Below are 144,179 nucleotides of genomic sequence, written 5' to 3' on the forward strand. Positions count from 1 at the left end.
AACCTTCAGGGAAATTGAACTCAAATAGTGGGAGTAATTGTTCTTCAGAAAGCCTGAGGACTAAAAAGAAGTAACTGTCTACATAGTAGCTGAAACATTGTACAAAGGAGAGATCAATTGTGAGAAACATGTTATGGTAAGAAACATTTGTGCTGGTATTTAACTCTTGGACTCATACCTAAGAAACTCCTTATATCATTAATAATTTGATTTATCTCATGATTCCTACACACATGTTATCATTTATTTGAAATCTACCTAGAGAATTTAAGAGAATGTGAAGGCTTCAAGCTCCAGAATATTCGTGGTACACTGAATTTTGCCTTGCTTGGTTCATAGGTCTTGACTGGACTTTCCAGCATTCAGATAAGCCTCGAGATAAACCAGAGACTCCCGTTGAGATAATTATCTTTAAATCCTTTGTCCTTTACTGAAGGGAAAAGAAGCTGTAACTTGCATAAAGTCAGACAAGACCAACTGAGCAGACCCAGGATTCCTGGCTCAGTTTTTCTGCTGCGACTGGGTTACAGGAAAAGAGGTTCTAGCTGGGTAGGAAGATGTCCCATAATGCGTTAGCTCCATGAACACCCTGGTGTTAAATACCAAAAAACAAGAACAGAATTAAGTTTGGTGTGTATATTATTGAAGGGAAAAGATGGAAATTGTCTTTGGAAGTCACATGCAACTAATCAGAGAACAGAGAAATTTTGTCTTATTTCATATTTACTGGATGAATATTCACTGGCCATCAAACTTGAGGAAAAGCTTAGTTACAGTATTAATGTTACCATTTCAGAGTGAAATTTTAAAAGTTACTGATGTTTCTTTCAGAGATGTCATTATCAGTATGGATTAAACTTCAATATTATAAAATGTTATAGAAATTATGAAGTGTATGAAGATATTATTTTTCTGTAGTTCATTTCAGAGATACAAGGAAAATATTTCTTATCCCCCAGTTGCTTTTCTCCATCGTCTCCTTGGTATCTAAAGTGATTGCCTTCAGTTTCTGCCTTTTAGGTGTAGCTCATGCTGGACAGCTGAAGAGACGTCAAGGGCAGGCAATGATTTATCAGCTTTAATTAATTTAAATTAATAAATTCTTACCTACTGTAAGATGAGATTCTACTAGATGGTAGAGACTGATAAATGCACATAGGATAAGTAATTTTAATGCAAGCAATAAAAAGAGTCTGGTGAAGGGAATCAAGATGAGGAAAAGGGGAAGCAAAAATTTTTCTTTTCAAATGAGAAGCATTCACAGAAAGAATTGTAAAAATTGATGAGTGAAATATTGCCTATCCCATAATTAGAGTTTGGTTGATGACCAATCATTGATAGAGATGTTAGCATCCTTCTTTTGAATAGCAACATGGTTATAACAGCAATATGCTACTTTAAAAGTTACCACATGCAGCTTAACCGATCTGATCTAAGCTCCTCTGTTGGTTAGCTAGGACGGGCACCAGGGACTCCCTTCAAGACAAGGTAAGTGAAGTGCAGGACTTTTTCTTTGTTTCTTTCAGAAGGCCTTGTAGAAACTGGAAACTGAATCGTAACTATAAAACTAATTCAATTAGGTGGGTCTTAGCTCTATGACATGGCTGAGTTCAAGAGGCATAGATATTTTATTCTCAGGGTATCAGATCATTACTTTGCGTTCCAAGCCTGATGACCTGGAAGATTTTGGGCAATTTCCTTTAGTAGACACATCTATGAATGCACACAAAATTGCATTTTTTTTGAGTGTACTTTATTTACAATTAGTTGTTCATTCTTGAAATATTTTAGAATCTTGATTAAAATCAGTACATAAAATAATTTTCACTGTATTTGTTACATATGCCACAGAATAATTTAACACTGTATAAACGCTTCAATGATGCACAAATGGGAAAAGCACCCTTTGCTAAAAGCAGTATGATTTTAGTTCAACTTGGCTATCGTGACACTTTAAAAATGACCAGGAGGTGGCGCTGTAGCCAAGTAGATTATGTGTACTTTAAACTGAAATTTTCCTTAACTACTGCATTTAATTTCTTTCTTAGGTGTAGATGAATCTACTGATCAACTGAAAGTTGGTTAGGAGTGAGTCCTTTATTGTGGACTATTCCACTCGGGTGAGGCGTTTACTTAAAAAGCCATTATAGTCAAGAAGTTCCCCAGACTAAGCAAAGGGCTCAAAAATCAGTCTCTATATCTGGACTATTGTTTTTATCATCTTTATAGAATTGTACTAAAGCTTTTCCACAAAATTAGAGCAAATTCCAGTTTATTTAAAGAATAAAATTGTTACACTTTAACCTCCTTTAATGGAAGGTCATAGGAATATTAGAACATGAATTCACATTTAGCCAACATGATATAAACATGCACACGTGTACATAGTGAACGTTTCACTGGCTTGCTCTTCTTCCATATAAATATATAAATACTGAACAAAGTGCATGGAAACCTGTCTGTACATATATACAGCTATGCACTTATGTATATACACTTAAGTAAATACTTATGGAACAAAAAAACCACAGTCACACTTGTAGTATATGTTTAATAAGAAGACATTTGTCAGGCAATATTTACTTTCACTCTGATTCAGACTGAATCTATGGGGGTAGAATCTGTGATCTTTTCTTGAAGTATAATGAAATGTGCAAAGTTATAAACTAAGGCAAAATACATTAGAGCAGAGACTTTTTAATATTTATATTTTCATCATCTTGAATGATATTGTCATCAAGAGTAGTTCAGCTGAAATGGAACTTTGGTATTAGTAGCATATTAAAGATTCTAGCTGTGAAATAGTGAACCATCTTTCAAACTATATGCATAAGGGCATAATTAAGTCAGCCCCATTACATTTCCAAATTGCATAATGATGGTTTCCACTTTGTTTAATTTTCAAATCTGCATTTTTTTCCAAAGGCTTAAGGTAAAAACTACTTCATACCCAACAGACACGCATCAGCGTTGTAATCATATAGCTAATATCGAGTCCAGTAAAACTGTGCAATTTAACCTTAAATATTACAAGGTTAAGGTAGATTAACTACTTTTTATCTTTTTCTCTCTTTAGTAACAATTCCTATAAAATTTATCTGCTTCTTTAAATTAGGGAATCCAGTGTCAAAAATACTAAAATAAGTGCATTTTTAGAGGAATGAAACAAAAATCTTGTTCAAAACTTTCATAGTTATAACAGATCCAGGTTGAGGAGCAGATTAATTGGAAAATATTTGCTGTCCAGAGATATTTACCCTCTTTCTTGCTTGCTTGGCATTTGTTGGTAACCAATCAGGAAACCTTGCTAAAGAAACTACCTTCAGAGCCAAAACAAACCTGTGTCTGAACAAGGATATACATTGAATTGACTTTCAAAATAAGTCTCTTTATATATATATATATATTTTTTTTTTTGAGAAAATCCATTTCAGTTTAGTCATTTTCTTTAACGGCAAAGATCTTACTATGATTACTTTTATATCCCTAGTACCTAGAAAGTTGCCCCACTCATAAATATATACTCAGTAGATGATTATGGAGCTAAGCTAAATCATTTCAATAAAAAATATAAATATATTGATATAAAGACTTCAGTTGACGCGATGAGTGTCAATAGGAAAGTCACCTACTTTGCACAGAAATTTCCTAAGAGTTCATACTGTTAGTAGCCAGAACCTGAGTTTATTTTTCAACCCTGATGCAGTTACATTAACATACTCTTTACCATTCAAAGGAGCTTATGCTCCATACAGTAACTTTTACAGCGAGTTACAGATACCTCTCTGCTACTGTTTAAAAGAAGCAATCTCTAGACATGTATTTGGCAATGTTAAATTATCCTTTTGCTAGTTTACATAGAAGAACAAATATTAACAAGACCACATTGGAAATTGAGAGTAAAGCACAAGTTTGTTTTCCTAGAGATGCCGTACAGTAGTTGGCATCTTTCTTAGAATTCTTTTTCTGTCCTATTTAGAGTTGACTAGACTTGTAAGATGTAATAGTGTGCACTAAAGTTAACTGCAAAGGTTTTTGTTTTTCTTGTACAGACACTGAATATACTGTGAAGAGAAAGCAGCAATTGGTTTTCAAAATATTTAAAATCTTTTCCACTCCTGATAATTAACTTGAAATGCAGTAACCTCCAGCAACCTCATAAATATTTAAAAATGGCATCTATGAAAAAAGCAAGAATGAAAGTGCTGTTGAATATTTAATTTGATTATCTTAGCAATACACATTTCATAGTATTATCTTTACTATCTTTTTTTCAAAATATATGTCATTGCAAATTTTAAAGAGCATTGGCCTTTATTTAAGAGGCCATTATATTAAATAAAAATTTCATTATTTACAGTTATTTTTATTTACAGCATTAGGTAAGCAACACAATCCCATGCCTTCAACAGAAACAGCAAGATTTCCATTTGATAATAGAGTTAGATTAGATTTATTTAGGGCCTCATAATCATTGCACAATAAAAGCTAAAGTTTCTAAAGACATCATTTAGAACATTAAAAATACCACGAAGCTCACATCTGAAACGTGGTCAGAACATTTTGAAGTGCATGTCTTGTGGCATTTAGCCCTGTTTCCACTGACAGAATACACTGAACCACAGAAACATTATTTTCAGTTCTGTTAATTTTTTCCAATCCCTTATTTTTTCTTCCCCCAGATTGATGAACTCTACTTTGGTGTGCCCTCCACAGTTGTCATGGCAACCAGTCCCTCACACACAGCTAACCGTTTCATTCGTGGTGTGGATATTGTCTGTACACACATCTTCTGAGTGTTGCTCTCCTAGAGATACCATAGAGCAGTCATTATCTGTGGTCTCGGTATCTTTCTTAGAATTCTTTTTTTGTCCCATTTGGAGCTGACTGGACTTGTAAGCCAAAGCCGGTATAGTGTTCACCAAAATCAGCTGCAAGGGCTTTTTGTTTTCCTTGTACTGACATTGAATATACCGTGCAAAGGCTGACCTGTAGGTTTTATTGAACAGTGTATAGACGAGGGGATTGACTGCTGAGGAGAGGTACCCGATCCAAACAAACACATTGAGCAGGGCTCCGATGACGTCTTCATTACAGGACTCTTTGCAGATGACAGCCATGATGTTCGTGACGAAGAATGGGCACCACATCACCACAAACAAGAAGAAGACGATGCCCAGCACCTTGCAAGCTTTCTGCTCATTGCTGATGGACTGCATAGTCCTCCTGCCGGCATAGGATCCAGTTTCCCTGTGGATTGACCTTTGGAAGAGCTTTTCTGAAGACAGGGAACTCTGAGGCAGGAAGCTGAAAGAAGATAATTTGGCCCGTGTGCCAGGATCGCTCACACACAGAGTAGCTTCTTTCTGAAGTGACTTGATAGTTAAAAAGTAGGTGATCACCATGATGGTTAAGGGAATGAAAAATGCCACGAAAGAACCAATCAGTACAAAGTTATCATCAGCAAGTAGGCAACTCCCCTCCTTAAAGACCTTGGAATCATCCTGCAGCCCAAAGACTGGAACGGGCATGGATATACCTGCACAGAGATAGAAAATGGAAAAGCATTATTAAAGAAGTGAGCTCTCTTTCTCTCTGTTCTCTCTCTCTCTCTCTCTCTCTCTCTCTCTCTCTCTCTCTCACACACACACACACACACACACGTGCACACACACAGAATTGAGCTCACAAAGACAAGTACATTGACACACAATTGTGGCTGTTGCAAGGATTTTGTGTCAATTTTGTTTAAATACCTAATATATGCTTTCAAAGGAAATTTATATTCTATTGGACTTATTTGTCTTATATGTATGTGTTAAATAGCTCATTATGTGTTATATTTCTCTAAGCAGTCTTTTTACCTATAAAGATTATGATAAATCTAACTTTCCTCTTTTCATGTCACATTTTTCTGATTATTACAGTTTATTTATTAATTGCAGAAACATAAGCAAAGAAACACAAAATAAAATGACCATCATCTAGACCATCATCTAGAAATAACTGGCATTAACAATTTGATGCTGTTTATTTTAAATACACATACATATTGTGTGCACATGTTGTAAATAGAACTGGGATTCTGCTTCATATACAGTTCTTCAAACTTTTTCCCCACCTAACACTATATCATGAACATAGCTTATATATAAAAACTTTGTAAAATTATAAACATAGTATATTTTCTTTTTGCCAAGTTTGGAAAATACAAAAATGTAATAAAAAGGTAAAATAAGATATATTCTCAGTAGCTGAGGTCAACCATAACTTACATTTCTTCTTCCATTTCTATATGAAATGCATGTATGAAATATGATAAGATGGTAATGAGAAAATTTAAAATATGTATAACAGTAAAAGGCATATTGCCATAACCCGACCTCTGATACTGTCCCTCGCTAGAACATATGTATCCCACAGCACTTGCCATTTTCTGAAGGAATTCTACAAGTCTTCTTTGGTGAATGTCTTTAGTTATGCTACCATGGCTGCCTCCATATCCTGAATCAATTCAAAACATTTACATTTTGATAATTTTGAATTTAAGGAAAATCAAAAAATCACAAAGTGTGCCCCACTCACTGAAAAGGTGGCTAAGGATGAACCATGCTGTTTGTATGATCCTGCCTTTCCATCAATAGCATTCTGCAGCTGTGTTCACTGTATTTTTGATCACCACTCAGAAAGACACTCATGAAAGCCAACTTCCAGCACTACTTCAGAAAAAGGCAAGAATGTTGGGGTAAGTGTGTCTGAGGGGGTCTAATGACAATCTGTCTTTCACTGTAATAAACCTTTTAAAGTTTAAACATTCACTTATATTTTGACATGTACTTTTCTTGTACTTTTAAGTCTTCTTGTTCCATTTAATATTAAATCATCAAGTTACATATATTTTAAAGGACTTTGAAACACATGATTTTCTGCTATTAGTTTAGAGTAATTCTAACCAAATTGGATACTTTTAAAAGACATTTTGTGATAGAAACATTTTACCATATGCAACCTCCCAAAGAACAACAGAAAAGCTCATCATACTAAACCTCTCATCCGGCTTACATAACTATCCACCAAAGACCAATTCTGTTTTACCCATACGCCCACCTCTACCACTCCTGTAATGTTATTTTGAAGCAAATCTCAGATGTAATATTCAATCTGTTAATACTTCATCATCTATATCTAAATCTATATCTGTATCTATATCTATTAGTGCATTTTTAGAAATACCTCATGTCAACATCATTCTCATTCTTAAATAGAAATTTAATATTTCTTTAATATCATTAAATATAGTCATACAATTCAAATGCTGCATAAAAGTCATTATATGTTTTTAGTAGTACCATATTCACGAGGAAGATTTACAAAAAACAAGGCAGCCACAGATTTTTTTCTCTTATTGATCGATCTAAGAGGCACAGAACATGACAATACATGGAGGCATGGGCCAATAGGGGCTCTGCCACTGAAATTTGGGGGATCTGTAAAGCTTCTCCAGACAGAGGACTTGGGAAGAGGAAGGCTAGAAATGAAAAAAGATGACACTTTGCTTGTGGTAATGCTAATTTTCTCCACTAGGATAGGACCTTATTTAATGGACATTCAACTAACTGTCTTGTGCATTTTGGACCCTTTCTGAAGTTCGGGAGACACCAAAGAGGTTGAGTCTTTCTGTGCAGGCTGTATTTCCCCTGGGTAGTCTCTGTTCATGGTTCTGGCTTGGGACTGTTGAGGTAACCAAGGTAATCAGGAGATGTCTTGCTTTTTCTACCATAAATAATCATGGCTATGAGAGAGAATGGTTATCAACCGTTTAACTTAGTTCCAAGTTACTTCTTTTTCAAAAGTGTAGACATCTGTGGTGATGGATAGAGTCAAAATAGATACACTGAAGCCTCTCCCAAGGGAAAATGAAGTGTGGACATCTTAGGGACAACTTGAGAGGGAGGATGAGAAAGAGGTTTCCTTCTCACTCCTGCCTATGTTCTTAGTTCTCCTGAGCAGTATAACAGAAAGTGTCCTGGTATTGGTTCTCACCACTCTGTAGAGTCTAAGATGTGATCTCATGACAGCCAAGAACTCTAATTCTTTGCAGAGTCTTGAGTCACTCTGATTCTTGTCATACACGAGGAAGAGGTTCATTCAAGGATGTACATTCTAAGACTTCTGTAGACAGAACAGAGTTCAACTCCATCAAACCGCAGGCACTGACTGTCCTGACCCATGTCACTTTACCCTGACCATCATGGCAGGAGGGAGCATTAGATTTGCCTATTGCAATGTTTAATACAAATTCTTCATGGTGGCATTTGTCATTATTGTTAGTTTTAGATGACAGTATTTGTTACTCTTCTAGCCAAGGCCAATATTCTTTGAAGGGAGTGATCAAATGATGCCAGTGCTATGCGTAAGGGCATTTATCACAGCTAATGACTTCATTTCCCTCATTCCCCTTTGACTCTGACCCATCCTTGGGAACATTTTGTGGGCGAAGAGTTATGGCTCCAAGAGGAACATCTCTGAGACCCCGCAAACCACTACTTCTGCTTTTCCTTCATAAGTCTCTTGATTGTAAAAGATAAAGTGTGCTTTCCAAGAAGAGTAGTCTTCCTTCCAGTGTTTGAAAGATGTTCCCAGTATTCATCCCCAGTCTCCCTGGTGCAGTTTCACTGATTAGAATGGATGCATTTCATATCAGCTTAAAACAGCCCTTGATAGGAGTCTTGGATGTGGTTCTGAGCTCCTGGACCAAACATTTCATCTTTGTGATGCTCACTTCTTTATCTATAGTATGATACAGGCACTGATGTACCTTTAAGAAGGTGGAGATGTGGAAACAATGAATCCGATACAGAGAGTGCCCAGAACAGTGCCTAGTCAAAAGGTGATGCTCTAACAATGTTAGCCAAACATGGAGTAACTTTCTCTGGAGAGTTATCCAGATAAAATATATCAACATTATTTTATTTTAATCTATTTTGCTTAGTTTGCCCATACAAGATGTTATGTAATAGATTTTTAAAAATCAAAAGAAACTAAAAAACTGTTTTTGGCTATTTGCTACATAACAGTGATGTCATTCGTAGTTTCTGCCAGGGTGAGATAGGGTCTCAATCAATTTTAATTCGGTACAGCTAGCACTGTTGATTCCTTTTCTAATGTGATGAATTGCAGTCGTTGCTATTAGTCATGATACACATAAACAGAATATCAACTGTCAAAAAAAGGTATTTTAAAAAGCATTTTAAAATGGTATTTTTAAAAGTCCTGGGTATGCATTTTCCTGATTAATGCAAAGGAAGTTGCTACCTTGAAAACCTTTTTCCCTTTTTGTTTGCTAACTCATAATTTATAACGTGGTAAGTTTCATTTGAACAGAACATGGTTTACCTAGAATATCAAATTCTTCAACTCTTTAGAATTCAGAACTGTGTCCTGCTTAAGAAAGCATGTACAACCCCCCCCCCCCACACACACACTCCAGAATAGCTCAATTCCAGTTTCTGCAGCCAGGGAATGTGTTGAGCCATTTGCACTGATGCAGAGAATCCCTCTCTTAGGGGTCTGGAATGAACACCATTCTAAAAGGAGAATGTAGTAAGAGGTTATGATATGATTGTTGTGTGTCTGGAAAAGAGACTGACCTAACGGGGGAGAATCAAGCTGTCAGGTCTTTAAATGGCACATTATTCTTTAGATTTAACAAAAATATCCTGATACTGTGGTACCGTATAACATTCTTTTTCAGTGCCTCACTCATACTAAGTGGTCAGCAAGGGTTTGTCAAAAGGCCATCCAGAAAGTTAAAGCAATAATTTATAAAGAGAGGAAGAAATTTTGTCAAAGAACTAGAACATTTAGAAAGGCTTTGTGGGCACACTACATTTCAAACTTACGCTCCTACCAAGAGATGAAGACACTGGCTGATATCCAAGATTATGGTCACAGCCAACTCTAAGGCATTAATTTTCTGGCTGCTTTGTTTGATAATAACTGCTTTTGGTGACCTGACATCTCCTCTCCTTTGAAAGTTTTGCATAGGAAGCATTTTCCTTTATGAACAAACAGAAAGTAGCTTGAACTGTGTGACTTTGCATTTTGTTTAATATTTTTTTTTATGAGAAGTGGAAAACAACAGTCACAATTCACTATTGGAACTGGATCCTTCATGCATATTTTTATTTTTCTTTCTATTAAAACTCAGACAATGAAACAAAAGGAAAACACTGACACCAAAGAGCCCAAGGCTTTGATGTGGCGCCTTTCTTCTAGCAGAGCTCGGCTTGTACTCTGCCTTTACAGTTTACACCTCTAATTAATGTCTCACCACAGGATGGATGAAGGACCTTAACTGAGCCCAGAGCTGCAGAGGATGGCTTTAGCTTTAATCCTAGACTTCCACATTTTAATATTTTAGGATTAATGGCATTTCTGGGACAAAGAGTTTTCCTTAGAGGAACAGAAGGGGGCCTTCCTAGGCAGCAAGGCTTCTATAGGGAATGGGACGGAGGGAGTCCTGGGGTGTCCTGTGAAGAACGGGGTGAAAGGAATAGAAAATATGGATCACATTTTTACTCATAGATTTCAATCCTACTGAAATTTGCTACCTTTTCTTTGCATTTTAACACCTGATAATTTTTTTTCAAGTTATAAAAAGGACTTTACTAACAGCTTGACAGAAAGCACCACAGGTGAATGCTACAGGGAAGTCTTCAAACTGTAGGGAAAGAGGAATTGAGTGGACAAGGCAACTGGGATGGACTGGACACACTATCCTTCACTACTTGCTGAATTTCTTTTAGTCTCTGATCTGTTGACGAGGCTGATGTACATATAAAAGTGAGGGCTAGATAAATATGCCAGTTACCCAAAAGTTGTACACTTCTTCAGTTAATTACAAATAGCTGTAAATAATAAATTGCCTTGCCTGAGGTACTTTTACATATATTCAATCACTTTACATCAGTTTTTAAAAAAATGGTATGGGCAGACAAAAAGTTTACCGAATGGCTGCAAAAACTGGACCTAGCAAGCTTCATGATTTGTTTAGACTATTGCATATATTTGGAGACAAAATCAAGGCTCCTATTTTGCTCTCTCTTAATTCTTGTAGTTGATTTTTTAAAATTTTCATATCTCTTTATAGTAGTTATAAGTCTATGATTATATCTAAAGTTCTTAACATTGATTTCAGACTCCTTGATAGCCCCCAAATCAGCTTTGTAATATATATAATATCTTGATAGTTCTATGTGCTTTGGTTTGTTTCTTCCTTTAAACACAGCCTGATAGTTCCAAAATAAAATCTTTATAATCAACACTCGGTTTCTTTCATGTATAGCAGTTATTTTGGGTTGCATGTTACAATTGCCTAGGGAGCTTTAAAAATTACATTGCTTGGCTTCCTAGCCAGAATTTCTGATATTATCTACTTTAAAATAAAAATCCTAGCCCCTACAAAGACAGTAAGATAGAAAATATTTCCATGGTCCCTGAAGGGTTGTGCCCTGCAGGAGCCTAATTGCTTCCATCAGAGATTTTTGGTAAGGCGGCTTCTGGTTCTTCTACACTTATTCCTTTCCCTTTCTGTGTTGTCAGCCAAGAGGTGGTGCTTTTAATGACAGATGGAGAGACAGAATCCTGACTTGGGAACAAGGATTGTTGGTGGTCACTGCAATACCTAGAAGCCCATTCATGTCTCTTTTATCTCAGGGCAGATTTACTCCCGTTCATTTTTTTACCCAGACATATGCTAAGACAACCCAAAGAGAACTTGAATCATTGGATGAGTGCACTATGAGATTCTTGTTTCAGTCCTGGAATCACAAGTCCTAAAGTAAGTTTAGGAGATGGATATGTTAATTAGCTTGATTGAATCATCCTGCGAAGGATACATATTGCAAGGCTTCGTACTGTACTCTGAATAATTTACCAATCAAAAACAAAATTAATAAAAATAAAACTCTTTAACTTGTCACTTACTGCCCTTTCTCTTTAAATCAGTGTAAGGTATACCATTTACCATCAACCAGTGCTTTTTTTCTTGACTGTATACTTAGTAACATGCTTAAGAGTAAAGATTTATTTAGAAAAAATTCATCTCTGAATTTTTTCAAGAACATCATCTTAAGGGTATCTTTTCTCCCGTTTGTTTTAGGCAGTAGATTTTGGAAACTCTACTGGTGAGACTCTGGTGTAGAAAGTGTGTCTAAAAACAGCCATGGTGGCTGGAAAGGGAGAAGGTAGCAGTTGCTCGCACAATCCGGCCCGCTGGTAGTCGTATCTTCTTTCTGCAGGCTCTCTTGCCCATGGCTGTCTAAAGCATCACAGTTACCATATGTCATTATGGAGAACCGATAGTGTCCTTAATGCTTCAGCAACCACCAACAACTCAGCCTGCTGCAGAAGGGCTTGGTTACTTGTTCTTCATATAATTATTGAAATTGCTCGGTTTTCGACACAATCATGTGGTGTTCTCGTTCTGTTTCTTTTTTTATGTTATGGTTGAACATATTTAGCAGAATTTTACACACGGTTAGATTTTTCTGCTAGTTCCATAGTGTGAGCTGAGGCCCTCCTAAGACTGCCGCGTGCACACGGGTGTCCTCCCAGAGGTCTGCTTGGTTGGCTGCCACATTTATCTGTAGGGTGAGTGGTCCTAGTTTTTGCCTCTGTACTGACTTGGAGCACCAAAATTCACCCAAGTTCGAGGCAGTGACAAAGAGATGTACGACACAGAGGTGTGTAGAAGGACAGGCCTTTGAAAGGAAGGAATCCAGCGAGCATACCTCAAGGATGCAGGTGTGGGAGGGAGCTGGTGGCTGAAATACTTTACAGATCAATACAGGCTCCAGGATTTGTACATAGTGGAGGTTTAGTAGTTTCAGTTGAGTGAGGATGGGAGAGTGGGACACATTGTCTGATGGCTACATTTGTAAGCACATTATTTACTTCGACTGTATGATTATATGGGATGGTATGGAGGGATGGTGATTATCTTCTTGAAACATATCCTATATTTCTTTCAAGACAAACCTCAAGACATATCACTGTGTGAATCCCCAAGTCATTTCCCTCTATAGTAAGAGCTCTTTTCCTCATTCTATATTCCTTCCTCCCCTCCTCCATCATTTCTGCTGTGCTGATCTACATTTCTAATACCTTAGAATTTTTCTCCAGAAAGGTTATCACACTCATGAGACATAATCTCATTAGTGGCAGGAATATCTTCTCTTTTACTTATTGCGAGCCAGCCTTGCACCGAACCAAAATGGTTTTGTTCATATTGGGACTTAGTAAATGTTCTTAGTAAATAAGAAGGAGGCAAAAAGAGAAGGTTGGTAATTATGATACATTTTACAGACACAGCTTGAAGTTACTGAATAGTTTCATAATATTTCCCTTCATTTTTGCTGAGAAGTCACAGTAACGAGGTTGTTAATTAGCCACATAAGACAAAAAGAAGGAAAACACACATTGTTATGATACAGAATTTGCTTTACTCTTCTGAGATAGTTATACATAAGATTATCCAGCACCAGAGGTGACCATCTGAGCTGCTAAACCCACAAGGGACAAGACTGCTGTAAAACAGTGCTAAGTGAGAATCGGAGACTGGGATTTTTTCTGTCTGTTCTGACTCATATCCTGGAGTTAGGCTTACTGTTTATTTCAAAGCTCTTTTTAAAGTAAATTAAATGAGTAGTAGGAAACTAAAACATCTTACACTGCAAAAAATGGAGAATTTAGAATCACAAGATACAAGTTTGCTTCCTGACTCTGTTCATGACTAACTGGGTAAACTTAAGGTACTTGATTTTAAACATGTGATCTGTAAGGTGGAGATAATAAAAACAGAGGCCTTGCTTAATTTATATGCAGGACTTTGGTGAGAAAACAGTGACCTAAGAGTTTAAATTATTTTGTAAATTTTCAGGATTAATTTAGATGCAAGTGGTTATAAATTACTTAGCACTTCGTTAGATTCTGTAGACAGTGCAAAGATCTTGGAGAAGTTTTAGGAGACCAGGGATTTTAAGGAGAAACAAAATGTTCACACATAATTTATTAAGGAAGCAGTGCCGGAAGGACTGAGATGAAGAGGTAAAATAGCTGAATGGAGAAAGGTTCCCATAGGATGTCAGTGTGTGACGCTCACTGTGGATTTGCATTTCTGGGAAAGAGTCACAGAGGAGATGGAAGCCGAGCTGGCTGGTGGACGGATAGAATCTGGCCCAAAAGGAAGGAGCCAGGAACTCTTCTGGACCATGGTGTACCTGGCCTTGTTGGTACAGAGACAGTCTGTTGTCTTCCATGCAACTGTGGGCTCAGAAGCAAGCATTTTTGCTTGTCAGAGGCACTGAGCAGGTCCCGTACCTGTGGCAGCAATCAGTTTTGATCATTTGTCCATCAATCAAATGCAGTACTACCTTGGCTCATGAACTTAATTCGTTTCATAATTTCAGAAAAGATAGCTACATTCGTATTCACAGGGGAGAGACAGCCATGGCCATATTTGTCACTTGATGCCTAATTTGCAAGCAAAGATGAAATTTTGCCAAATGTTTCGGTTTACAAACCAAATTGCTTGCAAACAAAACTATTCATGAGCTGAGGTACCACCAAATTTAATTAAGCTTCCACTTCCCAAGACTTTTATTTTCATTTATTAAGCAGTCAATATACATGGAGACAATAGAGGGAGACAGTACAGAGAAGAAAGCAGAAAAACTAGGTTAAGCACTGTCTTTGAGTTGTCACAAGATATGAATTCAAGATAAATTAGCCTGTATTCTTTCAAGAGTGCTATAACATAAGAATGTTAACTTCATTCTGTAATTTTGAAACATTTGGTCTCAGTACACCTCTACACAAAATTTTATGTATTTAAAAATTGAGGATTCCAAGTTTTTTGTGGGCTATATTAACTTCTATTGTATTAGAAATTAAACTGGAATACTTAAGATAATTACCAATCCACTTAATGTTATAGTAATAAACATGCATTTCAACCTAAGTTTCACAGTTTGATTAAAAGTAACTTTTCTAAACCAAAAGCAAGGTGACATTGTTTCATAATTTAAAAATCTCTTTAGTGTTTGACAGTAGAAGAGAGTGCGATACATACAGTTGCTTCTGTTTCAGTCTGTGGTGCTATCATACATGCGTTTATCTGGCAAATTCTACTCTAGGTTTATGGGAGAGAAATGGACAAATAACATTTCATTTTGATAATAGTATCGACCTTCATGGACTTCCTGAAAGGAGTTCTGAGATTCAAGGAGTCCACAGAAAATACTTTGAAAACAAACAAACAAAACAAAACAAAAGGTTAGGGGGTCAAGGATCTAGCTCAGTGGCATAAATACCTCCCTGGCAAGCACAAGGTTGTGAGTTCAGTCCACAGCACATGCGCGCGCGCACACACACACACACACACACACACACACACACGCACAAATACTTTGAAGTCCACTAGTGGAAAAGAAAGAAGTGATGATTTACAGGGTTTGAGCCTTATCATCAAGGGAGGGAGAAAGCAATAGCTTGGAGTTAAAACAAAACATAAAACAGATTTGGATCCTCGATGACTTTAAGAAAGCCGTCTTGTTACTCTGAATTTTTTCTTTGTCTGAGCTTTCAATAATTGACACTCTCAACTGTTTAATAATATCCCCTTGAGAACATTGTCACGAAGAATATGAATGAGAATTTCTGTAACATAGTAGTACATACTGTATAGGTTTGCTGAACTGCAGGTAAGGGGAAGAATTCTGGAGTTCATTCCAAATGCTCGGTTAACTTCATTCTGTCTAAGACTCTGTGGTGTAGCTGAAACCTCCAAGCACTCTTGTTTGGTTGTACCAAAAATGAAAACCAGCTTGCTGGCATCCCCTAGCTTGGTTTAAAAATGTGTGCATGGATTGCCTCCTTTATACAGAGGTCTGAAACCAGTTAGCCACTCAAGAGCCTTCCAGGGCAAGAATATCTCCCAGCATGACTGATGATGAGGTGGTGAAAATGGGTTGACTTTTCTGTGGATGAGATCCATAGAGTTACTTGCCAGCAGTACTGATAATGGGTGCGTGATGCCACATTGCTTTAGAAGTACACATTAGAATTCATAAAGCAAGGATGAAAGAGATTTCTACCATATACTTCCTCTGTGGGGACCAGTGTGTTCTTACAAACATGCTTACTTCTTTCACAAGCCTTGGTGGTCAAAGGAGTTAGGGTGAGATTGTTCTCTTCTAAGGCAGCCTCCATCAAGGATTGTCCACAATGGGTCTGCCATGGCTTGTTTTATCGGTCAAAGTTCTTTGGTATGTAGCAAGTAGAAGCTGATACTGGCTAATTTAGCAGAAAATAACTTAATAAAATGATACTGAGTGTTTCAAAGAAGTTTGGAGAAGACTGGGCTCTAGGCTAAGATTCTAGGGGTAAGACTGTGTTGTAGACACAACAGACAGATGAGGAAATATTGCTGTTTTTGCTGCCCACTAAGCACCAGTGAGAACCACAGCAAAATGCCCGCCACCAGTACCATCTGTCCAGGTACTCAGGGATACAACTCCTGGAAACTTAGTGCCCCAGTGTTATGTGCAAGCGACTGGGGCAACTATCTATTGTTGTTTGATTCTTTCATTCCTTTCTAAATTAGGGTTTTTCCGGAGTGTTGATATTGGGCAAGATCCATGCTATATATAAGTCAATGTCCTAGCTAAAAAGAAGGCTAAGAATTTGAATTCTGACTCTTAGGAATTTCTCCAAATTTTAAAAGCTTAGCTAAAAGAGGCACAGCTCTTTAAGCAGAGGCTGCTACCTCCTTGAGCACAGTTTGCAGCTGCTATAATTAGCTGGGGCGAGGGATATTTCTTCCAAAGTTGGAGGTACTACAATTTCTGGTTTTTTTCTATTTTACCCTTTTTCTTGGGATTTCCTATCTGTTCTGAGATCTCTTCATTTAACATATGGTCAACATATGGTGAAGTATTTAATGCTTAAAAAAGAGTCAGTCTGGAACTACAAACTACATCCTCCAAGTTAGGAACTCAAATAGTTATGGGGCCAGCATGTACCCGGTGATATAACTGGACTGTGATGGAGTATAAGGCATAGGGAGAACGGTGCTTGTTAAACTGAATAGCATCTGTGGCAATCAGGTTCGATTAAAAAATGCAAAAAACATAGCGCATGGCAAAGAAGATGTATCTATAGGCCAGATACACTTTCATCATGTAATTAGTTTGGCAGGATTAGAGCTCTTTTTTTTTTTTTTTTGTCTTTTTCATTTTTTATCAGTACCAGGGATCGAACTCACTTAGAGCTCTAATGAGTTTCTTTTGGAGGTTCTTTTCAATTCACATCACCTACGGGCCACTCACCTTGTCTTTGATCTTGGGGTCACTGTCCCTGTCCTGATAAACAGACATTGTTTCTATCACAAGGCTCAAACAGTTTTTTGTTTGGTTCCTAAACTCTGAAATCAGGTGAGATCTTTTTCAGCTTGATTTCCGAGTCATGTTCCTTGGAGGCAGAAAAACCTGTCATCACACAGATGGATAGCTTCTTAATGTCCCAGTGCCCCTGGCACTATTTTAGGGCAAAGAATCCGTAACTTTTCATAACCTGAGCCAAACTTCTGCATCTCTCTCATGTCTTTGCTATGTTCTCTTTGAGCTCCTGGGTTCTAGCAGCTTCTTTAGAAGATCTTAACAATGGACAGTCTGGTTGGCTCAGATCTCCAAACTTACTGTTCAGTGCAGGGAAGCCTGGATAAAGAACTTTGAGCAACACTAAAACTATCACTCAACGAAATTTCATTTACTACATTTTCTGTGAAGATACACATATCTTAAAATATTAGTTTGGGGATTTGGACAGAGCTTTTTTAAATTTTGCAACACCAAATAGACACTTTAGAGGTTTAATTTCTGCATGTGAATTGCCTACCTTCTCCAATATAAGTAAAACCTTAGATGTGCAGAAAGATGCATTGATTCCAGGTTAAAAAGCAGTATTAGTTGAGAAGTTCATCTGGCTGTAATTATAGAATCATATGCAATGTCTCATGAAAATTTAAACTGATAGGTAAAAAGTGGGGGAAACTACCCTTACAGGTGTCTACAAGATGTCAGCACTGGGTAGAGCTTTGCTCATGTCAAGGAACTGATGAGGCAGGATTATTATTTCCATTTTTTAGATGAAGAAAGCAGAGGTTCCAGTGTATCCTATCATTTGCTCTAGGCCTTGTAGTTAAAACAATGAATGAGGCAGTGTTCATTTGTCTCATATGATAAAGCCTAGATCTCCACTGTTTTCTTTTGTATCTCTCATTTTCTGGGAACTTGACCTCATGAACTATTATCTTTTGTTTTAACCACACCATTACCCACATAGGTCAATTATAAGGAGTTTCAATAGATTTCTGGCAAACTTGAGATTTATTACTTCACTATTTCATTGCTTCTATTTGATAGCTAATACTTTAGGATTTTAATGAGTAAGAATGTTTACTTGTGAAGAGCTTTGAAAATTATGTGAGGTCTCACTACTTAAACATTGGGCAACAGGAATAGAAACAAGAGAAAACAAATGGAAAACAAAGAAAATCTCTATCCCAAGGTCAGAAAAAATAAAAATGACTTAGCTATATAGCTGCTTACTTAGCCTCTCAACTTGGATGTCTCTAATGCTCATCTCTGACCTCTTTGGTGGGCTGCCTCCTCTCCCAATTTTCCCCATTCCAGTGATTAGTATTGCTGTTCACCCAGATGCATAGCTCAAAAACCTTGAGGTCATCTCTTGCATTACCTTCCCTTCACAGAACTTCATCAGCATCCTAATAGTTCTACCTAAGAATCCATTCCAGCTCTGCCTTTGAAATATATCCTACTTCTCTCCAGTCCTACTGCCATCTCTATCCCAAATCATTAAGGCTCATACCATTCTCCGATGGTCGTATGGCTTCCTCTTTTGGCTATGTATCGTTGGCTTAAGCCTTCAGAGAATGTCCCATGCAAGTGCATTTAGACTAACAAGCAAACTCCTTACCATGGTTATAGCCTCCACAAGATGGCCTGTCTTTCCCATCTGTGATGATCATTCATTCCCTTTCTGACTATGCTTGAGCTACACTGATTGACTATTTTGAGTTCTTCAATCTTGCAAACTGATTGCCTTATTTTAGGTATCTGGGATTTGCTAATCCCACTTGCAGGAAACTTCTCTCCGTTGACATTCCTGTGGCTGGCTACTTATTATTCAACACTTTATAAGTGCCTTCACGCCAAGGGCCCCTTTCTGACAACTCAACCAGTGTTTGTCTTCCTTGCTGTGCCTGAGTCACTCTAAAATGCATTTCCCTGATGTGTTTTCCTCTTTAGCATTTGTCACTACGTGAACTCATTTGTAGGTCTATTTATTGGCTTGTTGGTTATTTACCTCCATGAATGTCAGTTTCATAAAAGCCGAGGCTTTTCTCAAGATAGAGTCTGGCACATACAGTTTAAATATTAAACACTAATAAAGATTGTGGGATAAATGAACAAGCAAACACAGAAGCTTTTGGGAACACTTGCAATATAAAAAGAAGAGAAGAACATAATTATGACTATGGAGCAGACTTTCTCATATTACTTACACGAGAGTGCCTAAATATCGGTCATTTGGTGGACTAATAATTCTGAGAAATTTGTGCTGTATAGAGGATGAAAGCAAAGATATTTAATTTGTGAATTCTCCATTGACATCATCCCTTTTCTAATATCCTAGTTAACAATGATTACTTATTTTAACATCCTTGTACTGCATCAGGCAACACTATGTACTGGTGGTGTGAATAATAATTATCATAAAAATCAAATTAGTAGCAAATACTTACGTGAAGTTTACTATGTTTTGGGCTCTGTCCTAAGTGATTTACACAAATTAACAATGAGAAGATGGATGCACAGAGAGGTTCAGTAAATTGCCTGAGATTACATAGTAAGTAGAACAAGGATTTTGAATCATCGTGAATCTGGTTGCATAATCTATGTTTTTCTCTGCTTTGTGAGCTCATTGAAGTTTGACTATTAGGTGCACAGGTTCTAGGTCAAACTTCCTCACTTTAGAAGTGCTGCTACTTAGTAAGTCACAGTATTCAGCTCTGGTTCTTTGATCCAGAGTCCCTAGGCTCTGACATCCAGAATTCCTGCTGAACCCTATGGAATAGGGTACGTATGGGGGCCTCCTTTATCTGCACTTGTGTCACAAGAGCTACACAATGTACATTTAGAGTCATTTAGAGGTGATCAATGTGAATGAAGGCTGGTCAGAGCTTCCCATAGGAGAGATTAAAAAATAAGTAAGATAAGAAACCTATCTTTCAGGAGATTAATATTAAAGGCCAATTTCCTTTTACTACAAAGCCTTTACTGCATATGCCCAGATCAACATCTAAAAAACTGTAATTTCTTTCAATCTTTCTTACAATGTCTACTTTCTTTCACAAGTTCCAGATCATTGGTGCTTTACAGCTGTGCTGATATTGGATGATTTTCCTCCAACTCAACCTATATGTAATGTCAAGAATGGGGAAAGGCTAAGACAAACATCTCCTGAAAATACATGGAAATATTTATGTTCATGTAACTATGCTCATTTTTCACAAAAGGGGTAATTCCCCAATACTTTGTAGCACACAAAAGATTCTAGACACTGGACCTGGATTTACAAAGGCTACCTCGTGTGTGTGTGTGTGTGTGTGTGTGTGCGTGTATGTATGTGTTTTCTTGTAAAATCAAAGCTTTAGACCTTTATTGTTCCATTTCCTCTAGATAGGATTTTTCTAAAAATATAGAGGTACTTTATAATTAAAGAACATTAAGGAACAAAGTCACAGTCAAAATCTAGTGAAACTGATACAGCAGTTTAGAAAGAAATGCAGGAAATGATAAAGGATGAACTCTTTGATAAATCTTGCATTCTGGTTCATGCATACACACAGAAACACTACAAATACATTCACTTTAATGTACTGGGGAGAGTCAATGTGCTGATTTACTTACACAATGTTAATGTTGAAGCAATTGTTAGAAGCTGAACCAAAACAGTGTAGTAACAGGAAGTTTGTAGAATTGAAATGGAGCTTCTGAAAATTTGTTTCAGGTTTCTATTTTGCGAGGGAGGGATGGGTTTAGAGTAACTGAGGAGAGATGCTCCTTTTAGCAATATTCTGAGTAAAAGGGCTCTTGTGGATCCCAGTTAAGTAAACTGTAAACTGCTTCATGACATATAAGCTGTGTAATAAGGGAGTTGTTTAACATTGGTCAGTTACATATTTGAAACTGGCACACATATTCCGTGGTAGGAAAAATAATTGTGTCCCAAAGATTTCCACCCTATGCAAACTGTTTCTTTAAAAGTGGACCAGGGCAGCAGGAGAGTTTGGTTAGAGTGGTTCAGGGAGAGGAGGACTTAGTCTGCCGTGGCTGGCTTTGTATATGGAGCAACAGACTCAGAAGTCAAGAAGCGCTGGTGGCCTCTAGACGCAGGAAGGGCCGGACAACCTCAGTTTCCACTGAGCTTCCAGAAAGAACACAGTGCTGCTCACATTTTGGTTTTGGCCCAATAATACCTGTTTGGACTTCTCAGCTCTAGAAATGTAAGCAATAAATTTGGGTTGCATTAAGCCCAAAATAAAAGTGTTAACCTTGTGGTCACCGTCACAGTGGCTCCAGGAAGCTGGTGCTCACTGCATGATTTGGGCGCTGATACTTGGGGTTGCTGTGATTCTGCGCACTCCTGGAGATGCTCAGCAGCAGGGGCTCTCCACTGTGCCATGACTGGCAGTGCTGATGCAGAGCCTCCTTTGTTTTCATCACCTCATCTTACCCTCTGCTTCTGAGCAGAATTATCTATAAAAATTCTTTGGCAAAGGGAAAAATAATGATTTCAATGCCATTCAGACAGACGAAGTACTTCTTAAACCTTTCTATGAACAAGAGCATATGAAAAGCAGCTGGCTTTTTTTACTGTTAAAGTGCAAGTCACAGCCATGGCTGAGTGGGCCGAGATAAGCACGAGACTGGGTAATGGAATCCTGGGTTTCTTTCCTTGATTTGTTCACATAAAAGTCATGGACAAGAGGAACTTTTAAGCTTCTGCAAACACTGTATAATAACTTTGTCAACTTTCTCAAAAATTCCTTTTAACATTTGTGTTGAAATGGTCCATTAATTTTGGGGAAAACTAACAGCATTATAATTTATAACTTTTAATTATCTCAATAATTTGAACACTTTAAAAATTTATTTAGCCGGGGACGGTGATGCATTTCTGGATTCCTAGCTCTTGGGAGGCTGAGACAAGAGAATTACTGTGAGTTTGAAGTCAGTTTGGGCTTTTCAGTGAGTTCAAGGCCAGCTTGAACTACAGAGTAAGACCTTCTCTCCAAAAAGATCTATTTAAATCTTATTTGTACTACTGTAGTTTTTTCCCTTACAGAGGTCTTGGTAATCATGTTAACTTATTTTGTATACAATATTACTGTCTGTGCCAATCTGATTTTGTTTGTCCCTTTGCATAGAGTATTATTTCTGAACTGTTGTGTAATAGTCTGTTTGCTTGCAGTGTTTGTTTTATGGAGATTGTGTTTCTCATATGCTTGGGATTTTTTTTTTCTGCATCATTGTATTCCAGTGGAGTGGGCTGTGGCAGTGAGTAACACTGTACATACTGGAGAGGCACCTAACCTGTGTAGCCTGTGCGCCTCCTGCTGAAATCGATTAGGGAGGAGCTCTAGCATTAAAGTGCGGGCTCAATGCACCCCCGTTTGCCTCAATACTTGAATGGGTATTCTCTGGGGCCACTGCTGTAGGTCACAGTCCCTACCCTTGGGCTGGTACAGCACCAGGAGAGAAAGCTGAGAGGCCAGCTGGTCACTGTCTTCCATCACTGCACTCTCAGTGAGTCTTGGCAGCACACTGCAGTGACTTGGGTTGAGTCCATAAAAATTCTAATTTTCTGGGTCCCACATGAGGCTGAAGGCATCATGGTAAATTAAAGTTCTCCAGGTGATTCTGATGTGCGTTCCCAGCTCTCTCTCAAAGCTACTTGCTGACTGGAGAAAATGCTGGGCTGACATGTCTCTCTGCTTTGTCACAGTTACCAGGGAGTCAGGCCTCTGCCAGGGCAACGTAGACACCACCCCAGGGCACCTATGGCTCTGTCTCTGGGTACCAGCGCTCCTCCTCTCTGGCTTATATACTCTCATTATGTGAACTTAATGAACTTCTGGTCATTAAAGAGTCTTCACATATTTAGGCTCTCAGCTTTGCCAACCCCTTTCTTATTACTTAGGTTTAGGGGAAGCATACACAGAGTACTAGTTTGTGAGCCTTTCGCATAGGAGATCTCCTTTACCTGTACTTCTGACAGACTAAAAGGAAAGCCAGTCTAAGTTGCCAGAGAGTCCTGGCTCTCAGTAGTACACATATTATGCTTTGGAACTTTTACCAAATAGTGGGAGAATAGAGTAGACACTGAATTTAAAGTGCCACCTCTGGGATATGACACTTAGGTAACAAAACAAGTCACATCCTTTTTACAGAGTGGTTGGGAGGATTAAATGAAAAAAATGTAGCTAGCCAGCCAGATGGGCTTAAAGAAGATTCTTGTAGATGTGAGCTGAGTTTGAACCCTTTAGGTCGACCCCAGATAGGAATGTTATCTGGTATTGCTAGAAGGTTTAGTTACATAAGAAGAAGTAGAAGAAGAAGAAGAAGAAGAAGAAGAAGAAGAAGAAGAAGAAGACAAAAAACAAAAACCCCAAATCTAAAAAACAAACAAAAACCCAAACTGATAGGTAGCACTGTAGATACCACAGGCTTAAGTGTTCCTTGAGCCATACTTTGGTGCTTGGTCCCCCGTTTGGATTGTTTATTAGCATTTACTTTATTAGATTTCTGTTATGTGACAATAGGGGCATATAAGATAGCTCATACAACTTTGTTTTAGACTCAGACTAGTTAGAAGATGAAGCTGTTGGATGGCAATTTTTTTAATGACCAGGTACTTCAGTAATAACTTTGGGCCAATATTGGAACAAAGTATCATTATTTCAGGCCTTTCCTATCTGATTGTAACTCTTTACAGGACAGGCCTGGAACCCAATGACATGGACGCAGTTGAAAGTCACACACTGCAACTTTCTGAAATGATAAAAACAGAAGTGAAAACAAGTGAAAAAAGCTATAAAGAAAATGATCTCTCAGGTAGAAAAAGAAAATTGATGCTTAAAATTAAAGATATCAGAGAAGACACACAAAAAAGAATAGATGATCTTAGAAAAAGATGGAAACAAAAAATGCCCAACATAGGAGACAAATGGAATCCATGAGATTTGGATCCAGGAGATTAAAACCTCCATTAAAAGTATATGCAACAGATTGACTGAAGGAAAGGATACAATTCCAGATCTTGAAGACAGACTTGTAGCTAGTGATCCTAAAAAGAAAGATATCTTAAAAAGAACAAGAGACCATGAAAAATCAATCCAAGACTACAAGATGAAGCAAAGAAGAATAACACAAGATTGTTTGGGGTCAATGTGAAAAATGGAGACAGCACAAATGCCATAACAATCATAAGTATATAATATTATCTTCAAAAAATACACCTAATACAGGAGCACCCACCCATATAAAACAGTTACTAGAAGACACAGCAAAACAAATGAGCAATACCACAATTGTAATGGGGGACCTCAATACAACAGTGTCACAGAGAAATTAGACAGAAAATCAGCAAAGAAATATCAGAGCTGAACCAAACCTGTGAGCAAATGGATTTAATAGGAAGAAACCATGCCCCAAGGCCACGTGTCAGTGGCCAGGAGAGACCTGGTGAGCCTAGCACAGCCCCAGAGAAGAAGCCACACCCCTAAGCCTCACTGCCATTGGGGAGCATCAGTGAACCAATGCCCCATGCCTCTTCTTTCCAGGAACCCTGGATTGGTGGAACCCAGGTGTCTTGTCCAATCCATAACACCAAGGGACCGGCAGTCAGTGCAGGAAACACCTGGGATGCAGCAATGAGCTGATTTGGAGGAACCTAGGAAAATGTCAAGACAAAGGAGCAAAATACCATCTCAGACCTCCAGCCCACACAGAACAAGTTCAGGAGACACAGACTTGGTATAAATTGGAAGTCACATACCTTTATCCCCTTGTCTCTTTCTATCCATCCTTTATCATGCTCTATTTACTTTACCTTACTCAAATAAGAGATACTTATGATATTTAAACTTGTACATCTGGCTAATTTCACTCAACATTATATTTTTCAGGTGCATTTGTTTTCCTAGAAATATCTTGAATTCTTCTTTATAGCCAAACGTATTCCAATATATATAAACATAACACACTTTCTTTATCCAATCATCTGTTGCTGAATATGCAGACTGCAGTTAGGAATTAGCTATTAGGAATTGCACTGCTGTAGAAATTGGTATGCATGTGTCACTATAGTATGTCTTTTTTTTAAAAAAATTTTTTTTATTTTATTTAAGGAGAAAAGAAAAAAAAAGCAGAGAAAGGGTACAAGTTATACAGATTTGCAGAAAAAAAAATGAACAGTAGGAAATTACTAGTTAATGGATTACATAGTCATCTTAGAAATAATTGTTCAAGTCACAAAATTAAAGCTTGTAAAGTGGACATTCCATCAATGATACTGCAAACAGTTCTGTTCAATGATCCAATAAAACTCTGTGATATCATATTCTATCTTATACACTTAAATATACATGCAGTTATATAGTTTAGAGCACTTTCTTTTCCTCTCTTTTGTACAATGACTATTACACAGTTTGGGTTTCATTGCTCTCACGGTTCTTATTACTTTTTTGGAAGAGAGTAAAACCAAATGTGACATAACAGAACAGAATCGGTCAAGTCAAAAGGGTGGACATAATAGATAATGTGAAAACATAATACAAGGTGATCAACAATGGTTACCATAATGCCTCCTGCTATCTCTAATAGAATTGCCTATACCATTAGTTATAATACAATTGAACAAAACAGTAAAGAACAAAACCGACAAAACCAAACCATTGGAGACATTGTAGGTCTTCAAAAGTAGATAAAAGTCAACGAGAATGGGCGTTATAATGAATCTCATTATCTTCACAGCTGATGCCTAAATTTTCGAACCTGATACTATCCAGCAAAACAGAATAGGGGAACATCAGTTAAAAACCAGATGGTGAGAGTAATACAGGGCTTTAAATCGAGGTAATGGAAAGTCAAAGTGGGTTACTATAATATATCCTGTTATTTTTTTTCCTTTAATTAAAAGGATAAAAATTTTAAAAAAGTATTAAAAAAGTAAATAATGGAGTGGAGATTGAGATAAAAGAGGGCATAACAACGAAACAGCACAGATCAAAACATAACCATTTAAGCAGAATAGTGTTTCACCACCAGATAATCCTGACGTAAAAGTAGTTACCATATTGTCTCTTTCCTTGAAATCCTTGAGTACAACTTCGTATACTGTAGCATTAAGTATATCAAAACAATGTAAAACCATTTAAGAGAATGACAGCATTACAGAGTATTTAGAATCGACTAACAGAAAATGAATAATGGTTTCTGTATAATCTCCTTGTCTTTAAAAGGTTTTTGCTTATACTATCGTACATAATAAAATCCAGTAAGATACAACCTATTTAGACCATTGGAGACAGAAGGACAAAAGCTAGATGAGACTTCAAAACAAGATGATACTAAATCAGTATTACCTATTAAGATGTCATTTTCTCCAAAATAGCTGTTCCTATCATCCAATCTTCTCTGCCTCATTTCTGTTGAGCTCTTATTCTGTCAGTAGCTGTCAGTTTGTCTTCTTCACTTTGTTCTCTGCTCCATTAGTTGTGGCCTCCACTATTTCTGAGAAGCAGTTTAGCTGGATCATAAAGAATTTCTGATTTTAATTCTTAGAAGACTCTCAATGCTGATATCCATAATGGTCTACAAGTTTGCATTCCCACCAAAAATGGAGGAGGGCTCATTTTTCACCACAGCCATGCCAGCATTTGCTATTTTTTAAAAACTACTTGATGACTGTCATTCTTTCTCATGCAGGACAGAATCTTATCTTTGTTTTAACTTGCATTTCTCTAATGGCCAAGGATTTTGAACATTTTATTCATGTACTTGTTAGCCTCTTGTCCTTCTTCCTTTGAGAAATGTCTCTTCATTTCACTTGCCCGGTTCTTGACTGAGTCTTTTATTTTGGGTGGTCTCACTTTCTTTTTTGAGTTCTTTACATATTTTAAATATTAGTTCTCTCTCTGAGGAGTAGCTGGCAGATTTTTTCCCATCCTGTTTGTTGATGCTCCACTCTACTAATTGATACCTTTGCTATGCAGAAGCTTTTCAGTTTAACATAATCCCATTTGTTGTTGCTTGCTGTAATTTTTTATGCAATTGCAGTTTTGTTTAATAAATCTTCCCACACATGTAACTTCAAGTATTTTACCAATTTTATCTTCAGCATTTCTGCTTTAATGTTTAGATATTTGATCCATTTTTATTTCAGTTTAGCACAGTGATGATGAGTCCAGTTTCAATCTTCTGTAAACAAATACCCAGTTTTCCCAGCACCATTTGTTTAATAGGTTAACTTTCCTCAAACATGTGTTTTTGGCCTCTTTATCAAAGATCAAATAGTTGAATTGCCTGGGGAGTGTTTCTGCATGCTCTAATCTCTTCCATCAACCCATATACCTGTTTTTGTTTCAGTACCATGTTAGTTTTTAACTACTGTTGCTTTGTAGCGTAGCCTGAAGTCAGGTATTATGATGCCTCATGCTTTGCAATTATTGCCTAAGATTGCTTTCACATTCTGGGTCTCTTCTGGCCCTATATGAAGCATAGAATTTTTTCTCCAGGTCTGTAAAGCATGCTGTTGCTATTTTCATTGGGACTGCATTGAATCTGTATAATAATTTTAGGAGTATGGTCATTTTGACAATACTGACTCTGCTTATCCAGAAGCAGGTATATCTTTCCATTTTCTGATGTTCTTTCTAATCTAATTTTTTAGAGGATTGTGAGTATTTTTTTAGAGTATTTCTTTTCTGGGGTTAGTTCTCAGGTATTTAATTTTTCTCAATGCTACTGTGAGTGGTAATTGTTTTCAGAATTTCCTTCTCATTAAGTTTACGTACACAAAATCTACTAATGTATGTGTTTTTGTATACTGATACCTTGCTAAAGTTGGCTAGTAGTTCAGAGTATTTTGGTGGGATTCTTTGCATCTTTTATGTAGAGTATTATGGCTTTCACAAATAATGATAAACTGAGTTCTTTTCCTATATGTATCTTTTTTATTTCTTTCTGTTGTCTGATTTTCTGGCTAATATTTTGACTACTATGTTGAATAAAATTGGTGATAATGGACATCTTTGTCTTGTTACTGGTTTTAAAGGGATGCTTTTAGTTTTTCCCATATAATTTGATGTTGCCTATTGGTTGTCATAAATATCTTTTATCAAATTTGGGTATGATTCTTCCATACCTATTTTTTCTTTTAAAGAGTATAAAATAAAGCAAAATAAAACAGAATAAAGCAAATCAGGACAGAACAATGCAAGTGATACAAGACTTCAAAACAAGACAACAGGAAATCAACAATGACTACCATAATATCTCTCATTTTTCCTTCAAAAAGCTGTCCGTACCATCTGACACAATAAAATCAAACAAAACCAATCAAAATAAAAGAATGAAAGCATTACAGGATTTTAAAACAAGAAAATTAACAACTAACCAAGGAAATCAACAATGGCTACTACAATGTCTCTTGTTTTCTTCAAAGTAGCTGTCTATACTACTACACATAATAAAATCAAATATATTAAAGCAGAATAAAACCAATCAAGGTAAAACAATGAAAACATTATAGGACTTCAAAACAAGATTATAGGAAATCAATAATGGTTACCATAAAGTCTTGTTTTCTTCAAAATAGCATTTTTTTTCCAGAATTCTAATAAAGGGGTGTTGGATTTTGTCAAAAGCCTTTTTTCCCTGCATCTATTGATATGATCATGTGATTTTTGACCTTGCTTCTGTTTGATGGATGTATTACATTATTGGTTGGTATATGCTGAACAATATTTGCATCTCTAGGATGAAACCTACTTGATCATGATTGAACTTCTTGATGTTCTACTGCATTCTATTTGCTAATATCTCATTGGGGAGTGTTGCAACTATGTTAATTAAGGGTATTGGCCTCCAGTTTTCTTTTTTCAGTTAGGTATTTATCTGGTTTTGGAGTTGTAGTGTTGCTGATTGCCATAAATTAATTTGGAAGTGCTCTATTCCTTTTAAATTCTTTAAAGAACTTGAAAGTATAGTTGATACAATATCCTCTGAGGCTTTGTAGAATTCAGCAGTGAAATTAGCCCATCAAGTCCTAGAATATTTTTAGTTGTTAGGTTATTACTGTCTCAATTTCATTGCTTGTTATTGAGTTGTTTAGCATTTTTGTGTCTTCTTGGATTAGCTTTGTGAATGTTTATGAGTCTAGGAGTCTGTCAACTTCAAAATTTGCCAAGTTGTTTGAATACAATTTTTTGTAAAAGAAACTATCTTCTGGATTTTCATAGTGCCTGTTGTGATTTGCCTTTTTCATTTTTAATTGCACTGATGTGAGTCATCTCTGTCTGTTGTTAAGTTTGGCTAAGGAATAATTATTTTGTTTATTCTTTCAAAGAACTAGCTCTTTGACTCAATGATACTTTTGTTTGTATAGTTTTTATTGATTTCCACACTAGTTTTAATGATTTTGTTCCTAAATTTTGATTTGGGATGCATGGTTGTGTTTCTGAAGTATCTTAAAGCTCCTCATAAGTCTATTTATTTGTTTTTTTTAAATTTTATTTAAAGAAAGACTAAACAAAACAGAAAACAGCTAGAAAGAATACATACTTTCAAAGAAAAACATAGTAAGAAATCACTAGTTGATGATTACAGATAGTCCTGTTACAAGTAGTTATTGAAGATACTAAAGTGGAGCATATAAAGTGGGGATTCAAACAGTGAGACTACAACCAGTTCTGTTCAACTCTCCAACAAAAACTTAGAAATATGGTTATCAATCCTATAGACTTAAACATACATGCAGTTATCCATATCTTCAATTATGTTGAGATTGAACAAACCCAAGCAGGCTAATATCACTCTGAACAAAGAATAGTACTATTGCTGGGTATCACATTATGACCCTCCAGGATCAGCACTGGATACTTTAGTGTTCCTTTTTGAACACTAAAGTGTTCCTTCAAAAAGGAACACTAAAGTATCTGTTCATTTCATCATGTGTCATAAGATCAGTTCTCATAAACTGTTTATAGATTCTATACATGCATGAGTCTTAACATGTATTTCTATCCTTTCCATATTAGAGGGAGAAACAAAATAAAGCAAGACAAAACAAAGCATATTCCTATAAACACATGAAATGAAAAAGACATATAAGACCATTGTACAAGGAGTTCTACCATAGTTCCTATGTTGTCTCTTGTTATCTTTAATAGAATTAGCTATATCATCAGACATAGTATAATTGAATATACCAGTACATAACAGTATTAATAAAAACAGAACTGTAGTTCTGTTTAGTATAAAACTTCAAACACAGGCAATTATCAAAACAGAATATGTATCGTAGAGTCTTGTCATCTTCAGTGTAGTTTCCTATACTCTCAGACTTGATACTATCAGTCATATCAGTTTTGAATAAAATCTGTCGATACCACACAGCAATCAAACAAACCAGATTTAACTAAGATCAGTCATGATAAAACAGTATAAGTCACACAGGACTCCAGATTAAGTAATAGGAAATTAAAAATAATTACTCTGCTATATCCTGATGTTTTTGGGATAGCTGTCTATGCCCTCAAATCTAATGCAAGTAGACAAACTGGGACAGAATAAAATCTATCTAAGCAGAGTGGTGCAAGAAATGTGGGTTTTAAATCCTGGTACACTATTAACAATATCTTCTGCCATCTTTTTTAAGACTCTCCCTCCCCTTTCACTTCCCCAGGGTACACTGTGAATTTTTGGGTCTGACCAAAACCCTTGGTTTTAAATGGGGGGTGGTGGTGGCAACCTGCTATTTACCTAAATGGTTCTGAACCTTCTTTCTCCTGGACTTGATCTCTAATTGTATTCCTTTACCTATTAAAGCCTGTCTTTCCAATCTATCCACAAATACTGCTCTAGTTGTCCCTGCTACTCTCTGGTTCTCTGTCACATAGAGCATTGTTTCCTCATAGTTGATTTTCAGTCCATGTACTCTTTTTCATGTTAATTATATTTCCTATAAATAGCATCTTGGTGGATCCTGCCTCCTGATCTACTCTACATGTGGTTCTTTTTTTTTAAATTTAGTGTATCAAGGCCATCTATATTAGAGTTTATAACCAACCTTCTCTGCCTTATTTCTGTTATGCTCTTATTTTGCCATAAGTTGTCTGCTTATCTTCTTCATTCTGTTTTCTGCTCCATTCATTGAAGATTCTCTGCCACTGTTCCTGGAATCCTAATACTTTTCTCTTTCTCTAAAATGCCCTGTAGTATTCTCTGTAGAGTTGGATTGGTGGTTGCGAATTTCCCAAGTTCCTCTTTGTCTTGGAAGCTTTTAATATTCTGTTCTTACACTGAATTTCTGGGATCTTGATTATTATATTCCTGGGTATAGCTCTGTTTTGGTTGTAGGTGGCTGGAGTTCTGTATGCCTCATACATCAGAATATCATTTCCTTTTCCTATGTTTGGGAAGTTTTCCTTAATTATTTCTGTAAATAGCCTTTATAGTTCCTTTGTTTGTACCCCTGCTTCTTCATTCACATTCTTTATTCTTAAGTTATAGATCCTCTTGTTGTCTTCTAGCCTTTGTATTGTTACTGCTTGTTTCCTTGTTATTTTTAAAAAGTTTTTTCTTTCATACTCCCACATTGCAAAACTGTTCTCCAGTTTGGATAATCTATCCTTATTTTCTTTCAAGCAGATTTGCCATCTTTCTATAGAGTTTTTAATTTCCTGGTAATCTCTTAAATCTGCTTCCTGTATTCTATATTTTCCTTATATTCTTCCTCAAATGGTTCTCTCTTTTGTTTGAGTTCCTCCCTTCTTCTGTCTGTGTCTACTTGAGGGGTGATTAGCATCTCTTTTATTAATTTTCTTATGTCTTGCTTTACTTGGCTAAATATTTCACTTTTGAACTCATCTATGAGGTCCTGAAGATATCTCTTATGTCCACTGGTGCCGTGTGTGATATTGCATGTTTGCTGTTCTCATTCTCCTTTGTATTTATCTGTCCTGGGTCAATTTTCTCAGGGTTGGAACCTGGGGACTTTTTCTTGTTGCTTCTTCCCATCTTTTTTGTTTCTTCCAGGAGGCCCCAGTTTCTTTCTTTGTTGGTTACAATTCTTTTGAAGCACACTGGCTAGGTGACCTTTCCCACTGCAGCATGCTAGTAAGTTGTAGACAGGGACAGCGTATGCTGGCCCCTCCTCTTTGGATCAGTCAACCTGCTGCATTACTATGTGTCACCTCCCCTCCAGATCAGTCAAACTTCTGAGGCTTCACTTGGTTAGTGTGGTTAGTGTGTGCCACTGCTGTAGGGACTTGATTTTGGATAACCTATTGGATCTCAGTCAGGTCACATGACCCGGGTCTGTGTCACTCCACCACCCCGTTTGGGAAGGGAACAGCAGACTGAAGTCACTGCTGCCCCTTGTACTTGCCAGTCCTGCTCGGTCCCAGAATATCATCCGCTGGAGCCCTACTTTCTGTAGAATGGCTCCACTCCCATCACTCACCACAGGTCGATGCTAGTTCCTGCAGCTCAGCTCTTGTTTGGCTGTCCTGACCTCAGTGTGACCACACCTCCAATGAGTCAAAGTGATGTGACCTCAGACAGATCGGCAAGTCAACCGCTGTGGCGGGAGCAATGAACCTATAGCTGTTCTAATACTAGCACCGGGACTGTGTGTTTGATTGGTTCTTCTCACCTTCGTTTCTTCTTGGAACGAAATAATTCATCTCCCTCTGTTTGGGGCTCCCCATGCTGTATTATGTTGAATTCTAAGTTGACTATCTCAGGGAGCCTCTGTAGCCAGCTGTTATCTACCCGCCATCTTTGCTCCACCCCCCCAGTCTATTTATTTGTGATTGCTCTGTTTTCCTAACATGAACACTGACTGAAATAAACTTCCATCTTATGAGTACTTTTGTAGTGTCGCAGAAGTTCCAATGAGTTGTGCAGATATTGATACTAATTTCCAGAAATTTAAAAATTTCTTCCATGATTTTTTCTGTGATCCAATCATTGTTTAAGAGTGTGGTATTAATTTTCCAGATGCTTGTACATTTTCTGTTGTTGATTTTCATTTTCACTGTACAGTGATCTGAATTCTTTTCTATGTATTTAGACAGGTTTTGTGGATTAGTTTGTGATACGTTTTGGTGAAAATGCTGCAGGAAAGAAGATATTCTTGGCTGTAGAGGCAAAATATTTTGTAGATATCCATTAAGTCTATATGTTCATGGGTGTGGTTTAGCTATTTTATTTCTTTATTGATGCTTTGTTTAGTTGATCTGTTTGAAAAAATGGTGTGTTCAAATTACCCACTATGATTGTGTTAGTATTTATTTGATCTTTTATGTTCAGCAGTATTTGTTTTATGAAGCTAGGTCCTCCCATATTCAGTGCATAAATATTTATAAGCATTACTTAGATTGTTCCCTTATCTAGTATGTGTGATTTGTGTTTCTTCTAATCAGTTCTAGCTTGATGTTCATTATGACTGAGATTAAAATTTCTGTTTGATACATGAAATATTGTTTTTCCATTTTTTGATTTTTAATTTATAAATATGTTTTGATTAGATGAGTTTTTTTAATGTAATAGACTGTTAGATTCTGTTTTTTGATCCAGTCCGCTAATCTGTGTCTTTTAGTTGGAGAGTTGAGGCCATTAGCATTGAGAGATATTACTGAGATGTGTTGATTATTTACTATCACTGCACTCTTTTAGTGTTGGTGACTCTTTTGTTTCTCTTTTCCTGTTCTTTTTTTGTTGTGGTTTGTTTGACTTTCCTTGGTATTTTCATTTTATCTGGGTTTTTTAGTTTTATTGGTTGCACCATTTCTGTAGATGATATTTTTCAGTATTTTATGGACTGCTGGTTTGGTTTTCAAATACATCTTGAACTGGTCCTTTTTGTGAGTTGATTTTATTTCTCCATCTATTTTGACGGAAATTTTTGCTGGGTATATGATCTGGGTTGGAAATTGTTCTTAGTGCTTGAAATACTACATTCCAAGCTCCTCTAGCTTTTATGGTTTGCAGTAAGTATACTGTAATTCTAATGGGTTTACCTTTATATGTGATTTTTGTTTTTCTCTGCTTTTAAAATTCTGGTTTTTGTTGGATATCTTGCAGTTTAATAAGGATACATCTTGACAAGCTTCTTTTCTCATCGTAGCTCTTCTGATGTTCTGGAAGCCTCTCTTACTTGTATGTAGAACTCTTCTCACATTTGTGATATTTTCTCCTGTGGTTTGTGTAAACGTATTTATAATTTCATCTGTGCGATCTTCTAGATTTTCTCTAATTTCAAAATTAGCCTTTGATTGGTCTTTTTAATGTCGTCTGGCATTTGTTGGATGACCTTTTCCTGTTCTCTCTTTTTGTGTGTGTGTGGTTTCTTTTAGTACTTCTTCATAGTTTAGCATTTGTCCTCAATTTTAGACACTGTCTTTACATTGGTCATTTCTATAATTTATGAATTCTATACAGGGTCTCTATTTCAGGTATTTATGATATCTTTTGAGGACTCTATATCATTGATGGATTTATTATTCATGTTTTTAGCCATTTTGATCAGCTCTTCCAATTTTTTACCTATTTCCCCAGAATTCATATTGGGCATTTTGAGTGATAATTCTGTGAATTTTGATTCATTTCTTTTTTGAACTCATCTAGCTTCCTCATCTCTTCTATAACTTTTTTATAGAGCTCTAATATCTGATATTGGCCTTTCCCTCCATTTGTGTCTGTTTGATCTACCTTAGAGTTGGGAGACCTTAGGGGTCTTAAGTTGCCTTGCTTTTCCATGATATGTGTGTATGAAAATACCCATTTAAAAAAAATTGTTTATGGTGCCCAGGAAATCATAATATTGGCACAGAGAGAAGACTAATTGTCAGTTATTATTATGTTACTTTGACTGTGGTAGTAAATTCAGTGATAGCAATGACATCAAATATCAACTAGATATCAACAAACCCTATGAAACACATACGAATGGCTCTTAACCAGAGCAAAGAGGATTATGGTTTTAGTGAAGACAATTAGGTCACCTATATATTGATCTATACACTTCAAGCCACTAATTTCTGCTGGTTGTAGGCAGCAGTGCTCAAACCATTAGACTAACCACCTTCTTTTTTGGGACCATCTCCTCTGATGATTACATCCTCCAAACCTGGTCTCCCACAGCAGAATACAGACCTGTAATCATCCTGGTATGATCCCATCTCTCCCAGGGGACCCTAGGAGATCCTGGCTTAGCTCTCACCTTCTCCAAACCTAGCTCCCAAGGCTGTCTCTCACTTGGATTCTTGTAGGATGACGCTTCAGTCTTGAAGTGAAACTCTCCTTCAGGATATTGATGTATTCTTCTATCAGGTCTGTTTGTTGATTTCTCCCTGTATTCTGTGTTTTGAAACCCCAGGGGAGGACGCAGCATCAGCTGAGGGTGAGTGTTGGCATTAGCTGAGGGCAGGGCACAGGATCCCTTGATCCTCCCTGGCTTCTTGTGTGTCTGTGTCTGTGTGTTTTGAGGGCAACTTCAGTTTTCATCTGGTATTTCCTTCGTGTTTGGAGTAGGAAGATGGGGAAAATGCTTTTAGTGCAAAGTATACTGGCTACTTTATTCCTTGTCTTCCCTTGTGCTTATGAGATGGTCTTCATTCCACATAGCCAGAAAAGTTGATTGGAGGCAGAAGTCAAAAGCTTTGCCCTGGAAAGAGTCTCAAGGCAATGTGGCCAATAGGTAGATGAAACTTTGGTGTTCTGTAAGGCTTATGAAAATTTTTTCATTGTCTCTTTTTTCTTTGTTTATATGTGTGATATATAATAAATACATGGAGCATGAGGAATTGGTGCATCTACATATCACATCTTGATTCTTTTTACTTTCCCTTCCTCCCATCTTCTGCCATCCCCAGATCCCTTTCCCATTTTCCACACAATCTAATCCCTGTTTCCCATGGATATAGTCATGACGTAGTTGGGGGTCACTATCCAGAAGGGAGCACAAGGTTCCTCCCTACTACTCATTAAGATGATGATTTCTGTTTTTATTTGGAATAGTTAGGGACTTAAAAGCCATTTTTGGTAGGAACCATGGCTCATTATTTGGGCCTACACCTGTCCAGTAGGTAATTAAAAACTGAACAGATTTTAATTTTAATTTTGTATTCTTTGTTAATGCAAATTTTGGATTGAATTGCTTTTAAGCACTGCTTGGATGTATTTTGATCATTTAGGAAATGTCCATCTAAGAGCTGACCAGACAGGGGTTGATTAGCCCTGAATTTACATGATTCCGTGCCCCCTCAAGACTGAGGACAAGATAAGAAGCTTACATTTAGTTCTACCCAGAAGCCTTCACCCACTGTCTTAAACCTGTGTTACTTGGACTCCAGAAAAGGTAGAGATTCACATGACTGAGACCACCACAGACACAATCTTCCATTTTCTGGGAACAAAGCCATCCCTTGGTCATAAAGATTTATAACGCCAGTATTTGAGACAATGATGAACTGGTCTCCTTAGTCCACCAGCTAAATCTTAAAAGCTGACCTCCTGCCCTTGTGCATGGGCCAGTCTGAACCCCTTTATCAGAGTGTGCTCCCTTTAGTTAACTAAGATGGAGTCCTTTTCTAGTTTCTCTCTAACTTTCCAATTAAAGTTTTTTTTCTTATGAATTTGTGCTTTTGTCTTAATTTCCATTTTTACTAAAGCATACTAGCAAGATACAGTTGGTCTGGCTAAACTTTTAGAAACAGAATAGTGACACTGGACATCCTTGTCTGATTCCTGATTTTAGAAGATGTGCTTTCGGTTTTTCCCCATTTTGTATAATGTTGGTAGTGGGCTTGTTGTAAATGGCTTTTATCAGTTTGAGATAAGACATCTTTCCATACCTATTTTTGTCAGGGATGTATGAAACTTTTAAGGCTTTAAGTGTTGATGTAAAATACAAAGCAAAATCTCAAAACTAAAAGTATTTAACTTAAATGTCTATAAAATATATATTTCCATTGGACGGATCAACTCTGGTAACTGAATATATAGGTTACATCTAACGTGGCATATTAATGTATAAGATATAATGTCCCACATTACAGGGTGTCCAAATATAAAACTGCCCCAAGGTTTAGAACTGCTTTGGGCATTAGAGCAAATCTCTGGCTACCACTGTTTTGTATTTAAATCTTCTTCCTGGTTGCTGTCTTTCATAGCAGCTGAAATAGTAATGTTAGACACTCAGTGTAGGTTTAAGACAAAACGGATAGATAAAGCAACCACATGCCCTGCTTCTTCTCTTTTTCTATAAAAATTCATTGAAATAAAAAGCAAAATATTAACTCACCATACATTTATAATCAAACTAATACATACTTACAAAGGACCTAAAGTAAATGAAAATACATAGGTACATTTAGTCTTTTCAATGAAACCTCAATAAACCTAACTTTTTTTAAAACAAAGGTAGATAGAAGGGAAAATATAAAGAAGTGTTATTTCATATACTAAAGGCTCAAGAAGCTCAAGAGGTAGAAAGTACAGCAGTTTTGAGTGGGAAAAGTCTTTTAAATGGAAATGAGGCATAGTTAGCCCTATGCTTTATGGGATGTGGGTCTTTTAAATGTACATGAGTCTGTTTTTATTATACCTTAAAGTTTGTGAAATGTGGATGAGCAAGCCATTATCCAGCAGGCTTTTCCACTCTTACTAACAAAATACTAGTATTCTCTAGGATGATGACCCTTATGTATATCAGTTTCTTATTGGAAGATTTGTAATTCTGGTTACTGTTATCTAATTCCATTACTAATTCATCCAGCACACATAATATTTATTTAGTGTCTTGTAAGTACCAGGTATGATGCTAAGTGCTGAGGATATAACCTTGTTCTAGACAGCCTCAGTGTCTGCCAGGAGCTGACAGCTGAGTAGGGAACGTTTGTCAGCCAATGTGATAAGTTCTAGGGTAAGGGAGTCCACAGTGCTATGAGGAGCACTAGAAATTGAGTTCAAATGGACTGCTGTAACAAAGGGCCACAGACTAGATAGCTTAAACACTCCAGAGGTTTATTTCTTAAACTTCTTAAGACTGAAAAGTTCAAGATGGAGGCACCAGCAGAATTAGTATCTGGAACACAAAAAGTGATAGTCCTTTGCAACACCACATGTTGGAGAGGCCAAGGGGGCCCTCAAGTGCCTTCTTTACAAGGGTACTAGGGCACAAGGCTTTGCCCCCATGTTTAACTACGTCTTAGGAGCCTTATCTCTATTGCATTGGTAATTATGTTTCCAGGAGAAGCAGAAACGTATAGAGCATATCATCTAAGGAGGAACACATAATTTGGATTTGGAAATTGATTAAGAAAGTGATAGCCAAGTTCTCAAAAATACAAGTCTATCCAGATAATTGGATAAATGCCTCAGAGGTAAGATAGTGCAGCATATAAGAACCAAAAGATGATACCTCAATATGAGGTAAGGACACTCAAGAGAGAAAGAGATGAGACTGGAGTGGTATTTAAGAGCTGTATCTTTAAGGGCCCCGCAAGACATTTAGCACTTCAGCTTTATCCTGAGGGCAAGACACAGTTATTAAATGATTTTATGCAGAGAACAGAAGTACTGCAGAGCATGGTCTGGCCAAGTGAAGGATGAATTAGGAAGTAACTAGATCAGGACGGAGAAGCTGCAGTAAACAAGGTGGCAGAGAAAGACCACAGAGGCAGAGCACAGAGATGGAAGGAGGGTGTCCTAAGATATTGGGAGATAGACTAGGCAGGACTTAGTAATAAACTGGGTGTAAGTTAAGGAAGAAAACAAAAACTGGGTTTTGTTAGCTTTGTAGAGTGGACTCTCTTGTGGAGCTTGAGAATGCAGAGGTAGAGAAGCAAGTTTTGGAGGGCAGGTGATGATTCAGATATGCATATGGTAATTTGGAGGTACTTCATGTGTATCCACGTGGAGCTGCTTGGTAAATAGATACCTGAGTCTGGGAGGGAAGATAGTAGGGATTCCACCTGTTATAAGCAGATGACTTAGAAGAAATATTATAGGCAGTCAGACAGGGCTAGGCCCTCCAGGGAGCTGGCACAGAGGACCAGATGTCTTGTGACCTTGGGGGAGACACACATCTCTTGCTATGGCCCAGATCTCAAGACAAAACACAAAATTACTGCAACCACACTTAAGTATTGATATTCTAAATAGCTATGGAGCACCTGGAGGAAACCAGGAGTCACCATCCTAATCCCTTACAGAGTCACTGCTCTCTACATGACTCACTTCCCCATTTGTTCCTGATTTAATCAATTTTACCAGAGTAATTAATCTGGTTGATCACAGTTTTGTCCCACCTTAGGGCCACCTTCCAAGTTCCCATTTTGCCCATACCTTAGGCCCTCCTCCCCTCTCATCCACAAAACTGATGGTTTTGCTTTATAAAAGCCCTCGGAAAAAACAGGGTCCTTGTCAACCTGCTCAGGACCACTTTTGTCTCTCTTTCCGACGGGAGCTTTCTTTCTCTCAATAAATATATTCTTCCCCTAACCTCTATTGTTCCTAAAATTCATTTTTCAATTTTAGAGAACATGAACTTGTACCAGACATTTAGGAAGTAGGAAGTTTCATTCCCCTATATCACTCCAGGACGAGCTCTTTGCTCACACAGCTGTTGTGGAGGGGGAAACTCCAGGGCGTGGTGAATGCCAAGCTGGGTCTTGAAGGGTGAATAACTGATTAGATGATAAGGAGAGGAGAGCTGCTGTGTAAAGAGGGCCTACATTTGTGAAAGAGTCTGAAATGTCACGAGGAACTGCAGATAGTCCAGAGGGGTAGAGAAGGAAGGCAGAGAATAATTCTTGGTAGGCTTTGTATATCATGATTTATGTATAAGGAACTAGTGCAGAGCCATCAGTGATTTGATCATCTTTGTGCTTTGGAAATTAAGCTGGCAATCTTAACGCGAGTGTGATCTGGAAATCAGAATAAGTTGGGTCACTAAGGAGAATGCGGTACTATTTTTTTTTTTTTTTTTTTTTAGGAGATAAAGACCCAAAATGGGGCTGAGGAAGAAGAGTGGCAAGGGAGTTAGGAATTCAAGGCACAGTGAGGTGAACACAAATAAATACAGCCGTGGACTAAACAGAGGAGGTGATAGCCACATAAATCTGTTGCAGCCTCATGGTGGCGGTTCAACATGGCGAGGAGACTATAAAGAGATATCTTATCAGCTTTCTTCCTCTGGTGCTGCAAGCCCCCAAATAGTCTTCCTGTCTTTCCTTCCCATGTGCGCCAAAGATTTCCTGACCCCCAACCTGCACACACTAACACGCAGCAGTAATACATCACTATCCGCTAACCAGACCCCTCCCCAGAAAGGTAACCTTTATAAGCGACCTCCAACACTTTGTCTAGCAAGAGAGCTCCCACATTCTCAGTGCGTGTGTCTCCCCCATGCCTGCATTAAAGGTCTTTCCATTCTTTGTCTTTCTCTTCCTTATTTCTGTGCCTTTAGATGGAGTCCCAAAATACTCAATTAGGAGGCACGTGTTTAAGTTACTTTTCTCTTATTGCTGAGACAAAATACCTGATACCCCAAATTAGGGAAGGAAACATTTACTTCTTATAGTTCTTGGAAGTTTCAGTCCATACTCAGCTGGCTGCAAGGCAGGGTGGATTGGTACAGAGGCAGCTGTTCATGGCCGCCAAAGCAAAAGAGAGAGACATGCCTCCCCACCTTTATACTGTATGCTGGCTCCACCCCTGGGTGGGTGTAGCACTCATACCACCAATCCAAGCGCTAGACAATAAACCAATCACAAATGCTAGATTCGACCACGTCCATAATTGCATAAGACTAGAGGGAGGTGCATCTAACATATAAACCATAACAACAAGGAAGAAGAGGATGGTAAGGATGGTACTCAGGTGTTCTGGCTTGGGCAATGGTGGGTCACTGGATAAGACAGGCAGTGCCAGCTGGGGATAGTAATGTGCAGGTATGAAAGAATCAGAACAGACTGATCATAAAGCCTGGCCGATCATTTTACTAAATGACTTTACTGAAAGGTTGTGTGTTTCCTGTAAGAAATAACAACTGTGATGATTTTCATCTTCAGGGACGAATTTGTGGTATTACTTGATCCCATTTTAGTAGAATTTTAAGGCTCAGTAATTAGTTTAGTCTTTGTAAAACTACTGTTTAAAAAAGGTATGCCAATTCTTAAAATATCAAAAATTCACAAAATATTTTGCTTTAATGTTTATAGGGTATCTTTCTCAAATCAGATAAAACTACAGCAGACATTTAATAATTTATTTAAGTCATCAAGATGCTATCATATGCCTGATTTCTTCTCATTCTTCTAATTTCAGGTGAGATTTAAATGGTCAAAAAGCCTTGCCTGAACACCTTCTCTAAGCAGGCCCCATTATTACTATCATAGCATGCTGTCCTGTTCATTCATACTATTTTATCATCTTAAACTTAAGTACTGTCTTATTACATAATTGTTGTCTTTCTCCTCCAGCATGATTAAGCCATTGAAGGTAAAGATTGTGCCTGTTATTTTATCAAGCCATAACCAGTGGCAGCATTATGTCTGATGCACAATCATTATTCAATAGATACAAGTTAATAATTAGACAGGAGCCAAGATCCATGGTCTCAGAACTTCTTTTCAGCCAATATCACTTTTATGCTCATACTGGGTGTTCATTTGAACTCCTATATTCATTAATCAGTAGTCACTGCTCAGAGCCCTGGAAGTCCCTTGACCCTTACGCTTATTGTCTGTATCTTCTTCTGGAAGAGTCTGGAATTTTCCACAACAAGATTAATATCTAATCCACCAGATTCAAGCTCTGGTGCTAAGACCTGTATTTATTCAATGTAGTGTGTCTGTACTGTAAATGTGTATAAATAGTTTAACTGTCACCTATTATTAAACTTCCAAACTCAGACTATGTTACTGTATAATATGTGGAACAAGTTATACAGAAATAGTGTCAGATGTGGTAAGTAGGTTGATGGGTCTGTGTGTATGCATTTGTGTTTGAGTCAGGAGATAGAGAGGTTCAAGGCAAAAGAGAATTGTAAAACAATTGCCTTTATTTTCTATTGAATGAAAAACATGTTTTAGTGCTTCTAAAAAAAGATAAGACCTTTACTGAAATGAACCAAACCTTAAACCGTGCTGATTTTGCATTATAATCTTAAGTGGAGAGAGACTATGAATAAGTCTTCTTTGAAAGCTGGTTTAATTGACTGGATTCCAAATGGGCAGAGTAGATTCTTAATCAGAATATATTTTATTTACTTAAAATGAATGTTATTGCAGTTACTACCTATTTATCCATAGAGTGGTCACTAATGGCTGTCAGTGGCTGACCTTTACAGATTGTGTTACTGAAACAATGAAGTCTGATGGGTTGCTGCTAACATTTGCTAGAGGTTTTGTATTATGGAAGTCAGGCTGGAGTGAAGTAGAGCTACTTACTTAGGTAGGTTGACCACAGGAAGAAGGTGAGGAAGAAAATAATGAAAACCAAAGGGAACTTAATGAAAGATGAACGGCTGTCAGGCGCAGATGAAATTCAATTCAGATTTATATCTTTAAGCCACCATTCTGAAAATGTTGATTACTTAAAATTAGACTCATCGAATATTTTTGTTGTAGGTGGGAATGCAAAGCTAACTGACAGGCTGAAAGTTTATCCTTTTAAAGGTTGTTGGTTATTTCATAATAACTAGTAGGATACTGAACAGAAGTGATAAATTGACAGAAACCATGTTTAAAGGGGAATAGAGGATAAATTTGAGAAGTAAAATAAAAGAATAAATAAGATGAAATATTACTATGCATTAGTATTCTGAGATGTGGAAGCCCAAGGTGAGATATAAAGAAAGTAAATTATTTTTTCTTTTTTAAGTCTTCATCAGTCAGCCGTTTCCCTCTTGATGACCTTCAGATTGCAAAATTTTTCCTTCATTTACTTTCCATCCCCTTTAAACACATGACCAACAACAAGAAGCACTAACCCAACTTATTTTGTTTTTTGGGGCAAAATCAGCTGTGTGCAAAGAGGTAAACTCCTGTGACATCATTTGGGAGACGTTAGTCTGGTTCCACCTCAGATTACCCCAATTTCACGAAAATTTGCCATCACAGATTCATTTCTTTGAATCTCTTAAGCATTTTTATCTTTGTAGCTTTTCTTTTAAAAAGTGCACACATTTCTGAGGAGGCAGTAATTATAAACCATTAGCTCTTATCAAATAGAACTTTAGCCTAAAGGGAAGTCCTGTGGAGAATGAGCCATGAGGAGTAGATTTGGGGGGGAAGAAATTAGTATCTGGAAAAGGAAAAGTAGCCATCATAGAAATTGAAAGAAATTGTCTTTTCCAGTCTTACTATTCACAAGAAGCAAGCCCATCTTTGGCTTAGCTGATCTCTACAGCCCAAAGTTTGTAGATTACTCATTTCCCCAAGTGCAGTCAGGTTAGTATTTTCATGTTTCTATATTGCAAATGAGTCGAGGAGCCTACTAATTTCCAACATATAAAATTAGCTGTGGACCTCAAAATGACCTCTAAGCATGCAAAATACAGCACCAAATGTGAGTAAACTTCTTGCTAGATCTGATCTGTTATCCTTAAACAAGCTAACGTATCTTTCATAAGAATACTTAACCTCAACAGTAACACACAACATATAAGAAATGGATGGGCACTTTTGAGCCACTCAGTTTAAGCATACTACATATGAGAGACTAAAAGCAAGTTACTTTTTAAAAAATGTAGTCCTGCATATCACTTTATCCAAACAAGGCTTACTTTGTAGAAGGTATCACAACCCCTGTGTACAAAGATAAGCACCAGGTAAGATATACACCTGCTTTGTGCAAATGAATACATTAGGGACTCTATATTTTAGTACCAAGTTTAATGAAATACTATCAAGTGCAAAATTAATGTGAATGCATAATCTGTCGGGGATACATGAAAATGGTTTTGAGGAGCACATCTTCCCTCTTCCTCCATGAGGAATCTCTAAAACAGAAAAATAAAAATTGGCTGGTGATCTTCACTTAGAAAAAGTAATCAGTAGTGGCTTGTACTAAATGAACTGTTTATGAACCAGCTTATAATTTATGTTACTTAACTTTAGAAGTGCCTTCTTATTTGGCAATAAAGAAAGAGGGTCAGTGGTGAAATACACCACTGTACTCAACGTGGAGGCCAGCTTAAAGGAAGAATAGAAAGTAAAAAGAGGGATGAACAGGGGTAGAAAATCAAATTTCAACTTTGAAATAAGAGAAGGCCGGATAATTGGGGAAAGTCCCAACTACGCTAAAGGAGGAAAACAGGGGCTCAGTGTAGTCCAGTTAGGAAAGAAAAACAGGCCTCTAAGCATTGAAGCCTAGTTAATGTCTTTCAAAGTCAGCTTAGCAATGGGAACCATTGAGAAGGTACAAAATCATCCTTATTTATATAGCTCACATTTATTAAGTCTACTAAATACTAATAATAATGAATTATATGTTTGTTCAAACATTTAATTATTCAGCTATAAATTAGTTTATATATTTTTAATGAGCAATAATGTCTTGGAACTGTTCTGTTCACTTGATTAATATTGTTACAGGCATTTTATAAGTGAATCAAATGTACAGAGAGTATATGGATCACAGTTATCTGGTCTTTGTAGTGAATGATGTTGTAATTCTTAATTTTCTTAAATCAGAATCTTATCATGTGATGAAATCAACTTTTTAAATAAAATAATACAGGGTTTTCTTAAACCACAACTGATGTCAGCAGTAGCATAGGTTTGTTACATGCACATTTTCAGTAATACAATAAATGAGGTCAAGGCAAGAGAGACAAGGAAAACTAAGTTGTTTCACAGAATATAATTCTACCTGAGCGTTGCTATTTCAGGGTATGTAAAATGTATCTGTGCTATGTATAAAATGGCACTTAATCTGCGTGAAGCATAAACTAAATTATTACAGGAAATATTACAGTGTTCAGGTTGTTTTCAGGCTCTTGACAGTCATGTCAAGTGTTAAATATTTCAATTTAGTCCTCACAGAAGCTACTCAAAAAACATTTCCATCCACTGATTTTTCTCTTTGAGGTAAACCTAGTCCTATATGTATCTGAAAGTAAAACTTCTCAAATAAATCTGCAATTGTTTAACCTGCAATTTAGGCTTTAATTTAAACTGTTACTCAATGATTAGTCAAATGGGGTGACTTTAGAAATGATGACACAAAACTTTGAATTAATGTATTTTTAGTGAAGCCTGTAAGGGTGAATACAAATGAAAAACAAGAGGCTTACTTTTCCCTTTTAAAAGTAAGGCAAGAGACTTAGAACATTTTCTTCTGTGAACTTCTGAATTGTTTTTCTAGCTTTTGAGATATAAGTTTTTAAAAAGCCCATTACAGACCTTAATTCCTCAGTGTCTTTTCTGAGGACCAAGGGGTCACCTCTTTGATGTATAGCCATCAAGTATCTCAGTCTCCCAATTTCAGTGGAAGGGAAGGAGCCTTACTTCTAAGGAATGACTCTTTTCAAGTTGCAAAACTGCCTCCTGTCATTAAGATGACAGAAATTTGTTTTTCCTTTGTAGCAAACCAATTCTCTAACATAAATGATAACCTCAATTATCAGGTAAATTTTACATGAACTTTGTGTGACAAATGGTGCTGTCATGTCCCCTTATTCTCCGGAATGTATATGTCATGCTTGCATCTGCCTGGCTCTATTTCTCTCCATCTTTATGAAGTCTTAGTAAATTGCCTGTGGCTGGCTTAATGTCTATTCAGTAAAAAAGCTATTTATTTTGTCTGCCGTCTTCGGGGAGGGATTTTCTAGGTTAGGAAGTAGTTTTGTTTTAAAATCTCTCAGTATGACCTCATATTGATTATATAGATGGATTTCACATGTGCTTGAAATATCCCCCAGCCAATGTGAACCTTAAGTTTTACTGCCTGTGGATTATCCATCAGAATTGTCAAACCCAATTCTCCTGCCTCCAAATCTTACCAAGATAAACTTGAAGATATTCTGCTGCCCTTCCCTACCCTCTGACTTTACTTTGAATATAGAGGATTAATTTTATAGTATCTCAAAGAGTGAGATAACAGCAAGGTGAATTGTCCTAAGGTTCAAATGGCCAGCACTGTGCCCTCGCTGAAACTCCAGAGGGAAGAGCAAAAAGGCTCAGCTGCTAGGGATTCAAGGTCAGTGAGTGTAAGGCAGAAAATAAAATATTTCATGAGCTCAAAAGGCAGGATAAGGTTAAGCAGTGGCTCAAAGATCACCAAAAGAAAGGAAGTGTAGAAAAATACTAAGCTTAAATTCTATTAACAGACTATGACTCAAAAACAATTCCAGCTCTCCAGATTGCAATCACAACAAAACCAGCCCTTCCTCACCTGGACCAAACCTTGACTGGCATTGTGCAGCGACACTTCTGCAATGATAGATGTCTTCTCCATCTGCATTGGGCACTAAATGGGCTACCAGCCAAATGTGTCTACTGACCACTGAAATGGTAGGTGGTGAAACTTAAGAATGCTTAATTTTACTTTTAATCAAATTAAATTTATATTTAGAGAGCAATATCTACAGCTAGAGTCTAGTCCACTGGACAAGACAGGACTATTATGATTCAGGGGGGAAAGTGTTTTGAATCATTTGTTTAGAAAAAATGTTAAAATGCCAACTTTGAGGGGAATGTCTCATGTGTGGGATGCTGACCAGCGCTTAGTCACAGACTGGAGAATGGGCTGGGTAGGGATTGGCACTGAAGTGCTCCTCAGAGTTTTTAGTGGGATGGGAAGCCTGGATGTTTAGGATGAGGTAAGCTTTTCTGGGCTCTCTCCTATAATCTCATGAGACCTTTTTGCAGTTTTCCTTACACACATTTCATTATTTTCAAGCTCTACTATCTTTATCTTGCCTTTAACCTGGGAACCCTAAGAGCATTCATTTGTGAGTTTTATAAATTGCTTTGTAGATTAAAATTCTATATAAAATGTCTCTCACTAACAGCAGCTCTGACTTTCAGAGATTAGAGTTCTGACGGTTTCTTTTAATAGAGTTTGGAGCAATGAATCCACATTTTTAACCCTGAAAGCGGGCACACGCAGATACAGCTAGATCAGAGATCTACTTCTGATACTCTTACCTCAGAAGCTAACTGCTCTGCAGCCCCAGCCTGGCCTTACAGTCATGCCCTTCTCTGCCCACACCTGTTTTCAACCTAGGGTTTCTGTACCTGAAAAGAGCTAAGCCAAACCTCGCGGGAGAGCCATGCGATCTGCTTAAATTTGAGGGTGGGAAGGCTGAGAGTTGTGTAATAAGAGTTATATAATAGAGATAGTATAAGGGACCTAAAGTCAGAAGAGCTGGCTTTGAGTCCCAGTCTATTGGAACCCATGACTAACTGCTTACTCTTTTTGGGACTTGGAGTTTCTCATTCATTTAACAAACATTTTATTGAGTGATAATTATAGGTTACATATAAAGATCAGAGGTTGATCAGTAAACTAGATTAGAACTTTGGCCCTCAGTGTAATTTACATTTCCAGTGGGGGGGGGGACAAAAATAGTACTTAATAAATGTGTTTTAATACATATTGGAAGATACTAAGTTAAACCAAAAAATAAAACTGCAAAGTGGATGGGTATTAAATGAAAGAGAGTATAATTTATGTGAAGGAATCAGATCTAGCCGATTCTCTCTGATCTAGCTGATGTAGACCTCACTTGAGAAGTACATATTTGGGCAAATGTTTGAAGGAAATGGTGTAGGTACCCATCTTGTGACAGCAGTTTGAGCAATGCGAGTTTGGTCCAGAGCAGGACAGAGAAGACTGAAAATGAAACCTGGTTGAGATTCTCAACTCAAGATAATAACAGCTATCCGTGAATGCCGAGTGTTTGGCAGGCACCAAATAACAAGCTCCCAAGTGCTTGCTGGTGCCTGGACTTCATTTTGGGAAGTGAAGTTTAGCTCTCACACCTTGAAAAATCATCAGAGTGTCAAGAAAAGACCATTTTCACCTGGAATTTGTCTTATTCCACCTATGAATTTACCTCAGTTGTATGAAAGAGCCTGGTGTGCATGTGCATGAAATGTAGCCTAAAACTATTAGAAACTAATTCTCCATGAGACTCTGAGTTGCTGTTTTTCAGAATCTTTTCAAAGGCATTTGAGTAGTGAATAATCTTGGAGGACAGAGATAGTATCTTCACTGGAGCAGAAGGTGGGTTTGCTTACTGCTGACTACAAAAGATATAGTTCCATTTAGCTCAGTCAGATTGCTTTCCTATAATGTGTTAGTCTTCTGACCCTCTTTGTATCACCTGTGGGAAATGCGACTCAGTGGTGATACTTTGGCTACTTTACTGTGTTGAATCTCAGACCCACGGGTTTTAGTTATTCTGCCAGTGTCCATGACACTGTGGCAAGTAGACTATGATCTAAGATATGCCCTTCAGCTGTAACAGTAAATTGAGTCAGAGATTTTCCTAGGAAATAACGAAATTTAGAATGTATAATAAACCTCAGAGGCACCAGTTACATAAATTAACTTTTCTCCTGATTAAAGTACAAAATACTCAGATTATAAAGTAGAAAATAAAAATGACGGCTCATTAATTTTCCTAACACTGCTGCAAAGAGATAGTCATTTCTTAAGGAGTAGTTTTCCTTAGGCAATTGGAACCAAGATAATTTTATGAAATTAATAGGCCATTATTGGAAGTTCTGCTTCCTTTTTCAGGCATTCTTTTTCTCCATATTTCTAAAGCTTTGGAGACCTCTTCTCCTTAGAGAGGTCAGACTGCTGGAAGCGCATAACATTTGAATAATATGAAAGCTCAACATCCTTGAAAGGCAAAGCTGCCAGAGCTGGATCACATTCAAACTGAAGGGAACTACTGAAGGCTGCTGAAGGGGCGGAAATAAAGACTGAAAATGAAATGGAAAGCCAAGCTGCTAAGCTGGTACTGGGAGTTAACATTTGTACAAGGTCGTGGAGGGTAAAGCACTGCCAAGAACAAATAAAGCTCTCCCGACTACCACAGTTGGGAGGAGCCATCCATGGGACTGAAAGCAAAGGCCAGCTCCGGGAAGCTTAACACTTCTGCAAAATATCATTGCTAACTTTATCAACTTCAAAACTAGGAAATTAATCCCTAGAAATGTATAATTGGTGTCCCTAGATCTCTGAAATTACATCAGGGAAGATACTTGAAATTCTCCATGTTTACCTGAGTCCTAATTTATCCCACACGCAGTGACAAGCCTTCCCGGAGGAGGTCTGTGGTGCAGGGATTCATCCCTGATGCATACTGTGTGTGTTATGAATCACATCCGCGTCTACCAGGTGCTGAAATACTGCCTTTCTAAATATGAGGCAAAAAGTATTTACTACTGTTCTTGTCACATAAAAAGTTTAATGTGTATTAACATACTGAGGAATTGCAGAAAATGTTTACTTTTCACTGTCTAGATATATTGTTGTTCATATAATCCAGCAATGATATTTTCATGGTGATAAAGTAGCTCTAAAAGATTTAAAGAGAGTAAGAAAGGAAAATTAGATTATTGAAACATAGATTGATTGGAGTACATACAACACCAAAAGCACAAGCAAAAGAAAAGTAAGTTTGACTTCATTATGATTAAAAAATTTTGTACATCAAAGCATATTACCATCAAAGTGAAAAAAAAGACATCGTGTAGAATGACGGAAAAAATCTGCCAACTATATATTTGATAAAGATTTAATATTTAGGTGATATAAAGTTCAACAACAAAAAGGCAAAACGAAGTATCTTTGCAGTGGGAGGGGCACCGAGAAATTGAGGGAGGGGGAGAAGAGGGAAGAGGTCTTGAGAAGAATTAGGATGTATTATGTTCATGTGCCAATTCCCCATGTTGAATATAATCATCGTGGCCTACAAACATGTACCGATGAAAATAAAAATTAGGGAAAGGTAAACCTAGTTAAAAAGTAGGAGGAATAGACATTTCTTGAAAGATACACAAATGGTGAATGAGCACATGAAATGATACCGCACATCATTAGTTATGAGGGAAACACAGATTAGTAACACAAGATACTTCACATTGGCTACAATGCATATTTGTGTTTTTAAAAGGGAAAAATAATTGTTCCTGAGGATTTGGAGAAATTGGAAGCCTTGTACTCCCATTGTTGGTGGGAAAATAAAATAATACGGTTGCTACAGAAAATAGTTGGCATTGTCTCAGAAACCTCAACCTGGAATCACCATGTGACTCACTAATTTCACTCCTCCAAGAACTGACAACGCACTCAGTTTTGTGTGCTGATGCTCATTGCAACGTGATTCGTAAGTCAAAAGATGAGGACAACTCAAGTGTCTGCAAACAGACAAATTGATAAACACAATGTGGTGTTTGGAATACAATATTTTCAGCTATAAAAAGACTGGAATCCAGATACGTGCTGTAATGTAGATAAACCTTGAAAACTATAAGTGAAATAAATCAGATAAAAGTAGGGTAAATATTATACTATTCCAATTATGTGAAATACTTTGAGTGAACAACTAATAAAGTAGATTAGAGATTACTAGGACTTGGGGTGGGAGGGGATAAAGACTCACACTTAATAAGAGCTTTTGTTTGGCCGACAAAGTTTAGAAATAGTGATGATGATGACAGCACAATTTCATGAATATAATTAACTCTATTGAACTACATAGTTGGGAATGGTTAAAGTGGCAAATTCTATGATACATCTTTCACTACAAAATTTTTTAAAAATTATATATCTTTATTTGTAATTCTTTTAAAAATGGAAATTCCAAATTGATAACGCTTTTAAATATATCTGAGATAATTATAAGCTGGCGAAACTAAAGGTACAGAAACAGCCCACGCTAAGGGTAGAATAAAATAGGTTAAATACCAAATTGCTGTTTTGTGTGTAATATTTTTGTTTTTAAAAGTTAAACTGGAAACCGAAGAATAGTCAATAAATTATGATATATCAATGTGAGAAAACAATGTGTAGACATGAAATCATTATAAAGTCCATGTAGAAAAATAGAAATACGCTATCAGTACACAGTTATGTAAAAAATAAAATACAGACCAGCATATATTACTGCAACTTTGTAAAGCTGTATGTGAAAGACAAAATACCATATAGTATGAAAATGGAAATAGCTGTGCTAGGCTTAAAATATTTCTGCTGTTGCGGTATTCTATTTTTGGGGTGGGGGTACCAGGGATCAAACTCACAACCTCACACTTGCCAGGCAGGTGTTTATGCTGCTGAGCTAAATCCTCAGCCTTGTGGTATTCATTTTTGAAAAAGAAAAATTGTTTGGCCGAATACCTTGTATCTTACCTTGATAATTACCTAACATTCAAAATAAATAACTGAGATTTCAAGATGAGTTTCCTTTATCCTGGAATTGGATCAGTTATACGGAATTTTAGCCTGCACATCATTTCATCTTAATTGGGCTAAAATTAGTGGCAGTAAAACCAATGGTTTGAAGAAGTTATGTTAGAGAAATTCCTTGTTTTGCTTGCACTCTTGCTAAGACTTCAAGGTTAAATTCTATAATTGAAATTATAAAATTGAAAATTAACTTAAAATTTGTGGTCCAAGTCCTTTTTTACAAATGGACAAACTAAGGTGTACAGCTTACACGCTGACAAAGGCCAGACTCAAGTTTCCTGATACTTATTGCTCTTTTCATACGACACTGTCTGCCAATACACTCTATCATTTCCAAATTTGGCAATATTATATATTATTGACTCACGTGTAGGTGAGCTTTGTGTTGAAGACACCATGCTCTGGCCTATTGTTATTGATTTGTTTTTGTTGCTATCAATTTGTTCTAAATTAACCAGAGTAAGTCCATCATCCTTTCTCACATTTTAAGAATTGTTTTAGCTTATGAATTATTGGACTTTGGCATATGATAGGAGCTTAATGTGAAAGCGTAAGTGCAAACTGATTCAGATTTGTTATTTCTTTCTTGTGAAAATCCATTCTAAATTCAAAGTATACAAGTCAGTTCTGACTTAAAAGATGCAAAGGTAAACCAATCTGAAAACTTTGCCTCCGCTGTGATTGCTGTCTATGTGATTCTGCTTGTAGCAGGGGGCTGGCTTACAACAGAATCCTTGTGGCCCATTTATTAGCTCCAGAACTAATTCCACTGTTGGTCATTTATTTAAGCTGCTGAGCCACTGGCCAAGTTACAAAATAATCAGTTTGTTTTGCTCTACGTTCAGCTATTACAGAGCAAAACAAAACCAAACCAAGCAAGCCATTTTAAAACTCTTTAGTGTTGCTTTTTAAATAGGGCCTATGATTTAGTTTATTCAGCCAAAATCCAATGCTAATAAATAATAAATAAATAAAGTGCTAGTAAACTGTCTATACAGGCAGAGACAAGAGTTTCAGGTAACCACACATATATAGCTCAGATCAGTCAGATGTTTCAGGTCCTTCCTGTATTTTGACACCCAACTAATTCTAAGATTGGCTCTGAAGATCATAAGGAGACCAAAAGTGGACTGCCTTGCTAACAGAATAAAAGCATCTTTGTTCAGAGGATTGCTGACAACTTACTCTGTTTAAATCCAACAGCAGAAATCGAAACACACTGCTGAAAAGGATTATCAAAATGTAATTTAATTTCAGACAAATCCCATGTAAGACTTATGATTTTCCAAACTGTTTCAAAACAGCACCAGAGAAATTACTTTAGTTGAATCTTTTAGTTTTTCTCTTACATTCTGGTAATATGTTATTATGGGCCACTGATATCTTTAAAATATCATCATGTTCTTATGAAAGAAGGTACCTTTTAACCTTCTTACTAACTTGGAATGCAAATTGCTCCTGAATGTAGTTTTTAAATTAAGGGTAACATGACAGGAAATTGTAAAGAATCATGGCCAATGCGTCAGCATTGAGGACATCAGGATTGACTTATTTGTGACCAGCTCTAGCATTTATTAAGTGTCTGTTGTGCTGGTGGAGAGCAATTCAAAGGCAGTGAGATGTACCTTTGCCCTTGAAAGCTTAAAAAAACCTAGTATGTCCTACTGCATGATTTATGAGACTAGTTTGCACACTGTAAATGGAAATACTCAGATACTCAACATACACATGACATCCATAAAAGCCTGCAATTGCCAGAGATGGTGGCACTGCCTGTAATCCCAGAACTTGGGAGGCTGAGGCAGGAAGATTATCATGATCTGAGGCTAGCCTGGGCTACATAAACAAATTCACGGTCATTTCTACACTACACAACAAGATTCTATCTGCAGTTTTAAAAAGTGTACATACTGTGTAATTCATCAGTAGATTGCGAGTCCTGCGAGGAGAAACAAGCCAATTTGCCCTTTCCATGAGCTAATGGAGGTCCCAGAAGGAGAAACATGAAAATTTGCATAAATTTTTGACTCATAGTTTAAGCAGTTCTGTTCAGACCTTGGGCTTCTCTGTTCCTACCAAACCAGCTCTGGGAATGAGTTTAAGAATATGGATTTCCCAGTAACTTGTATATACTTCCATTGTTTCCTAACAGCAGTCATCCTTGACAGACAAAGGAGGTTCTCATGCAAAGGTAAGATAGCCTTTTCTTAGGAGACATTATTTAGAATCTATGTTCCTTTTCGACTTGTCTGAGAATGGCTAAAATGGATGCCCAGAAATATTTAACTTTCACAGTTTGGTCATATTCTTTCATTGAGACTTTCATTCAGGTTTTTAAGCATTCTTAAAAATGGCTTGTTCAAATGTGATAAAGAAAATGTTTGAAAATATACAAGTGATCTAGTGCAGGCCAAAGCAGTTCACTGAGAAAAGGGCTACAGGTGTGGGATTTTGAAGACCATAACTAGAATCTAAAAGTTCTAATTCCCTTGGGAACATTCCCTGCTAACACTGTCCCTGCGATTGCTTTCACTTTTAGGAGAAATGTAAACAGTCAAAGATGGAACCTCATTAATATGATGAAAACATTTCATGGTTGAATTAATAAGGTACTTCCCTGCTGAGTTTAAAGCACCAAGCTACTGAAAAGACAAAAAGTACAACTGTAGTGCCAGCTTTTTCCTGGCCCTGAAATGTGAAATTCTCATGGTGCATGGCTTTCATTCTTGGCTTCTGCCTCAACCAGCTTTGCCAAAGCTAGCTCCGTGGAAACAGATATTTAATCTGTGAAATTACTGGAAAAGCCACTACTGAGGTGTTCCTGCAAACTCTCATTTGTTGCACTTTTCTGAGTAGGGTCCCCTACGTACTCAAGGGAGCAGGCAACCATCCTACTTTAAAATGATTATTTATCAGAGTAAAACCACAAGAGCCTCTCAGAAAACCATCTTTCTTCCCACCTTTTATCTCTGTCCCTTCCTTCCTGTAATAGCTGTATGGGTTTGAATGAAAGATGCTGTCTTTGAGTACAACTAGGAAGCATGTCTGTTCAAACTATGATGGAGAACAGGGCTGGGATCTGCCTCACTGGAATCCAATATATTGTCATGGTTACATACACACTCTGGCATGCAGATGCTTGAGTAGAATGGTTGGTGGACAAGTGTGGAAAAGTGTGGGAGAACTGAGTAGGAACCTCTCTCCCTTTTAAGTAAAAAAGCCATAAATGTGTAGTATCTGGCATATCACAGGAGTTTCCCAGGGATTCAGAAACTTGTACCTAAGATGAAAGTTAAGTAGACATAAAAGCAGTCTTCAAGCACTGCCAATAATGGGATCATCTCTTTACTTCAGACAGCCTTGAGTATTTTCAGATGAAACAAATTTTAATAACTATGTTTACCAAAGATAGATCAGTTAACTGATCTATTAGAAAGACAAAGGGCATGCTTGAGTAGACAAACTTTTGATCTCTATATCAATTAGGAGGTCTCCAAAGGTTCTATTCCACATGTATAAGCTAAGGTGGGAATTAACTTTGGAATGTAGATACCTGGGAATGTAGTCTATAGACATGGTCATTCATAAAAACTTTATAGTAGTTCACTTGGGAGTTCAAGAGAGTAGAAATAGGAAAAAGAGTCATGATGAATCCATTCCATGGAAAACAGGACAATGTAAAAAACAAATTAATTACATTTTAAAAGACTTAAAAAGCTATGAGAACAGTAGAAATTGTTATGCTAAAGATTTTTAATGACATGTTCCAATGTAATTGGGCAAAATATTGTTCTCCACAGCTCATCACAGCCCATGGTCCCAACTCCTTATATCAGGCATAATTTTAAAATATGAGAAAAACCCATTGGATGATTAACTTACTGCAAAGACACCACTTTAAGTGCCAGTGTAATTCACATTTCTTTAAATCCTTATGTTGAAAAAAATGTCTTTGTAGACCCATATGCTAGAACCCAGCCTTCAGAAAGGTCAGAAAAATGAAAATTTTGAAATGAAAACCAAGAAAGCTCGATATAATATGATCTGAACTCTTCCCAGAATTGCCTTTCCAGGAGAAAGATTCAGAAAATGTTTTTGGTAAAAATACATCATCTTGTTCATACACAGTCTCAAAGTGCCTCTCTAAAAGCCATCAAGAAAACATGAACCTGCAACATAACCAGTGGGAGCAAGTGACAGTCTTGGAACTATGACGTGTGTTTTAACAGAAAAAGATGAGGCTGACAGCTACAAAGTCTTCAGCATTTGTTCAGTACCATCCAGCCAACTGATTATCTAATACAAACATCCTTAGACTAGAAAAGGGCAAGTCATAAGCATTTTTTGTAACAGTTACAAAAATAACACTTAGAAATATCTAAGTTCACCCATTTCAACCCTTTGTTATCAAGCCCTAAGATAATGTTTTTCTCCTTTCATGGGCATTTCTGTGTCATTTTCCTGTCCACTGCGAAAACTCTGTCCATATTTGAAAATTCTATTTTCATACAAACTTCCTTAATCCCAGCTTTGCTGGGGAGCTCTGTGTTTTTACTATCCTGGTGAATTCTGCTTTCTGCCCCAGCAAGTAGTATCTCTATTACAATGCAAGCTATTTGATTCATTTCAAAAAGGTAATTCAGGAGAACATGTCTCCATCCTGCTGGATATTTTTATGTGCAGTCTTCAAAATGTGGACGCTCACCAACTTTGCCTTGCTAACATGGCTTTGTTCACAGGATTTTCCTATTAGGAAGTGGTTATCCCACACAGGTGAATGGACCCAGAAAAACGCCTATCTATTACCTGCATTTTATTTTATTTATTTATTATTATTATTTTTAGTGGTACTGGGGATTGAATTCAGGGCCTTATGTGTACTAGGTAAGCATTCTTCCACTGAGCTACATCCTCAGCCCTACCTAAATTTTAAATCAGTGAGTTTATTGGAACTTGATTGATCTAATTCAGTTATCCAGAATGTAAACACTCTTAGAGAAAGTAAAAAAAGTAAGTGAACTTGCAAAGCTGATGCTTACACTGTGGAATATGGAAGTTCTATTAATGATTGTGGCAAGATCCTGCCCAAGAGATCTAAGAGGTTCTAAGAGATATACTGTGCTCCCTGTTAAATGATTTCTTTCTTCAAGTATCTAAGGTTAAAAGAAATCTCCCTGAGATTGTACCTGGAGTATGACATGGGAGAGTCCAACTTGAAAGAGGTTTTTTAATGCTTTTTGAAAAAGTGTTTAACATCTCAGACTAAAGCTTACCAACTGACATGAAAAACAGAACAAGATAAAACACAAAGGTCTTTCCTACGCGCTGTACTAATTAGTCATTTATAATAATTACAAAATTGTTAATATTAAATAGAAAATTAAAGTCAGTTCATTTTCATATAAATGTTAGTCATATTCACTTAAAGTATGGGGAAACAAACTAAAAATAGCTTTTGAAAATGAGAGCCCAAGGAAATAAAATTTCTTTTAAGGGTGCTTGCAATGAATGACTCCAAAAATCAATATTCACACGTATGCACAGGTATTTTCTGTTGTACACAGTGAGAGCAAATTGAGGCACAGTTTTTGGTTTGTTTTGTTTTCTATTACTTGCTCTCCGATCCTTGTGACCTACTGGGAGAATAAGCAAGATCATTATAACAGTAAAATGGTGGAAAGATATCTACATGGAAGAATGGGGGGGGGGTCAAAGCATAGCTAATTTCTAATCCTCAAAAAAAAGGGAGATGTGAAAAAGGCTTCCTGGATGACATAGAACCAAAACGGAAAGAAGTTAGCCAGGTAATGAGCCATGAAAGCATTGCAAACACAGATTAAAACACAAATACTCGAGAGTGAAAAGATGTGAGAAGGATGGGTTATTTATTTTAGCTGAGGAATAAAGACTGAGACAAAGAATGGTAGGAGATGCTCAACGTGTGAACAGGAATCACATTTATGGGGTCAGGTTTCTTTCATTCAAGTATTTGTCGTCTTCTGGCAACAGAGGGGCATGCAAGAGTTTCAGGCAGGGGAGATTTCAATACCCTGAATTTTGCATGGCTGATTTCAGTGGCAAGGAAGAGAATAAAAGTGACAACCCTGTGGTTGGGAACTATTTGCAATAAAAGAGGAGATAGATACTGAAAGTCACTGAAAAATTTGCTTAGCAAACTGAGCAGGAAAAACAAAAACACTAGCTTTGTAGTTGAGCGTGCAGGTGAGGAAGAGGGGTTGTGTGTGGAATGTCTAGTGACTCAGTAGATATTTCTGAGACTGACGAGACTTTCGAGGATATTACTGAGCGTGAGACTTCTGAAGGAAAGCTGGGTGGACAATGAGTGCAATTTTTGATCTAGTCAGAGTGAGCCTCCTCTGGGTGTGTCTAGAGTGTCCAGGGTCCCACGAGGAGTCTGGGCTTAGTTTGAACTAGTCAGAGTGAGCCACCGTACGTATTAAGCAATTCAACAGTGTTCTGCTCACATTGAAGGGAAATGGAGAAGAAATGGAGAGGACTTAGCAAAAGCAAATAGAACGAAAAGTGAGAATCTAGAAAATAGACACCTGATGGATTCTACCACTTAAGAAAGATAAGAAAAAAGGAGCTCACAAAAGCCACAGTCAATCTGGAGGTAGGGAGAAGTTGAGGAAGGAGACCTTTGAGGAGAAGTCAACCTATGGAAGTGAACAGGAGCTTTATATAAGAAATACATCTGTATACATAGATAATTTTTGTGCGCCTGTGTGGATCACAATAATAACTGAGCATAGGTCTACACTAACTTCTGAAATCCCCTTCAGTGATTAAAAATTAAAAAAATTAATAAGAACAAATCATAACCCTTGAAATAGATTTGATTTTATTGGTATTTCAAAAATAACAGTCATGACTGGTATTTCAAATATGTCTGGAAAAGAGGCAGTAGATGACTCTGGTTTGAGGAGAAACAAGATTTAAAGAAATATCTATCTATCTATCTATCTATCTATCTATCTATCTATATATATATATCACAACAGTTAGCAGAGTTTTGAGGGAAAGGCTTGCAATACAGTCAAAGGATAAACAAATAGAAGGGGACCCAGGACATCCCTGGAGGGTGGAAACCCCAGGGCTTTTCCTGGGTGATACTCCCTTCCTGTTTACACTCTGCACTGTGAGAAACTTCAGGGTTCAAGGTCACCACAGAGACAGGACCCTGAGTCCTGGAGACAGGATCACTCCACTGTGCAACCTCTAAGGTTCTGAGCTGCCAATTGACATTGAAAATATATTCATGCGTTAAGTGAGTTTATTATTTTTTATGTGACTTATTAATAGATAAATAATTCACCAAGAAGTTACCAATGAAACTCAAGACTAAAACATAACAACTTCCTTATGGAAGCTTTATGATTTTAAAGAGGTGAAATGTTAAAGTTGTTTTAAAATTAATTTTAAAGGATGAAAATATAAAATTGCTCATACTTAAATGGATGATGTGATATTTGATACATACATACATTATGTAATGTTTAAATATAGTTAAACATATATACCTCCTCAAAAATTTACCATTTCTTTAGAGTAAAAACATTAAAAATTCTTTTCTTCTAGCTCAAAAAGTGTACAGGATATTACGATTTTTTGTAGCCACCCTCCTGAGTAACAGCACACTGGAACCTCGTACTTCTCCCACTATAATTCAGTGCTCATTCACCAACTCCTGAACATTTCCTCCACCAAGCTCTCCAGCTGCTGGTAATTATCACTCCACTTTCAACATCGATGAGATCAATTTTTAAAAATTATTCTACATAAGAATGAGTTTTCATAATATTTTCTTTTATACTTATTTCACTTAAGAGAATGTCCTCTAGTTCCATCTATGTAGCTGCAAATCGAAGGTTTTCACTCATTCTTATGGCTGAATAATGTTCCAGTTTGTATAGTAACATTTTCTTTATCCATTCATAGGCTGATGGAAAAGAATCGACTCCTCTCATCCATTTCTCCCCAATTTGTGAGCAACTCCCCACAAGATTCTACCTTTTATCTTCTCCTGTTCACACCAGAGTACTGGCCTGCTGTGCCTGCCTGTCATTTTTACTGCTTTGGTCATTGTCACTAACGCTGTCTCCTAATTTACAAAGAAGTTTAAAAGATTTTATGCTCAAATCTTTCTCAGTATACATCAGCAAGAAATTAAATTAGTATGCTGCTAAAGAGACACATGCACTCACGTTCGCTGCTACACGATTTACAATAACTAAGAAATTGAAACAACCTAAATATAATAGTAAGAAAAATGCAAGAACCTTATGGAAGAGTTCAAATGGGACAAAAACTTACACTTATGTGACAAACATTATACTATCCACTTAATTCCTAAAATAACTTCATAACATAGGTATTTATATATCCATTTTATTAGGATTCTAAGACACATATAACTTGCTTGAGATTATAAAGCTTATAAGGGGTAGAGCCAGGATTCCAGTTCAGGCAGACTGGCTTTAAAGGTTTTGCTTATAATCACCAAGCACTACAATAAAACATGAGCAGTCAACTCTAGAAAAGAAAATATGTGCCCATAAACTTAAAAAGATGCTAAAAATTGCATATAAAGTAAATAAAAATTAAAACTAGAGGGCAATGTATTATTTTCATTGTATGTCAAAGTTTCCTTATATACCTACACTACTTTGGAAAGGAGGTTAGACCTGCATAAGGGTGGGAGATAGGGTCTGAGCACCTAAGCATTTAGTTTAGGACTCTATGTACGGTGTAACTGCTTATGAGGGCAAAGGCCCTGAGAAAAATGTGACACAGCTTGCCTTTTGTACTATTGCAAAAGCAATATTGCAGAAAATACATGATCATGCCTAGCCTGGAGGGAAAGAAAATGCTTCTGTTCAGACACACTTCTAAATTACCCTAGGAGCTGCAAATGTCTTTCTGAAATGAAATAATATTTCTGGAAAAAGGATTTAAAGTGTCGTCACTTGCCTGTCAGAATATGACAATGTGAAAACAGTCATTTTCATTTTCACTTTTTCTGTCGAATATATACGTTTGCTAAAGACAGCAAATAAAGAAGCATCTCATTTTCATGTGTTGCTGGCAAGGCAGTCATCACGGGAAAGAGTTTGCTCATTTTACAGATTGCACTGAAGTCACTGATCAAGGGAATTCAGTTTATGAGGGGAAAATGGGATCCGCAGAGAATTCAGGATCATTCTTAATCTAGTGCCTCAATATTTGCTATCTTTTCTTTACTCAGAAAGCTCACAAAAGAATTTGATTTGTAATTATGCTCATTTTCCTCAGGATTAGATGGAAACCCAAGCAAGCAATAAAATGATAAGGAGTAGGCAGGAAGGGACGCTAAAGTAGTACCCAAAACAGCAACAACAACAACAAAACAAAAATAAACAAAACCTAACACAAGAAAACATGAGTAATTTGTGGTGTGGTTACCTACATCCCTCTTTATCAGATGCTTGTAGGCCTTGAGTTTGGCTGCTTCCTTCAGGAAGCCCTCACTGACTCATGATGGAGGTGAAACATTTCATTCTTAATCACCAAAAACACTCTGTAAATAATATTTATGACAAATAAAACTAAACAGAAACATGCAAAAAAAGAGAGAGACAATAATCCTGTTATCCTTTCAAACTTTGTCTTCTTGGTGTGAGGTACTTCAACAGTTTGTCATTGTTTCTAGGTGGTATAGATACATTCATACATTAGTGTTGTTATTATTACTGTATATATTATTGTCATTGTTTTACAGAGCCAGCTCATAACACGCATGCCACCAACAAGTTGCTTTTTGCATTTAACAACATGAACATTCTTCCACTTGAATATCAAATAGTACTGACTCAATATTTTTAAGAGATCTAAATTTTTCTGTAGCTTAGATAAAACTAATGGATCTAAATACAACCCAAACTTTTTGTTTCCATATTATTTCAAAAGTTATTGCTTTAAAGATTCTTATATGTGCTTTTGTTTTTCTCTGGAAAAGACTCTCTTAAGTGTGACTAGGAGATCAAATTTTAATAGCATTTAGTGAGTTGTCCAAAAACAAACCATACACAATTTCAGAGGCAAGATAGGATGCGTAGGGCGTCATGTATAGACCAGCACTGGGTTTTCACTTGCTTTATTTTGCCAGTTAGGGAGGGAATACGTGGTGTGACATTGCTGCTTATGTTTTCATTACTTCTGAGGGATTATTTTTCATCAGCCTTATTGTCCATTTCAAATTGTGTTTCTGCGAATAACCTGCATATTTGGTTTCTCTTTTGGATTAGTGGTCAAGCTGCAAGTTTCTTTGCATCTTAAAAGTATTGACTCCACCTGGGATTCATTACATTTTTTTGGACTTACTTATATTGATTTTAGTCATAACTAACATTGTTTTTCTTTCAACTGGGCATGTCTATACTTATCCTTATGGCTTCTGTACTTTTTGACTTGTCTTAAAGATCTACTTCAAAAATTTATGAAAAAAATTATGAACTGTGGCACAGACTAAATGAGAAAATACTTCAGTGAGACTATTATTTGATATAGTAATAGAGGGTTGGGGATTTAGCTCAGTGGCAAAAGCACCTGCTGGGCCCTGAGTTTCATTACTGGTACAAAAAAAAAGAACCAGTGAGTAATAGAAATAGCAATATAGTAATTATTTGATTAAACTTTAATAAGGAGAGGAATGGAAAAGTTTAGTAGAAATTCAAACTAAGTGGGGTAAAGAGAAGGAAAAGATATTTACAGCTCACATTAAACTGGGAGGAAAACATGACTCCATGACCACCATCAACAGGTTTAGGAGCGAGCCAAAGTAGCTGTTGGGAGGATTTCATAAGACAGAAGAAGAAAAAGTAATGAGATTATCCAGACTAAAGCAGGAAGAGAAAGGAAACGGTTAAACATATAGAAAACTGCTTGAATTATAAGAAACATGGATAACATGCCCATTATACGTGAGGTGAGTCCCAGAACTGAGGGTAAAAATGGAGGGAATTAATATTGAAGACAGCGACCAAAAGATTCCTCAAGGTGACAAGACACAGAGGTACAAATTTAAGAATTGATACAAGCCCCGTGTAAAACAGAAACAAAAGTCACCCACATGTAGGCACTTCAAAGTCAGAGTGATAGAGAAAGAGAAATTTGAATGCAGCAACGGTGCATTTCCAAGAAGCGATGGTGTGTGAAGAACAATAAATTCTCACAATCAAAGAAACAATGTCATTTAATCTAGACACTTTGCCACGCCACCTATAGCCTGCTGAGAAGAAGAGGATGCCAATGCTGAGTTCTATAACGAGCAAAAACTGTTTTAAGTCAGGGCAAAATAAAGACCTAGGGTAACAAAACTGAGCAAATTTATACGCGATTTTATAAAGGGAATTGTTCAGGAACAGGCAATGGGAAGCCCAGTGAAATGATGGGAATAAAGACAGCAATAAACAGAGAGAAACATTATATGGAAATAAATGTATGCAGAATGAGCAGAACATGTGACAAGAGCATCTACATGATGACATCGGCTTCATAACAGGCACACAGAGAGAAGGGGAAACAACACAAAGACAAGCATAAACGTGGGGCTGAAATGTTCTAAGATTTTTGCCTTTGCAAGAAGTTTAAATGATTATTTTAGACTATTTGAGCACAAAAGGTTACATTGTGATCACCAAAAGAATTCAAAAGAATGAATGTGACAAGCTTATAAAAGGGAATGATGAATTAACAATTCTTAATTAGTCCAAATGAAAGCAAGAACAGCAAGAAATTGGAATATAGAACAAATGGGATAATGGAATTATAGGAAGACTGGTTTAAATCCAAATATATCTGATTTATATTGGATATAAAATAAATATTCCAATTAAAAGATAAAGATTGGGTGAAAACAAAATGCAACTTTATATGCCTCTTAATGGAACACACATTTTAAATATAAAGTCACAAGTTTGAAATAGGATAGAATAATATATACTCAGAAAAATGATAATCACAAAAATCTGGCATAGATATAATATCAGCTGGAGCTAATTTTTATAGCAAAACATCTAAATATCAAGTGGGATGCTCAATGATTAAAATCATGCTCAGGAATTTACCAACAAAACTCAATATATTAATAAACTGAAGCAGAAAAGCTGATCACATCAATAGATACTGAGAGAACTTTAATTATTGGTAATTAAAACCAATTAGGTAGTATACAAATCCAAATTCCACAAGATGCAGCTATAAAAAAGCAAACTGCCACTTGTGATAATATGGGTGAATGTAAAGGCATTGTGCTAAGTGAAGTAAGCCAGAGAAACATCCATCCTGCGTGATTTCACTTACATGAGGAGCCTACCCTCTGAAGCACAGAACGGCAGTTACCTGGGGCAGGAGGGGCAAAGGGGAGGTATGGGGCAAAGGTAAAAACTTTTCAGGCACAGCATATAAGTAAGTCCAGAGGATTTAATGCATAGCATGGTGACAGCAGTTGTTAATACTAAATTGTCTTTTTGCAATTTGCTTTAATGTTCTTACTACGAAGTAATAGGTAACTGCGTGAGATGGAGAAATTAACTAATTAGACTGTGATAATCACTTCATAAATATATGTATATCAAAGCATCCATTGTGCACCTTAAATATCAAACAATTTTCTTGGTCAATTATATACCAGTAAATCTGAAAGGTTTTAAAAAATTCAGCTGGCCTAGAGATCTAAGTTGAAAACACATACTCACAGAACAACAACAACAAGAAAACCAAAAAGCAAACCCCCAAATGACTAACACTGTGTTTCCCTCAAAATAATACCTGATTGGAAAATCACCGGTCTTGCAAACTAAAGACCAAGCATGCCGGCCCACTCAGCCTTACCTATCTTACAGAGCCATCACCGAGCAAGACAGTGGCGATGCCAGGTGAGGCAAGGCTGGGCGGAGTGGAGTCGGCATTTTTGATCTCTAGTTTTCAAGGATAAATATTTTCTGGTTAGGTCTTATTTTCAGAGAAAGAGGGCAGACAAAACTATTAGAAGAAAACTTGGGAAAATACTTGTGCTTAGCCTATTTAGAGCTCTCAGTAGAATTGGCTTTCCTTTTCCCTCCTGCTTGCTCTTTAGCTAAACAACTCACAGAATTCTAGAATAAAGCTTATGTAAGTTTTTCTTATGTGTTTCCATAACAGCTTTCCCATAGCACTGTGAGAGAGATCTTTGAATGCGGATCTTATTCATCAGATTTGCTTTAACAAAGGAAAGCTTTAGTACAGTCAGTGCTGAGGACATAACACATTGCAATATGATCTTTTGGCCGAACAGATGAATGATGATCCTTGGCCAGTACTGCCACAACCATTCAGCCAGCCAGGAAGACCCAGAAGTAGATTGCCTTATTGGGTAGTATATCACGCCCGGGCTTTGGAGTCAGACTGACCTGGATTGACTCCTGTTTGCAAATGGTGTCATCTTCTGTGACTTACATTTCTGCAGCTGATCTTCAGTCAGATGTTTTAGACACTACTGGGTCTGTCCTCAATGTTCAGAAACTGTTATTATGAAGTTGCACTAAGGTGGGTAACTTGCTGTGGCTGAGGTGAGCTTCCCAGTTTCTACCTCATCAATGGGATAGTCCACTGGAGTAAAAGTTGAACACCTTCACTGAGAACTTTGCTGCTTCATTTGCAATATCTGTGACCCTCTTTGGGCATCCTATATCCCTCTCTGACAATGCCTTGCCTCTGGCTGTGCCTTACGATCATTTGGCCCCACACTGGACCAATTAGATTGTTCTTTAGGAGTAGAGGATTTGGTACGCAGCTTGACTGAGAACTGCTATCTTTTAACTCTTGTTTCCAATAAGGTCCTAGATCACAAGCATTTTCTTGGCAAAAACAAATAAACAAACACCCCTATTTTGGCCAGGTATGATGGTACACACCTGTAATCTCAGCCGTCTGGGAAGCTGAGGCAGGAGCAGAATTTACAAAACTTAGGAAGACCCTGTAGCCAAACAAAAAGAATAAAAAAGGATACTGAGGCTTAATTCCCAGTACTGTGCAAAAAAAAAAAAAAGTTTCTTAAAGAAGCAATAAATTTAGCAGAACAGGCAAAGTTTGGAGCCAGAAACCTACAGTTCTGGCCCTGATTCAAGTTGCAGGTGTGACCCAGCAACCACAAGACCCGTATCCTTAGATTCCCAAACGGATCAAACAAGCACAATAGAATCTTCTGTTCTCTCTACCTCAAACCATAATGTGAAGTTTAAAGTGGAAAACAGTTAAGACTTATTAAAAATTTGGAATAGGATTACTAAGTAAGTATTACTATTTTTTGCTCTGCTCATAACTAGAAAATTCTCACTGCTCAGGTGACTAGATGTGGAGCTTTGCAGTTTATTTTACTTTCTTTAGACCCCAATTTCTTCATCTATGACATGGCAAAACCTGCTCTGCTGATTGCTGGTTCTCATTGTTAGCAAGAAAGGAAGCAATCGAATCTGGACACAAGATGTGACATGGCTATGTTGGTTATTTTGTTTGGTATTGCTGTTATAAAGCTGTGAGTAGCCACATATAAATTACTGAATTTAATCGTGTTAGCAAATTTCATAGTCTGTCATGGAAGTCCATGCTAATAGTCACTCAACCTTAAGTAAATAGAGAATCTTTGCCTGAAAAACTTTGATTATTTGCAAGAAGCCTCAGGGAACTTCTGGTTAAAATCAAGCCTGCCAAGGTGACAGGTACAATTGTTATGCAAGAATTGTCCCTTTAACTTCCATCACCTGAGCTTTCCTGACTGTTAAGTGTGTGATAGATCAATACTGCAAAAATCAACCCACTGAGGTGGGTTGAAATCCTTTGGTATGTAGCATCTAAATAGGACAAAGAGGCCCAGAGACACAGGCAGGCTGAAGTGCCTGGGCCCCAAAGTTGCCATCTAACCTCTGTCACTACATTCTCTTTCTGAGTTTTGATACCTGGTATCTCTCTAAACTCCAGACATCTACGTTCTAGGGTACAAGCATCTGTGCCCAAATGTTGACCAGAGCCCAGTGATCATAAAAGTTGTTTGTGGGATGCCTAGTATTTAGACTAGTAAAATCAAAGTTAAAGAAGGGGAAATCAGCACAGTTATGACTGATTTTGCCTCTACTAGTGTTTTTGTTTTTACCTTTGTCAAAGTGATACAAATGTATGTTGTCAGCCAGTGACATAAATAGATTTTCCTTTTGTAAGGCAAATCTGATAATTACTATTGTTGGGACATATTTTGTAACACACAGAAAAGTAGATTCAGGATGTCAGGTTTCAGGGCAGCAAAACAGAACAAGTCTCCTGGGAAAGCATGAACTGTCACTCCAAATGAGACTCTGACAGATGTTCCTGCTTACCTACAGATATGGTCCAAACAGCAATGATTTTCAGAAATGCCTTTGTTCTAGAGTTGAAGCGGCTATGGTGGATGGGGTTCTGGATGGCAACATAGCGGTCCAGTGAAATGGCACACAGGTGCATGATGGAGGCCGTGGAGAACAGCACGTCCAGGTAAATCCAGATTGCGCAGAGCTTGCTAGGCAGAGGCCACCGGTACCCTACAACACAGAAGCTTAGCATCAGTAAGCCACTTTGTGCCTCCTGGGGCATGTGAATTATGCTCTGGGACAGAAGTTTCCATTGTGGGGACAGGCACCGGAGACTGCAAAGGGCAATGTGAAAAGTTTTCAACCTCAGGACAAATTCTAACAGCAAATGTACTTCACTATGACACCGACTGATGAATACAAGGTCTGAGTTTTTTGGGGATTGTATTACTGTTATATGACAAACTCAAACTGTCTCTCTTCAGAGGTTCTGTCTCATTTTCCCACTGCTTAGTAAAACTACTTTAAAAATGACTTAGGGCTCAGAGCTGTGAGGTGCTTTGAGCTACTTTGTGGGAGGACCTCTCAAATTGTACTGTCATTATTAAGACACATATTTTCCTCCCAGATTTTACCTCCTAAGGCGAGTCCCATCATGGTATTACTATAATCACCTGGTCTCGTATAACGATGACATACAAATGACTAAATGATCAACCATCCAGGATAGGAACAAGTCTTTACTTGTAAAAATGAAAAACAGTTACTCAGTGATGCTTTGAGTGTTAATCTCAATTTTGGGCTGTATGGGAAAATTGAAAAAAAATGAAGACACGATACGCTGCTGGCCCATGAACCACACTTAGGTGGCGGTTCTCACTCTGACCTGCACGTAGAATCCACTGGAGAGCTGTAGAGACCTGGCCAAGCTGCCCAGTTAAACCATTCTCAGGTGTATGAGTGGCAGGGAAAATGGGTTTTAAAGCTCTCTGAAGATTCCAATACCTAAGAAGCACGACAGCTTCCCTGCTGTATTAAGATAGAAGACACCTTATGGACCTCAGCAAAGTGTCCCCTTGGGTATTTTGGAAGGGATCAAACGGTTCTATAAACTGCTAGTTTTAATAGCAGCATAAGCAATGGTGCCTGCGTATAAGACGGAAAATTGTAAAGAAAGATCACTCTTCTTTCACAATATCACAGACTCCAAAACTGCACAAACTTCACAAGCGAACATACTCTGACTACCAAGACGCCACTGGGGATAATTAGAAAAGGAAAGGGTGCAGACAGCACCCTCCTTTACAACCTCTCACTTGCATTGTTTGCAAAGTGCTTGAGCTGAAAGGAACGTGTTTGCTTTAGCAGCGCTTGAGGGGAAGTCTGCTCAGCCTGCTCGGAGCTGACGTTGGTTCTCGGAAGGGTTTTCTCTGGAAGGAAGCAACCGCGGACCTTAGTCCGGGTTTCTGCGGTGTGGATACGGAGTGCGCGCTTCCTTGGACCAGACCGCTGGGGGGCACCCCGCAAGTTTTGGGAGGCTGGAGGATCTGCCAGGGCGGGTGGGGAAGGACGCCTGGGCGAGCGGCTGCCACCAGGGGGCGCGCTTACACCCCAGCCAGTGACGCCAACGGAGGTCCCTCCTGACCCGGCCGGGGCCCGCCCCCCACCCTTCCGCGGGGTCACCCTGCCATCTGCAGGCTCCCGCATCGTCACCTTCCACACCTGGAATTCGCGTCGAAGGGCGAGCGGGGTTTTTAGGGAGTGAAAACCTCTCCAGAATTCCTGAGAAATGGCACGCACATTTGATTAAATTATTCCCCTTGGATATTTGAATGGTCATGCGCGGGGGCGGGGTGGGCTTAGCTTTGCATGAAAGTTAGCGACCCGGTGCAGAGTGATGCCCGCCCCGCCTCGCTCGCCTCCTTCCTCCTCCACCTTCTTAAGGGGTGGGTGACTTTTATTTTTTTTAAGCCTCTAAAATTTGGGCAGAAAATCCTTTGTGAAAGACAGCTGTCCCTCAGCCTGTCTCCAGGCTCTGTGTAAGCTACTGATGTACCCAAGTCAGCAGTCTCAAGGTTCTCTCTCCCTCGCTCTCCGTTGAAAGATAAATTTGTCTATGTGACTTATGATTTGGGGGAAAAAATGTTTCATTCTGCTGCTCCATGAAACCCTTCCAGTGTTTGCTGATTTGCTGAGATGTTTAACTGTGTCAAACTCTGTTGACAAGAAAGCAAAATGAATCTCTTTCCATTTGTTTTCTGTCCTCCTCCAAACCAGAATGGAGTTTATGCATATGCATTGTTAACGAGTTTAGGGTATAATTCAAAGACACATTTCCAAATTAGCTTCTGGGGCAGGGAACCACTACCAGAGGAATTCATTTATTCTAATGGAGACTGAGTATTTTAACATTAAACTCCCTCCACCACTAATGCTGCTCTGCAAATAAATGTTCCACGATAATTGAGGTTTTACCACCCCATTAAAAGTGCTGGCAACTGTGACAAAGACAAAACTGTTCTGTCCTAAGGCTGGAATATTTGGGTGAGAATATAAAAGAGCCCAAATCAAGCAGATTCAGAGTGATGGGCAAACTGCTGCTGAATGACTGTGTTGGTTTATTTGTAATCATTTATGCATAAAGTATATATTCAAGCACACAACTTCATAATTCTCTCTACCTATCTGGTTTAAAGCTCAAAATTAATAATCTCAGATAATAGATTCCTAATTTTTTTTAAGGGAAACATCATTTTCAGAGTTGAAACCTAAGTAACATAATGTGGTGGGCTTCAGAATATGAAAAAAAGCCTCCTGTTACAGTGGAACCCCTTGCCCGACTCTGCTAACGGCATGCACATGCTCTTGGGGAGCAGCCTGCGCACAGCTAAGAAAGGAATGCCACTCACCATACAGGATGGTTAACATGGACACAGGCATGACCAGGAAACCCAGCAGCATATCAGCTATGGCAAGGGACATCAGGAAATAGTTGGTGGCGTTCTGCAGCTTTTTCTCTAGGGACACTGCCATGATGACGAGTATGTTTCCAGCAATGGTGAGAATAATCACTACAGTTGTCAGTAAAGCAGACCAGTTTTTTTCCTGGAGATGAAGTAAGGAGAAACATGTTGCGGGGAGGCACCCTTCACAGGAAAGGTTGGTTCGATTTTCAGAGTCTATGGTCCAGTTCAGTGCATCAGACACATTCGCTTCTCCTGAATGGAAGGCACTGGGGAGCCTTGTGTCATCATTGAATTGCATTAAGGAGTTTGGAGTTGAGCTCAAAGAAGTATTTTCTTCACAAAGAACATCCATGTCTATGCCGGAACTTGTAACAGACGAAGTGTTGAAAGGCTCACAAGTGGCAGCCTCTGTTCACCGTTCATCTTTGCGTCCCCGTGCTCCACTGTGCGGAAGCTGGTGTGTGTGGGGGGCTCCTTTGGCTGGTTTTTTCTCTCCCATTATGATAACAATAGTTAGAGAACTGTGAGGGCTCTTTACATTTCCTCCTTCCACAATTTCACCACAGTCCATTGTTGAGTTGTAATTTTTTTTTTCAGCAAAGCAAGGTTTCTCCCCTCCTCCCAAAAAAGCAACCAGAATGGACTTTTAGCACAGCAGGTGCAAAGTTCTGAGAATTTAGGAACACAAATGTGATCCTGGCCAAAGAATAAAAGTTTTGTAACTAACTAGCACTCTTGCTTGGCTCTGTCTCCCTCAGTTAGAGATGCTGATCACAAAAGTTGACCACAGTGTTAAAACAGCATGCAATCCAGACCACTGGGGACACATACAGATGACATGAAGACAGTCAATTAAAAATATGCCGGTGTTAACCCTCTGGTAACTGGGCACACTTCAGGTTACAGTTCTCAGTCTTAGTCTGAGATGCTACAGCAATTGCTATCAGGAATTTCAGCTTGTATTATGATGCTTAGTAAACACAAGGAAAAAGAAAAAGTCCTGAAGATTAGTAGGTAACTTTCCACTCCAGAATTTCTCATGGAAATGAATCCATTTTGGCCAAGCATGATTACAGACCAGAAAGAACAAGGAAAAGAAAATCACACAGCAGTAAAATACAGTAGCATGAAAACTTACGCTTGTCCCCAAGCTCTGTGAAGCCGGCACGCTTGGCTATTCTGTGACTCGCCCCATCTCACATGGGCAGTGAGCCCGGGGAACAGACCCTTCTCCTTGAGCTCCTGGCAGCACAGTGAGACAGTAATTTGATTGCTGTTTTTGCTGACTTGGGAAACTGCTTGCAAGGGTGCAGCCAGTTCCAGCCCTGTGAGGTCCGAGTTGGCTCCTTTGCCAGCGGCCGGCGTGGCTCCTTCCTCCTGTGCAGCTGGCCTCGGCAGGCACACGCTGAGAGATCATTCACCAGCCCTTGTCAAAGTGACACAAAAGAACCACGCGAGAAAGTAGGCAGAGCAGCCTGCGCTCAGGCTCAGGGCTCCCGGTTACCACGGGGACGGGACTGAGCTGCTCTCTGGCTGCCTTGGGCGCCTCCTCAGACCTCCCTCTGTCTGTGTGTCATAACCGGCAAGGTAGCAACAGCCAGGGAGGCGGACCAAGCAGCTTTTCTTTCTTTCTGGTAACATCGGGAAGTTTTCCTTTGCTTTAGGGAGAAGTGGGAGAGCTCTCTTTTCATGCAGATTCCTGAGAAGGAAGCTAATCCTCATGGTGGTAATTTACTAGACTGAACAGAGAAGAGTGACCAGAGTGTCCATAAGGCTGGAAACAGCATGTCCTGAGAACTGGAGGCACAAAGCTCTTCTTTCCAGAGCCAACAGGGTGACGTCCAAAATGAGCTGAGTGGCCAGCAAATCAGTGGCAATTACTCTGCTAAACTATCTGCACTATTTCTATTTATTGTTAAATATATACAACAAACTTACTTTTTCTCCAACAGAAATATGCCACCCAGAAGTCATCCAAAGCTTTACGTAGAACTGGTGATGAGTTGGTTTTTCAGAACCAACACTAAACAACACTGCTTACACGGAGAAGAAGTCTTTCTCAAGAAGTCTTTTAAGAAAGGTAGAAGTGTGTTATTTTTACAGAAGAGAAAATAGATTATTTCTGGAATGTTTGGGGTTTTGAGATTTCTGCTTATTATCATCTTCTTTTATTTTTTACATTCTTTCATAGGCATTTCAACCACTCTCAGGCTTTCAAAATGTTGTGGCCAAATCTGTAACTTCGTGGCAGATTATTTCCATGAGTTCCAAACTACTGGATTCTCCCCTTTACAACCTCGCTGGCCTTGACCTTTGCATGTCCTGTTCCTCTCCATCTCCCATCTTTTCAGGGCTTATTTCCACTCATTCTCCTGTTCACAGAGTCACCACCTCTTCAGACAACTGGCTACAATGCAGTACCCTTCCCTTCTTGTCTCGGCCAGCTCTCAGTCTCCAGTGCTACCTCTGTGTACATATTTCTCAAATTTCCTTGGCTCCAGCCCGCAGCTAAATGTTCTGTGGTTGAGGGCTGCTTCGTCTGCCTCCTGGGTGGGTGCATCACTCTCCCGTCTGCCCTGTCACTGTTCTCCTGTCCCTGCACAACAAGTATGTGTACTCTTTAGTGGGTAGTGAGGCACAGGCATAGGAATCATGGTTCGTTAGTTTTGAGTCCCAGCTCTATAATTCATAAATTGGAGAGCTTTGAGCAGCCAGAGACTTCCTCTTCAATTCTGTGTTCTCCCTGTACTAGAGGCAATGGTGGTACCTTCCTTATGAGGTCATAGCGAAGCTGAAATCGGGTAATTTACTTATTTAGCTCATGTCTAGTGTACAGGATGTTTAGTATGTGTTAGCCATTTTTCTCTTATTAATATTCTTACTGATGGGAAAAAATTGGCACCACCTCCTTGTCTGGGTTCCTTCATCCGCTCTCTGTGGAGTACATGACTTTTCTTAGTTTGCGCTGCGCTCAGGACCCCTACTTTCCAGGCCTGTATTCTCCCCATGAGCAGCCTTTGTGCAGGTTGCTCTTGAATGCTTCTGACCTTCTTTATGACCATCCTTGCAATCCCCTGTGTCTGGAATGTTCTTTCCACCTTTGTCTTTGTGTTCATCTGTGAAAATCCTAGTCAGCTTTGAAAATCCTTCTCAGTTCCAAAGTCATTGCCTCCGAGAAACCCTGGCTTGCCTTTTATTATTCGTGTTAACTTGCTTAAATTTTTTAATGTCTACGTTTTAGTTTTCTTGTCTATCAATAAGAAATATTACCTTAGAGGATTGATTCGATAGCAAAGTAAATTTATATATGTGCTGTGTGCATATGTAAGCACACAGTAAGGTTTAGTTGCTATTATTCTTATTTTTGTTGTTAAGCTTACTGTGGCCCTTTTTCCTCAGTAGATGCAAATACTGTAACATCTTCTTCAGCCTTCCCTTTCAATATTCATCATGTTGCATGCAGCTCCATAAACACAAGAATTCTCTGTCTTCTTCAGGATTGGTCATATGGTTGGTGCTCAAAGGTACTGACTGGATCTGTGGCTGATTTATAATTACCTATTTGCCTACCTGACTTCTCTTAACAAGGGTGCAATTCTCGTGATGGAAGGTTTTCAGCAGCTGTGTTTTGATTTAATTATTAATGTATATTAAAAATGAGAATTAGGGAGAAATCTACAGACCCTAATTTTTTCACTGCTTTGCCCAGTGCCATGCTATTTTAATTAAAAGGGGCAAGAGGCAATTTTATTTAAAAACCCCAGTATTGGGAAGTTATTCTAAACCTTCTTGATGTTGAATTTTGGGTTATGAATTTCTGTTCTCCTAGGTGAAGTCTAATTTTCTCAGATCATTATGAACAGTTGGGCTTCTAGTCACAGTGAAACTGGCCAGAGAATTTCCTATCATGTAATTACACAACGAGATACCTACTAGTAACTATCTAAGATTATTTGTGGTTCTTCCTGCAGTTTTATTACAGACAAAGCAATATAGGCTTAATCTGGCTTCCGATTTCCTTTCTTTCTTTCTCTTTTTAAAATTTTCCATCTTAAAGATAATAAAATTCAACCAAACAAAACAGAACAAAGACAATCAAAACAAAGCAGCAAAATTGGTACAGAACTTCCAAGCAGGATATTAGGAAAACAACAGTAGCTACCATAGTGTATCTTGTTATCTTCCCAATAGTTGTCCATTCCATTACATACAGCAAAATCAAACCAAAACAAAACAGAATAAAACCATTCAAAACAGAACATTGAATAAAGCAAAACAATTGATCAGAACAGAACCAAACAGTTAGAATAACATTGGATTTCAAAAACATGATGGAAGGAAATCCCCCATATTTGCTGTATTGTACACCATCGTCCTCCCAACTGATGCTTAGACCGCTGGCCCCAGGCCTGCAAAATCAACCAGACAAATCAAGCAATCAGTTGCTTTTTGTACATTAGTTGCTATCAACTCAGCCTGCCTCTGAACCAGCTGGTTGCTTACAGGGTGGATTTTTGGACCAGGTGCTGGTAGGCTCACGGGATGTGCTATTTGACTTTTCTCTTCCTGGACTCCACATGGCTTGCATGGCTTACCAGAAAGCCTGGCTAGTTAGCTTCTCGGTGGTTCCTCCCAGTCCCAGCATGGCCAATTCCCAGGCAACTGACTTTTCTTTCTTTCTCTTTCTTTCTTTCTTTCTTTCTTTCTTTCTTTCTTTCTTTCTTTCTTTCTTTCTTTCTTTCTTCTCTCTCTCTCTCTCTCTCTCTCTCTCTCTCTCTCTCTCTTTCTTTCTTTCTTTCTTTCTTTCTTTCTTTCTTCTCTCTCTCTCTCTCTCTCTCTCTCTCTCTTCTTTCTTTCTTTCTTTCTTTCTTTCTTTCTTTTTTTCTTTCTGACAGAGTCATGCTCTGTAGTTCAGGCTGGCCTCAGATTTGTGGCCATCCTCTGCCTCCCAAGTGCTGTGATTACCAGGAGTGCACCGCCATGCTTCGCTGCTCGCTACTGATTCTTGAACAGGACCTATCTATTAGTGACACAAAACTCAGACTTATTGGAACAGTTCCTTGCAGGTCAGACTCCCCCTTGTGAGTCTGGTGATTCTGAGGGCTTCAGGGGCACTGAGCACCACTCAGATCTCTGTTGCAGAAGTAACAGTGGATGGCCTTCAGCAAATTCTCCCTGTAAGGACTACCCTTGGCCAAAAAGCTCCCTTGTACATGCCTCTTCTCTGGACAGTCAGCATACCACTGAAGTCTGTCCATGGTAATATGAGTCTAGCTCTCTGACCTCAAGGCAAGGTGTTGCTCAGGGGCTCCCTTTCTCCAGAGGTTCCTGAGGGATCTGCCTAGCCCTCTGTTTTGAGTGAATCACAGGTAAGTACCTCCCTCACCCAGTCCTGCTTCCCTTGCTCCTCTAAAGGGGTTGATCTGTGAGCACTTCCCAGTAAACCTTCCTATGCATGTCTGTCTCAGTCTAAGACTTATTTTCTTAAATTTTTGTTTAAATGACTAAACACCTGCATTGGCTGAGTTGCACGTGTTGCAAAGAACAGAAAGATAAATGCTGCCTACACAGTGATAGTATAAAGTTCCTTGGCGTAGAATCACAGCTCTTGAATTGACAATTGACTTTGCTACTTTATTAATGCCAGAAGAATTTTAAGGGGAGAACTCAAAAACTGAGCTTATTATTTTGAGAATTCTTCTAGGACTTAAGTAGGGTGATTAGTATTTGGCTGCATTCTATAACTAGTTTATTTGGAGTGTTCACCAGAAAGTGATTGCTTAAAATTGGATGTTTGTTTGTTTTTAATGACTGCAGTTGCATTCGTAGCCATTGTTTAGCTTTTTTCCATGCTAAAGTTGTTGGGTTCTAAAACATTATTACCTTATGGACATTAATAATGTGGGGGGAAAAGTTCTGTGAGCAAATAAATCAGAGCATATTACTTCCAATAGCCTGCTCTTAGAAATAAAGTGCACACTGACATATTAAAGGCTATAAGAGATTCTATAGCAAAGAAATTTGCTTACATTTATCTCTTTTACTCCCACTTTTGTAGAACAGTCACCACAGGTGAATTTTATTTGTTTAAATTATGTGTTACATTCATTAAAACATGAAGCTCTTAATTATGCAGTTCAATGAGTTTTCACAAATATACTTATGTAAACCAAATTAAGATACCTACCATTTTTCCCTGAAAAGTCCCCCTTTCCTCTTTTGATCTCTTTTCAATGGAGACAAGGTTTCTTATGCTGCATAGTATGTGTGTGAGATCCATCCACGTAGCTGGAAATAAACTTCTTAAAAGATGGATTATATTTTGAGAAACTCTTAAATGGTTTAGATATTCAAGTGATTTACATTCATGTATTTTTTTGTTCAAAGGAACATAAAATTGATCTTTGTTCCATTTGTAATTTTTAAGATTAGCTTTTCAGGATAGTGCTAATGTTAACCTCTGTTCAACTGATTGTATCTGATTTTGTTCTGAATTGGTAGCACAGACCACTTTTTTTCCATGTACTTTCTTAAGAATATGACTCTGTGATTTCTGCTAACCACAGCTTACAGATAGTATGAGAATCAGAAAAAATATCCAGCGGATTTTCTGAATAATACTTAACTCATCACTTCCTTTGGGTGGTCCCATTCTCAGGACTGGAATAGCTCAGGTTTTCTAACTATATACCTGGAGTATTCAATACTTTAATTGGCTTGTATTAAAATGCATTAGTTAATGATTACCACTATTTTACAAATTTTCACACAGTGATGTTTAGTTTAAAAATGATTCTGAATTTAACAGAAAATTGTGATTATTGAGTGCTGTACCAAACACTGCTCCATGAAGTTGGACAAGGTTTCTACCTTAATTTATTTAAATCACTCAAGAAATAGTTGGTTGCAGCATGGATGAGTATAAGGGTTCGGCAAGAGATATATACTTGGTAGTTAGTGGCATACTGCTAGTATTTAAAACATGATCCTGAATGAAATATTTAATCAAGAAAGTAGAGACTGAGAAAGGAAGAGGGAGGAGCCTGGGTCATTCTAATGTTTTAGGTGAGAGAGGTGTGGAGGAATTAGAAAGCAATTCTGCGAAGCCAGGTGAAGAAAGGTCTATAAAGGAGACAAAGTGCCAGGTCAAATGTTTCTGATAAGTTGAATACAATGAGGGCTTAGTTGATTATGATGCAGATTGAATACCATCAAATTGATCCCAATGGCAGTCTTTTATGATCTTGACAGCAATTGCTCCATGAAGTGGTTGGAGTGAAAACTCAATTAAAAGGGTTCAAAAGAAAATGAGAAAGAGAGGAACTGATGATGCACGTAAACAACTACTGTGAAAATAAGTGGAAAAGAAGCAGAGAAATTTGGTGATATTTGGAGGGAGTAGAGGCAACAGCAGGTTAGACTGTGCTCTGGTGACAATCCTCACTAGTCTGGGGTGGGCAGGAAGGATTGATGGTGATGGGGTGTGGAATAAGGCTTGAAAGATTATGGAGCATAATTAAGGCTTTCTAGACCATAGCAAATGTTCTAGATTCCACTTCAATTGCAATAGGAAGCCACTTAGAGTATAAGCAGAAAGGCACCATAATTTCATTTAAATTATAGGATTTTTGAGGCTTCTGGGTGGAGAACGGGTAGAAGGTTTCAAGAATATAAGTAGGAAAATTGATTAAAAGATGTTACAATTGCTTAAGTAAAAGATGCTGATAAATAAAACTGATAATGAAGATGAAGAGAAAGAGATAGATGAAGTTTAGAAACAGAAGTGCCAGGACTCTGACTTATTGTGAATGACGATTAGGCGGGTGAAAGATTAAGGACAGAGGCTAAAGGTCACTTTCCATAGCTTGGATTTTGAGCAGTTTGTTAGATAATAGTGTCAGCATGGAAATGGGTAAGGTTGCAGGGTTCAGCTTTAGGGGAAAAATTCTGTCATGGATGTTATGATTTTACTGTTCTACCAGTTGAATGAAGTTTAGCTATCACATGTTGCAGAAATCACAGGATAATAGTGTCCAACAGGGGAAGTTTCTTCTTTTTCACACAGACAAAGTCTACATAGAGTCAATCTGAGGCTGACATCATTGTCACCAGAGACGTTGACTCTTTGTCCTGCTGTTTGGCCATCTTTTCAGTGAAGTTCTGTGATGCTATGAGGATGGTTGGGATGCAGACATCTTCCTACATTTCTGCTCTGGAGGAGGAACAAGTGAAGTTTTCCCCCCTTCTTTAATATGACACTTCTTTTTCTCATTGGCCAGAATTTGAAAACATAACCTACTTTGGAAGATGAGGGATCTGAAAATGTAGTTTTTAATCCAACAGGTGTGTTCAGCTATGCAACAGACACTTTAGTACTAAGGTGGGAAGAGAGGATAGAAATTGGGAGATAATTATCAGGTTCAGCTACTGACATCTACTTGAAATTATCTGAAGACAGATTATCTTGAATATATGACAAGTAGATACAGAAGAAGTCAGAGCAGGAGGTACACATTTTGCAGTCAGAAATCTGCATAGTTAGTATTTAAAGTTATATGAATTAGTTTTCTATCACTGCCATAACAAGTTACCATAAGCTTAGTTACTTAAAACAAAAATTAACAATAATTCTATAGCTTAAGTGTGCCATGTGGATGTCAATGCCTGCAGAGCTCCTTTCTTTTTGAAGATCAAGGGAAACAGACCTAATTCTCTCTTTCACCTTCTAAAAATCCATCCACATTGTTTAACATATGGCCTATGCCTCCATCTCTGAAGAACTACTCATGTTGGTTCTCTATGAGGCAAAATGTTCTCTGCTTTTAAGAACTCATAGATTACATTGAATTCCCATTTGAAAATTCAGGATACTCTCTCCATCTCTGTTGTAGTCAGAATTTGTAAGTGAGACAATTATATACGAGACACATAATTTATAGTAGTATTTTATAATGGTCACCCAAAGAGTCAAATACAAAAGAAAGAGTGCTGGAAATCTGTCCACACACTAAGACCCAAAGAATCCAGCTGAGGGCCTGGATCCCATTGGACTGTCCTGGATGAGGCCAGCCGAAGACCTAGAGTCCATCACAGTGCCCTCCATTAGTCCAACTGGTTGCCTAGAGCCTATGACAAACATCTCAAGCAAGTCTGTTTCACGGATCTTCACTAGGAAGGCCCAATGTTCAGCTGTGGAAGCTAGAAAGTCCATGCCAGGATGAATGATCTGTGCCAATAGGTTGAGGGTTCTACACTGGTGCCAAGAATCAACACTCAAAATAGGGACCAGGACTCTGCTGAAAATACCACAGCTATCCTCAGCAACAATGAGGTCCCGAGCTCCTCTGATGATAACAGCTGAGTTCATATCAGGAAGCCAGCTTGCCTAGCTTTTCCTGGAGATTGAACAGCGCACATCTTCCCCTCCTGAGCCAGAAAGCAATGCTCAGAGCTCCCCTAAAGTGAACCACAGCCACTCTCAGTGACAACAAAGTCCCAAGCTCCTCTGACAATGAGAATAGTCAAGTTCGTATCAGAAAAGGAGCTCACAAGCTCCTCCGAGAGAGCTAACAGCAACAGAAGAACCAACACCCCCATGGAGAACCAACACTACCTCTTCCTCTCTATGTCTCCTTTCTATCTTGGCAACAATCCTCAGCTGGGCCATCCATGCTCAGTATCATGCTGATTCAGTTCAAGTAGTATTACAAACTGACCACCAGTTATCAGTCCACCACAAGGTCCTTAAATTTAGCCACATCTGCAAAGTCATCTGAAAGCAATATATTTAAAGACTTGAAGGATTAGCAACTGGACATCTTTTCAGGTCATTGCACTGTCATTTACTTAAAAAAATCCAAGAGTTTCATATAGAAGGACAAGAGGGCCGGGGGAAAAGCATTGCAGCATTTCAACACTAAATTTTAAAGATGTAGCAGGGGAGGAGGATTCAGCAAAACATTACTTGCAGCTCATGAAAAAGGATTTAACCTTGTGATATTAATTTTTCACTTGTAGGAAGGACCCTATTGGAACCTACATTGGTCACACAGCCCTGTCTGAACTAGTCAGTAGCTAGGCTCATTGAATACTTGAATTGCCAGTCTGTGTCACCTGCCTATCTCCATTTGAGGGGTCAGAAGAACACCATCAGCTAGCTTCACTGGGACTGTGGAATGGACCCTTTTCCCAAATACAGATCTCTGCCCAGTGATGATTCTTTACTGTATTAATGGAAGGTGCTACTTGGGTTATCATCTATTTTTTTGTTTATTGGCTTTATTTGGACACATTGTCTCAGAGGCCTAAGTCTTGCCTAGATTCCTCCAGAGGCCTTGTCTTTAATTCAGATTATGGGGAGGTTCATTCTTACTCTGGTAAAGGTAAAGAGCATCCCATTCAGTTAGCGACCTAACAGGGTATTCCCAAAATAATTTTACCACAAAGCATGACCAAGGTTCAGTTGTCACTATAGAGCAAGATAATAATTTTTCTCATTAGGAAACAATTGTTTGAGGCAAAATATTTCCACTAGTCTTAAAGAATTACTCTCATGAAATGGTTATGAAAATATCTGAGAGTTGAAACATAAACATATTTTGTTAGGATTCCAAATTTTGTTTTTGCTAGGTTCAAAGCAACATTTGAGTTAAATTTATTTTTATACCTAAGTGGGGTGTAGAGTGGACTGGATTGGATCACTTAAATTGTGATGGTGCTGCAGATTGATTAAAGCCATGTTTAAAAATTTTGGTGGTACTCCCCTCTGAACCCCACTCTTTCTCACTTAATGCTGTGGGAGATAAAGAAACTAATGAATTACTTTCCAAGTGAAGGGAACTTTTTGGATAAGTTTTAGCAAACAAGCACTATGAGAAAAGCAGCCTAAAAGAAATATAAACAGGAAAATAATGAGTTCATTACTCAGAGGTTAAATCTTTAACCTCTTTGATTCTGTTAAGAGTTTTCATTCCTTTATGAAGTTTTCATTCCTTTATGGTGAGTAGCAGCATGAATGTCAGTATGATGAGAAGCAGAGTAGGATAAAGCAAATCCTGAATTTTTACAGATTGAAATACACTTGGCTCCTTGGTTTCAAAGTGTGTTCAATAGCCACGAGTGATTCAATATTAAATGAGAATGAATATGGGAAGATAGCAGTCTATCCAAAAAGTCAAATTCGCACATCAGGAGGCCACTTCTCAAATTCAAATTATTGGAATTTTTTGTCCAACTATTACTGATGATCTAATCAGTGAGGCAAGGGCCTTGTATTAATATCTTGGATGTGGAGGTCACAGAAACTAGTGACATGGATCAGTTTCGTATAGCACATTGAGATAAAATTACTCATGTTATGTTTTCCATCTCAGATGATTGTTGGTTCAGATGTCTTGATAAGCGGAATAGTCATAGAGTACTTGGGAATCATTGTTAAAAATCATGGAGAATTAAAAGAACTGATGTGTTTTTCTTTTTTCGAATATGATGGGAGGTGGGTGGGATGTGTATGCTTCTGAAAATTTCATTGGCTTTTTTCTATGGGGAATGCCAAGAAATTGTGTATTTTGTCATCACTAAGTATAACATATTTACCATTTTATATTATTTGTTCCAGGTGTCTTTTCATTAGAGGAAAACAAAATTATGGATCACTCCCCTCAAAAAAGAATGCTCGCTGGACAGCTGCATTTTAAGTGTAGAGTACTCATCGTCACAGAATGAGTTACCTTTGACATTTTTTTTTTAGGTTCTTTCTAACTCTGGTATTGTTTGCTTCTGTGAAATCTACACAAATGAAAACAGAAACAACGTGGTTATCACATTTAAAATTGGGTCTTTATTCTTAACTCTAAAAAAAGTAAATCTATATTGTAAAATATTATGCCATGTAGAAAGATTTTTCTTCCAGACATAGTCAATGTTTTATATGCTTCTAAATATTTTCTTTGAATGTGTAAGTGTAAAAATATGTGTGTAATTGCATATATATTATATACGATTCACATATATAATCAAATGTATGGCATTTATAAAGTTTTTAAAAAGTTAGGTTGGTAATAGAAGTAAACTGATAGATATATTGTAGTTAATAGGTCTTTTTTTAACAAATAAGTTACTATATGTGTTCACACTTCAAGGGCTATATTTTAAAGATATCACCAATTAGCTCTCCAAAATATGCTGATTTATACTCTCACCAACAACTTAGTATTTTCCTCACACCTAACACAGGTTTTTTAAATTAGGCAGTTCTAACAGCTTAACGTCTTGTGAACTAACAGTTGATTCAATTATTAAAACTCATGTCTCGATGTAAACCAAATAAAATTTTTGTTTTTTCTACTGAAGATATTTATGAAAAATCATTTTAATTTATGTATGAACTTTCAAGACCTAAAATATAGCAGGATCTGTTGAAGCCACTATCTTAGTAAATGAAAAGCTCTGATTTCCACATACAAAATCTCACCTCTCCACTTGAAATTTCCTGCTTTTACCATTTTTGTTATTGGATTTTAGTGACCTGTTTCTGATAGCTTTTCCGAAAAGATTGTTTTTCTCCACATTATTTTCCCATAATAAAAGTGAGAAGTCTAAAATGTACAGAAAATATTTCACCTGTGAATGCACTGTGAAAATTTAACATGAAAGATAATACAGGGCTATGATTGTCACCAAAGTCTTTATAGTCCTTCTGATTCTTAAATGTATGTGAACATTTACTGCTTGATTTTCCCATTTTACATAAGTCTACAAATTGAGAGAAAAGCATCACAATCACATTGTTATCTTTTCTTGCTTGCCTTTCCAGTTTTGTTAATTAATATCATTTCTAAGCACATGACTTGAAACAGTAAGCCCTGTTTTTTAAAAAAAAATTTTATTATTTTGAAGTTAGTGAAATACAACAGAACAAGGTGAAACAAAGCCAGTTTTGACAATGTAATGAAATTGGTACAGAACTTCACAGCAGGTTACCGGGATAACAGTAATAGGTACCACAGTATATCTCTTTATCTTCACAATAGTTGCTCTTTCAATCAGGTATAGAAAAATAAAATTCAATACAGAACATTATAGAACTTATCAAAACAGAATATTGAATAGAGCAGTACCATTAATCAGAATAAAGCAAAACAGTGGTAAAAATATTTGCCTTCAAAGAGATGGTAGAAGGGAACCCCCTTATTTGCTGTATTGCATATGGTCAACCTCCCAAGAGATGCTCAGAGCTCTGGCTCCTATTTGCTAACGGGGGTGGTGGTGGTGGTGGGATGTTTGATTCTCAGCCCGTGAGCCAGTAGGCTCACTACCGCTTAGCAGGGAGGCGAGCTGAGGGCTTGGTTTCCCAGCACCCTAAGTTCCAACATGGCGCAGATCTCAGGAGTCGCCTGTTTTCTGACCACAAACTCCACATTTACTCGAATCTTAGCCTTACAGTTTGATGGCACTATTGCTTGTCACTGTTTCACCATTAGCTCTTGTCCATTTAGCTCTCGGGTAAAGAATGTTCTTCAAAAATGAGTCGTGGAGTCTCAGTCTCCAAGTGCCAAAAAGTTAAAAAATTTTCTGTTTTCTCTGCAGTTATTTAATAACATTTGACCAGTGTAAAATTCTTGTGTCACATTTTGTTTCCTTAAGGACGCTGTTCAGTATCAACCATCCTCTGGGGTTGATTGTATATGTGGAGACATAGGAGTTCAGGGAAAAGTTCCCCCACATTTTAAAGTATTTTAAACTTATCAGGATTCTCAAAACAAACCTTTTTGTTCATTTGTTTTAAGCTTTTCATATTTAAATATGCCAATATATATGCACATATTGGTTATTTTATGATTTTTTGGGGGAACATAGTGTGCCCTTTTTGTCTGATTTTCTTGACTTATATTTTTAATTTTGGTTGTCTTTCTTAGAGGCACCAGTCATGAGTACATTATCTATTTACTTTTCTTAAGCCTGTCTTTCTTGTTTTTTGCTGTACATTGATGTGTCCATTCTTTTTGTTGCTACCAATGTGGCTCACATTTCTGTGGCTTATTTTACTTTTTTTCCAGAGTCAGCTCCTGTTATACCTATTCCTGATGTCCATGCTAATCTTTCAGTTGAAATAAAGAATCACTGATTGAAACTTTTGATTGCATAGGAGATCATTTTATGAAGGCCTTCATGTTCAAAATCTTTAGACAATATTTTAATCACCATAGAATTATTTGAAGAAGAAAAAACAATCATGATCTTCCCTCTTTCTAAATTTTTAATTTTTTCTTTTCTTTTCTTCCTTTACTTAGAGAATTTCTTCATAGATCTAGGGCCTGAGGCCAGTCCCGTCTGGAGGACTTATTTCTGGTTTGGTCAAGTTCCAGGTCAGACTTGTGTGTCTTTCATTTTTATATTTTCTTTGGTAGCAGAGACCGATGCTGCAGAACAGTAGTCAGTGCAGACATTGCCCTATTATCGAGCCACCCCCTTTGCCCACAGGTCTCTGACCCATCACCCAGCCCTGCCTGTTCTGCTCAAATGGCTTTAGGAAAGTTACTTGCCAACAGCGTGCCTTCTCCACTCTGTACGTCACAGAAAAGAAAATCGTCAGTCTTCTTTGGTGTAGTTTGCTGCCTCTTAGGAAAGTGGTTGCTGCCAGCTTCGGTGGTTTGTGTGTGCGCATGTGTGTTTTGCATGCTTTGTCTGAGATCTCTAGCCACAAGCATCTTTTTTTGGTGTCTTCCCACACTGCTCTGACTTCTCTGAGTTTAGCAGTCCTTCCTTAAATACGGTGGTTTGGGTCTACCATTTTGGTGAAAATTAATTCTACATTTAGTTCTAATTCTTATTTTTTTTTAAAAAATGATAACACTGAAAGGAAAATGAAGCAAAATGTTTTCCTCTGCATATTTTAGGTTAGATGTCATTGCACTGGAACGAATCATGTGTGAATTAGTCACATAGACGGGATTTTTTTAAAGAGTTGTATTTTTTGTATTTGCAGTATTTTGTATTCCTTTTAAGTTTAATATTACAGCTTCTTTTGTGTTTTTTTGATACAAGGTCTCGCTTTGTAGTTCATTCAGGATGGCGTTGAAATGACTAGCACAGGCTGGACTTGAACTTAATATGATCCTCTTGCTTCAGCCTCCGGAATGCTAGAATTACAGGCATGTGTCACTATGCCCTGCAATATTATAGCTTCTAAGCTTATGAAAATATGTAAACTACAAGATTAAACACTGAGGAGAAAAACTTGTTTTTCTAAATGTAGGAAAACTTGAAGAAGCAGCCAGTGTTTTAGGAGAGATTAGTACCCACATTTTCAGTATGGCATGGAAGACTGGTATCTTTTCTTAACTAGGTTTAATAAAATGTTTTGTTTCTTATGTATTCCAGCCAACAAGAACACACTTTTTATATCAGAAGTGAACAAATTATGGGCCTCAGGCTAAATACTACTTGCTGTTTGTTTTTTAAAATAAAGTTTTATTAGAACATAGGCATGCTTAATGCTTTATACAGTGGCTATGGCTTCTTCAATGCTGCTATGCAGTGTTGAGTCATTGTGATAAAGATCATATGACTTGTAAGTTGCAAAATGTTTAACTCTTTACAGAAAAAATGTACTGATTCATATTTTAGAAGAATTCTCAGTCACATTAAAATGCCTATTTATATTTTCTCCATTAGAGTCACTCTGAGAATAAATCACAAAATTCCATCCCCATTTCTATCCCCTTCCCCAGTAGATAGCATGTGAAAACTTAGCATGTAAACAGACCTTTTAGTTATTTCTTAGTTACAGAACTAACCCCATTTTTAAGTGATAAATTCACTTTTCAAAAATATCAAAATTTATTTTTTGAGACATGCAGACAAAGAGCAAAGTTGTGTTTTGTTGTCTTTATTCATCCTTCTTGATATTTAGAAGACTGACTCGAACCTATTGTTTTTTTCATGGCTGTGTAACATTTTTCAAATTTTATTAGTTCTATTTTGGTGTGATCATGATCCATTTCCTTTAGAATTATTTGCAACTGGCCCTTGTAGCCGACTACTATAATGGAAGATTATGTGATATAATCAACTACAGTTACCTAAGCACTGTTTTCTATTTTGTTTTTGCTTTCATTTCCTAGCATGTTTTTTCTCTATCATAATCAGCAGTTACATTATCTGATAAATTTTTTGGTAGAAAAGACAAGAGTTTATTTGGATCAGGATACACTATTAAGAACAGCAGATGAATTTGTAAGAAAAGAATTACAAGGTTGGGGTGAGAGATTAGGGTCTTTATTAGGATTTTAAAATAAGGAAAAAGGATCTAGCAGAAAATATAATTATCTATGGAATGTCTTTTCCTGGATCGTTTAGCTCCTTGTAGCTCTTCCTGGAGTACCTATATTGTACTTAAAATTATGTTTTTTTATTGTTACATTTTAGATATACATAATAATTGCATTCATCATAGAGAAGTTGTACCTGTACATGATATAACTTTTTTTTTTAACTTTCCCATTTCTGTACCCTTTCTTCAAAACCCTCCCACCTTCCCAGATTTACAAAAGCTTTGTTTATAGTTGCAATCTTGACAAGGCCATATCCTCTGGCTTTACAGAAGACTTTCAGAGAGGAAGTCTATGCATATCTCTTAGAGAAGATTGGGTGGGACTCATTGGGATGAATGAATGGATCTTACATCCAAAGTTTTGTTTTTCTGATTGCTGATGAGAATGGGATGACTTTAGCAGTTCACTGTTAAGAGTTTTAGTCCCTATATCTGCTATTCTAAAATCAAAATAGAGGCAGTAAAGGAGGCATTATTCTTGCTTGGAAAATGTAATGGAATCAATAGGCAAGACTGTAAAAACAGACAGTAAATTTCATGGCTGTGTTTGATTTTGTTGACATGTATTTCTGTAATTTTCCACTTGATCTTTTTATTCAAACATAAAAATTATTGTTGAATTGTTCCCGCTTTTCTTTTAAATTATACTGATTAATTTTACATTTTGGTTATTTGTCTTACTTCAACCTTCGTTTCTCTCAATCTGCTCTACATACTACCTCTTCTGGAAGAGAACTGAGCAGAGAGAGTCCCCTGCACAGTAGATACCTCTCCGTGTTCTGTGACTAATAATATGCCAGCTCCTCTTGTGGCATCTGATAATGAGCTGCTTCTAGAGAGAAACACGCTTATGCTCAGTCCCATTTAGCTTGAAACAACCAGATACGGTTTTTCCCTTGCTGTATTGAATTTGGCTGCTGGAGTTTGATCATCACTTACTTCAATAACACATATTTTAGTGACACCCCACAGGGTCAGGATCATAGCTTTGGTTGTTAAAAACAGTGAGTGAAAGCCAGTGTTCTTTCAGACATTACTCACCATTGATGTGGTTAGTGGAGAAGATGTCTGTGTGTCTGGAAGCTTGGCCACCACTTATTGCTTGCTTTTCTACCCCAGAAAAGTATTCAAAACTATCTAAAAGGCTTCTGAAATTATCTGATTCTAAACTGATATAAGCGTCTCATTGTGGTATATTTGAGTACAGTGCTATTGAGTAATACACCAGTTATGCATTAAGAATATAGCAGTTGGTTTTACGTGAAACACGTTCACACTTTGGTTTAGACTCAAGGAGGGAAAGGAGATGAATCAATCGTAATGGGACAATGTGCTGAGTTATAATGCTTTCCACATGCACGTTACTTAATCCTGACAACTCTGCAAGACATCTAAAATAGACTCTGGGCCACAGATGTCCCTCAGATGTCGAGACCGGCCTGAGTTGCTCTATGGTGCCGTGCTGGTGCTGGTGTCTCCATGCCTGGCTCTGTGACTCTTTCCTTTTTTATGCATCGCCTTTTCTCAAACTATACAGCTTTATATTTTACCATGTCTTTTAAATTTTTAAACTACCTAATCACCCCATTTACTTTGTTATGAATATTTTAGATTTGCTTTACCTGTTTGATTACAGTGCTGCATTATATATCAAACTGTACATATCCTACATTTTTCCTTAAAACCAAGCTTGTTTTATATGTGAAAAGGCCAAACTATAAAACAGGCTTCTATGATTTGGTCATTACCTCTCTAGTGATTGCATTGTTTTTCTGTTGGTGGGTCAAATTCCACAGATTCCTATCACTAAAAACATAAATATTCCCAGGCCTAAACTGTATTGTGTTTCTCTCTCAAGGGCACTGACTATTTCTTTGAGTGTGTACAGTACTTTAAATTTATAATAAATCCCTTTATTTTTTTTTAAGAGAGAGATTTATATCCAGGTCATCTGTCTGGCGTGAGGCTTAGCTTTCTTCAGTAAAGCAAAACTAAACCATGGAAATGCAGTTATACACAAAAGTTAAGAGTCAATGATTTTTAAAATGTCAGATAAATTTTAAATATTCTTGTCTATACGTTATCTAAGTAAATGTATATATGTATATATATATGGTATTATCTAATGCTACTTTATATATATGATACAAGTACTGGATTTCTCTTTATTTTAGCTAGTTTGTATTTTTATTTTTCATTTTTACAAAGCACACGATGTTTTCACCACTTCAGCTCTATCTGGTGTTCACTCTGTGCTCTGTGTCTGCACTGAAGGGATTCAGTGTTTTCATACAGCAGGTGTTTTATCAGACTAAGTAAGGAATTCAATCAGATTTATTAGAAAAGTATAATTTATTCTGCCAGTAAGAAGAAATCCAGTGATTGAGTGATATTTAGACAAAAAAATGAAAGTTTGCTTATGTGCCATCTCCTTCTGAGACTGAATTCCCAGAGTCAACCACCAGCTTCTTCTCTGTTTTCTAAGCATGTACGAAGTGTTTGACCTGTTTGGCAATATGGCAATCTTTGGTTTTAAAATGATCAAACCATCCTGAGCCGTAGTTTCCTCTTCTATAAAATGGGTTGGTAATACCTCATAGGATTATTGTGACGATTGAACGTAACATCTGGAAAGTACTTAATAGCTGGCATATACTAGATAATAAATAGAGCAATTAGGGATATAATTATAATGGTGCCTAACAATCACTTTCATAACAAAGCTCTTCAGTGAGGGAAGGAGGGTGCTTTGTATGATAGCTTCAGGCACAATTGCTCATCTTATTAAAATGTCTATTCCACTTTAATCCTATTTTCACATAAGCGTAAGCAAGCTGGAAGCTCATCCCATTCACAGAAGGTATCAGAGATAATGTATTTTTAATTTTCTGAGTAACAAATAAGCTAAACTATCTGAAGGTAAATTTTTCAGAGTCCAGAGATCTCTCACTGCCAGGGATCTGACAAAGTTCCATCCTTATAACTACGTGGCCTAATGCCAATTAGTTTGTGTACCCACCATTAAGGGGCCTTTCAGTCTCATGGTACAAATAAAAGGTCCCTAGTTTCTAAAATTGGTGTTGTTCATGGTTTGATATTTTCATTCTTTATAGATCCCTTTCCTGACACTTTCTGAAATGGAAAATTGTTTCTATCTTCCTGTTAGCTGCACACCACACCTGTGAGAGAGTTCTCTGAGCATCCTTTTGCAATTTCATAAGGATAGGATTAGATTTACCCAGAAAACTCCCAGAAAACATACAGATAACTCCATTAGTTTTACTTTGAATGAATTAATTTCTGCTGATTTCCTGACCCTCCCAGGAGCCCTGACTTGCAGCCCTGAGGCATCATTTCAGGTTACTACTCACCACATTCATGGTGGCCTCACAGCCTGTAAGGGGTTTCAAGTCTGAGCTGTGTTTTGCAGAAGGGGCCAATTGTGTAGCAGCACAAGCATCATAGCAATCTTCAGTAAAATAAATGGATAAACAGGAGGTTAGTGCTCCTATTATATCTAATAGATGTGTCCTGAAAAACTTGTGACTAATTTTATTGTCTGAATTTTATGAGATATAAAAATTGCTATTTGCTATTTTTTATTAGTACATGTTTTCAGTCCTTGTGTCGGGTTGGGGCGTATACATAAAACATTTGAATTGTTTTTGCATTCCCTTTTTGCTCCTCTTATTCCCCCCCACCCCATCTCTTGATTCTCTTTCTATTAGTAAAAGGTCTATCTCCCTACTTTCTGTTATCTTTTATTTTGCTCTTTATATTTTTGGCTTCTCATGTAAAAGAAACCCCGTGAATCTGATTTGTTTTACTTAACATTGTGGTCCCCAGGTGCATCTGTTTTCCTATACATGATTCATTTCATTCTTCTGAGATAGCATAACACTCCTTTTTGTGTAAATCTGAGGTTACCACCTTTGAGAGAATTGTTTTTAAATTAAAATTTTTTCTTTTTTCTAAGAAGGGATCACAATCACCTTTTGCACTTAATTGTGGGCCTATGAAGAACACAAGAGTGAACATAAACAGAAGACTTCTAGTCTTCTGCGTTTCATACATGGCCCCACAAAAAAGGAATGCAAATTTATAACCGCCTGTTATATACAGCTTGAAAGACAGATGTCCTCTTTTTCACGTTACTGTTAAAGTTCTTTTGTTTTTCTAAGTATTAAACATAAACTAATTTAAGGAAAGCATGGAAGGCTTAAAATAGGTTGGTTCAAGTAAGAGAAAAAGAATTTTTCTAGAGGTTTTCACACTGAAAACAAGACATCTCAATTCAAAAGTTTAAATATATCAATTAATCACTATAAATTAATTTAGATGTACTCTAAAACCTTATGCACTCCCAGGTGGCACTTTGAGGAGATACTTGGACCAAGAAGGGTGTGATGCTCATCAGTGGATTAGTGCACTGGTGAGTTTATAGCTAACTATGATGTTGGGAGGAGGTGAAGCCTGGTCAGAGGAGGTGAGTCATTGGAAGCATGGTCTGGAGGGGCTGCCCCCTCTGTCTCTCTGCTTTCTGTCTGCTATTCCACGGACTGTTTCTTCTCTGCCATGGCCTTCTGTTATTCCATCCTACCTCGGAGTCAGCTGACTGTGGACTGAAATCTCTACAAGCTGTGAGCCAAAACCAACCTTCCCTCCTATAGTTTGTTGGTGTCAGGTATTGTGTCCCAGAGAAGAGAAAGTAATTAAGACAAGGTTGAAGTCTGTCCTCTATAGTTATGGTCAATACTGGTAATATTATGAACATATTTTATTAATCTTAAAAAGTAATGTCCTTGTAGAACCAAAAATAAAAGTAAATTTACTTGTGGTACACCCTATACTTCGTGGATATAAATTTTAACTCTATTAGGCAAGTACTAAGAATGTGATTGCCAAATCATATGGTGTATGACTGACTTTGCTCATTTTTATGTTCTATTTTTCTGTTTTCTTCTGCGAGCTGAGATAGTTTTGAACATGACTGTTGGTCATGGGATGGTTTGATAGCAAGAAATAGAACTGATCTAAGCTAGCTGAAGTCTAAAAGAAAGTCATCTAAAAGGACAGAGTATCACAGACCTCAAAGGTAAAAGAGCTGCTCTGCCTTTCCGTGGTGTGGAACCGCAGACTTAGGTTCCTGGAGGCAGTGAATCTGTCCTTCCTGTAGGTGGCTCCTCTTCCTTATTTGCCTGTTCTTACCTCACCTGCCATATTTGCATCAGTTTTCAGTCATTTCCTGCAACAGAGTTTTTCTACATTTCCTGGTGCAACACCATCTCCATTGTAGATTACCCTCCCATTCAAGTCTCCCTGAAACACTTGATACTCTTTTTCAAGGTTTTAAAAGACAACTTTTATGATAACTAGGATTTTACGCAGTTGTACAAAATTATTCAGAAGTACTCTATATACCTTTACCCGGTTTTCCTCAATAGTAGTGTTTTGCAAACTGATGTAATGATACAATGATCAAGCAAGATACGGAACAGTCCCACTGCCGTGGGATTCCTTCTGCTGCTTTTTTTTACAGCCCCTCTTGCTTCTTGCTGACTTTGCTTCATCCTTATTCTTGGCAGCCACTAATTGTTCTCTATTATTAAAACTTTGTTATTTGAAGAATGCTATGAACTTAATCATGTAGATTCTAGTGAAACTATTTTCTTCACTCAGCATAATTCTCTAGAGATTTATCCTTTCCCGTGTAACAATTTTTTAATTACTAGATTGTATTTTGCAGTCTACAGTATGGCAGTCTGGCAATGAGATAATTTAATCATTTACAAGGACAGATTGTTTTCACTATTTTTTTCTACTGCAAATAAAGCTGCTCTAAACATTTATGTACAGACATTTACGTGAACATAGTTTTCATTTCCCTAGAATAAATGACCAGTGACAAAATTATTGAACTGTAAAAGCTAGTTGCACATTTATTTTATTTTTATTTTAAAGTAGTTGTCAAACACAGTGGTGGTACCATTTTACTACTGGCAATAGCTGGGGGACTTGGTTTCTCTACTGTTTCGCCCACGTTTGTTCACTGTTGTTATTTTGTTTTTTATCTGTTCTGCTTGGTATCTACTCAGTGTGCTTTTAATTTCCATTTCCTTAGTATTTAATGAAATTGAGTACTTTTTCTTGTACTTGTTTTCCATCTTTATGTTCTGTTAGGTGAAATGTTTATTCATATCTGTTGCCTATTCTTAAGTTGGATTGTTTGTCTTTTTTTTTTTTTGAGACAGGATCTTACTACACAGTTCAGGCTGGCTGTGAGCTCACTTTGTAGTGCAGGCTGGTCTCAAACTTGCAATGATTCTCCTACCTCAGCCTCCTGAGTGCTGGGATAATTAAATTGGATTGTTCTGCTTTTTACTATTGGGTTTTAAGAAGTCATTAAATACTCTTGGTACAGGTTCTTTGTTGAATATGTGGTTTAAATATATTTTCTCCCACTCTGTAGTTTATCTTTTCACATTATTATATTATTATTGTTATTATTATTTTTGGTACTGGGGCTCAAACTCAGAACCTTGTGCTTGCCAGGCAGGCTCTGTGACACTCAGCTACATCCCTGGTCCCTTAGCTTTCATATTATTAAGAGGACTTTCTTACAGAGCAAAAGTGTGAATTTTGATGTAATCCAATGTCATGGCTTATGTCAGTGGCCCTGAGCTTCATGCCTTTGCATTATGTATTTGTGATTGGTTCATTGTCCAGCACTTGGATTGGGGTAAGAGTGCTCCACCTAGCCTAGGGGTGGAGCCAGGATGTGATGTAATGGCTGGAAGAAGGCTCCCCCCCCCCTCTCTTGCCAGTTTCCACTTCCTGTTTGCAGCCGCCATGAACTGCGTCCCTGCCATGCCACCCTGCCTTGGAGCCAACTGAGTATGGACTGAAACCTCCAAAAACTGTAAGAAATAAACCTTTCTTTTCCCAACTTTGGGCGTCAGGTATTTTGTCTCAATGATGAGTAAAAAGTAACTAACACATCCAATACATTAAGTTTTCTTTTATGGTTCAAAATTTGGTATCAGGTTTAAAATCTGTTTGACTGCTCCTAGGTCCCAAAGATTTTCTCCTGTTTTTCTCTAAAGTTTTGAATTTTATATATTATCTTCTTGGATGATCCATTTATGTAGTATTTGTATAAGTTTTGTTAGGTGAAGGTTTGGTTTTTGACTACTGGTCCCTGAGTGTTGTAACATTATTGTTATTATTATTATTATTATTACTATTATTTGGTCCTGGAGATCAAACTCATGACCTCATGCTTGCCAGACAGATGCTTATGCCACAAAGCTAAACTACCAGCCACTAACATTAATTGCTGAAAAGGCTGTCTCTCTTCCATTGGCTTGTTTTTGTATTTTTGCCAAAAAATAAGCTGGTCATATCTGTGAACTAGTTCTGAGTTCTTTATTCTATTTCATGATCATATTGTTGACTTTCTGCAGCACTACAATCATGATTACTGTGGATATACAATAAACCTTGAAATCTAATATAATTCCTCAAAATTTATTCCTTTTCAAAGTTTTTGAGGTATTTTAGATCTTTTGTGTTTCCATATGAATTTTCAAACCTTGTCGATGTCTGCAGAATTCCTACTGGAGTTTTGACAGGAATTGTGTCGCACAACTCAATTTCTATAGGCAAGGGTTGACATCTTTAATACGTAAAGTCTTTAGATCTACAAGGATGATTTGTCTCTACACTTAGTTAGATGTTTGACTCATCTCATCTGTGTTTTGTAGCTTTTAGTGTGTGAATCCTGTGCATGTCTTCTTAAATGTATACCTAAGTGTTTCATGTTTCTTAGTGATTGTAAATGATACTGCATTTAGATAATTTTTAGTATTCATTGCTAATGTATAAAATGTCATTGATTTTTCTTCATGCTTACCTTTTATTCTGTGATCTTGCTAAATTCGTTTTCCTTTTCATGAAGATTCACTGGAAATTTCTGTACACACAATGGTATCATGTAAAAATAGGAACCTTTTTCCTCTTCTGTTTTAATCTGTATGCTTTTCTTTTCTTGACTTAGTGAGCTTGCTAGAATTTAGTACTATGTTGACTTAGAATGGTGAGTGAAAATTTCTGCCTAATTTTTGTCTTTTACCAAAAGCAGACAAACAACAGCTATAACAACAACCACACACATACAAATCATAAAATCATATCAATTAATGCATTTAACTTACACATTTATCAATTTACCAAGCTTCAACATTCATCCAAAATTTAAAGAAAAAAAGCTTTGAAAAACTTTGAAAAACAAAGAAATAGAAGAAAATTGGTAATAATTATTTTATAAAATGATTTGGGAAGAGCTGTCCTTCTCTTATATGTCTGGGAAAAATTATTTAATATTGATATTAATTCTTTATAATTTGGTGAAATTCTCCAGGAAAGCTATTTTGGGATAAAGATTTCTTTTCTATAAGTTTGGCAATTAAATATTCATTTCACGTTTGATAGAATGTGATAACTTGCATTTTTCTAGGAATTGGTCCATTTTATCTAAATTATTAAATTTATATATGCACAATTATTTATAGTAGTCCCTTATTGTTTCTCATCCTGAGGTTGATAACTTCTTTTGTTTCTTTTTTTTTTTTTTTTGTCACTCTTGCTTGAGGTCTGTCTTTTTTTTTTTTTATCTTGAATCATCTCTGATTCATTGATTTTTTTTGGTCTTTGTTTTCTATTTAATTCCCTTGATTTCTGCTTTTATTATTTCAGTCCTGATTGTTTTGGCTTTTTTTCTTATCTGAGTTTTTTGATGTGCGAGCTTTGATTTTGGGCCTGAGAATTTTCTGCATTCCTAATGTTGGGCCTTTAATACTATAAATTTCTTTCTCAGTATAGCTTTTGCTAAACCTCACAAATTTCAATATATTTTACTTTAATTTTAGTTCAGTTCAGTGTATCTTTTAAAAATTTTATTTTAAAGTGCTAAGCATTTAGCTCAGTAGCTCAAGCACTTGCCTAGTAAGCATGAAGTTAAGAGTTTGATTCACAGTACCAAAAAATCAAAACACAACAAAATTTTATTTTAAAAGAACAAAACCAGGAAAAATAAAAATAGAATAAAGCCAATCAAAATAAGACAGTTGAAGTGAAACAGGATTTTAAAACAAGATGATAGGAAGCCAACAATGGTTATCATAATGCCTCTTCTTGTCTTCAAATTAGCTGCTATACCTTCAGACATAGTTAAATCAAACAAAACAGAATGCATTGGAACCAATAAAAACAAAACAGTGAGTGAAATAAAGGACTTTAAAACAAGATAATAGTAAATCCAAAATGGCTACCATAATATATCTTGTTATCTTTGAAATAGCTGCCCATGCCATCAGATATAATAAAATCAAACAAGATAAAACAGAATAAAACCCAACCAAACAAAGCAGTGAGAATAATACAGGATTTCAAAACAAGATAATAGGGAATGAACAAGGGCTACTACCTTCAGAAGGAGAGCCCCTAGAGATGCTACACTGCATATTATTATCCTCTGAATAGATGATCAGACTCCCAGCTTTAGACCTGCAAAGTGAGTGAAACACTAAACACAACAACCATTAAGTTGTATTCTGCCTCATTAGCTATCATCCCAGCCTGTGTTTCTCCAGATCAGCAATTTGTTATGGGGTGAGGTTAAACACTGGCTCTTCTCCTCTCTCTGCCGATGTGCTGGAAGGGGCTGGCATCTGGTCCCCCCCCGCCAGCCCATGAATGGCAGTGACTCGCAGGAGGTCTTAGCTCCTTGCTGACTTCTTGTTCTCCTCTCCTGCAGTCCACAAATGACTCACAGGAGAGGGCTGGAGTCTGGCTCTTCCTGAGTCAGCCACTCATGGCACTGAAGCACAGGAGCTCTTAACAAATATTTCTTAGGATTACTTCTTTGACCCACGTGTTACTTGGAAGTATGAAGATTATTTTTAAATGTTTGGATATTTTCCTGCTACTTTTTTGTTATTGATCTATAGTTTAATTCTACTGTGATTGTAAGAACATACTATGATTTCAGTTCCTTTAAGTTTGTTGAGGTTGTTTTACAAGGGAAGAATTTTTCTAAATCCTTGCTAATAATCTAATTGTTTCAACACTTTTTGTGAAAGAAGTGTTGATTTCTCCACTTATAATTGTGATTTATATTTCTTTTCCATTCTATCAGTTTTGTTTTACATAATTTGTATCTGAGCAGTGTAAACGTATGTAATATTACAATATCTTCATAGTGGATTAACCCCTTTATCATTATGGAATATCACTTTTTCTGTCTCAAAATTTTCTTGGCTGTAAAGTATATTTTATGTGATAAATATATGTAACTTATGTGTCACTTCTGCTTACCTTTGATTATTCCTGGCATTACAAATATGTTTCTTTTCCCTTTATTCTGCTTATAACATCATATTTGAAGTGTATTTCTTGTAGATATATTCTAATTTATGTTTTTAAATTCATTTTGTAAAGTAAGTATTTTTAATGGCATATTTATATTATTTATATTTAATATACCTTTATATTTAATGTACCTACTGATTGGTCAGCCTTAGTCTTTTTTTAATTCAGTAGTTTTTAAAATTTTTTAAAAAGTTTTCTTTGTTGTGTCTTCCTGTAGGTTCCTTGAATATTTCTACAACTCTATTTCAATTTACTTATAAATTTTTTAGAGTGTCTCTTTGAATAGCTCTGCTAGTGATTGTTCCATTATTTTATATATTTTGACATAATGTCATCATTTCATCAGTTACTGCACAGTATAGAATACTTCTCTTTATGTCTAATCCCTCAATTTATAATGTGGATACCTTAAATATTTCCTGTAATTACATTTAAAAATCACAAAACGGTGCTTTTTGCTTCTGTTGTCAAACAGACGACAAAATAGGAAAAGGAAAGTTCATTGTATTTACTCATATTACAGCTTTCTACGTTTTGAAAATTTTTTTCCTGATGCTGTAGATTCCTCGTCATTTACATAGAAAATCTCCTTTAGTCATTCTGTCGTGTAGGTTTTGTGGTAATATAATTTTGTAATTTGCTTTCAGCTAAGTGTTTACAGTTTCTCCTTCATGTACGTATCTGATGGATAGATTCGCTGGATGTATGACTTCGAGTTGATAGTTTTCTGCTGCCAATGTTGTGCCGTTTTTTTCCAGAGTTAATCATTTCTGGTTACAGATTCACTGTCAACTGATTTTTTCCACGGTAGCTAAGGGTTCTCTTTGCTTTGTTTGAATTTTGCCTATGAGGTGTTGTTACGTGACTGTCTTAGACTTATCTTCTCTAGGGCTCATTCAGCTTTTTGAATTGGTAGGCATGTGTTTTTACAAATTTAGGAAAATTTTATATATTATTTCTATTAATACCTTTCTTTAAAGCCTTTTCTTTGTCTTCTTTTGTCCCCAGACTCATGTGACATGAATATTGGATTTTGGCTATGGTTTCACAGGTCTCAGAGGTCCTGTTAGTATTTTTTTCAGTATGTCTTCTCTGTTTATATTGGATAATTTCTATTCTCTTTCAGCTCACGTATTCTTTCTCCATAATCAGTATTCTGCTATATATACCACAATCTTTCACAACATTAAAAGTTTGATTATAGTTTTCAGTTCTAAAATATACACTAGTTCTCTTTATCTTTTTTGCTGAGACTTTCTATTTTTCATTTGTTTCACATGTTTGTGTTTTCTCCTGGGATCATCTTTATGATGCCTAATTTAAAATCATTGTTATAAAAGTCTAGCATCTGGTGTCTGAGTGTTGATGTCTATTTTCTATCACTTTCATTCAGTTTACAATCTTCCTGTTCCTTCATATCATGATTTTTGATTGAAATCGCACATTTGGATATTTTCTTATGATTCTGCATCTTATTTTACTTTTTGTTACTGATGGCCTTATTTGCTCCTGCCAGGAAGGGATGGATGGTGCCATCATGTTAATGTGTGTGGGAGGACAACTCTAGGTTCTTCATTTAACTTTCTTTGGCCCTTCAGGGTGGGCCTTCTTGTCACAGCTAACTGAGATGATTCCTGTGACCTTCAGCCTTCACTAATTTCTCCTTAGATGGACAGGTAGCAGCACCTCACTGTGCTCCCCAAGTGACCTCTTCGGACACTATTGGAGTGGTGTCACCACTGGTAGTGGTGCACATCTTGCTACCCACTAAATCTCCTTTGATGGCAGCCATCATGGAGAAAGGTTCCTTGTACCTTGTACCTTGATTCTGACAGGTAGAGGTAGAAGTCAAGGCCCCCTAGGCCATTGATGTTGAACAGGGATGGCCTGTTATCATTCAGCACGGATAAATAACCTGACTACCTGTGTAGCCTTCTTGGTTACAGTTTTGGATAAGGAATTTGGGTGCTTCAGTATGGACTGGAAGGGTACTAGTCTCAACTTCTCATTCAACATTCCCCGACATGGAAAACCATATTTTATTCTTTGCTGTTTAATGGAAGAAGATTGGTTCTCTAAAAGCTTTCTGTTTTCTTATGCAGTCCACTTCCTGGTTCTTTGACTAGACAGACAGACTTTTGTTAGGGCTTATTTTGGCTTATTCTGGTTAGAATTTCCAGCTTACTATTTTCTGAAGTTCCTTAACTGTAATACATAAGGACACAAAAAACCCTAGGGATACAGCCATTGAGTTGATCCTCACAGTCAAGAGGATCCAATGAGCTTGCTACTGTCTCTCCACCTTTTAGAACATATATATGTATGTATGTACATATATAAACATATATAAATACAAATATATATAAATATATATATTCTAAGGGTTTTAGTTGTACTTAGTGGAAGGAATAAGATAAAGTATATGTAACCCATAGTTCTAGAAATAGCTGTATTTTTATTTCAATATTTTTATTAGTACATTATTGTAGCACATAATGACCTCATTCCTCATGGGGAGTTGGTACGTGTACATAAAACATCTGCATTCTTTTTGCATTCTTTTCCCCTGCCTCCCCCATGACTCCATCTCTTGTTTCCCTTTACATTTGCATGAGATTCATCTCCCTACTTCCTATTATCTTTTATTTTGTTTTTTATTTGCATTTTGGGTTCTCATGTGAGAGAAACGTGTGATATTTAAACTTGTGGGTCTGATTTATTTCACTTAATATTATGGTTCCAAGGCGCAACCATTTTTATCCAAATGATTCAAATTTATTCTTTATATCAGAGTAGTATCCTGTTGTGTATGTCTGTCTTGCTTTCATCATTCATTTGCTGAAGAATACATGGGCTAACTCTGAGATTTAACTATTATGAATTGTGCTGCTATAAACTGGCGCATGATTGAATTGTGATGTCTTTAACTCTTTCAAGAAGGTACCTAGAAGGGCACGTGGGCCAATTGAAGTTTCTATCTTAGATTTATGAGAAATCTCCATACTACTTTTCATAGTGCTTGTACTAGTTTATATCCCAACCCACTGTGTATAAGTGTTGCTTCATCCACGTAGCCTCACTAGTGTGTGCTATTATTTTATTTGTGATCACCACTCTTTCTGAAGACAAAATCTCAATGTTGTTTCCATTTGCATTTGCCACTTGGGGAGCACAGAGATATTGAACAATTTTTCGTATGTTTATTGGTAATTTTTACTTATTTCTTTGAGAAATGTTTATTCATTTCAGTTGCCCATTTTTTGATTGGGTCTTTATATTGGGACTCTAACATTTGAGTTTTCTTTTTTTTATACATTCTGGATATTAGTCCTTTGTATAAGGAATAGCTGGCAGTTTTTTCTCATTCTATAGGCTATTTCTTTATTCTGTTGGTTTTTTCATTTGTCAGACAGAAGCTTTTTAATTTAATATAATTCTGTTTGTTGATTCTTGATATTATTTCTTGTGCCATTGACATTCTGTTTGGAAAGTCCTTACATTTGTGTATGTTCTAAAGAGTTTTACCTATTTTATCTTTGAGAAGATCTTTGACAGCTGTGTCATATTTATATATCTGATCCATTTTGATTTTAGTTTAGTATATGAAGAACACTTGGTCTCTTTTTAATCTTCTGCACATGTATACCTATTTTTCCCAGCATCATTTGCTACAGAGGCTATCTTTCCTCTGAGGTATGGTTTATACCCCTTTGTCAAAGATCAGGTTTTTTTTTTTTTTTTTTTTTTGTCTTTTTCATTTTTACCGGTACCGGGGATCGAACTCATGACCGCCTGCTTGCAAGGCAGGTGCTTATGCCGCTGAACTAAATCCCCAGCCCCCAAAGATCAGATATTTGAATGCACCTGAAATAGATTTTACATTCTCTGTTTTGTACCATTGATCCACATGTTGTTTTTTTTTTTCCCCAATAATATGATGTTTTTATTAGTACAGTTTTGTAGTATTTCAAATCTGGGATTGCCGAGGCTCCTACTTTGTTCTTGATGCTCTTCTGAGAATTTTAAGATTTTTTCTGTATTTCTGTGAGGAATGCTACTGGCATTTTGATCCAGACTGCATTAAATCTGTGTATTGTTTTTGAAAGTATGATTCTCTTGACAGCATTGGTTCTTCCTATTCAGGAACTGAGGATACCTTTCCTTTTTCTGTTATGCTCTTCAGTATTCTTTTCAGAGTACTGCAAGTTTCATTGTAGAGATGAAGAGATGTTTCACTACCTTAGTTAGGTTAATTCCTAAGTGTTTAATTTTTTTGGTGCTATGTAGATGGTATTGTTTTCCTAATTTCTTTCTCAGTGAAGTTTTTCTTGGTGTGTAGGAATTTACTTAATTTGCGTGCTGATTTTGTATCCTTACACTGCTGAATTTGGTTATTCTAAGAGTCTTTTTTAAAAAGGTATATCATTTATTTATGTAAATCAGTATTAAGTAAAAAAGTGACAATTCACATTCTCACACAATTATTAAACAGAATGTTTATATATACATTTAAAAAATTTTATCTTAAAGAGTTTAAAACAATAAAACCAATCAAAAAAAGCAGTGTAAGAGATATAGGACTCAAAACATTATGAAATCAACAATAGTTGCCTTTTGATGTTTTTAAAATAGCTGCAGATAACTTTGGACATAGTAAAAATCAAACAGCACAGAATAGAATAGACACAATAAAAACAAAACAATGAATGCAATAAAGGACTTCAAAACAAGCCAATAGTAAACCCAAAATTGCTACCATAATGTATCTTGCTATCCTTGAAATAGCTTCTCCTGCCATGGGATTTAACATAATCAAACAAAACAAACAAACAAAAAAAACCCCAACCCAACAAAACAATGGAAATTACATAGGACTTCAAAACAAGACCATAGGGAGTCAACAATGGCTGCACTCCTGAGGAGACCCTCCCCCCCCAGATGCCACATGCATACCACTATCCTCTGACCCTATCCTCTGATCAGACCACTGGCCCTAGACCTGCAATGTTAATGAATCACCAAAGCACCACAGGCATTCAATTGCACTTCACCTTGATAGCTACCATCACAGTCTGTGTTTCTCTAGATAGGCTGGTCACTTACAGGGTGAAGGGGAGGTTGGTACTTCTTGTTTGCCAGCCCGCATGCTGGAAGGGGCTGGAATCTGGCTGTTCCCAATCTGGTGGCATCTGGTGCATGGTGCTTGTTCCCAGACTGGGCTTGTTTGCTGGTGTGGCTGTTCTCTCTCTCCCTTGAGTCTGAAAATGATTCTAACTCATGGGGAGAGGCTTGGGTCTGGCTGTTCCCAGTCCAGAGGCGGCCTGTGATTGGCTTTGGTTCCAAGACTGGGCTTGTTTGCTGGTGCAGTGTTGTTCTCTCTTCTCTAACAATCTTCTAATGGAATTTTTTGCATTTTCTATGTAAAGGATTCTGTCAGGTGCAAATAATGATAATTTGACTTCTTTCCCTATGCATATCTGTGTTATTTCTTTCTCTTACATGATTACTGTGGATAATATTTAAGAACTTCTTTGAACAGGAGTGGTGATATCAGATATCCTTATTTCATTACTGATTTTAGAGGGAGAAATTTTAGCTATTCTGTATTTAATATAATGTTGATCATTGGTTTGTTTTAAATGGCTTTTATCAGATAGAGATAAAGTGGTTTTACGTCTATTTCCTTCAGAGTGTTTATCATCAATGAATATTGGATTTTATCAAAAGTTTTTTATTTGTCTATTGAGATGATCATATGATTTTGTCCTTGATTCTATTAATGTTATGTATTATTTTTATTGACTTGTGTATGGTAAACCACCACTGAGTCCTGGGATGTCTTATTTGGTCATGACATGATGATGATTTTTTGTGATTTATTGCATTCTATTTGCCAGTGTCTTGTTGAAAATTTTTTGCATTTATATTCATTAAAGAAATTGGTCTACAATTCTTTTTTTTGATTTGGTCTTTTTCTGGTTTTGAAATCAAGGTTATGCTAGCTTTTGGGAATGACATTGGGAGTATTTCTTCCAAAACTTCATTAATAGTTTAAAGAGTGTTGGCATTATATTTTCCTTGAAGTTCCTGTAAGATTTGGCAGTGAATCCATTGGAACCTGTTTTTTTTTTTTTTTTTTTTTTTTTAGCTGATAGTTTATTATCATTAGTATTACTTCTTCAATTTCATTGTCTGTTACTGGATTATTTGAAGTTTTTGTATCTTTTTGGGTTGAGTTCTGGTATTTCATACATATCTAGGAATCTCCCAATTTCTTCGGAATTATCCAATTTATTAGTGTGCAGGTCATCAAAATAGCTATTAATAATTATCTGAATTTCAGTGATGTCTGTTTTGATCATACCTTTTTCATTTCTGATGATATTGATTTGGATCTCTCCTTTCTTTGGTGAGATTGGCTAGGAGTGTGTGTAGTTTATTTACTCTTTCAAAGAATCAACTTTAATTCATTGATTCTTTTATAGTATGTTTAGTCTCAAATTCATTAATTTCTGTTATGAGTCTTCTAATTTCCTTCCTTGAATTCCTCTGCAGTTGGATTGTTTCTTTTCTAGGACTTCGAAAAGCATCATTAGATTATTTGAACTCCGTCTGTTTTTGTGATGTGGGCGTCCCCAGCTGTAAACTTCCACGTTACCATTGCTGTCATTGTGTCACATAAATTTTTACATGTTGTATTGGCATAACCATTCGAATCTAGGAACTCTCTAATTTCCTCTTTGATTTCTTTTGTGATCTACACTTCTAGAATCCAGCCGTCACAGTCTGGTCTGCCTTGCTTCATGGCCTGTGGAATTTTGAGGTGCTCCCTTATTTTAGAGGTCCCTCTGTCTGTTTGCCAGGCTGCATAAACCATCCAAGCCGAGGTGTGTCCTTGCTCTTATTGGTAGATGAAGAAAATGATCAGACCTCTGGTCTGTGTTGGATATAGGTATCAGGGCAAGGAGTCCAGAAGCTTGTATTTCATGCAAGCACTTTCAGACTTACCCACTTCTGTAAGCCACACAAGTTGGGCTTGCTTTCTTACCATATAAGGTAGTGCTCTGTTCTTTTCCTATTCTGAGCTTAATCTTCTCAAGATATCTATGTCTAACCCATAACTTCTTCATGACTATCTTCTGTGGTTGTCTGTCCAAAGTCACTGTGAAAGGGTTACACTGGTAATGTTGAAGTAAAATTTTTTAAAATTTCTTGCTCGTGATTCACTTGTGAAAAAGGCTGCCAATTTTTTTTTTTAGTGTAGCAAGGCCTGGGTGGCTTGAAAACTGTAAATGAGCAGGTTATAAAGGAAAGGGAAATATAGAATGATTATTTTGCTTGGCAATTTATGAGCTAAATTTTGTTATAAATAAATAATAAATTGTAATAACATTTAAGAATAAATAAGGAAGAAATACCATTTAACATGAATTTACGAAAACAGATGGAATTTATCAAATCCCATAGGTATTACTTAAACATAGTAGTTCCATGATGAAGTCTATTAATCAAAACTCATTCAATAATAAGATGTTCATTACATATTGCCAAAAAACTTTAACTGTCATTTTTTTTGTCAGAAGCTTGACATTCTCTGCACAGTTTGCCATGGTTTTGAACAATATTTAAAAAATCAGCTAGATTCCTGCATACATAATTAGGTTAGAGATGTTCTGTCTGTGATAAAAACTCTAATACAACAAAAGGATGTTTCTGTAATCTTTCCAGTTACCTTGATTGTTCCTCACTTTTCACCTAATTTCTCTTGAACAGACTCTGATATTTTACTCATGAATCAATTGAACATTTCTTATTATTTTCAGCCACTATTCCAAGTTCTGGGTCTACAGAAATTAGTAGTGTGGCATTGTCTGTTCCTTATATGGTTCCCATTTCATTCAGAAAGACGGGTCATCAACAGACATATGACACAATATACAATACATGGTCAGGTGCCAGGGGCTATTTGGAAGGACAGTGATGTGGTGGAATAACACAGAGGGCAATGGATTGTGGGACAGGCAATCAGCCTGGGAAGAATCCAGGACTCAGCAGCTGGCTCCCCTGGAGGAATCCAGGTGACTGGCCCCCATCTACATCAGCGGGACCAGGCCACAGTGAAACACCAGACCCACAGAGTAACCTGTCTAGGAAGTACACAGCAGACAGGTGAGGCTAGTGAGGCAGAAACGTTCAGAATATGAGCCAAAAAATGATGCGAGGTGAACCAGTACTGTGTTTATGGACAAAGACAAACACAATTGAAGCAGCTGGCTGGGGATGCCCTCTTTTTAATTCAATTTTGGTGTATTTTATCTTGTTTTATTTTTGTTTTTATCTTTCTTTTCCTTTTTTCTCTTCTATATTCTCAAAATGTTTTCTTTATTCTTCTTTTCTTGTGTTCTCTCTTTTCTAAATAGCTAGAAAAGAACTCTAGTCACATAACACTAATCCTATCCAGCAAATTCAGACACCAAGTTCAGATAACTTCTGAAATACTCCTTCACGCTTTTTTTCACCCCCCTTTAGAGTTTCCCAAACCTTGTGTGATTACCTTTTGTCCTCCTCCCTGGCTTCTATTTCCTCTCCAATTATCTTTGTTTTATATATTATCCTCCCTAAATTTTCCCACCACAGGATAAAACCACTCCATCAAAGGAAAATATTGCATACAAACTCCTAATTTATGATTGATTCTATTATAAAACTATAGAGTTTGCTCCTAAAAGTACAAAACTTCGATCTGAAGTGCAAATCAACAGTTACCAGTTTTTCAGTTTCTAAATTCAATTGTTCTTTCTTCGGTAACAATAATGGGAAGCCTTCGTGTAATATCTCAACACAGCCCTATACCAAGGGAATGGGGACTGAGCTAAACAGATACCAACATCCTACTCTTAATTACTTGGGAAGGTGGGGTCCCAGAACAGGCACCAATGAAGAACCTCCTACACACAAAAGACATTCCTGAAGAACAGACTTTTCTTAGAGAGGCCTTGATACTAGTGATATAGTTATCTACTACAAAAACTTACACATTATCACAGAAAACAAAATAAGATTTTCAAATAAAAAATGATAAAACAAAGAAACTCAGTGCAATATCAAACTTCCAGCCCACCCAGAACACGTCCAAGAGGCATCAACATAGACTAAATGCGAAGACATCCCCTTGAAATTTCTGAAATGATAGCAACTGAAGTAAAGAAACAAATCCATGAGGCTATGGAGGAAATCAAATCAGAAATAATCTCTCAGGTGAAAAAAAAGGAATAACCATAATAAAGGAATTGCTCAGCATATTGAGAGAAGACATAGATAAAAAAATAAGAACATACGAAAGTGATGGAAAATTTGAATAAATAATATAGGGAAGAAATTGAACATATGAAACAGATTCAAGGAGATATCCTAGAAATTAAAATTCCACTGAAAGTTGGCAAAACTGATTGAATAAAACAGAAAGTAGACTTTTAGAGCTCAAAGACAGGATTGTGATTAGTGATCATGAAAGGAAAGAACTCATAAAATTTACCAGGGAATAACAATTCAACAGTTGCAAGATGATGCAAAGGAAAACAATATAAGATTGATAGGTGTCAAGATGATGCAAAGGAAAACAATATAAGATTGATAGGTGCTTGTCATCTTAGAAATAGTTGTTGAAGTTACAGGATTAAAGCATACAAAGTGGATACCCAAACAGTGAGACTGCAAACAGTTGTGTTCAATGATCCAACAAAAACCCAGCAATATGGTCACCTATCTTAACGCACCTAAACACACTTGCAGTTGTATCCTTTAGAGCACTTTTTTTTCCCTCTATTTTTTAACAACAACATTTACACATTTCGGGTTTATTACTCTCATAGTTCTTATTACTTTTTTTGGAAGAGAATAAAACCAAATATGACAAAAAAAAGTAGTCAGTCAAAACAAAGGATGGACATAGCATATGATGTAAAAACAGAATACAAGGTAATTGACAATGGTTGCCATAATGCCTCTTGCTTCCTTAAAAAGAATTGTCTATATCATTAGGTATAATAAAATTGAACAAAACAGTACAGAACAAGACCAATAAAACCTAAACATTGGAAACACTACAGAACTTCAAAAGAAGATAATAGTCAAACCAACTTGATACTATCAAACAGAGCAGAACAGAGTAAAATCAGTCAAAACAAGATGGTGGGAGCAATACAGGGCTTCAAATCAAGTTAATAGGAAATCAAAAAGTTACTGTAATATATTCAGCTAATTTTTCCCTTAATTAAAATAATAATAATAAAAATAAATAAATATTTTTTTAAAGGGGGAGATTGAGATAAAAGAGGACATAGCAATACAGGTCAAAGCATAACAATTTCAGCAACCTAGTGCTTCACCACAAGATAACCCGACTTAATAGTAGTTACCACAGTTTCTCTATCCTTAAAATATTTGAGTATAACTTTGTATAATATGGCTTCAAACATATCAAGGCAGTGTGAAACCATTCAAGAGGATGAAAGTATTACAGGGTATTTAGAACCAGCTAATGGAAAACAAACAATGGTTTCTATATTATCGCTTTGCCTATAAAATTTTTTGTTTATACTATCACATATAATAAAATCCAGTAAGATACAACATGATAAAACCATGGGAGACAGAACAACAGTTCAGTGGGACTTCAAAACAAGATGATATTAAATCAGCACTAGCTATTATGATGTCTTTTTTTTTTTCAAAATAGCTGTTCATTTCATCACAGGCAATAATATCAAACAGCCCAGAATAAAGCCATTCCAATTAATGAATGAAAACTTTATAAGGCATCAAAGCCACATAATAGGGAATCATGATTGCCACATACTTTTATATATTTGAATCATTTATTAGAATAGGGAAACTATTCAGTATTCATATATGTGAGTTTGATTTATTTCACTTACAAGTATGGTCTCAAGCAGTATCCATTTATTTATAAATATCTCATTGTGATCCTTCTTCATAGCTGAGTAGAACTCCATTGTATAAAAATACCACAACTTTTTAATCCATTCCTCAGTTGATGGACACTTGGGTTGTTTCCAAGATCTGGCAATTAAATTGTGCTGCTATAAACATGGGTGCATATATATCACTGTGGTATGATGCTTTCAGTTCTTCTGGGAATATGCCTAGAAGTGGGATAGCTGGAACAAATGGGACTTCCAATCCCAGCTTTTTGAGAAATCTCCAGACTGACCTCCACAATGGTTGCACCAGTCTACACTCCCACCAACAGTGCAGGAGAGTTCCTTTTTCCCCACAGCCTCTCCAGCATTTGTTGTTGATGGTTTTCTTGATGCTGGCCATTCTTTCAGGAGTGAGATGGAATCTCAGTGTGGTTTTAATTTGCATTTCTCTGATGAGTAATGATGATGAACATTTTCTCATGTATTTATTTTCTATTTGTATTTGTTCATTTGAGAAGTGTGTATTCATCTCACATGTCCATTTTTGGATTGGATCTTTGAAGTTTGGGGGTCTGATTTTTTTTAATTCTTTATGCTTTAGACAGAAGTCCTTTGTCTGAGGGAGAGTTCACTAAGATTTTTTTCCCAGTTTGTGGGTTTTCTTTTCACTATGCTGGAGATTTCTTTTGACATGCAGAAACTTTTTAATAAGAAGTGGTCCCAGTTATTGATTCTGGGAAGTATTTCCTGTGCAGTTTGAGTCCTGTTCATGAATTCTCTCCCTACCCCTATGTCTCCAAGGTTTCTACCCAATTTGTCTTCCAATAGATTTAGTGTTTCTGTTTTAATATTCAGATCTTTGACCCATTTAGATTTTAATTTAGTACATGGTGATAGGCATGGGTCTAGTTTTAGTTTTTGGCACATGGAGAGCCAGTTTTTCCAACACCATTTATTAAAGAGACTGTCGTTCTTCCAGTGGACCTGTTTGGCTCCTTTATCAAAGATAAGGTGGTTGTGTGTGTTTGTAGTTGTGGTTGTATCTTCCAATCTATTCCACTGATCTTCAGATCTCTTTTTTTTTCCAATACCATGTTGATTTTACTATGGTTGCTTTGTAGTATAACTTCAAATCAGGGATTGTGATGCCTCCTGCCTTGCCTTTGCTGCTTAGAACTGTCTTTGCTATTCTAGGTCTCTTCTCACTCCAGATGAATTTTAGGAGTGATTTGTCTAGATGTATGAGGTATGTTGATGGTATTTTTATCGGAATTGCATTGAATCTGTGCAAGAGTTTTGGGAGAATGGCCATTTTCACAATATTAATTCTTCCTATCCATGATCAAGGGATGTCTTTCCATTTTCTGAGATCATCTTCAATTTCTTTTTTCAGTGTATAATAATTTTCCCTGTATAGGTCTTTCACTTCTTTCATGAGAGTATATCCTAAATATTTCATTTTTTTTTGGTTGCTAGTGTGAAGGGTGTGGCTTCTCTTATTTCCCTCTCTGTGATCTTTTTTTTCAGTGTATAGGAATGCTATTGATTTTTGAGTATTGATTTTGGATCCAGCTACCTTGCTGAATTTATTTATTATATCTAAGAGTCTTTCGATGGAGTTTAGGGAGTCTTCTATGTAGTGTCATCTGCAAACAATGATAATTTAACTCCTTTTTTTCCTATCTTTACCCCTTTTATATCTCTCTCTTGTCTAATTGCTTTGGCCAGTATTTCCAGTACTATATTAAATAAGAGTGGTGATAAAGGACATCCTTGTCTTATGCCTGATTTTAAAGTAGAGGTCTTCAATTTTTGGCCATTTAGTATGATACTGGCTGTTGGTTTGTCATAGATGGCCTTTATTATGTTGAGGTAAAGACCAACTATTGCAATTTTCTGTAAAGTTCTTATCATGAATGAATGTTGAACCTTATCAAAAGCTTTTTCTGCATCTATAGAAATGATCATGTGATTCTTACTTTTGGCTTTATTGATATGGTGGATTACACTTATTGATTTATGTATGCTGACCCATCCCTGCATGCCTGGGATGAATCTCACTTGGTCATGGTGTATAATCTTCTTGAGGATTTGCTGCATCCTATTTGCCAATATTTTATCGAGGATTTTGCATCTGTGTTCATTAGGGAGATTGGTCTATAGTTCTTTTTTTTAGTTGGGTCTTTGTCAGGTTTTGGTACTAGAGTAATATTTACTTCCAGGAATGACTTAGGAAGGATTGCTTCCCTTTGATTTCATTGAAAAGTTTGAGGAGTGTTGGCATTAGGTCTTCTTTGTATTTCTTGTAGAATTCTGCAGTGACTCCGTCTGGGCCTGGGCTCTTCTTTGTAGGTAAGGACTTAATTATGTTTTCAATTTCTTTAATAGAAATTGTGTTATTTGGCAGCTTTACATCCTCTTGGTCTAGCTTTGGTACTTCATATGTTTCTAAGAATCTGTCTATTTCTTCTGTGTTATCAAACTTTTGAGAGTAGAGGTTTTTGAAATTGGTGTTCATGATCTTCGGGATTTCTATAGAGTCTGTAGTGATTTCACCTTTTTCTTTTCTTATTGCATGAATTTGAGCTTTTTCTTCTCTTTTTTAAATAAGGTGGGCTAGGGGCTTATCAATTTTACTTATTCTTTCAAAGAACCACCTCTTTGATTCATTGATTCTTTGGATTGTTTTCTTAGTCTCTATGGCATTGATTTCTGCTCTGATTTTTGTAATTTCCTCTCTTCTTTTGGGTTTGGGCTTGACTTGCTCTTCATTTTCTAGATATTTGAGATGTAGCATCAGGTTATTTATTTGTATTCATTCTGTTTTCCTAATGGGGGAACTCAGTACAATAAATTTTCCTCTGAGGACGTCTTTCATTGTGTTCCGCACATTCCAGTAAGTTGTATTTGTGTTTTCATTTTCTTGTAGGTATTGTTTAATTTCTTCAATTTCTCCTGTGACCCACTGATTAATCATGAGCGTGTTATTCAGTTTCCATGTGTTTGTGTGATTTTGCAGTATCTTTTATCATTAATTTCTAATTTCATAGCGCTATGGTCCTATAACATGCAAGGGATAATTTCAACCTTTTTGCACTTATTTAAATATGTTCTGTGAGCTAATATATGGTCTGTTTTAGGGAATAACCCATGTACTTCTGAGAAGAATGTGTATTCTGATGTTTTTGGGTGGAACACTCTGTATATGTCTATCAAGTCCATTTGTTCACAGGTGTGATTCAGTTCTGTTATTTCTTTGCTGATTTTCTGTCTGGTTGATCTGTCCCTTGGTGTCAATGGTGTGTTAAGATCTCCTGTTACACTTGTGTTACTGATCTGTTAATACTTGTTTTATATAACTGGGTGCTCTGGAATTTGGTGCATATATATTTAAGATAGTTATCTCTTCCTCTCGAAGTTTTCCCCTAACAAGTATGTAATGACCTTCTTTGTCTCTTCTGATCATTACTGGTTTAAAGTTCACATTGTCTGCAAATAGAATGGCTACTCCTGCTTTTTTTTTGGTCCCTGTTTCATGAAGTATTGTTTACCATCCTTTGACTTCCAGTCTGTGAGTATCCTTTTGGGTTAGATGGGTTTCTTGTAGACAGCATATGGTTGGATTTTGTTTCTTGATCCATTCTGCCAGTCTGTTTCTTTTGATTGGTGCATTGAGACCATTTACATTAATGGTTATAACTGTTAATGGTTATAACTGTTAATGGTTTATTGTTGACATGTTATCTTTCTGCTGTTGCATCTTTATCTTTCTGTTCTGTTTAATTACCTGATTTGCATAGTGTTTTTTTCCTAAGTATATCTAAACTGTCTTTCAATATTTTTTGCAGGGTTGGCTTGGTGATCATGAAGTTCTTCAGCTGTTCTTTGTCATGGAAGTATCTTATTTCTCCATAAACTTTGAAGAACAGTTTTTCAGGCTACATCAGTCTAGGTTGGAAATCATTTTACTTTAGGATGTGTAATACTTCACTCCAGGCTCTTCTTGACTTAATTGTTTGTGCTGAGAAGTCTGCTGTGATTCTGATAGGTTTTCCTTTATAAGTGATCTCTCTTTTCTCTCTGACAGCTTTTAATATTCTATTCTTATGTTGGATTTCTGGGATAGTGATTATTATATGTCTGAATGTAGTTTTATTTTGGTTATGACTATTTGGAGTACTATATGCTTCACTGATCCTGATGTTGGTTACCGATCTCATGTTTGGGAAATTTTCAGCTATTACTTCTCTAAATATCCTCTTGATGTCCTTTATGTCATCCCCTTCTTTTTCATAAATACCTATCGATCTTATGGTTTTTTTTTGTTTCATCTTGTCTGATTCTTTGCTATTTTTAAAGATCTTTCCTTTCTTGTTCACTAGCTGCAATCTTGTCTTCAAGGTCTGAAATTCTATCTTCACTTTCATTGAGGTGGTTTTTATAGCTTTCAGTGGAATTTTTGATTTCCTGTATATCTCTGTGCATCAGCTTTATGTATTCTGTTTGTTTGTTATATTGCTCATCTAGGGATTCTATCTTTTTGTTTAGTTCCTCCAATTTTTTAAATGTGTTTTCTTTAGATATATTCAGCATCTCTTTCATTTCTTTTATCATTTCTTCTTTTACCTGGGAGATTTTTTCTAGTTTGAATTCCTTTAAAGCTTCCCGGAGTTGGTTGTTTATTTCAGTTGCTATTATATCCGATATTTGAGGTGTATTTTCTTCTCTATACATTGCTCCTAAGGTTTCTTTGGATGGGCTGGAGGTTGAGATTGTAATTTGGTCTTTCATTTTGTCATTTTCCTATATTTCTGTGTTTCAAGTGTTATTCTAAGGCTTCCTCAGGGTCTGTTGGAAATCCTCTTCTATGCCCTCAGCTCCTGGGACTCTGGCACCCAGTTCCCTAGATTGATAGAGAGTCACTGGGGGTGGAGCAGGCTGGCTCAAGCCCAACCTCTGGAACTGATGGTGCACACCTGCTTGCTTAACATTCCACAGTCTGCCAAGCACAGTGGAGAGAGAGGAGGCTGATGCCTGCTCCTTGGACTTGCTGTGTTGGTCCAGTGCACCCAGGAGCTATGAGGTTCCCTGGCTGGGGCTGAGAGAGGGTCCCAAACTAGCTGGGCTTTGGGGGAAAGTGTGTGGGGGCACTTACACCAGGCCACCGGGCCTCTGGAACCAGTGCCACCAGCCTGCTTGCTTAGAACTCCCCCCCTCCAAATACAGCTGGGAATGGGGAGACCTATGCAGTTGTCCCAGACCCACCGAACTATTCCAGTGGACCTGGAAGCTGCGAGGGTTCCAAACAAGCTGGACTCAGGGAAAAGTGCACGGGGTACTTAACCCAGGATGCTGGGCCTCTGGAACAGGTGGCACCCGCCTGCTTGCTTAGAACTCCACAGTCCTCCAAGCACAACTGGGAACGGGGAGGCCGATGCAGGTGCCCCAGACCCACAGAGCTAGGAAGTGGACCCTTTTTAAGGCAACTGAATGTAGCATTTGCAATTGGTTCGTTGTCTAATGCTGGGGTTGGTGGTGAGTGCTGCAGCCTAGGCGGCGTATGGTGCAGGGGAGGGAAGGAGGCATGATTCTCTTGTGCCCCTTCCACTCTTGTGGCTTTTGCAATCTGCCACAGCATAAATGGCTGCCCTCAGCCATCCCACCCTGCCTCAGAACTAGCTGATCATGATCTCAAACCTCCACAAACTATGGGATAAGTAAACATTTACCTGTTTCATTTTGGACATCAGGTGTTCTGTCTCAGCAATGAGAAAAAAGTAACCAGGACAATCACCACGCACTAAAGTAAAGTCAAAATGGGTCAATGATCAACTATTAAAACAGAAACACTAAATCTATTGGGAGAGAAAGTAAGTAGAAATATTGAAGACGTAGGGGTAGGCAGAGAGTTCATGGCCAAAACCCAAATTGCATAGAACATACCTCAAAGAATCAGCAACTAGGGTCCCATCTTGTTAAAACATTTTTATTCATCAAAAAAAAAAAAAAATCCTCAACAGAGTGAAAACAGCCCAAAGAATGGGGAAAAATTTTTGACCAACTGTCCCTCAGGCAAAGGACTTTTATCTAGAACATACACAGAATTGAAAAAAAATCAGGTCCCCCAAATTCAAGGACTCAATACAAAAATGTACATTTGAGAGGAATATGTATTTCTCAGATGAAATACAAATAGCCAATAAATATATTCAACTTCATCAATCATTTGAGAATGCAAATTAAAACAACGCTGAGAAAGAATGGCTATCATCAAGAAGTCAACCAATAACAATTATTGTCAGGGCTCTGAAGAAAAGTGAACATTTCTCCAATGTTTGTGGGAGTGTAGACTGGTACAATCACTGTGAAAATCTATGTAGAGGCTCATTATAAACTAAGATTGGAGGTCTCATTCTACCCAACTATTCCTCTTTTGCATATCTTCCCAGAAGAATTAAAAACATACCACAGTGATATATGAGCACCCATATTTATAGCAGCACAATTCATAGTAACTAAATCTTGAAAAAAACCCAAATGTCCATCAAGTGAAAAATGAATAAAAAAGATGTGGTCTTTTGTATAATGTAATACTAAAGCTATAAAGAAGGATAAACTTGAGGCTTTTATGAGTATATGGATGCAACTTTAAATCATATTCTTAAGTGAAATAAATCAGACTCACATGTAAGCATCATATTGTTTCCCTAGTGTAAGAAACTGAAAGAGTAAATAAGATCCAAAGTATACAATAATAAAAGGAGAAGAAATTGCTTAAAAGGAAGAAACAAATGGGTTGGAGCAAAGGAGGGAAAAATAAAAAAATTATATATGCATAAATATATACGTACATGTATATATACATGATAGCTAAGATAATTAGACTAGTACTTTATATTAGTTCATTGAAAAGAACGGTTTGTGCTTATATTGTTTGATCATTTTTTCATGCCTATATCTTGTAATCTGGGCAACTACTTTGAAAATAACATAATGCAATATATTAACCACTACTATTCTACTTTCTTGTTTTGAAATTCTGTATCATTGATTTTATTGTTTTTTTTTCTCTTTAAAATAAAACAAGATAGAGAGCAATAGAAGCAGAAGGCTGGGGAGTGCATCAGATGTAGTAGTTATAAAAGATCTTTCTGAAGTGGGTAATATTGTCTGAATAGCAAGGAGGCTTTAATAAAAAGTGGAGACTCAGTACCAGGCAGAGGCGAAATTGCATACAAGGAACCTTGATGGAAGTTGACTTTGAATATTTATGGAACTATAAAAAGACCAGAGAGGTAGATTACAGGATGTCAGAAAGCAGTGTGAAGGGATATGTGTTGTAGGAATAGACTTCTAGCAGATTATGGAGAGCTGCACATGTCACAGTAAATAACTTGGGACTTCAGTAGATTGATTTGGCCACTTGATAGAATAACTAGGACACACCTATAATAGGAGTTGCAATGAAGGTTTGTTGTCCCAGTCTAGGTTTGGTAGCTACTATTGGTAAAAGTGGCAATGTGTAACTGGTTTGGGGATACACTGTGAAGAAAGACACCAGTAGGACTTGCTGAGGGCTTGAATGTTAGAATAGGTTAGTCAGTTTTTGATCACTGACAAAACACCTGAGATAAATAACTTAAAGAAGACAGACAGGGTTTATTTTGGCTGAGAGTTTGAGGGGTTTCTGTCCAAGATTTTTTGACCCTATTGCTTTGTGCCTGTAGGATCAGAGAACATTGTGGTGGAAGCAGATGGCAGAGGAGGCTTGTTCACCTCATGGCAGAAGGGAACCAGAGAGAGGACGAAGGGAACGGGGTCAGCAAATAAATCCTCTCCCAGGGCATGTTTTGCATGACCTAACTTCCTCCCATTAGGACCTTCTTCTGAACAGTTCCACAGTCTCCCAAAGTGCCACAGGCTGGCAAGCAAATCTTTAACGAATAGGCCTCTGGGGCAAATTTAAAATCCAAAGTGTACCAATGAGAGAGACAGAGACACAGACAGAGACAAAGACAGAGATAGAGCGAGAGCGATAAAGAGAAGAGGGAGAGGAAGGTATTTGCAAACTTTTTAACTTGAGCAATTAGGATGCAATTGATATTTTCTGAGATGTGAAAGATAAAACACATTATAAGAAATACAGGTTTTTCTATGGGGAACAAAATTTAAATTGCACTGTGGACATGTTAAACTAAAGGTACTTCTTAGACTTTCAAATGAAGATATTAGATAAGCAGTTGAGTGAATGAGTTTTGAATTAGAAGATGAGGTGAGAGCTGGAGTATGAAACAGGCATGGCCACCAGCGTTAGATGGCCTTCAAATCCAAGAGATTAGGCGCTATTGCCTAAAATGATAGAGAAGAAGACAAGACAACTGAGGACTGGGCTCTGGAATGTTCTGAAGGGTAGTCATCAAGAGGAAGAAGTCTAGCTAGTAAAGGGAGTTGAGGAGGTGCAGCCATCGAGGTGGGAGGGAATCTGAAGAGGTGAAAGAAAGTAAAGAAGTGAAGAAGTGAAATCAAGAAGCAAGAGCCTTGCAGGGTGACCGGAACACGTCACAAGTGGAAGAGGAGACTATCATAAATGGATCTCATTGTATGATCTTTTTGACAGAGGATCTGAAGGAGGCAGGTATTCAAAGTCTGCAGACATGAAAAAAAGATATAATGAACAGAGGGTGTTCACAAGCTTTACTAAAGGAAGACAATAACTAATACTGGAAGGGAATATGGCATTCAGGAGGTTTGTTTCTGATGGAAATACTACAATGTGATTTCAGGCAGCTGGAGTGATTCTATAGTGGGGGAGATGCAAGTTCTGAGACAAGAGACCTCGCCAGCTAAATAAGTGTGAAACAGAACAAAATCAAAATAAGAATAGATGGAAAAAATACAGTAAAATAAAAAGATTAGCATGACATAGAATTGAATGAATTTTACATAAAAGTTTAGGTTCTTTTAAAATATTTTCACCATCTTTTCAAAAACATACTCTGAACTTTAGTCAAACACAGGACTGGACATGTGTGATGGATTTATATTGCTTCTGCCTCCCCAGCATCCCTTTTTCAGCAGGGGAACTGCTGTCATTTGAGTCATTGAGTTTTGAAGGCTGAGCTTTCATCGCCTGCAGAGCCTGTGAGTGAGCACAGGGCCTGGCCAGGACTTAACAGGACTCCTCTCCCTACCAGAGTGCTTGGTCTAGATGAACACATAGGATGTAAGAAGATCTTCATTTTGGGGAATATTATTTAAGATTGAAGTAGCAAATAAAGAGATATGAGGGATGCAAAACTGATTGGTGGAGAGACAGAAAGTGTGAACATTGTTCAAGCATCTGGATTTAGCTATGCTTGAAATAATTCTGTCTTAAAATTTCCAGTTGTCTGATTCATGTATCTCTATTTTCACTGAAGGTAGTTTGATTTGAATTTCTATTAATTGCACTTGGAAAGGTTCTATTCAAAATTTTATATCATACACTTAACAAAAATGGTTAGAAAAGTTATTGTGTGACAAGAATTCTCATCAAGAAATAAGAATGTTTAGGTTTTCAGATCAGATTTGCATTACTCTGTGAGATGAGAGTGGATACTCTACAAACATAAAGTAGTGAAGAAGTGCTTGTTCCTGAGTTTTTTCTCTCAGATTGTTGTGTCCACCCAGCTCTACTAAGCTACGTTGTCATGCTGGCTGCCAGCAAGTGTCCAGATTTTGGACTCTTCTGAGATGTCTGTAAAGTAATTGAGTGTGTGGAACAATGCCAGCAAGTTGTGCATGGGGTAATAAAGGGACTCGCACTCATCTTAGAGACCACCATGGCACACTCACATGAAAATAAGGAATGACTTCATGGTTAGAAGAAGGAATTATCACTAACAATATTTGTTTTGACAGCCAATAACGTCAAAACATGAAAATCATCATTCAGCAGGAATTGCTTGTTTGTTTATACAGTGTGTAAATGTGCACATGAGGACCAACATCCTCCTTCCATCGCAGTAAAAGAGCATCAAGGTGATTCGTATCTAAGTGACAGCACCTGTATCTTTCCCAGGAGGAAAGGGAATCACAGGACAGGGCAGAAGTGTATTTTTTGACTCATTTTTCCCCTACAGAAACCTGGGGATTCAGTTCCTTCTCTGGGAAGCTCTGGGAGTTGAGGGGACCCCTTCCACCTGTGTGGGATTGTGGTAGTCATCTGAGGTGACCATTTGCTGCCCTCCCCGCTTATGGTGAGAATCTTCTCTGCTTCTGTGTTTATAAGGGAGGTTCAGGGCAAGGGTTGCTCCCAGCCTCTTCTACATCTGACATTAATAAGATGCTCTGCCTCAACTCATTATGTTTTCCCTTGAAACAAAGGTGTCAGTACCCTCGATTTCCTCCAAATATTACCATCACCATATTCTATGTGTTCTCTGCGCTGGAGCCCCCTTTCTTAAATCTCAGTACTTGTGGTTGGTCTCGAGGGCAGTGTGAGTAGCAGGGACCTATGCATTCAGTAATCCTTCTCAGCGGAAAGCAACTAATTGTCCTTGGGCTGAATTCGTTTGCTTCTGCGGCAGATTAAAGATGACCTTGTTGGGAGCTGAGTCGGCCTCCCTTGAATCCGGGCTGATCTGCAATCACTAACCAAGCGGGTGAATTGACGCTAGGCCCGTTCTTAATTTGACCACTAGGGGGCTACAGTTCCAACTTATTGTGTCTTGCAATGCTGGTGCTTGGAGGTGATGGGCCAACATGTATACAGTCTAATTGCACTGCTGGGAGGACTATGTGGAGGAGTTCTGACCTACAAGGCGATGAGGAACTCACTCACATTCAGCTTTCAGCCACCTTCACCAGGTTCCTTGGCAGCTGAGTGCAATCATTTTGGGCCTTTCAGACCCAACCAGCCACCAGCTGACTGCTGCTAAGTGATCCCAGGCGGTCCCAACTGGTGCGTAAGAAATACCCAGCCAAACTTCCTCCAGATTCCTGATGCACAGAATTGTGAGAAGTAATGCAAATAATCATTTGAAGCCATTGAGATTTGGTCAAAGTGTTTATACAGCAATTGGTAGACGAATGGAATAACTCTGACTTCTCTCAGAATACGTTATTTTTTTCCTCTAGGTTTTAAACGACTTTTAGAAAACCCCTCTGCTAGCGCCCCTTGTTATCTCTATGCACAGGTCTGAACTTTCAGTGTCTCATAACGTACGGACCCTCTTTGTTCTGCGTAATGTTTTGCTGCTGATGCACAGGAAGACCTCATGTATCCTGGATGTACTAGCTCCTTTTGTCCAGCCTTGTGCCCTGTGTGTGTTGTCTGATAGCTAGACACAGCTCTTCCTCACACCAATCATATCCCTCTCTGAAATAACCTCTGTACCCCACAGTTGTGTGAGTTTTCATAGAAGATATTTTTTGGGAAGAGGGAAATAATTAGATTCCAGAATTACATTGTATTACAACAAAGCAGTGATTAAACTTCTGTATGAAAGGTCTGTTCTTTCAGATTTTCTTACCCATGTACCCCTGTATCTTTCCCAAATGCTCCCTTATTATCCTTCTCTAAGCTTGCATATCCTTCGGAGGTCACAAGAAAAAGTGATTGCTCTTCTAGTAGGGAAGAAAGGAGCTGTTTCAGTGCAAAGAGGGTTCTGTGCCATATTTACTTATTTATCTGCATTTATCTTTTGGTTACTATTCATCACTCAGCTCCTTCCCTTATGCTGTGCTATCCTTGGCTCCTTCAGAGCCCAGTGAAGTTAATCTCACAATTTCTCTTAGGGGACTCTTCGGCTCAGAGTGTTAAAATGCTTGGCTCTGCTGTGTTTCATAGCTCAGGCAGATCAGTGCCCTATGGGAAGCCAGAACCTCGGAGGGCTCAACGGTCCAGGGTTTGTAATGTTGTAAAGTCAAACTTAGTCACATCAGCAGATAGGCGAAATATCCATCTTGGCTTCTTTTTGAATTTTTTTCACAGACAAAGTCCTCCCAGGCCTGTGTTATCCAGCCTTTTTCTGTGGTCTGAATGTATCTGCCCATTTTGCAAACTGATATATTAAAATCCCCCAAACTGATATGTTGGAATATTAACACCCAGAGTGAGTGTTAAGATATGGGGCCTTTGGGAATTGGTTAGGTCCTGGAGGTGAAGCCCTTATGAATTAGAGTTGTGCCTTTATAAAAAGCGACCCAAGAAAGCTCTCTTCCAATGTGTGTGAACACAGTGACATGAACCTTCTTTTATGACACTAAATATGACAAGTAATAACATTTATAATCCACCCAATGTGAGTAATGTTGTTTTAGTGGCCCAAATGTGTTAAGATATTCTCAGTCTGTGAGGGAAAAGGGGCATTGGGGAGCCCCCACGCCTGCTTTAGTACGTCTTTCAAGGGGAGACTGATGGCTAACGTGCTGAGGAGATTCTTTGCAGCGGTCATCTGCCCCCAGGATGCTCCTTTTCATCACAAGTGAAACAGAGAGGTCGGCACTCCACCTTCCAATGTCCTGCACAACCCCAGCGCTGATCCAGAAACTGTCTTGCTTATTTGAAACCAGCTGGAAGGTGGCACTAATTTGGTCATAGATTTGTGTTTGTTACTAACCCTGTCACAACAAGTAGATTATGGAGCTTTATGATCTCCCTGATTGGCATTGGATCCTGAAAGCCTACCTGCTGAACACTGGCAATTGAAGGGATGAGTCGTTTTGGCCTCTTTCTAGTTCCGCATGTTCTTCTTACTGTTGAAGCCTTACTGCCACAGAGGAGCTAATTCTTCCTTCCACGGTTCTCACCTAAGAGCAGCACCTTTTTCTGAGTGCTGCGTCTGTGCTCGATTTATTTTCGTGGTGTGTTCCTTGTGATCTCTTGTAAAATTTTTGGACTTTGAATACACATAAGGAGTACCTTTCTTTTTCATTTTATCTTAAAGGCACCCTTGACATTGCCATTTAATGATTTCTAATGATGTTGGTTATCTTATCAGAGACATAGAGGCTTATGTGGATTTGAGAACAATTTCTAATTTCTACTCTACAAAATTTTAACTGATCTCTGCAGATCTGTGCTAGCTCTAACTTGACCCTCCAGTATAATTCAACTCTTTTTATTAATGGCCATGATTGTGGTGATTTGACTTCTGATTGCAGGTAATTGGGCCAGTAGTTCCTATGTTTGCTGGTTAACCATTCCATAATGATTTTTTCCCATTCAGTATGTGAAATCCCATCTCAGTATGTGAAAAAGGATGGTGATCTTGATTTTGGCAAGATATACCTGCCACTTACCTCCCTTCCTCTTCCCCCAAGAATCTCCATTGTTAAGGGATATGTGTACCTGATGGGGTTCAATGACATACAGATTTCTTCTTGCAGATTCACTAGGGAGTTTCCAAGACTTTGACAGTATAATAACTCATGCATTATTTTGTGTTTCTAGTTGTCTGTCTTTAATACTCAATGCTCAATAGTATATTTCTCCAATCAATAATATTCATGTAATTTGAAAATGGCATTTCAGGAGTATTATGATTTGGGCCAAGCCACTTTCTGGGTGCTTGAGATTTATCTGTTTGGCAGTCATGGTGAACATATATTTTTGGTTCAGTGAGAATCTGAGATGTGGGTAGCAATTGAGTCTTACCCATCTGCATGCAGAATTTGGAGACAATAGTATTCTTAGAAATGGGAGCTGAAAGAATCACCACAGAAACTCTCAGACAAAGCCTGTGCTCTTTCTATAGGAAGTGTAGTTATGAGGAAGAACAATTACCTTGAAGAAGGGAACTGCAGTTCTAAACAACAGGGAACACTGAGAAAGGGAGATTGTAGGATGCTTTTCTACCTTAACCACCAAGCCAGATGTGCTGTGCTGTGATGTGGATAAGTGCCCAAAGGCCCATGTATTCAAGGATTGGTTCAGAGGCTGTAGCATTACTGGGAAGTTGTGGGATTTTAAAGAAGTAGAGCCTCTGGGATGCCTTCTGGCCACTGAGGACGCGCACTTCGAGAGAAATTTAGAGTCCCAGCTCCCTTGTCTTTCTTACACTCCGGGCAGTGAGGTGAACGGGTTTTGTTTTATCATGTTCTCCTGCCATGATGAACTGTACTGCCACAGGTCTAAAGCAATAGAGTTGATCAGTAATAGATCGAAACATCCAGACCTGTGAGCCAATTCCTCCTTACAAATTGATTTGTGTTAGTTTTTTATAGAATGGGAGACTGAAAAGTGGCTTAAAATCAGAGCTTTGAAGTTATATAGCTATGTGGTAGAAATTGAGATCCATTGCTTAAATTAATCTCTCTAAATTTCATTATTAAGAGAATTACACAAGATAAATCTGTAAAGAACTTTGCACAGGACCTTACACATAGCAAATATTTATAAATGCTAGGGATTATTTTTTGTTACAATCGTTAGAGAGTGACTTTAATAAGTTTTGTTGAACTTCTAGGAAGATGGCAGAGTGGTAAGCACACAGAAAGCCTCTCTGAGATTTGGTGTCCAGACCTTGGAATACAGCAAAGAAGAAAAGGAGAGAAGTGGGTGCCCTGGACTCAGCAAGGATCTGAAGTAACAATTGAAGCCCATGGAGAGAAGAAAGAGGAAAGTCAGCGAAGGAGGAGGAGGTAGTGGACATCACCTTTTCCCGGAGTTGGGACTCACTACATGGGAGGAGTGGTTCAAACCTGCGGATACACAGTGACTTCTGGCAACCTCGGAGGCTTCCATAGAGAGCTGTAGCAGTAGAATGGAACAGTATACGTGGATGACTGCACTCGCTGGGGTGAGTGATGTGGACTTGGATGTCCCATGGGAGAGAGCAGTTGACCAGGAGCCATTTTGGAGACGGGCCAGCTGAGCTCAGAAGTCAGAACAATTCCTGGCTCCATCTGGCTTCTCCCAGCTGAGTTCAAGCTTGTAGAGTAGGTGAGCTGACTGTTGCAGCCTGAACACGCCTGGTTCCAGCCTCATGGCCAGAAACTAGCCTGAACAGGCTCACAGACATTATCCACTACTCTGCCATAGAGCTACTGCTGGCTTGTTGGGATAAACTGACATGTCTCTGGACTTTGTCTGTGCACAGTGTCTACCAATGACATCAGAGACAAATGAAGTGGACATTTTTCTATTCCTTTCCTTGTTTTTGCTTTTTTCCTCTTATTGTTTGATCATGTTTTGATATGAGTAGGAACGTGGCTTCTAGTGTTTATTGTGGTTGTTGTTCTGTTCTGTTCTTTCTTCCTTTTATGTCTTCATTCTCTTTCCCTATCTTCTGTGACAGTTTCTCAAAGTTTGTATGATCCTCTTTTGTCCTCCTGCCTTGCTTCTAATCTCTTCATCTTTTTCTGTTTCTCTTTATATCCTCCCTAACCCCTTTTAAATTTTCTCCAGAGTGGCTGTCACATGGAATATTGTTTCTGTCCTCTGACTTTCAGTCTATGAATTTCTTTTTTAAAATAAATGTTTATTGTATGCAGCATATTCCTGGTTCTTGCTTCTTGATCCAGTATGCCAGTCCATTTCTTTTTCTTTTTTTTTTGTCTTTTTCATTTTTATTGGTACCAAGGATCGAACTCATGACTGCCTGCTTGCAAGGCAGGTGCTTATGCCGCTGAGCTAAATCCCTGGCCCCCAAGTCCATTTCTTTTGATTAATGAATTGAGACTATTAACATTGATACATTGATGATAACTGACATGTATTGATTTTTCCTTGTTCATTCCAGAGATGCAAATTAAAACAACATGGAGATTCCATCTCACTTCAGAAAAGATGATTATCATCAAGAAATCAACCAGTAACAATTACTGGAGGTGCTGTGTACAAAAAGGAACATTTCTCCACTCTTAGTAGGAGTGTAGACTGGTGCAGCCACTGTGGAAATTGGTATAGAGATTTCTCAAAAATGCAAGACTAAAAGGTTCCATTCAACCCAGCTATTCTCCCAGAGCAATGAAAAATATTGTACCACAGCAATGTACATGTACCCGTGTTTATAGCAGTGCTATTTTTAATAGATAAATCTGGAGAAATTATCACTACTATGACTTTTTTCTAGAACTTTGTTCATTTACTTTGTTGTTACACTTTCAGAGAGGCCAGGTGGGTTCACTGCCCTCAGGCCTACCTCTGGTGAACTGAATGTCTGAGGTTGCATCTTACTCAAATGACTTAATATTTTTTACTTCTTCTTTTTCCTCTTCCTCTCCCTCCTCCTCCTCCTCTTCATCATCTTTTTAGTTTAGTTCTTGGGCTGATGCTTGTAAACTGCCCATGGTGTGTAGCTCTATTGCTAGTATTTAGAGCCCTCAGGAAATGACTGTTTCTCAAATGTGTTTTCCAGAGGCCTGGGGATATAGCTCAGTGGCACAGCACCTGCCTGATAATCAAGAGGTTCTGAGTTCAATTCATGGTACAAAAAATATAATCCAAAAGAAAAAAATCAAAGCTGTCTTCTAGGTGTAGCTGGCTTTTGGATTTTGAGTTTTGAGTTTGTTACACTATCCTATCTCTTTAATTTGTTTGGGATGAGAAGTTGCTACCTACTTGGCCCAGTCTTTGGTTATTTGGCACTGGCCTATAATACTTTCTGTGACTCAAAGCAACCTCTGTTTTGGTATATGAGAAAGAACATCTGGTTAGAGCATTTAGGTTATTTTGACTAAAGTGGAATAATCAGCAATAATTGTAATATCAAACACAGCCTAGAAAATGACAAATTGTGTAACCATTAATTTGCCACCTTTAGGCATATGAACAAGATTTGTGGTTATATATAAAATCTAAAACAAACTAGAAAATTGTATACAGCAGGTCAGTCCTCAATATACTAATTTTACCCTCAGGGGAAGGAATTTAAAATGAATTAGGTGAAAAAGTAGGAAGCCAGAAAAAGAGATTAGAAGCAAGAATTTTTTCATATATGTATTTACTGTTTGTATTTCTTCATCTGAGAAGTGTGTATTGATCTCAGATGTTCATTTTAGATTGGATCTTTGAAAATTGGAGGGTCTAGGATTGGATAAAAACATGTGAGTTTTTAAAAAAAAATAAAAACAAAAAAGAATAGAAATGACAGAATTTCAAAAACACAGGAAATTAACACTAGTTAATATAGTGCATATTGTTATTTTAGAAGTAGTTGTTCAGGTTACAAGATTTAGGTGTGAAAAAGTGATCAAACTATCACACAACTATTCTTTTTTATGAACCAACAGAGATTACTAGTATAGTTATCATTCTTGTATACATAAATATATACACACAATACATATGTATATTTATATACATATGACCTTTTTTATTTTAAAGAGGGCAAAATTAAACACAACAAAACAGAACATAAGAAAGCAATGTAAGAGACATAAATTTCAAAACAAGACAACTAGAGATCTTCACTATTTATCATATTGTCTCTTGTTTTCTTCCAAATAGTTGTCCATATCTTCATATACAGAGAATTCATAAAAAACTGATCTGAATAGGCTGAGGAAAACATTTTAGGTCTCTAAAACCAGACAATAGGGAAGTCAACAATGGCTGTCATAGTGTCTCTCATTCTCTTCAAAATAGCTGTCCTTTATATATGTTAAATTAAACAAAACAAAACTGGCTAAAGTCACACTGAACAAAGAATGATAGTATTGCTGGATTTCACATCATGATGCTACAGAATCAGCACTGGGGATTATAGTGTCTCTTTTTCTTCAAAGCAGTTGTTCATTTCATCATGCATTATATAATCAGTTCTCATAAACTGTTTCTAGGTTCTACACATGCTTGAGTCTCTATATGTATTTCTATCCTTTCTGTATTAGAGGGAAAAACAAAGCAAGACAAAACAAAACAAATTACTATAAAAACATGAAGTGAAAGTCATATAAAACCACAGTACAAGGTGATCTACAATAGTTACTGTGTTGTCGCTTGTTATCCTCAATGGAACTGTCTATATATCATTAGGCATAGTATGATTGAATATAGCAGTACACGACAATATTAATAAAAACAAAACATTGTAGATAGTGTAAAACTTTAACAACAGGTAATAATCAAACCAGAGTGGGTATCCTAGTGAATCTTGTCATCTTCAGTGTAGTTGCCTATGCTCTCAGACTTGATACTATCAATTTATAACAGATTCGAATAAAATCCATCAATACAAAACAGCAGTCTAACAAATCAGATTCAAATAAGATCAGTCATGATAAAAGTTTAAGTTATACAGGGCTTTAGATTGAGTTAATAGGAAATTAAGGATGATTATACACTATATCCTGATATTTTTGGGATAGCCGTCTGTGTCCTCAACTCCAGTACAAGTAGACAAATTGGAACAGAATATAATCCTTCTAAACAGAGTGGTGTGAGTAATGTGGGTTTTAAATCCTGATACATTATTAACAATATCCTCTGCCTTCTTTTTTAGAGTATTCCTCCCTTTTCACTCCGACAGGGTGCACTGCACATTTTGGGTCCCACCAATTCTCTCAGTTTTTAGACAGGGGACAACATACTATTTACTTAAGTGGTTCCAAACCTTCTCACTCCTGCACTTGATCTCAAGTTGTATTCCTTTATGCACAAAAGCCTCAAAGTTTTCCTTCATTATAGCTGAGTAGTTCTTTATTGCATATAAGTATCCTGCCTTTCCAATCTATCTGCAGGGGCTGGTCAAGTTGCTCCTATTTCTTTCGGGTTCCCTGTCACATAGAGCATTGTTTTCTCGTATTTGATTTTTGGTCCATAAACCCTATTTCAGGTTAATTATATTTTTTATACAGAGCATCTCAGTGGACCCTACCTCCTGCTCACTCTGCGTGTGTTCCTTTTTTTAAAGTGTATTAAGGCCATCTATGTTAGAGATTATAGCCAACCTTCTCCACCTCATCTCTGCTATGCTATTTTTCTGCCATTGGCTGTCTGCTTTTCTCCTTCATTACACTGTCTGCCCTGTTCATTGAGGCTTCTCTGCCACTGTTCCTGAAATCCTAGTACTTTTTTTCTCTCTCTAGAATGTCCTTCAGTATTCTCTGTAGGGTTGGATTGGTGGTCGTGAATTCTCCCAGTTCCTCTTTGTCATGGAAGCATCTTGTTTCTCTACTAAGTTCTAAAGACAGTTTTTCAGGGTATATCATCTGGGCTGGAGGTTATTTTCTTTCAGGGTTTGGAATACTTCTTTCCAAGCTCTTCTTGATTTGATGATCTATGTTGAGAAGTCTGCTGTGATTTTGATGGGTTTTCCTTTATATGTGATATTTCTTTTCTCTGACAGTTTTTTAAAAAAAAATTTATTTAAAGAAAGACTAAACAAAACAGAAAATGGGTAGAAATAATACATATTTCAAAGAAAAAATAAACAGTAAGAAATCACTAGTTGAGGTTTACATATTGTCTTCTTACAAATAGTAGTTCAAGATATAAAAGTGGAACATATAAAGTGCAGATTCAAACAGTGAGACTGCAAACAGTTTATTCAACTATCCAACAAAAGCTTAGAAATATGGTTATCAATCCTATACACTTATACATACTGTTATCCATACGTTCATTTATGTTGAGATTAAACAAACCAAAGCAGGTTAAAATCACTCTGAACAAAGAATAATAGTATTGCTAGATTTCACATCATGACACTCTGGAATCAACACTGGGTACTGGAGTGTCTTTTTTTTCTTCAAAGTGTTCATTTCATCATGTGTTATAAGATCAGTTCTGACAAACTGTTTATAGGTTTTACGCATGCATGAGTCTTAACATGTATTTCTATTGTTTCTATATTAGAGAGAGAAACAAAACAAAGCAGGACAAAATAAAACATATTCCTATAAACACATAAAATGAAAAAGTCATATAAAACCTCTATACAAGGAGTTCTACCATGGTTACTGTGTTGTCTCTTGTCTTCAATAGAATTGGCTATATCATCAGACATAGTATAATTGAATATATCAGTATATAACAGTATTAATAAAAACACAACTTTGTAGATAATGTAAAACTACAACAATAGGTAGTAATCAAACCAGGATGGGTATAGTAGTGAATCTAGTCATCTTCAGTGTAGTTGTCTACGCTCTCAGACTTGATACTATCAATCATAAGAGTTTTTAATAAAATCTGTCGATACCAAACATCAATCAAATAAACCAGATTTAACTAAGGGAAGATCAGATCAATATTTAATGCAATAGAGACTAAGAAAACAACACAAGAATTTATGAATCAAAGAGTTGGTTCTTTGAAAAAATAAAATTGATAAGCCCCTAGCCAACCTTATTTTAAAAAGGAAAGAAAAACCTCAAATTCCTGCAATGAGGAATAAAAAGGATGAAATCACTACAGACCCTGCGGAAACACAGAAGATCACCAATACCTATTCTGATAACCTCTACTCTCATAGATTTGATAACACGGAAGAAATGGACAGATTCCTAGAAATATATGAATTACCAAAGCTGGATCAAGAAGATGTAAAACTGCTGAATAACCCAATTTCAACTAATGAAATTGAAAATGTAATTAAAACCTTACCAACAAAGAAAATCCTAGGTCCTGATGGATTCACTGCTGAATTCTACAAGAAACTCAAGGAAGACTTTTGCTGAAACTCCTCAAACTCTTCAATGAAACTGAAAGGGAAGCAATTCTCCCTAACTCATTCCTGAAAGCAAGTATTAACTCTAATATCAAAGCCAGAGAAAGACCCAACCACAAAAGAGAACTACAGGCCAATCTCCCTAATGAACATAGATGCAAAAATTCTCAATAAAATAATGGCAAACAGAAGGCAGCAAATTATCAAGAAGATTACACACCATGACCAGGTAGGGTTCATCCCAGGAATGCAGATCTGTTTTTATTCCAGTAACATGCTGATTTTATCACAGTATCTTTGTATGTTGAAAGCAAGTATCTTTGTATGTTTGATATTAGAGTTAATACTTGCTTTCAACATACACAAATCAATAAATGTAATCCACCGTATCAATAAAGTCAAAGATAAGAACCACATGATCATTTCTATATATCCAGAAAAAAGCTTTTGATAAGGTCCAACATTGATTCATGATAAGAACTCTTCAGAAAATTGGAATAGACCTTTTTTACCTTAATATGATAAATGCCAACTATGACAAACCAACAGCCAGCATCAAAAGCCAAAAACTGATAGCTTTTACTCTAAAATCAGGAACAAGACAAGGATGTACATCATTAATACTCCTGTTCAATACAGTACTGGAAATACTAGCCAGAGTAACTAGACAAGTGAGAAAAATAAAAAGAGTAAGGATAGGAAAAGAAGTTCAATTATCATTACTTGCAGATGACATGATACTCTACATAGAAGACCCCCAAAACTCTATTGAAAGACTTCTACATATAATAACTAAATTCAGTAATGTAGCTGGATAGAAAGGCAACACTCAAAACTCAATAGCATTCCTGTACACAAACAACATACTTACTGAGAGAGAAACAAGAGAAGCCACACCCTTCACACTAGCATCCAAAAAATGAAACAGTTAGGAATCAGTATAACAAAGGAAGTAAAATATCTACTCAATGAAAATTAAAAATACTCTGAAAAAAGAAATCAAAGAGGATTTCAGAAAATGGAAAGACATACCTTGTTCATGGCTAAGAAGAACAAACAGTGAAAATGGCCATTCTCTCAAAATAATACAGTTCCAATCAAAATACCATTAGTATACCTCAGAGATCTAGAGAAATCATTCCTAAAATTTATCTGGAGCCAGAAGAGACCTAGAATAGCAAAGACATTCCTTGGCAACAAAGGCAAGGCAGAAGGCCTCACCATTCCTGACTTGAGTTATATTACAAAGATACTGTGATAAAATCAGCATGTTACTGGAATAAAAACAGATCTGAAGTTCAATGGATAGATTAGAAGATACAACTATAAACACACTCAACCACCTTATCTTTGACAAAGGGGCCCAATTGAAGAAAGATAGTCTCTTTAATAAATAGTACTGGAATAACTGGCTTTCATATGCCAAAAATTGAAACTAGACCCAAGCCTATCACCATGTACTAAACTAAAGTCTACATGGATCAAAAATCTAAATATTAAAGCAGAAACACTAAATCTGCTGGAAGACAAGGTAGGTAAAAATCTTGAAGACATAGCAATTGGTAGATAATTCATGACAAAAATCAAACTGCATGGGAAATACTTCCCAGAATAAATAACTGGGATCTCATCTTATTAAAAAGTTTTTTGCATGTCAAAAGAAATCTCCAACATAGTAAAAAGAAAACCAACAAATTGAGAACAAAATCTTAGTCAACTGTTCCTCCGACAAAGAACTTCTGTCTAGAGCATATTTATATATTTAAATTCTTTAGAATTAAAAAAAATCAGATCCCTGAAATTCAAAGACCCAATCCAAAAATGGGCATCTGAGATCAATACACAGTCTCAGCTGAAGAAATACAAATGGAAAATAAATACATGAAAAAATGTTCATCATCACTGGTCAATAGAGAAATGCAAATTGAAACCACACTGAGATCTCATCTCATTGCAGAAAGAATGACCAAGATCAAGAAAACCACTAACACCAAATGCTGGAGAGATTGTGGATAAAAAGAACTCTTTTGCACTGTTGGTGGGAGTGTAGACTGGTGCAATCACTGTTGGAAATCAGTCTGAAGCTTCCTTGCAAAATTAGGATTGGAAGTCCCATTTGACTCAGCTATTTCAGTTCTGGGCATATTCCCAGAAGAATTGAAAACATCAAATCACCGTGATATATATGTACTCATGTTTATAGAAGCACAATTTATAATAGCCAAATTTTGGAAACAACCTAAATGCTCATCAACTGAAGAATGGATAATAAAAATGTGGTACTTTTATACAATGGAGTACTACTCAGCTATAAAGAAGGACTACATTGAGGCTTTTATAGGTAAATGGATGTAACTTGAGACCATACTCATAAGTGAAATAAACCAAACTCACATGTGTAAATACTATATTATCTCCCTAGTGTAAGAAACTGTAAGTAAGATATAAAAATCCTCAGTAAATATGGTTAAAGCAAAGAATCTGCTCAAAAGGGAAAAATAGCTCAGGGAAAAGCAGAAAAAAAAGGAAGGGAAAAGAAAAATACATAAATTTGTGTTTACACTTAAAATAGTTCAGATGATTTTCTACTAATTCTATTAGTTTTTGGGACAAAACAGTTAACATTCTTAGGATTAGGTCAATTTTGCTTGTTTATAACTGGTAACATGAGGACCTTTTTGATGATTATTACTATGCAAAATAAGAATCTTAATTGTGCTCTTATCACCTTGTTTTGAAAGTTTGTATTGTCATTGTTTTGGGTTCTTTGTTACTGCTATTTGGCTTTTTCTGTTACTTGTTTTTCTATTAATTTGCTTTGTTTCTTTTGTTTTGTTTTTCCTTCTAATACAGAAAGGATAGATGTACATGTAGAGGATTATATATGCTTAGAACTTGTAAAGATTTTACAAAAACTGCTGGGAAGAAAAAACATTACAGCAGCCATTGCTGTTGTGTCCTTTCCTATCATCACGTTGTGAAGTCCAATTATGCTCTTATTCTTAGCTTAATTTGGGTTTAGTCTGCTTTGTATTATTTAGTTTCAGTATATATGAAGATATAAACAGCTATTTTTTTTTTTTGTCTTTTTCGTTTTTATCGGTACCAGGGATTGAACTCACGACTGCCTGCTTGCAAGGCAGGTGCTTATGCCACTGAGCTAAATCCCCAGCCCCTTAAACAGCTATTTTGAAGTGAACAAGAGACATTGTGGTAGCCATTGTTGATATCCCCATTATCTGGGTTTGTAATGCTTTCATTCTTCTATTTTGATCAGTTTTATACTACTTTGTTTTGCTTGAATTCATTTTGTGTGACAATATAACAACTATTTTGAAGAAAACAAGTGACATTATGGTAGCCACTGTTGATCTCCTATTGTCTTGCTTTGAAATCCTGTGTTACTTGAACTGTTCTGTTCTGATCTGCTTTGTTCTATTTTGTTTTACCCTCTTTAAAATAATAATAAAAAAAACTACACATTTTTAATCCATTCCCCAGTTGATGGGCATTTTAGTTGTTCCCAGTATTTAACTATTACACATTGTACTGCTATAAACATTGGTGCACATATGCTGCACATATTTTCAATTTTTCTGGGAAAATACACAGAAGAATAGTTGGATTGAATGGGTATTTCCAATCCTAGTTTTTTGATCTGAGGAATATGCACATTAATTTTCACAGTGTGTGTACCAGTCTACCCTCCTATGAACAGCTGAGAAGAATTTCTTTTTCCTCATAGCCCTGCCAACATTTGTTATTGGTTGATTTTTTGAAGGCAGTCATTCTTTCTGGGAGTGAGAGGGAATCTCAGTGTTTTAATTTGCATTTCTTGAATGGCCAGTGACGTTGAACATTTCTTCACGTATTTATTTTCCATTTGCATTTCTTTTTCTGAGAAGGATATGTTCATTTCAGATGCTCATTTTTGTATTAGCTCATTGAATTTGGCAGCCTGATGTTTTTGAGTTCTTTATATGTTCTAGATATAAGTTATTTGTCTGAGGTGCAGCTGGTTAAAATTCTTTCTCATTCTATGGGTTTCTTTGAACTATGCTGGTGATTTCTTTTGAAGTGCAAGGATTTTTAATGTGATGAGATCCTAGTTGTTGATTCTTTTATGAACTAGTTCCCATGCGGTTTGCATTTTGTTCATGAACTCTTTATCTACTGCTATGTCTTCAGATTTCTGTCTACCTACTTTCCAGTAGATTCAGTTTTGTTTTAATATTTAGATCTTTCATCCATTTTGACTAGTGCCTGGTGACAGACATTTGTTTCTGTCTTTGGCATGTGGAAAACCAGTTTTTCCAGCACCCCTTATTAAAAAGGCTGCTTTTAATAAACATGTTTGGCCCCTTTGTCCAAGATAAGTTGGTTGAGTGTCTTTGTAACTGTGTCTGCATCTTCTAATCTGTTCCACTGATCCTAAGGTCTGTTTTATTTATTTATTCATATTTTTTTGCCAGTACCATGCTGATTTTGTCAAAGGAACTTTGTAATGTAATTTCAAGTCAGGGATTGTGATGCCTCCCATCTTGCCTTTATGGCTCAGGATTGTCTTCGCTATTCTAGGTCTATTTTGTTTTCAGATCAGTTTTACAGAATGTTTTCTCTAGATATGTGTTGTACACTAGTGGTATTTTGCATTAAATCTGTACAGCAGTTTTGGGACTATGGCAATATTTACTGTGTTGGTTCTTCTTTCCAAGAGCAAGAGATATCTTTCCATTTTCCAACATTCCCTTCAATCTCTTATTTTATATTATTATAGTTTTCAACATATAGGTCTTTTACATTGTTTGTTAGGTTGATTCTTATCTTAAGTATTTTGTTGTTTTGAATGCTACTGTTAAAGCTTTAGATATTTGATTTTATTATGGCTTAGTATTTTGTCAAGAATGCTTTATAGGTGATGAACTCTATGTACTTCTTTTTTTTTTTTTTTTTGTCTTTTTCAGTACCAGGGGTCAAACTCATGACTGCCTGCTTGCAAGGCAGGCGCTTATGCCGCTGAACTAAATCCCCAGCCCTCTATATACTTATTGCATGGCACCAGGAGGCAGAAAAGACTGATTGCATTCTTCCTTGAGATGTTGAAAATCTGATCCTTCTATTGCAAAGTAACCCAGTAATCTATTTTCAGATGTATCCATACCATTGATAAATGTCAGAACCAATGACTTCATTTAGTGGCTGCAGCATAGTGAATTTATAAATCTGTTAACCCCTTGACCTCCACCCATGCTCCAGTTAGTCACCAGTTTGGGAATTGGGTAGAGGTCTGGTCTTTAGCTCAGTTCTCTCTAATGCTATTAAGGTTTGTTGTGGTAAGAACACTTATTCTGAAATCTATCTCTTAACAAACAGCTACATGTCTAATACATTACTGTTGATTATAAGTGCAGTGTTGTGTAGTAGATCCCTAGAGCTTGTGTATCTTATTTAACCAAAACATGTTGCCCTTAATTTGTAACTACTCTCTGTTCCCACGTCTTTGCAGCTCCTGATAACCACTGGTGAACTGCTTGATTCTATGGATGTGAATATTTTCAGTACCTCATTATAAGTGAAATTATGAAATGTTTTTCTTTCTGTTACTGAAATATTGTACTTGATGTCCTCAAGGTACATTTTGTTGTCACACATTGAACAATCTCCTTTTTTTAAAAGATTACTAGTACTGCATTGTCAAAATTTACATGTCTATGAATGCTTAAGTTTTTGTATAGCACAGCAATTCTAAGTAGTGCTACAATGAGATTAGGAGCGAAAGTACTTTTTTTTGGTCTTTTTCCTTTTTATCGGTACCAGGGATGGAACTCACGGCCGCCTGCTTGCAAGGCAGGTGCTTACGCCGCTGAGCTAAATCCCCAGCCCCGAAAGTATGTTTTTTTTAACCATGACTTCAGTTCTTTCTGATAAGTTTCTAGAAGTGATGTTGGTGGACCACAGGGTAGTTTTATTTTTAGTTTTTGAGAAACCTCTGTTTTCTGTAGAGGATGTACTATTTTCTTTCCCCTTAAAAATGTACAAGAGTTTGCATTTATGCATATTTTGCCTACATGTCTATTTTAACAGTAGTTATTCTGACAGCTGTGAAATAATATCTCACTGTGACTTTAAGATAATACATATTTTAGAATGGGGGTCAAATGATTTCTGTTGCAACTACTTTGCAGTTATAGCCTGAAGACAGCCATAAGCAATGTAAGTATATAAACAGTAAAATAAATGGGTAGACTACAGATTGCAGTGAGGCAACCTCTGCTAAAAACAATGAATACACTATTTATAGTGTGAAGGATATTGAGCAGCCATATGGAATGATAATAAGAAATATTAAAAAAGTATTTTTTTCTCATTAACTTGCTGAGAAAAGCTGGCACTGATGATGATGACACCCAAAGATTACTAGTTTTCTTATTCTGTGTCAGTGAAGCACTGTGATGCACCTACTTATAACACCCTACTGCATATATAAGTGCCAACAGTTTGCCTTTTGAATTACCTCTATGACTTTAGGAAAGTTATGGCTCTATATTTTTCCTGGCAATCGATGTTGCTCTGTCTACTTTTTCTTAAACAAGACTTAGTGGCCTATGCCTTTTTAATGTTGACTTGACAGGGTTAGGGGAAGCCAACTGGCTCATTATCTGAGCTGGATGCACAGGCGTATTTGATGGTGGTGCCATCCCTTTAGGTGTCAGCTAAGGAGACGACAAGAAGGGATAATGCATTAATAATAGAAGGCTGACATTTCCAACCAACTCATAAGGCATATGAATACAACTTTTGCTATTTATCATAGAAAAGGTTACTGATATTAGTACTGGGCAAATAGAACCATTCTCGATCACATCATCCCTAGTTACACAAATCAATTAGAAGGCGGTCTTGACCAAAGAAGGTTAGATATTCTGGTGGCATGGGAGCAAATGTATGTGGATAATCCACCTGAGTGATTACCTCTCAGGCATAGATTTTATGACAATAGCTTTATTTTTGCTGCATGGGAACAGTTTCCTAGGACCCCACCCTCATTTCCAAAGGGAAGGACAATTGCCATACATATATTGTTTTAATTTCAAGGAAAAAGTGTTGACATTTTCAATTCTGTATTTCACACAGTAGGATAGTGATTATTGTGCAAATCTTTGGATGCTCTGTGATTTCCATTTGCCTAAAATTTCACATCTGGTAGGAATTGATACAAGACTATATTTTTCAGTTCTCACTTATATTACTATATAACTTCTTCCTCAGCCTTGCCGTCAGCAATATTCAGCAATATTCATGGAAAAATGTGCTTTCCCAAGACCTCTTTGAGAAGAGATGGAAGAATGGAAAGAAGGAAGGAAGGTAGGAAAGCAATTAAAACCCAACATTTCTTGTAAAAAGGAATAGCTTAATATTCTCATATGTATTTTATATTTTACTGTATGCATCCACTTAGTAGAACATGAGGGATTTAGTTTTCACAGAAGTCTAGCGATCTGCATACTAGGGTCTGATAGATCATACCTAGCGTCGTCTGAGGAACTTGGAGTTTAGAGCCAGACTCCTAGGAATGAAATATTGGCTTCCCTGGGTGCTGTACATACTCCCTCGTTTGGATGTTACTTCTTTGTCCCTCAATTTTCTTAAAATCTGGAAAATGGAAAGCGTAATGCTGCTTATCTCAAAGCTTTATTGGTTAAATTGGTATTCAAAATCACTAGGTACAATGCCTAGCATATAGTAGACATAAGTTTTAGTTGTTTAAAATCCTCGTATATTAGATCTGTGGAAAACTTCTAGGGCTGCTTGACCATGGAAGAGGGTATCACTAGGTAGGTAAAGAGCTTTTTAAAGGTAGATTTTCAGAATGTATGAATTTGGTTTGAAGATATTTATTAGACTTGCAAGGAGAAATGTGGAATATATGTTTAACTTCTTGAATCATCTTGCAACAACAGTATTTTAAAGAGATCAGAAAAGGCTCATACAATATGACTAAATTGGGACTCTAATGAGTGATACCAGTGAGTCCTGTGTAGTATTAGGGTCATATTGATACTCGGGGGCATAAGGGTGCTTTATTTTGTAACTTATTAATGTGCTTCAACCCAAATATGAGACTGATTATATTTCTCTCTCAGGTGCAAGGATGAAAAATGACAAAAGAAGTGTGATACTAAGAAAAAATATTTGTTTATTATCATAAACTTCCTAAATACTTGGCGTTTCCTGAACAATAAAGATGATGGGGATGTCTTGTTCTTAATAATCACTTTTTAAATATAATTGACTTTATACTAAAGATATGACATTTGGTGTGACCCTAGGTGGCTTCAGAATAGGGGTTTACTGCCAGAAAACCAGGTGTTGGCCAGGAAGGTGAGGGTGGGTGAGTATTATGTTTAATCAACAATAGTCAATAAATGATGCTTCCATATAAACCTCTAAAATCCACTTTGGGGAACTCCCAGATACTGATCTATTTTTGCAAAAAAAAAAAGATGTTTTAACTGAGTGAAGCATCAATCAGATAACCCATTATGTGGAATATTATAGAAGATCATAGGACTGATTCATAAAAAAATCAATGACATGAAAATAAATGTTAGCTGAGAGAATTATTTTAGGAAAGAAAAAAAAAAAACAAAAAGCATTCCTTGAATCTTGTTTAGATTTGAAGTCAAGCTTTTAAACATATTTTAGGACTACTGAAAAGCTTTAAATATTTCAGATTCTCTTTGAATTAGTATTAATTTTAATAGGTTTGAGAATCAAATTGTGGTTATCACTCCAAGGCCATCTTTTATTTAGGGTATACTTTTGATATTATAGATCGATACTAAAGAAGAAATGAGCTACCACACTATGAAAAGATACTAAGTAAACTTAAATGTACCTTAGAAAGTGGGAAAAGCCAGTCTGAAAAGAACACTAAGAAATTACTAGTTGATAAATTACATATTGTCATCTTAGAATTAGTTGTTCAAGTTACAAAATTAAAGCATAAAAAGCGGACAGTGAGAGTGCAAACAGTTTTGTTCAATGATCCAACAAAAGCTTAGTAATATGGTTATCTATCTTACACACTTAAACATACATGCAGTTATATTCTTTAGAGCACTTTGTTTGTCTCTCTTTTTTACAGTAGTAATTACACATTTTGGGTTTATTATATATTTATTACTCCTACAGTTCTTATTACCTTTTACACTAGAGACACTATGATATTTATAAATATGATGCTTATTTAGTTCACTTATGAGGATAGTTCAAGTTGCTTCCATTTATCTATGAAGACTTCAAAATCATCCTTTTTTATAGCTGAGTAATATTCCACTGTATAAAAATACCACATCTTTTTCATCCACTCTGCAGTTGATGGGCATTTATAAAGCTACCACGATAAAATCAGCATGGTACTGGCAAGGACATAGATCTGACAATCAGTGGAATAGATTAGAAGATGCAAACACAATTACTCAGCCACCTGATATTTGACAAAGGGGCTAAACATGTTCACTAGAAGAAGGATCACCTTTTTAATAAGGTGAAAAACTGGTTCTCGACATTCTGAAGACTGAAACTAGATCCATGCCTATCTCCATGCACAAAACTAAAGTCTAAATGGATCAAAGATCTAAATATTAAAACAGAAACACTAAATCTACTGGAAGACAAGGTAGGTAGAAATCTTGGAGTCACAGAGGTAGGCAGAGAATTCATGAACAAAGTGTGAACTGCACAGGAAACACTTCAAAGAATCAGCAACTGGGATCTTGCATTACTGAAAAAGTTTTGCACTTCAAAAGAAATCACCAACAGAGTGAAAAGAAAACCCACACAATGGGAGAAAATTTTAGCCAGCTGTCCCTCAGACAAAGGACTTATATCCAGAACATGTAAAGAATTGAAAAATATCAAACCCCCCAAATTGAAAGACCCTCTCAAATGGGCATTTGAGATGAACACACATTTCTGTTTATTTTTGTACGAAATTTTTCTTAACATTTTAGAAGGATGGGTTAAGGTAACTTTTCTAATTTCCTAAATCCAATTATATTGTTTTGCATAGTTTTTAAAAAATCTGAGAATTTCCTAAGCTCCTCTGGCTCTGCTTTCATCTTTGTTCCCTTTTTCTCTGTTTTCTTTGCATTCATCATTTTGATTTTTACTCCTATTATTTACTCTTTGGTGTTGAACGTCATCCTGGAAGGAAGCTTTAGAGGTTGATTCTGAGACTCCATGGGAAGAGTCTCTTCAGAACATACAGCAGGGCTCTTGTGCTGCCTCCTGCTAACTAAGCAAAACCCCGTCCGGCGTCAGCTCCTGTTCTCACATTGGCCCTGTGCAATTCCTAATGACTTTTGGTGATATATTTTAAGGGTTTTAAATCCATAGGATTCTTTATTGATTTCCTATGCTTTTTCTGACACAGTTAGTATTCATGTTTTGTAGCTCTGTAGGTCTGATTATACCTGGCTGTGTTTTAGGATGCATAAAGACATTTGTCACCTAAGTTTGCTGAAAATGTTGATCATTGGGTATAGTTTGCCCTTCTAGTTGTCTGTCTGCTTTGTATGATGAAATTTAAGGAGATTCAAAAACATTTACTGCCACTGCCTCCGTCTTCTTTATATGAAATAGCATATTCAAGAGTATATAATGAAAATAACATAATTGAATCATATAATGGAACTAATTTCAACAAACAGTTAGTTTTGTAATACATATTTTTGTAGTGTATGTCTGGTTAGCAATTTCCCATAAGACTAATTTATCCAGCACCATTATCTACAAATTCTAATGTAACTCACTGAGTAGATTTAGGTAGTGTGTGATTTTTTCCCAGTGAATCTTCCAATTTCTAAGATTTGCATTTTATTCAAAGAAGAAAGAGTAGCACTTCTATAACTGGATTATAGACATAGATGCTCTACATTATAGTAATCTTACTTCTCATAATCATGAACTATTCTTTGTTTCCTAAATTTCTTCATTTTGGGATGTATTTTGGTTCTATGAATTTTTTCTAACACTACTTTCAATTTGCTCTTATAAACATCCTTTGGCTGTATAAGCAATATGGAATCTCAAATTTTATTCTCTTGAAAGGTATCTTTGTTGAACTTCAGAGATCTTAATGTAGAAGAAAAATCCAGTGGTTGATAAAAATAACACATTATTTAAAAGATAGAGCAATAATGCAATAAAAAACTTGGAAAAACAGCTTAGTTATATTTTTAAATATGTGTACAATTTTCTGGTTTAGACATTACTGGGAATAAAAGTAAGACTCAGCATCATTTTACACCTTTTGTCCGTTACCCTTTCTTTAGTGTATCCTTAGGGTCCAGATTTGGCTTGCATGTAGTTTTGTTCTCTACTAAAAAGATGCAGACATCACTAGAGTTATTTGATTCTTGCCTACGGGTATGGGAAAAAAATCACAATATTTAATTATGGTTTAAATTATTCTGAAAAAGGAAATGCATTCAGAGACGCCAGAGGCACGAAAAGAGTTCTTCAGTCTGCTTAAGGTTACTTCCTTAAAAATCCAATAATGATATTAATGCTTAGAAATTTGTATCCCTAAAGGACCTTAAATTTATGATAATATTCTAAGCAAAGAGAGCTAATATATAAAATAAGCTTATATATACTTACATAGTGAAATTTTAGTGATTTTATAATAGGTATTCTCATTGCATGTAAATTTCACTACTACTATAAACTAGATGAATTTTAATAAGTTATAAATATAATTTTTTCTTTCCATGTAAGCAGGAAAGAAATCCTGTACAAAGTAGGAACTGTATCACATATTGGAGCTATGACTAACATTTGCAGTCTTATGAAATAATCATTAATTTGGTCACAAAAGTTTATCAGATCTCTTGATGAAGATAAATATTTTAAAAACTTTGTCTCCAGTGAAATACATTACACTAATATCCTGAAAAAGTCAGCTACTCATGGAGATTAAACTCTAGATGGGTCCAGTTTTTGAACCAGAAACTCTGGTAAGAAATGCATACTTTTAAATGATATAGATTAGGTCCATATGTCATAGTGAAAGACAATAAATTAGGGACTAATATGCTCACAAGTTTAAAAATACAGCACTGGCAGAAAGACTAAGTTTCAAAATATTGAAACCTACACACATTTATATATACAGACTCATCTGATGATTCTTAATATCATGTTTAAATTACCAAAACAATTATTTTTATACTTAAAGTACCAAGCCACAGTTACTTAGTCAACACTTGAATCTGTCACATTGACTCAGGTGAGGCTTATTTTCTTTGGGCATGATAAGATTAGAAAAACTCTTAGAACACTTAAAACAGGAGTGTTGGCAATGTGTCAAAGTATGAGTAAGAATAAAAGAAAGCTAAATGCATTTTTAGAATTTTGATAATTAGCTTTAATATAAAGATAAAAATATATAATCATTTTATTTGTACTTGGTTTGCTGTTTTAGATACTTTATATATCCAAAAGAATGAAATGTACTGAATTTGTAGTTGAAGTTAAATAATATGGAGAATTCAATCAAATTTGTGATTAGTGTCTAAATATGAAATAAAATTAATTTTTAAAAAATTTTATGTAAACAAAACAAAAAAGGGTAGAAATAATGCATGATTAAAAAATAAACAGTAAGAAGTTATTAGTTGATAAATTACATATTGTCCTCTTAGAAATAGTTGTTCAAGTTACAAAAGTAAAGCATACAAAGTGGACATTTAAACACCGAGCCTCCAAACAGTTCTGTTCAACCATCCAACAAAAACTTAGTAATATGATTATCAATCCTACACTCTTAAAGATACATGCACTTATATCCTTTAGTGCATTTTCTTTTCCTCTCTTTTTTTACAATAGAAATTACACATTTTGGGTTTTATTTCTTCTAATAAAATTAATTTTTAAAGTTTTAGTAGATGCAAATTTAATAAATTGAAACATTAAGTTGAATGCTAAACTAAGCACTTAATATTGCTAACTACTACTGTATATAGTCCTTTTGTGAATGAAAATTTCTTGGTTATAAACATTCTTGGTTCTCCAAAAAGGAGGTTTAAAATTTAATAATCAGTATTGTTTCATACACAAATTTTGCTCTGTGCCCTGCCTTTGAGGAGATGTAGCAGCGATATTCAAGCAGCATTTATGATTTAACTACATTGTGATCCATTATTGTGTCATTAGCCTTTGCTTATCTGTATTTTAGTTGTTCCTGAAGTGGAGGGAGAGAATATCAAGCATAGTTGGTTGTTCATGAGCAGAGCTGATTTACTGAATATTTAAGATTTGTGGATTTCCACCTCTATGCTTTGCTCATAGGGTCTTAAATGATTGCCTGTAGGAAAAATAGAGAGGCAAAAAATGATGCTACACGTGACATACTGGTTGGTAATAAATATTTGTTTCATCTCCTCTTGCACCTGCATTTTGAACACTCTTCATCTCACTCATGTGTCTCTTGTGGGGTTACCACTGTAATTCCTTCTTGATTCCTTTACAGGGATGGACATGTGCCGCACAAGGCACAGAGCTGTGCACGCTCTTGGTCACATGAACTATTGGATAAGAAGGCCTGTGCCTCAAGAGTACTTTGAGTTATGCAAAATGGAGCTGAAGGAGAAAACTTCCACCCAGTCGCCATGTCCACTTGGTTTAGATGACTGAAGAGTGTGATTTTGGAAGGTGACAATGTCCATTTTCTCAGATCCATGAAAGAACCCACCATGGTGACATGAGGGTGATGCTTGGTGAAAAGTTAGTTGCAACTGAGTGAAGTGAGACGCTTGCTAATGTTTTAGTCTCTGATCCTTGCTCTTAAGGTGTAAGGAGTCGTCCTGGACTTTAGAACACATTGTTCCAGTTTGAAGAGTGTGCTATTTACTTATCTTTACTAACCTTATCCTATTGTGTCCTATTCTGTAGTCATGGATCTGGACTTGGTAGAATATTTTTTTGTTTGGCAACCAGCTTGCTATTAATCTCTGCCATCAGGTGGTACTGATGGAGATAGCAAGATAGAAAGATAAGAGAAGGGAGAAGGAACTTTTCTTCCTGTTATGGCTCGTGGCTGAGCGCCCCCCCCCCAAGCCTCACAGAGTCACAGGTGGGGCTTTTCAGAGGTCACGGGATCTAGAGCGTGTGGTGCGAGGATTAGGAGTGTGTGGTTACTAAATTAGCACACTTACTGGTTTGGCAGAGCTCTGGGTAGAATGAAGGGTGTCCTACCCTAGGTGTGAGTCTTACTTGCCCTAACAGTAACTGGATTCCATGTAAGGGCAGCAGGAAGGATCTGTTCCCCGTTTTTGTCTCTTGCTGCCTGGATGCTTTTGCTGCCTTCTGCCTGCCAAGAACTGCTTCTTCCTGTGATGCCCTCGGTCATGCCATTTTGCCTTGGAGTCAGCCAACTGGATTAAACACTCTGGAAATTGTGAGTCAAATAAATCTTTATTCCTTGCACTTTGGGTGTCAGGTTCTTTGTCTCGGCAAAGAGAAAAGTAACTCAAATAATTTCTATTGATTCTTTCCCATCACAACAGTATAAGATGAATACTCTCATTATTTGCGTTTTGCACATAAAAACAATGAAATGATTTGTCCATGGTCATCCAAAAGTAAATGGTGATGGATTCTTTAACTCATATGCACATCTGACATGAAATCTTAACTTTCTGCCACTAAACTGTGCTATTATCTTGTGGCCAAAACACTCTTATTAGCATTACTATTATAACTAAAGCTCACATGATGTATTGTCTGATGCCCACTATATTGGGCATTTTTTCATTGACATACTTAAATACCAAAGGCTAGGTAATGTGTAATGAAAACAAATTCACTTAGGACTCAGTTTTTGGGGTTGAATGTCTGACTTGGTATTCCATGGCTTTGACCTTTCCAGGGCCTCATGGCTGTGTTTACACTATGGAGAAAGGCATGACAGCAGCAGTGCATGCGAGAGGAAGAGATCACTGATACACAGGAAGCCACAGAGTGTGGAGGAACCAATCCTTCTCCTTTATAACAACCCTCACAGAATTAGCCAGGGTCCCAAAAGAACTGGGTTAATTCTTTCTAAGGGCAGCAAACTTGATGACCCAATTACTCTGCACTAGAATCCTCCTCTAAAGGTCCATCGTCTCTACACTGCCACATCAAAGAAAAAGTTTCCAACAGTGAATGAATCCTTGGGAGAAAAAAAAAACACACACATTCAAACCATAATATCCCCTGGATCAATAGAATGCTAGAGATGGTTTGTGTGAGTCCACAAGAGCAAATTGTGTGTATTTTTCCTAATTCTGTGATCACTACAATGCAATAGGTTGAGGTTGGTTGTAGTGGTTGTTGTTTACACTTTGGGAATAGGCAAACACTGTGAGTTAGCTTTCTTTTCTATAAGACTAGTCATGGAATATATGGCAACATACCACTGTCCACTCTTTTGGATATTTTATAGTACTAAAAGAATATATTGTTTTCCCATCCATTTTATTTTGTTGTAAATTGAATCATTTTTGTGCTTTTGCTCCAATGTTTGAAAATTTCTACTGAACAATTCAATAGCATGAATCTACATATTGTCTTCATATATGAGTTAAGTTTTATGAGAATAAAATAAAGTCA

General features: G+C 36.9%; 1 protein-coding gene across 1 annotated transcript; it reads right to left on the minus strand.

Annotated features, from left to right (window-relative positions):
• Nucleotides 1-1,731: 1,731 nt before the first annotated feature.
• On the minus strand, nt 1,732-72,771 carry Htr2a (5-hydroxytryptamine receptor 2A). Its single transcript, XM_023560467.2, has 3 exons — nt 70,162-72,771; nt 67,283-67,483; nt 1,732-5,539 (listed from the first exon to the last, which is right to left on the minus strand). The coding sequence occupies exons 1-3, from the start codon at nt 70,568-70,570 to the stop codon at nt 4,737-4,739; spliced, it is 1,413 nt and encodes a 470-aa protein (XP_023416235.1). The 5' UTR covers nt 70,571-72,771; the 3' UTR covers nt 1,732-4,736.
• Nucleotides 72,772-144,179: the final 71,408 nt, after the last annotated feature.

This window comes from Cavia porcellus, unplaced genomic scaffold (assembly GCF_034190915.1).
Source record: "Cavia porcellus strain 051 isolate PalLab524CR breed Dunkin Hartley unplaced genomic scaffold, mCavPor4.1 scaffold_21, whole genome shotgun sequence".
NCBI lineage: Eukaryota > Metazoa > Chordata > Mammalia > Rodentia > Caviidae > Cavia > Cavia porcellus.

What these genes read in the sequence shown, in the direction of transcription:
- Htr2a (XM_023560467.2), bottom strand. Translation starts at nt 70,570, where the DNA reads ATGGATGTTCTTTGTGAAGAAAATACTTCTTTGAGCTCAACTCCAAAC. An exon ending in CATGTTAACCATCCTGTATG is followed by an intron (nt 67,484 to 70,161) that starts GTGAGTGGCATT and finishes TCTGTGTTGTAG; the next exon opens with GGTACCGGTGGCCTCTGCCT. An exon ending in TGTTTGGACCATATCTGTAG is followed by an intron (nt 5,540 to 67,282) that starts GTAAGCAGGAAC and finishes ATCTCTGTGCAG; the next exon opens with GTATATCCATGCCCGTTCCA.